Source organism: Vipera berus (assembly GCF_964194415.1).
Source record: "Vipera berus genome assembly, chromosome: 9".
Classification (NCBI taxonomy): Eukaryota; Metazoa; Chordata; class Lepidosauria; order Squamata; family Viperidae; genus Vipera; species Vipera berus.
In genome coordinates, this window is record NC_138212.1 from 12,996,950 (window position 1) to 13,112,818 (window position 115,869).

The window sequence follows — 115,869 nt, forward strand, 5'->3', positions numbered from 1 at the left end:
TAAAAGGGCCAAATTTGAAGACCCCTGTCCTATGCATTCCTCTGCTTATCTACGCATAGTCCTCATCTTAGGACCAAAACTGGGACTGGAACTTCTGTTGCTAAGTGAAGCAGTTGTTAAGTGAGTCACACCCAATTATGCGACCTTTTTTGCCACGGTTGTTAGGTGCATCACATGGTTAAGCAAGTCCACCTTTCTCCATTGACTTTTTTGTTTGTTGGAAGCCATCTGGGAAGTCCGCAAATGGATGACCCCATGACTCCAGGATGTCATAATTCATAAGTGCATGCCGCTTACCAAAGGCCTGAAGGTTGACCACAGGGGCGCTGCGACGGTTCTAAATATGGGGGTTGCAAGTAACTTTGTTCAGAGCTATCATAAGTTCAAATCCTTGCTAAATGAATGGTTGTAAGTCATATCTATACACCAGGGGTCTTCAAACTTTTATGACTTGTGGACTTCAACTCCCAGAATTCCTCAGCCAGAGTGCCTGGTTAATTAATTAGAATTTCTGCCAACCTCCATTTCCGAGGCTTTTAGAAGAGGCGTAAAAAAGCAGATCTGCCATCCCTAAATGATTTATGTGGAACTCAGGTCAAAAAACAGGAGAAGGAAATATTGCCAGCAGTATGATATATGCTATATTCCATGTCATCATCCAGTGCAACCCTCTCTAATTTGGCACCTATTGTGCATCTTGGATTATAATTTCCATCATCCCAGCCAGCCTGTTGCTAATGGAAATGGCCCTTCAACTCACAGAGGAAGCATTATGCGGCTTCTGTGTGATCTGCAAATGGGGTTGATATGAAAGCCCAGCCACTTGGGTAGCTGCCATAATATATGGGGGTCCTTGACTTAATGACCACAACTGAGCCCAAAGTTTCTGTTGCTAAGCAAGACAGTTGTTAGGTGAGTTTTGCCACAATTTATGACCTTTCTTGCCACAGTGGTTAAGTAAAGCACTGCAGCTGTTAACTCAGTAACACGGTGGTTAAGTGAATCTGGCTTCCCCATTGACTTTGCTTGTCAGTAGGTCGCAGAAGGTGTTCACATGACACCGGGACATTGTAACCGTCATAAATATGAACTAGTTACCAAGGGTCTGAATTTTGATCATGTGACAATGGGGATGCTGCAAGAGTTGTAAGTGCGAAAAACATTTGTAAGTTGCTTTTTTCCGTGTCATTGTAATTTCGAATGGTCACTAAATGAATGGTTGTAAGTCAAGGACTACCTGTGCAACATCTGAGCAAAGGATCAAGCAAACGGTTGTGTCAATGGGAAGGAGAAGTCAAGATGGTGCGATTATTTCTTGGATCTGCTGAGGACAAATGTCCACCTCAAACCCCCTCACCTCCCCCTCTCCCTACTGTAGAGCAGGGGTCTTCAAACCTCACCGTTTTGTGACTTGTGGACTTCAACTTGTGCCTGGTTGAGGAATTCTGGGAGTTGAAGTCCACAAGTCACAAAAGGGCCAAGTTTGAAGACCCCTGCTCTAGAACATCCAGTTAGAGTTTGAAGTGGCACCATCTGTTTTGCGACATGGGTTGTCCCTTGCAAATGGCATCGGGGAAGAAGGGCCGACTGCAAATGGCCACCCTGAAGTTTAAACTTTGACCAAGAATACCACTCACACCTTTTCTAACAGTAGACGGAGAGTGAAAGGTCAGGCTCTGTTGGCAACCCCATCCAGGATGCATCAGAGAAGCGTCTCTCAACCTTGGCGGTTTGAAGATGTGTTGGGGAATTTGGGGAGTTGAAGTCCACACGTCTTAAAACTGCCAAGGTTGAGAAACACTGCAACAGACCATTGTGGTCTTCTCTGCTGCCCCTCCCCAAAGGCACCCAGCCTGCCTTTCTGTCACGGATATGACATGCTAGGCAGCAGAAAAGCACCCTCTTTGTGCTGCTCTTCCGGCTACAGCTATGCTCTGCCATTGCTCCAGGCAAGGGTGCATGAATCATAGTTATTTCATCCCAGCTGGGTGGCACCTTTTGCTAGCCTTTCATTTTGGAGGGGAGGGGAGGGGGGGCAGAGGCACCCTTCTTTCCCATCCACCCACCACCGAGTTCCAGCAAGAGATCGGGTCCTTGAACACCTGGAGGCCACAGGTCCTGGCTGGGGGGTGTGATAGATGGCTGAGATTAGCTTGTGCACCAGCCGACCAAGGCGAGGAGGAGGGGGGAAAAGGAGGAGGAGGCAGCACCACCACCATTGGCTCTAAGCTGCAGACAGGTTAAGAGAAACGGATGGGAAAAGCGCCAATGCCATAAACACAGCCTGGCGTGAAAGTTCCAGGAATCAAAAGGCAACCCTGTGGCATCCAAGGGAGGGAAGGAAGGAAGGAGGGAGGGAGGGAGGGGGAAAGGAGAGGGACTTGCAGGCAAGCAGGCTTAAAAAGTGAGGAGGGAGGAGGGATACAAGACAGCTACCTGTGGGTGGTGGGAAGAGGTTAGCAAATATCCACTGGGTCACGGGTATTGCTACTAAGTGCTTTTTGCAAGGCTGGGGGCTGGGAAGGAAGGAAGAAAGGAAGGTTGCCATGGAGAGGGGGGGGAAACACATAATGCATACTGATGGACTGGGGAACGGGGGGGGGGGAGTTGAGAGCAAATATGAGAGGCTGGAGAGCCATCTGTATAGTGAACGGAGAGCGCTAGGAGGAATGGGGGGGGAGAGGAAATAGGGAAGGGAGGGGGAACGTGGCTTTTGCTGCAAAAGCTCTTTCCTTGGGGAGGTTTCTGTGCAATTTCCTCTGCCAAAGCCAGCTCTCCAGCCTTTCTGCCTCACCCTCTTCTCTCCATAGCCTCCCCCCCACCCTCTCAGAATCCCTGTAGATGTTTGCTGAGGATGAGTGTGCATGCACGCACACACAAAAGCGTGACCCCCCCCCCAATTTTCCCCTGGCCTCCCTTCTCCTGCGATCGTGGCCAAATCCAACAATGAACCTGGAAAGAGATCAGAAAGCCCCAGCCACCTGCCAAACCGCCGTGACCTAGCTGGGCTGGATTTAAAGAGGCCGCTCTCTTATTTTCTCTCGGCATTAGCCTAGCTGGCAGCGGGGAGAATGAAAAGCTCCTGGCCTTGGCGAGAAGTGGTGAGGAGGAGAATATCACACAAGCTAGCAGGAGGGAAGGGAAGATAAAAAGGGAGCAGGAGGGGAGAAAGTTTGCTGGGTTTCCCCCCCCCTTCTTCTTCTGAATTGGATTGAATGTCTTGTCTTTGGACAAGATGGGGTCTGGACTCTACAGGGTGGGGGGATGATTTGGAAAGTGTGCAGGAGCGCATCTTGTTCCTCCTGGCACTTCTTGCAATAAAAAGGCTTTTTTTTTCTTTTCTTCTGGTGACTCAAACTAAAGAAAAGATGCAGCGTTGCTGATGGGCAGGACACATGCAGCCCCAAGCAATCTGAGTCACTTATGTTGCAATCTCTTAGGCTGTGTTTGAACACAGGTCTAGCATTCTTCTAGAAGGCTGCTCGATCTGTGGCCAAAATAGCCCAGCTGAAAGGTCAGTGGGTGGAATAGGGCTGGGAGGGGGAGGGGCAAATGGGAGAGAACTCTGTCTCTAGTCCAGAGGTCCCCAACCTTTTGGGCACCAGGGATCAGTTCCGTGGAGAAAGGTTTTTCCATGGACCGGAGAGTGTGTGGTTTTGTGTACTGCCTGCATCCCACGGATGGGGCTTCGCTTGGTTGTGCGGACTGGTTGCTGGCATGCCGCAGCCCAGTACTGGTCCAGGCCCAGGGGTTGGGGACCCCTGCTCTTGTCTATGGAGATTCTCAATCATCCAGGTCATGGTTGTCCCAAAGGTGCTTTTCAAAAAGCAACTGAACTGAAGACCTGAAGAAGCTTCTTGGATGAGAAGCAAAACATTTTCAAGGGGAAAAAACCAAGAAAGTCCAGTTGCCTTTTGAAAAGCTCCTTTGGGCTCTCTCTCGCTCTCTCTCTCTCTCTCTCTCTCTCTCTCTCTCTCTCTCTCTCTCTCACACACACACACACACACACACACACACACACACACACACACACAAACCCCTAGTGAGCCAAGTTGTTGTGGACACAGGTTGTGCTGTCCCTGGAGGAAGTAGGGGAAATTGATTGAACTCTTTTCAAGTTCCTTCCTGATTCCAAATATCCATAGTCCTTGATCTACAACTGCATTGGGACCAGAATTTTGGGTGTAAGTTGGGGAGGTTATAAATTGAGTGTCTATGTGAACAGACCCAGTTTTAGGACAAGTTTTACATCAGTAATTAAGAGAATCATGTGGTCCGTAAGCAAATCCAGCTCCCTGGTGGATTTTTCAGCTTTTTTGGGGGGGGGGGAAAGTTAGCAAATTGCAGTCGTGTGACTGTGGGATGCTGTGGTTACTAAGCACCCAAATTGTGATCATATGACTGTGTGTGTGTGGGGGGGAGATGTAATGGTATAAATGTGAGTGCAGGTCATAAAGCGCCTTTTTTGAGGCTGTCGTAACTTCCAGCACCAGTCAGTCGTAAATCAAGGACTAACTCAAATTTATAATGGATGAATAGGAACAGTGGTGCTGGCGGAGAGAGGAGGCAGCAACACTCAGAAGTATCCCATGGGAACTTGCAAAATGGCATTAGGAAAATGGTGCCTTTGTTTTTCAAGCTAATGAAACAGTAGAAAACACGGTGATGAAGAAGCACATCTTAGGAGAAGCAGAATAAAGCCTAAAGTGCACAAATTTAGGACTGAACCAGTGACACGCCTCTTTCCCAGTTTAAATTCCCCAAGATCACCATGTTGGCTTCTTCGTCACCCTGTTTTCTACTGCCGGTGGTGGTACAGACAGACCTATGGTCTTTTGCAAGAGGGTTGAACACTGGTGTGAGTACAGGTCCCGCAATATTCCAGAAGAGTTATATACAATACCAATGAATGTAAAGAATTTGCAAATGGCTATTTGGAACTATTGGCTGTTCAGCAGCAGGAGGCTCTCGTAAGCTGCCATGGTAAATTTCTTCAGTATGCCAGACCGGGGTTCTGAACCTTGGCAACTTTAGCACGTGCAGACTTCAACTCCCAGAATTCCCCAGCCAGCAAGCTGGGTGGTCTGTTGGGGGCATGATGGGAAAGTTAAAACAGTGGTTTTCAGAGCCAAGAGCATAGCAGGGAGTAGGGGAGGGGAGGGAGGAGATAATAGGGGTCTTATCAGGCAACTGATTCTTTGGATGAGGTTAGGAACTGGCATTTGCATGGACCCACCACCAGAAATGTTGTGATCCCATCTATGTGGGTGGGCTATTAATGTCAAAGACTGATAGTAGTAGAGGCATTTTGGCAGCTGCTTTGGAAAACAGGTGTTGTAGCAATTTAGAGGACTGTGCTAGCAGTTCTAACGTGTGTCCATTAAGAAAATATGTGGGATTTTTTTAAAACTAAACTCATCAGGACCGTTGGAAGTGGCAAGAGCATTGAAAAAGTGGCTGGTGACACAACTGTTGCAGCATCCCCCTGGTCACGTGATCAGAATTCAGACGCTTGGCAACTGGCCTGTATTTATGACGGTTGTTGCAGTGTTCCAGGGTTACGTGATCCACCTTTTGTGACTTTCTGCCAAGCAAAGTCTACGGGGGAAGCCAGATTCACTTAAGAATCATGTTATTAACAACTACAGTAGCAACTGGCAAGAAAGGTTGCAAAATGAGGCAAAATTCATTTAGCAACTATCTTGCTTAGCCATGGAAATTTTGGGGTCAGTGATGGTTGCAAGTCGAGGGCTACTTGTAAACTAAACCAAACTAAACCTCGCATATTGGGAAAATGTATAAAAATACTTTTAAGAGGCAACATTTGCAATCTCCTTATTCAATAGTTTTGTTCAAAAATACTTATCTGGTGATCGCTGCCATCTAATCGGCTTTGTTATAATTAAAAACTTAAGGCTAAATGTGAGGAAAACTATGGTTAATCATTGACGTCTTTAAAATGCTTCACTACTTTTTAGTTGGAGAATGTTATTTCCTGTACTTTAAAATACAACTGAGCCAAAATTCCAAATTTAATATAAGTTTATTAGGAAAATTTGTTAGGAGGTGTCTATTGGCTTTGCGTTATGATATCACAATTCTGCCTTTGCCTTCCTGTGTCTAAATTGAGCCTCTTTAATAATTAGTACAAGTTGAACTTAAGGTTGAAAGCTGATGTGCCTTTGTGTCTGTTGGCTGAACAAGAGGTAAACAAATCAAGTTTACTACAGTACTAGGGAATCAGCTGGGTAGAATATTTTACCTTAAAGTGGAATTAGAAGATGCTATTTTGTTTTGTTTTGTTGTCAAGGAAGTTAAAGCAGGAAAAAAAAGTCAGAAATAGCTTTCAGTTCTCACAAGTATTTCTGTGTTTCTGGCCCTAATGGGGCAAGAACAATAAATCAAATTGTAGCATTGACTTGTCATCAGCTGCTTAATTTGGCATTTATATTCAACAGACTGACTCTTTGTTCATCTAATATTGCAATAATTATTTGGCATGGCATTCAGAGAGGTTTACAGGATATGGTCAGAAAAGTCACAAAAAAGAGTCACAACATTTATTTATATCCTGCCTTTATTATTTTTACAAATCAATCAAGGTGGCGAACATATCCAACACACCTTCCTCCATCTATTTTCCCAACAACATCCAGATTGTAAGGTAAATTGGGCTGAGAGTGAGTGACTGGCGCAAAGTCTGGCTTTCTAGAACTCACAGTCTCCTGGTGATTGGTCCATAGTCGCCTAGTTGGCTTTCATGGCTAAGGCAGGACTGGAGCTCACTCTTCCGATGGTCCAACGTGGGCATTGAACCTTTTATTTCAACTCGCCCTGTTGCATTTGGGAACCCCCTACCATAAAGTCCCATCCTGAGGGTACCTATGCCTCATCCCCCTTCGCCAACCTGGAATGTAAATCAGTGTTTCTCAACCTTGGCAAATTGGAGTTGGGTGGGCTTCAACTCCCAGAATTCCCCAGCCATCGTGGCAGGCTGAGGAACTCTGGGAGTTGAAGTTCACCCATCTTTAACTTGCCAAGATTCAAAACAAAACAAAAGGGGGGGGGAAACACTGATGCAAATGCCCGGGAAGTCCGATCTGCGGAGGGGGGAGAAGGCAATAGCCGTCCAGCCAGAGAGGCATAGGAGAGGGGGGAAAAAATAGTTTCGCAAGGGACTGGGCGTCCTTACACGGCGGGGAATCGGCAGCTCTGCCCTTCCTCCTTCCTGCGAGCAGTGGCGAGCCAGGGCCGGCCAACCCGGCCTTTCTTTAGATTGGCTTCCTTGGGGTGGCTGTGCAGGCCGACCTTGCGCCTGTGCAAGGCGCTGCGAGGAGGCTGCCGCGGCTGCAGGCGGGAGGGAAGGAAGAGCCCGGGCCGGTTGCCTAGCAACCTTCCAGCTGTCTGTTGACCTAGAAGGAGGCGCTCACGCCTGACCCAGCCGCTGAGAGCCAGCGCCTCTTCCTTCACGTCTGCACGGGCCGACAGAAGATGCAGAGCGGCGAGCCGGGCTTGCTGGCGGGTGTGTTGCAAGCATATGCACAAAAAGCAAAAGAGAGGCGGCACTGTCTTTTTGAATTGCCCCCCCCTCCCCGCCCCTAGTCCCTCAGCAGCCCTATTGCTAGTGGGCAGAGATGTGTCCGTGTGTGTGTCTCTGTGTGTGTGTGTGTGTGTGTGTGTGTGTGTGTGTGTGTCTGTGCGTGGGCATTCGCGTTGGCGGAGAGGGATCAGGGACACTGGAAGCACTTCAGGAGACAGGATGCCACCGTCGCCACGCCGGAGAGGCAGCAGGAGCAGCAGCGCCGCAGCCCGGCATTGTTTCACGCTGGCGAGCGCGTGGAAGGATTCGTCCGCGAGCCTGGGAAAAAAGATTGCCTCGTGAAAGGAGAGTATTTGTAGCTGAGAGTTGAAATGCGGGGGTGGGTGGGTGGGGGGGTCCTTGGTGCTCTCTGAGCTTGGTGGTTTTCTTGTGGACGTTTCATTACCCAAACTAGGTAACCTCATCACTTAATCAAGACATCGTTGATGATGTTGGTCTAGTTTGGGTAATGAAACGTCTGCAAGAAAACCACCTGGCTCAGAAAGCACCAAGGACCCATCAGATCGCTTCATGCTGGCTGCAGTTTTGGCTTCCCCGATGGGCTCTGCACTTTTGGGCCACGGTGCAAAAAGAAACGCTCTTCTTTCATCCTTTGGTAGAATGGGTTTTTTAAAAAACCAAAAAAAACCCAAAACCCTGCTCAGGTGGTTAGAAAGAATGAAAAAATAAAGAAATGGAAATGGCAACCTTCTAAGGATGAATAATGGGGAAGGATGCTGGTTTTGCTCATAGCTAAAAATACACTTTCCAGCAGAGTCTCCAACCTTGGCAACTTTTAAGACTTGGGCTCGCATGGCTGCCTGGTGAATTCTGAGCATTGAAGTCCCAAGTCTTAAAAGTTGCCAAAGTTGGACATCCCCGCTTTAGTGTAGCTGAAATGATGCTGTGGACCAGCCTTTCCCCAACCTGCAGCTCTTCAGGTGGACTGATACTACAGCTCCCAGCAATGCCTTAGCCGTGAAAGCCAACTAGATGACTATGGACCAATCACCGGGAGACTGTGAGTTCTAGTTTGGCCTTAGCTAAGAAAGGGTGACTTTGGGCATTCATTCTATCTCAGCCCAACTTACCTCACAGGGTGGATGTCGTGGGGAAAACAGACAGAGTAAGGTGTGTTGGATATGTTCACCACCTTGATTTATTTGAAAAAATAATAAAGGCAGGATATAAATAAATGTTGTAACTCTTACTGTGACTTTTCTGACCATATCCTGTAGGCCTCTCTGAATGCCATGCCAAATAATTATTGCAGTATTGGACGGACAAAGAGGTCAGTAAGTCTGTTGAATACAAATGCCAAATTAAGCAGCTGATGACAAGTCAATGCTACTATCCAATCTGATATATATTGTTCTTGCCCCATTAGGGCCAGAGATACAGAAACACTTGTGAAAACCTGAAAGCTATTTCTGATTTTTCTTTTCCTGCTTTAACTTCATTGACTACAAAACAAAACTAATGGGTTAAAGTCCCCAATTCTGTGTTAGCAGACAATGGTTTTCGCACAATCCTTTTCTGGAGTCCTTGGGGTTCCCTGAGTTTGCTTGCTTGCAGACATTTCATTACCCAACTAGGTTGCCTCATCATTGCTAGTGAATGTGGGTTTAGCCCCCTGTTTATGTGTGGTACCTTATTCTACCAGTATTGATGGAGTAAGGTTTTCTCCTTGGTAGTTCCTTGAATAGGGTCTTGTTGGAGCAGACATGTCAAATTCACGACGTCACATGATGTCGTGCAACATATCAGGACGGTTTTGCCATTGCCGGCAGTAGGGTGGGCACGGCTTCCGGATGACACGTCCAGCCTGTGGGCCGGCAGTTTGACACCCCTGTGTTAGAGTATTGGTATTGCTAAAATTGGGGTATTTATATACTATTCAAAAGTAAAATAAAAAAGCTAAGAAGGAAACAAAAAAGGCCAGAATGTATCCCCTCCAGCAGGCAACATCAAGATAAGCAGGGCTTAACATTAGACAATGAAGCAGTAGGCGTGAGCTTAAATGGACTCCAGAAGATGGTAGAGGACAGGAAAGCCTGGAGGAACATTGTCTGTAGGGTCGCGATGGGTCGGACACGACTTCGCAACTAACAACAACAACAACAACAACACTAGACAAAGACTCAAATAGCAAACAATCAAAACAATACCCTAATCAAGGAACTACCAAGAAGAAAACCACACCTCCACCAACATTGGCAGGAAAAGCTACTATACATAAATAGGGAGCAAACCCCACACTCATCATCGCACTGATGATGTTAACCTATTGGGTGACGAAATGTCCGCAAGCAAATGACCAGGCTCAAGGAGAGCACCAAAGACTCCACTGTTCAATCCTGCACTATAGATTTTATTTATTGATGGGATTTATATCCCGCCCTATCTCCCGAAGGACTCAGGGCGGCTAACAACAAAACATATAATAAGTACAGAAATCAAGATAAAAATGAAATTGAGAACATCAGTGCAATAAATTAAAATTAGAGAATTTAAAAAATGAATTAAAAATACTAAATATAAATTAATTAAAATGCCTGTCAGTCCAGGTCAGCCTGATGGAAAAGGAGTGTTTTGAGGCCGCGGCGAAAGGATTGGAGGTTTTGGGCCATCCGAAGCTCAGGGGGGAGCTGATTCCATAGGGTTGGCGCTCCCACAGAGAAGGCCCTCCCCCTGGGGGTCGCCAGCCGACATTGCCTAGCTGACAGTACCCTGAGGAGGCCTTCTCTGTGTGAGCGTACTGGACGATGGGAATTTGTTCCCGGCAGCAGATGGTCCTGCAAGTATCCCGGACCTAAGCCATGTAGGGCTTTAAAGGTAAGTACCAGCACCTTAAATCTCACCCGGAGGGCAACTGGTAGCCAATGCAGCTCACGCAGGAGGGGTGTAATATGGGAGTATCGGGGAGCTCCCATCACAACCCGTGCAGCTGCATTCTGCACCAGCTGAAGCCTCCGGGTGGTCTTCAAGGGCAGCCCCATGTAGAGAGCATTACAGTAATCAATACGGGAGGTAACGAGTGCGTGGGTGACTGTACGTAGGGCATCTCGGTCCAAAAAGGGGCGCAATTGGTATATAAGACGAATCTGTGCAAATGCCCCCCTAGCTACGGCTCCAATGTGATCTTCTCTTGGTACTCTCTTGGTACAGTCCTTCTCTATTTTAAGTCCCGGCCGTCTCTTGACTTTTCCCCAAGGGGATAAGTGACAAAGTCCAGCCAATTTTATACACCTTAAGGCGGCCCCTGCATTGTGTTGAAATTAGGAGATGCTACTTTAATGCAGGAAGACTAAGGGCAGCTGAAGCCTGCCCTGCTTCTGAGCTAAGCGTGAGAAAAAAAGCCTGGTGATGAGGATACAGCAGGAAAAACAGAGTCTGCCTGGAAATATTAAGCCATGGCTAAATACATGTGGGGAACCGCCGCCTTGCAGTATGTGAGCCTAGCCCTGCATTGCTAAGCCTTTGAAAAGAAAGACTTTCCATCTGCATCTATTCCTGCATCTATCCATCTATCCATCCATCTATTCTATAGACCGCTTGAAGCAACTTGCTTTACCTTTTTTCCCACAGAAGAGATGGCCTGCCATTTGTTAGTACAAAAACACATGGACCCCTTCCTTTCATGGAGCCCTGGTCTCCGCCTGCCCTCCCCACTACATTTTTCCGGTGGCTTCAGCTACTTTGCAGCTTTTCCCTGAATTGAATGGGGAAAAAATGATGCATTGACCTGGTGAGACTCTGGGAAGTCCAGAGGAGGGATGTGTGCAAGTCACACCTCCCCTTTCTTCTTTCGCTGGCCTTTTCCCTTGCATGGCTTGATTCCAATTCTGAGAGGCTCAGTCAGGCCAGTGAGGCGGGGGCAGCTGTTGGCAGCGGAAGGGGGCCAGATAGCTCAGAAAATACAGACACGATCACCTGTGATTGAATCTGGCCTGTCCAGATCGGAGAGCATTTACAACAAGCAGATCCAGATCCAAGAAACAGAAAGGACACTGGTGTGCTGAAGTCCCACTTAGCATTCAGCAGAAGCAAACTGGGGGCAGAATAGGTGACCCCTATATAAACTTGCTCATGGAATTTTTTCCCCCTCCTATTGTTAACCCTAAAACCAGAGAAGTTTGCTGGCCTGTTCTCCTTTCAGGCTGTTCCTGTTCAGGTTTGCTAGCAAATCACAATGACCTCAAAAGGGAAGAACTGTGTTGCGTGATGGCATCGTGCAAAGGAGGCCTTTATGTCACTGAATTGTAATCACTGGTGCAAGTACGTAAGTTGCATCCTTTGTATTGAAAAACCTAGATCATCGTTCTTCTCCTGGCCCCTCTTCCTACGTTTGCTAGTGTGGGACTGATGCAACAATCTTGCCTGTTGGGGAGGGAAGATACCAGTTTTTTAGAGTTTGAAGTTGCCTCTGCTCAACCAAATCAGAAAAAGAAGTAATGACGGATCTGCCAGTATACCAGTGTTTCTCAAACTTGGCAATTTTAAGAAGGGTGGACTTCAACTCCAAGAATTCTTCAGCCAGCATGTGGAATTCCGGGAATTGAAATCTACACCTTCTAAAAGTGCTACAGTTGAAAAACCTGTTTTAGGCTATTGGGCGGTGGGAACGAAGACCAGAGGAGGATCTTCTCTATGATGTCTCCAATATTGTAGAGTTAAAGGTAAAGGTAAAGGTTCCCCCGCACATGCGTGCTAGTCGTCTCCAACTCTAGGGGCCAGTGCTCATCTCCGTTTCAAAGCCGAAGAGCCAGCGCTTGTCCGAAGAAGTCTCTGTGGTCATGTGGCCGGCATGACTAGACGCCAAAGGTGCACGGAACGCTGTTACCTTCCCATCGCAGTGGTCCCTATTTTTCCACTTGCATTTTTTACGTGCTTTCGAACTGCTAGGTTGGCAGAAGCTGGGACGAGTAACGCGCTCACTCTGCTACACGGCACTTGGGATTCGACCCGCCAAACTGCCGATCTTCTGATCGACAAGCTCAGCGTCCTAACCCACTGAGCCACGGCGTCCCTTATTATAGAGTTAGGCATGTTCAGCCATATTAGCATTCTCAAAACAGGTTAAAGCGAAGACTTCTTTTTATTACTTGAGTGTATTTAATATAATAAAATGTCTGCTCTGTTTTAGTTTAATTTTTGTTTGAATTTTTTATGCCATCTGTACTGGATACTGGATGTTTATGTATACACCCCCGAGAAGCAGTGATATAACAATCTTAATAAAGAAATCTGCAAATTTGTCTTCTTTTCAAGGCCATCTCATCTTATCTTTTATTTTGTAAACCTCCCTTAATAAGGAAGGAAACAAATCCCAGGACACCGTGAAAGAAAGAAAGAAAAAAAAAGTAAAACAAGACTGCAAACAGAGGTTCATTCAAGTGACTGCCCTCTTTCTCTGCTTGGCTGGGGTAGAATTACTTTGTGAGGCATTTAAAAAAGCCTTTAAAGGTCTTTTGTTGTTCAAGACAAAAACCTGAACTCAAGAACTTAAAGAGAATTCCATACAGCAGGGACAGCCTGACTTCCCAATCCTTCTGAAGCTTCAGCCAACCTAGACAAGCCACCAGGTCCGTCATCAGCCACAAAAAGTTATTTTGTCTGATTCCAATCCAAGAATTTCTTTATAAAGGAAAGAAAGAGAGAAACTCTGTCTTAGATCAGTCTCAGGAATCAACATAAGGGACTAGTCACATTCAGAGTGACCGTAGCCCTACTTGCATCACCCCTTTTTTTAAGCATCACCCAATCAAATAATGTTTCGTATGGTTTTATTTCTTATTTTAACTTTTGACTGGGAGCCACCCAGAATTGGTTGGAATAAATAAAATAAAATAAATAATCCCCCATTTCCCCCACCCCCAATGAGAGAGAATGTAAGTAGGGAGATCGCCATGCTTTCAAGAGACGTGGCAGGAGGGGAGCAGAACCTCAAAGGGAGTTGGTTAGCATCTTTTTCTGATTAACCCGGTTTATTCAAAGGTATTGGCTTTTGTCAGCAACAGCTCACCACCACTGATGTAGAATGGGTTCCCAACCCCTGGTCCATGGACCAGTACCAGGCCACGGCATGCCAGCAACCAGTCCACACAAACAAGCAAAGCCCCACCCGTGGCATGCGGGCAGCACACAAAACCACGCACTCTCCGGTCCGTGGAAAACCCCTTTCTCCACGGAACCGGTCCCTGGTGCCCAAAAGGTTGGGGACCTCTGGTGTAGAAGGTCATGCTCTGAGAAAGTGAGCTGCAACTCACAAAAACTGAAACCTTTTAATAAAATGGGTTAGCCAGGAAAACAAAAAAAAAAGTTACAGTACTGGACCCCTCCTGATCTGGGCTGTTGAGAGAAGGTGGGGGGAGAAGAGAGGAAAATGGAAAGAGGTCTCATGGAAAAAAGACTTGGCTGGCTGGCTGGCATCCACTCCACATTACATTCCAGCCAGTCCCTTTCGAAAAGCTTCAGAAGATACAGGGCCTCTACACCCTCCAAAGTTGACGTGACAATTAACATGCGTGACTTTAACTTAAAAACCTGAAGGCTCCGCAGGACTTTGTGCGGCTGTTGTTTTGCTGCAAGAAACTATTCGCTTGGAAAATATCCGCTGGCGTATCTGCTGCCAATGAAGAAGGAAGAGTGGGCGACATCTGGGAGGCAGAAGAGATGTGAATGCCGCCGCCCAGTTGTACCACCGCTCTAAGGGAACCTCACCAGTGAGTCAATGGTGAGTGGGTCAGACTGGGGCCAGGTGGAACAGCTTTGAAGCATGTCCCTTCGCACAGGCTAGTGAAGCTGGCGGCAGCCCAATGGTTCAAAGGGACTTTGTATCCAGGGAGTCAGGAAAGTGAATTGTAAGGAGAGAGAAGGCCCGAAGGAAACTTACATATTTATTTGTCACAGGTGCCTAAACTGCTAGGATTCCTAAGGGAGACCAAAGCTCCTTAATGCTTCCTATCTCTGCACCGATGTCAGTTCCTAAGGGGAAGGATTAAAAGAATTATATTATTATTGGCTATCGCTGAAAGAAGGTGGAAGACAGTGAAGAAGAAATCTGAGTTACTGGGAATTTTGTCAAGTGAGAGCAATTATTGGGCTTTCTCAACCCCCTGAGCAATACAAGGAGAGTATCTCCTCCTTGCCACGAAAAGCCCATCCTGATAAAAGAGAAAGTGGGGCGCTTTTTAAGAGGAAAGTTCCTAAGCAACCCAGATGTTGGCTGAGTTCACACAACTCATTAAGCCCCCAAAGTACAACTCATTTGGCACAATACATTAAGCAAGAGCCATTTGAAACTCTCTGACCATCTTGGATCTCTTTAACCCACCTGCCCAAGGCTTCTCTGCTAAGACCCCAGTGCTAAATCAAGCCAACCACTTATGGCTTAGTATATTACAGGTAGTCCTCGACTTACGACCACAACTGAGCTCCAAATTTATGTTGTTAAGTGAAACATTTGTTAAGTGAGCTTTGCCCCATTTTACAACCTTTCTTGCCACTGTTGTTAGGTGAATCATTGCAATCAAGAGATCCTTGGTGGAGCAGTGGGCTAATGCCTCCTTAAGTAACACCAGCTGCCTGCAATTAGTGCAGGTTCGCATCCCACCAGGCTCAAGGTTGACTCAGCCTTCCATCCTTCCGAGGTAGGTAAAATGAGGACCCAGATTGTTGGGGGCAATAAGCTGACTTTGTAATAATGCCGCTTGGGGGTGTGTGTGAAAGCCCTAACAAGCAGGCATATGCATAGAATGAAGGCTACTGCTAAGCTTGTAAGCTGCCCTGAGTCTTCGGAGAAGGGCGGGATATAAATGGAATTAAAATAAAAAAATTAAAAAAAAATGTTAAGTTATTAACTCAGTTGTTAAGTGAATCTGGCTTTCCCATTGACCTTGCTCTTCAGAAGGCTGCAAAGGGTGATCACATGACCTTGGGACACAGCAATGGTCATAAATAAGGAGCCTTGGTGGAGCAGTGGGCTAATGCCTCCTTAAGTAACACCAGCTGCCTGCAATTAGTGCAGGTTCGAGTCCCACCAGGCTCAAGGTTGACTCAGCCTTCCATCCTTCCGAGGTAGGTAAAATGAGGACCCAGATTGTTGGGGGCAATTAAGCTGACTTTGTAATAATGCCGCTTGGGGGGTGTATGAAAGCCCTAATAAGCAGGCATATACATAGAATGAAGGCTACTGCTAAGCACATTGGTTTGTGCTTAAATTGTAAGCCGCCCTGAGTCTTCGGAGAAGGGCGGGATATAAATGGGATTAAAATAAATAAATAAATAAATAAATACGAACCAGTTGCCAAGCATCTGAGTTTGGAACACGTGATCATGGGGATGCTGCAAAGGTCGTAACTGAAAAACCGTCATAAGTCACATTTCTCAGTGCTGTTGTAACTTTGAACAGTCACTAAATAAACTGTTGTAAGTTGAGGACTACCTGTATATGAACCTAGGCAAGTTTATGTGCTCTTCCTTCATTAATCCAGGCATACCATTGCAGGGTTTAATTTTCTCTGGATAAGAGAAGGCTGAGAATTCTAGTGTCTTTGTAATATTGCTAAATAAATCAAATCCATCAGCAGAATCTCCTGCCAGCTGTATCTCTCTCTCTCTTTTTTTAGCAATGTTTTATTGATTTTTTACAATAACAGCCCTTAGTGCCTAGTGTACAGCGTGTTGTCTTGGTTCATATATTTTGGAAAAAAAGCAATCAATAGTAGTTAGTTAATAGTAATAATTTTTGCCATTCCACAATCAGTATATTAATTGTGTATTTCTTTGACCTTCCCTTCTCCCAATAGTATTCTCCTTCAACCTTAAACAAATTCATTCTTAATATTTTCAATGCATAAATGGTTAAATATAAACTTTTTTTTTTCATGTTTGTACAAATAACGTCCCTGTATGACATTTTTTCTTATCAACTTACGTTATTTTTATAAAAATAATCTTATTAGTTCACCATATATCCTATTCTCATAGTTGTTATTTAAGCTTAATTTCCCCTTAATATTCAAACAATTCTTATCAGTCATAATTTGTTCAGTACTAATCATCTAAATATCCAGATTTTCCATTTAGATACACCATCCCAATGTTTTCATATTTCATATCTTATAAAAAATACTATACTGCTTATCTATCTTATGACATCTACCTATAACATCTCCGATCAGTTTACATTTCACCTATATTTCCAAAGGTTAATTTGTTAAATCTCTTGTCTTGCACCACCCCAGCTTCCGGCAACTTCTAGGTGTCAAAACTTGAAGGGCACCTGGGTGTTTATATTCAACTTCCGTGGGTGTCACATTCCACAGTCAGAAAAGGGGGAATTCCAGACTTTTAAAGAAAGTAGCCTGAAGCATTCAAGAACAAAGAAAGTTCTTTCCTGAAGACTTTGCTAGCCCTTAGTTCCCAGGCAACATCAGAGGAGAGGCCCACTTAGGTTAGACAAGGCATCCAGGAAGGGCCAACTGGGATGAGGACAGGTGGGAAATGCTGCGGGGATGTGTTTTGTTTTAATTTTCTGGGTTGTTTTATGGAGTTTGAAAAGTTAAAGAATATAGGTAATCCTTGATTTATGACCTTTACTGAGACTGGCAATTACCATTGTAAGACACCGATGATCATAAAGCGGGAATATCATATAAATCAGATGATTTTACGACATTCTTCATGGCAGTCATTAAGTGAACACTGTGGTCATAATGTCAAGTCCACAATTATTAAGCAAACCTTGTCCTCATTAAGCAAACCCATTGTTTGCTCTGGGCTGGTTTGGGGCCAGAAACCAGGAGTAAACACCAGTTTCTGGCAAAAATCATCATAAATCCAATCACATGACCACAGGACACAGCAAACAGCCACAAATGTGGGTTGGTTGCAGAGTAGCCACAATCCCACGAGTATGGGAGGGGGATCATTGGAAGTATGAAAGCTTTTGGGAATCCATGGTAACTTTGAATGGTTGCTGAGCAATTGGTCGTAAGTGGAGGACTAGCTGTAGAGACTTAACTATTGTGATCATCAGCTGCAGCTTCATATTCAATCTAACGCTTTACTGTTACCATACTGTAGTACTGCGCTGTACTCTGATAGATTATGTGTAAAATAGACTTGCAAGATGGCAAGTCCCATGCAGTTGGGCAAGACCAAGGCAGCCAGGATGACAGAAAATCTCAGGCCTCTTTAATATCTGGGGTAAATACAGAATCTTGAGAACTAAGAGGAATTTCCAACCCTCATTTATATTGAGTTAATTAGGACATTGCTTGATTGGAAAGGCTTTTTCTGGATTTCTGGCCACCTGGGCCAAGTTGCCTTTTATGAGATAAGCTGCCAAAAAACTGTCCTGCTAGCTCTTGATTGTTTATGTCAGCTCTCCCATTCCTTTCCCAGTCACACTGGCTGGTCAGCTGCAGTAATTCCCATCCAGGCGTCCCATATCTTCAATTGTGTGGGGTTTGTTTCTGTAGTGAATGCTAGTCAGGCATGGCTTTGGTTTGGGAATTGGCTTCAGCTGTCCACAGTGGCTTCGGGTATCCAATGTGGCTTTAGAATCAGGGATGTAGAACTTTTCTTAGACCACACTGGTTGTAGAGTAGCCTAACGGGGTCTGCACACAAACAACAAATTTTGTACAGTAGGGAGTATTATAGATACCTATTTTATAGCGCCAGTTTGGTCTAGGTTTGGTTAAGGCTCTAGGCTAGAAAGTAAGAGTTCTAGTCTTGCCTTAGGCCTGAAAGCCAGGTGGATAACTTTGGGCCAGTCTCTCTCTCTCTCTCTCTCTCTCTCTCTCTCTCTCTCTCTCTCTCTCTCTCTCTCTCTCTCTCTCTCTCTCTCTCTCTCTCTCTCTCTCTCTCTCTCTCTCTCTCTCTTCTCCCTCCCTCCCTCCCTCCCTCCCTCCCTCTCTCTCTCTCTCTCTCTCTCTCTCTCTCTCCCCAATCTACCTCACAGGGTTGTTGTTGTCAGGTGCAAGAAGTCCGAAACCAGGAGAGAGTTCAACAGTATTACAAGTTTATTTCATGCTCTCTATACACAAGAGTCTGAGCCACTGATGGTCAAGGTGAATTGGCACCAGATAAGAGTCAATGGACTTCAAGGAATGCTGGACTTGGGTCTCTTACCAGGGTTTAACTGGGACTCACTGTCAGTTTAGCTTTCCCTGTAGTTGTGCGGAAAATAGAAGGAGGGAGGTGTGTTAGGTATGGTCGCTGCTTTGAGTTATTTATAAAAACCAGGGCTTTTTTTCTCATAGAACGCTCAGAACGAAGTTCCGGCACCTTTTTTGGATGGAACCTTGTAGGGTAGGCAAGGTGGGTTGTATGACATGTGTAAGTTCCGGCACCTTTTTCTTTTACAAAAAAAGCACTGATAAAAACAATAAAGATGGATATAGATAAATAGATAAATAAAATAAATAAACAAAAAAACAGCTTTCATCAGTTCCTGACTGTAGGAGAAAGCAGGCAGAGCTGGAGGCGAAGTTAAACAAGTCATCAGCCTAGAGTCGTTACGTTCCCACAAACGATCCAAGTCCAACCCCTCCTGAATTCCATTGACCCTTACCTGGTGCCAATGGCGGGATTCAAATACCTGAACAACCGATTCTCTTATTGGATGCAGGCTTGGGCCTCTGAGGCCTAGAACAGATTTCTGGAAGTGGCATCCATGCACTTCCGGCAGGCCGTTCTAGCCCTGGGAGGCCTCTTCCAGGCCTCCCAGGCCTAGAACGGACATCCAGAAGTGGCATCCATGCACTTCCAGTTGGTGTTCTAAGCTTGGGAGGCCTCCTCCAGACCTCCGAGGTCTAGACTGGACTTCCAGAAGCACTGTGCATTAAGCCGGTTCTCCGAATTCAGCAAAATTTATCTAGTAGTTCTGCCGAAACCGGCTGAATCCCACCACTGCCTGGTGCCAATTTAGTACTGAACTTTAGTTGAGTAGATTCTTATCCATAGGCTTAAGCAATAAATCTTCTGAACTGCCACTTAGTATCCTCCTGATTCTTTTCCTCCTGACCCTGACTAAGAAGAGATGTTTTTGACAATTCTTCAGGTTGGGGCCCAAATACTTTGTCATGAAGACGCAATCATGCAACATGCAAAAGGAATGGGGCGTGTCTTCTGATTGGTCCAGGAAGCAGAGGGGGACCCAAGAGTAGCTTTTTGCATTCATGCAAGGGCAAGGTAAGAGAGTATTTAAATTCCGGTTTCAATATTAGGTTAAATGGAGAGCTTTGATTTCCGACAACGGGCCGTAGTTTTGTGGTAGAAGTTTGGGATTGGGATACAGCCTCTTCCCTCATGACGTCTTGCAATCTTGAAATACAAGGCCTATTTAGCTCTGGTAGGAATGACTGAAGGTACCACCAACCGACTTAATGAGCTACTGTCAGTTTCTCTGCAACAGATTTTGCACAACACATCATTGGAACAACCCTTCCCACGGACCCTTATTTGTAAAAAAGCTGAAAGGTGTCAACTTTTCCCCAAAGTTCAGGGGGCTGGGGTGAACATTAAAATGCACTCCATTTAAATGGAACTGTAATTAAAGACAGTTAATATGTATTAGTGTATTAACTGTATTAATTACCTAGAGTTAATATGATTGCTACCTGGATATTTAATCATTTCATCTTCTCTCTGTCACGTTTAAAGATTTTAATTTGATGACACTTTTTGAAGAAGCTCCAAAGAACCCCGCTCAGGGCTTCGCGAGCAACGTAGGCTACTGGCTGTGTGTGCCCCCGGCCTGTTCCCCCAATGTGGCCAAAGATCAATCCTAGAAAGGGCCATTTGCCCCTAGCTTGGTGTGGACGTTCAGACACGGCTTCACAGCCAGCGGCAGCTCCCGGCCTAATTCCAAGCAGTGCAGACTTCTGGCAGAACAAAACAAAACAAAAAAATCTATCCATTTACTGGTAACCTTTTGGGTGGCAAAGAATCACTTGATATAGATGGAATGAAAAAAATATCCATCCACCCCTCACCTCCACCCCACACCGTCCGAATTTGGGCTCAGGGTTCACTCGTCTGCATCACATAAAATGTTGTAAAATTGGACATGACTCAACTACCGCCTTGCTGAGTGACCAAATTTCCACTCCCAACTGTGGCTGTAAGCCAAGGACGACCTCCCTATGTACAGTTGTGCCCTGCAGGAATAGGCAAAACGCATGCCTATTCAGAGAGCCAAATCTGGACAGCACAAAAAAGGGGGAATGGGAAAACCTTCTGCAAGAGAATTGCTCAAAAGGAAGCACACGGACAGCTGAACAGAAGCTGCAGAAGCCACCCCTCTCTTTCTTTCTCCCTCCCTCCCTCCCTCCTCCCCTCCTCCTCCCCATTACCCCTCTCATCCCCTCCCCTTCTCCCTCCCCGTTCCTCTCCCTTTCTCCTGCCCTCCCCCACACCCTCACACCCTCCCTCCCCGTCTCTCCCCTCTTCTTCTCCGTCCCTCCCTCTCTCTCCCCCTCCCTTTTTCCCCTCTCCCTCTCTCTCCCTCACCCTTCACCACTCTCCCGCCCCTTCTCCCTCCTACTCTATCTCTCCCCCTCCCCTCCCTCTCTCCTGCCCTCTCTCCCCCTCCCTCCCCTCTTCCTTTCCTTCCCCCCTCTCCCTCCCCTTTTCTCTCCCTCTCTCCCCCTCCCCTTCTCCTTCCCCCTCTCCCTCTCCCCCTCCTTCCCTCTTTCTCAGATTCCCCTGATTTCTCATTTGACTTTTCCTTCCACTTCTGTGGGCAGGAGAGATAGTTGAACATCTATCAGACCAGCTGCCTCTTGCTACACACACACACACACACACACACACACAATGCACCCTGTCTTTTCCACCACATGAACCAGGACAGAGAATGGAGAAACAGTCAGCAGTGGGGCTGAGAAGATTGGTTGAAGAAGAATGGGCGCGCTTTTTTTAATCTTAAAAAGTTCCATACAGGTAAGATTGCAGATGAGGTGCAAGTTGAAGAGGCATAGATTTTTTTTAAAAAAAATGAGGTAGAACTACTTTAAATGAAAAGATGCTTCCAAGTGGGACTTGTTTTGTGCTCTCACCCTGCCTTACCTGCAGAAATGGGTAGAGTTTCCCTGCCTTTTACTTCTATTTTGCTTAACATGGAAATTGTCTTGAGGGTGGGGGGGGGAGATGCTGCATATCAGGTGGCTTTTGTAAAAAATCTGTATTGTTGAGAACCTCCTCCTTGGAAGCAGATTTTCTGAGCCTTTCCTGCTACGAGCTCCCAAATTAATTTAATTTACTCCCAAATAAAAGGTTCTGGGCCAGCAGCAGCTTGGCGGAAGCGAACTCCATCTCAGTCCTGCCCTTAAGATTAAAGCACAGTTGAAAAATGCAAAACTGGCCCAGTGCGAGCGAGCGCACTCTTCCCTTTTTCTCCTCCTCCCCCCCCCCCGTCCAATCAGGCGTGGTGAGCCTTCTCGGTTTTTGCTCTAACTTAATCAAACGGAGCAGCGGTTGCGAAGTGCAGAATGGCGGGAGGGCAGGTTGGCGAGAAGAAAAAGTCTGTGCTTCAGAGCCGAAATCAGGCACTTGGCCATTTAAGACCAGGGAGGGGGGGGGGCAGAAGGCCATTAAGGCTGAGGTCTAAAATGATCTAGCTGTGCCATCACTGCAGCTGCTGACGTGACTCTACAATCATTCCCGTCCTCTTCTCCTCCCTAGAGGAGGTGACTTGACCGCAGCCTGGCAGTTCCTTTCCAGCAAGGACGCAGGAGTGGGGGAAGAAGGCTCAGCTCATGATACATATCATTAAAATAAACAGGTTTTTTTCCCTAGCCTGGCAGAGGGAGGGAGGGAGGGAGGGAGAGAGGGAGAGAGAGAGAGAGAGAGAGAGAGAGAGAGAGAGAGAGAGAGAGAGAGAGAGGGAGAGAGAGAGAGAGATTTTCCTGTGTTTTTTTCTTTATTTTCCCTACCAATTCTCATTCCTTCTGGGCTGAGACTTTCGGAGTGGTGTTCTCATACTTCTTTGGTGGCCAACAGGCTGCGGTGTTCTGCCCATTGTACAGTACCATCATCTCTTTGCAACTTCCTTGCCACTCAGGTTCCCATTACAGGTAGTCCTTGACTTACGACCGCAGTTGGGACCAGAACGTCCGTCAGTAATGGTGAAAAAAGTAACATTTAGGCAAGAAAAATCAAATGCACAGATATAGTATAGGTGGTACCTTGCTCAATAGTAGCAACTGTGAGAGGGATCTTGGAGTCCTAGTGGACAACCACTTAAATAGGAGCCAGCGGTGTGCTGCAGCTGCCAAAAAAGCCAACACAGTGCTAGGCTGCATTAACAGAGGGATAGAATCAAGATCACGTGCAGTGTTAATGCCACTTTACAATGCCTTGGTAAGGCCACACATGGAAAACTGCGTCCAATTTTGGTCACCACAATGTAAAAAAGATGTTGAGGCTCTAGAACTGTGGTGGCAAACCTATGGCATGTGTGCCACAGGTGGCATGCAGAGCCTTCTCTGTGGGCACACGTGCCGTCGCCCCAATCCTAGGCTTTCAGCTGGGTTTTATAACACGTTTTCATTCTAGGCCTCTGCCGCCGTGTGCAAAAAAAAGTTTCAATCAATAAATTTAAACTTCTCGCGGGAAATTTCCCCCCCCGCAAAGTTGGAATTGATTGAACTTTTTAGTCCCACCCAGTCTGCAGTTACCACTGCAGCCACGCCCACCCTATGGGCCACACCCACCCAATGGGCCATGCCCACCCGGCACCTGATGATACATAAGTGGGTTTTGGGTTGCATTTTGGGCACTCAGTCTCTAAAAGGTTCGCCATCACTGCTCTAGAAAGAGTACAGAGAAGAGAAACAAAGATCATCAGGGAATTGGAGGCTAAAACATATAAAGAACAGTTGCTGGAATTGGGTAAGTCTAGTTTAATGAATAGAAGGACGAGGCGGGACATGATAGCAGTCTTCCAATATTTGAGGTTGCCACAAAGAAGAGGGAGTCAAGCTATTCTCCAAAGCGCCCAAAGGCAGGACAAGAAGCAACGGATGGAAACTAATCAAAGAGAGAAGCAACCCAGAACTAAGGAAAAATTTCCTGACAGGTAGAACAATTAATCAGTGGGACAACCTGCCACCATAAATTTTGAATGCTCCAATACTGGAAGTTTTTAAGAAGAGACTGGTATAGGGTTTCCTGCCTGAGCCGGGGGTTGGACTAGATGACCTCCAAGGTTCCTTCCAACTTTAGTAGTATAGTAGTAGTAGTAGTAGTAGTAGTAGTAAGTGATGCAGTCATTGAATCATTTTAAGAACTTATTTGCCACAGTCATTAAATGAATCACACAGTCATAATTCATTCAGCTGGCTGGGGAATTCTGGGAGTTGAAGTCTACAAGTCTTACAGTTGACAAGGTTGGACAGCCGTGGATCTCAGGCCAGTCTACAACTCTGAGTTCCCCACTTCTAATTTAATGCTTTAATCAGTACACCGTTCTAAGCAGAATGTCAGAATCTTACTATCAGTTAATCCAGCTTTCCCCTTTGACTTTGTCAGAAGTCCCCCGGAAAAGGTCATAAATGGCAATCCCGCCACCCTGGGATTATGACATCGCAACTGTCAGAAATTCACGCTGGTTGCCAAGTACCCGTATTCTAATCATGTGGTTGTAAGAATGCTGCGATGGTCATAAGTGGAAGGACCGTTCTTAAGTCACTTTTCCCAGTGCTGTTGCAACTGAAAATGAATGGTTATAAGTTGAGGACTACCTGAACTCAGCCCTACATTTGAGAGGAGAAATAGCTACAGGTAATCCTTAAGTCACAGTTTCCATTGCTAAGCAAGACAATTGAGTTTTTCCCCATTTTATGACCTTTCTTGCCACCGTTGCTGAGTGGGTGAATTGATAGTAACATGGCTGTTAAGTGAATCTGGCTTCTCCATTGACTCTGCTTGTCAGAAGGTCGCAAATGGGGATCACATGATCCCGGGAACACTGTAACCATCATAAAACATGCCAGTTGCCAAGCATCTGAATTCTGATCACATGACCCATGAGGATGCTGCAATGGTCGTAAGTGTGAAAAATGGTCGTAAGTCACTTTTTTCAGTGACATTGCAACTTTTCTGAACGGTCATTAAATGAACAGTTGTGAAGGAATACCTGTACATAAAAAACCCAGGGTGGCAGGGAACTTGGTGAAGTGTCCAAGGACATAGTGTTGCCTCTGGAGCAGGGGTCTTCAAACGTGGCCCTTTTATGACTTGTGGACTTCAACTCCCAGAATTCCTCAGCCAGGCACGCTGGGAGTTGAAGTCCACAAGTCATAAAAGAGCCAAGGTTGCCTACCCCTGGTCTAGCGGAAGCTACTCGTGCTTTTGTAGGGCAAAGGAAAATGTGCTTTTACATAAAAGGGCCACGTTTGAAGACCCCTGCTCCGGAGGGTCCACGGAGATGCCAGATTTACCAGCATGTGGTATAAAAGGGCTGGTAAATGTTTAATGGCGAAAAGTCTCACTTTGGCAATGTGGTAAGGAGTGATTTCTGAGGCTACGTGGAAAGAGGCTTTCTCCAGGGTCAGTGGGTTACAGGTTCTCCATGCCTGCTGTGCAAAATATTAGATGTCTCTTGTGATCTTAAAGCACGAGAATTACCTTCTGCAGCTGCTGGGCTGGTGGATGCTTTTGTCGTTGGTATGCATAGAAGTGTATGAAAAGAACAGGAGCCTTTTAAGAATTTTTACAATGCCAGTCAATTGTAGAATGACGCATTCTTGTTATATAAACAATCACACACACACACACACAACACACAGCAGTGGGATTTGCAAGCTGATCTTTGGTCACCATCTTGAGCAGCCCTTGAAAGACCATTTTGTCCAGGATTTTAAATGACTGAACTGTCTCACCCGGCCCTAAGACTGCCTGTGTTCCAACAGACTTTATGCAAATAAAAACTTGTGCAAAGTGTTTACCAACAAGAGGAGGAGGAGAAGGATGACGACAATAGGCATCAATCTACATTTCAAATTGCTTTGATGCTCTGGATAAAAAGGCAGGGAAAGGAAAACAGCAAGCTGTGAGTGAATCCTACCAATTTTCAAAACAATATTCATTGCCTTTCTGGTTAAATTTATTCTCCTTTTCAGAATAAGCAACTTAATGTCATCGTGACTTTAGGTTGTCTTCTTGAAGATGCCACTAATCTGTTTGTCTCCCACTCACCAACCCATCCTCAAGAGAAAAACATTGAAATCCCATCAATTGTGATTTCATGGGGTGGTGTTTTTCTCCCCAGCCATTGTCTTGTTCCTTCCAGCACAAACCAAAGTCACCTCTTTTCTTCTGCTACTGTTCCAAATCCAAGGTCTTGGTCCTTTGCTCTTCCCGTTCTGGAATGAAATGCAACTTGTTGTTCCCCAGAGTTCTACCTTGCACAGGTGAAGATGCTGAAAGGGCTGCACTGAGCTACACCTTGGCGCAAACCAAATTTCTAGTGTCAGCAAGATAATCATACTTTTCCCATTCTTTTTCCTGAGGGGTGGATATGCATACTAATATTTTATAACACAAAATCAAGGAGACTGGATGGCAAGATAAATAACTGTGGCTATTTCTGCATGGCATGAATCGCAAACTAGCCAGCTACATTCCTAGCTTAGGGTTTTCTATAAGCAAAACTCTTGTGGTTACTTGATAATTTGGTGGCTTGGTTCACACAGCATGCTAAATCTGGTTACAGAGTTAATCTGTCTTCTGGGTTTGTTCAATACGTTAAACACACTAAGTCATATTTATACACACCGCATATACAACCTCTGAACAAGACTAAAATTAAGGAAGGTTATTCTTTTGGGTGAATGCAGCTGTTAGATTTGTAACTGGCCTATACAAAAATGATAGATGAACGCAATCATGTGACATGCAAACTCAGAAAAAATGAGCTGATTCAATAAACCACGGTTCAATTAAACATGGCTGTGTTGGGTTGTATATAGATTGTACATGATCCGGCCAGTTTTTTTAATTATGGTTTGGAACAAAGCATCATTGACTGCATGCCCATGGAATTCTAAACCCAAACCCAGAATTTATAACCTCCATGGTTAGCTTTACAAAGTATGTTCAAATACCGCCATACCAAATGTGAAAAGGCTGAGTACAGGTAGTCCTTGATTTATATCCACAAGTGGGACTGGAACTTCCATTGCTAAGTGAAATGGCTGTTTAAAGAGTCGCATCTGATTTTAGGACCCTTTTTGCTTTTGTTGTTAAGCGAATCACCCTGGCTGTTAAGGGAATCTGGCTTCCCTCGTTCACTTTGTTTGTCAAAAGGCAACTGAGAAGGTTGAGAATGGAGATCATGTGACCCTGGGACACTGCAACCATCATACATGCATGCTGGTTGCCAGGTGCCCAAATTTTGATCATGTGACTGTGGGAAGGCTGCAGTGGTTGTGTGTGAGGACTGGTTTTAAGGCACTTTTTTCAGTGCTTTCATAACTTTGAATGGCCACTAAATGAATGGTTGTATGTTGAGGACTACCTATACAAGGCATGAAGTCTACCTCTGATTAAACCTCAAGAGTTTCACAGACAGATGTCTACAAGGGAATACTCATCCGAGGGGAGCAATTCACACAACCCTCCCGTTTCAAGTGCAGAGTTTCTCAACTTCGGCCACTTTAAGATGCATGCATTTCAACTCCCAGAATCCCACATCCAGCTGGCTAGGGAATTCTGCAGTTGAAGTCCATGCATCTTAAAAGTAACTGAGATTGAGAAACACTGTTCTTGTGGGTAGCCCACAAATCTGATGCCTCCCTTGTTCTCCCTTGGCGCGATAGTGACGAAAAAGCAGGGTTTCGTTGATCAAAAGTACATGAAACAGTGAATTTTTTATAAAAGAGAGCAGGATGGCTGCCTGAGCAGAGCTCTATTCCCCAAGCTGGCTTGGGAAGCTAACACAACCCAGGAGCCCTTTTTAAAAAAGAAAAAAGAAATACTATTCTAGACCAGGAAGAGATATTCTTCATACACCCACTCTTCCCATCCCGTGCCAGTTGTTTTTCTCCTGTGGGGAACGTTTGGGATACCATCTGGGGCCTGGCAGAATTATGGGAGGAAGGCAAACCGAGGAACAGGACACGGCTAAAGTTGATTTTATTTCTATTTCCTTTAAAACAGAATTAAAATCAAACGTAATCTGTAAAAAGCCTCTCCTCTCCCATAATCTGTTTAAGAATTCCCTCTTTGGTTGCACTGGGAATTATTCTTGTGAGAATGAGATTTGGAGATCCTGGAAGGTCCCATGTCAAACATCTTCATTCTAAATCTAAGCCATCATGTAGTTGTTTAGTTCTGGTTTGCCAGAGTGCCCAAACCTAGTCTCACCCTGCTTAACAAACCATGATTAAATCAAGTCCTGGCTTAGCTTTTGGTAAACATATCGGTCTTCGTCTCCGACAAGCTGCAGGTGACAGAGTGAGAACAGCTGTTGGAAAAAAATTTCATGTTACTGGGCTGTAATGATAAAGCAGTGTCCAGAGGCAGCACACATTCATATCAGTAAGCCATTTTTTTTCAGATGGACTATGAACCGGTCATCCAGTCTATGCTGGAATTAAAAAAAAAATATCTCAGAATCTCTGGAAACATCCATTCACAGGACCCCATTTGAGTTGAGGCTAAGCATAGCTTCAACTGGATTTGCATTGTATTATTATTATAATAAAACTTTTATTCATAAAACATGAAACTCAGTCAACAGAACACTCAAATTGACTGGCACTAATGGTTGACATGGGTTGCTGCCAGCATCCTAGGTATCAACCAGGTATCTCCTTAAAATGTAAGATGTTCCGAGTAGTGCAGTTTTTTGTAGCTTTGCTGGAGTTATTGCAGGAAGCTGCAATTTCTTGATGTGTTTTGCAAAGTTTTTGGACATAGTTCCTAGTGCCCTGATGACAATGGGTATCACTGTTACGAATTTCATCCATAATCGTGCAGTTTCGATGGCCAGGTCGTGGTATTTCATAATTTTTTCCAGTTCTTTTTCTTCGACTCTGGCATCTCCTAGTACAGCGATATCAATCAACTGTTATTATCATTATTATTGTTGTTGTTGTTATTATTTTGCCCTGGCTGGCTGGATTTGCCTGCTCATCCACAAGCCAGGATTCGCAAGCCACAATAGCTACCTTCTTCACACAACTTGTGAAGGGAACAGCTCGCTTTGTGTTTAGTAGGCCCTGTAAAGCTCCTTTTTATCTCCCTTGTATTTTGATGTGCGAAGCGCAATCAATAATCTTCGGGCACAGTTCTTCCGCTTGAACAGTGTTTGTCTCTGCTCCAGCCGCTCCCTCCCTTAACAGATCCGGTTCGCATTTGGGGTGAGCCAGTTGCTTTGTGTCTGTCTTTCAATCCAGATGCTCCAGTGCAAAGACCCACTGCAGAAGATAATCAAAGCGCCTTCAGCTCCTGCCCTTTCCGAGCTGCTTCCCAGCGTTGTTTTTCTTTGACACCTTTATCGCTCCTGTGTTTTGCAGTGTGCCGGCTCGGCTGGGGTGCAGCTCCGCTCGTCAGATCTTGGCTGGTGGCAGAGAGCCACCTAATTATAATCATTATCCAGTGGCAGGTAATAACGGGCATCTTTCCCGGGCTAATTTGGAGATGGGAAGGGAATGAGAGAAAGGCCCTTCTAAAGAAAAAGGAAAAAAAACCAGGAAGAAAGAATGCAGAAAGGGGAGGGGTGTGCATCTAGCCCTCCCCAAGACTGGAATTTTTCACCTTTGGCATTATATTTCCTCTCTTTCAGGAAAGTTATAAAGAAAGTACATTTCTGTTTCATAATCATCTTGAAATGTAAGGTCTGGGTTAGGTTCCCTTTATCCCTTGACAGTACAGGTAATCCTCGACTTACAACAGTTTGTTTAGTGAGCGTCCAAAGTTACAACGGCACTGAAAAATGCGACCTATGACCGTTTTTCAGAGTTAGGACCTTTGCAGCACTCCCATGATTATGTGATCAAAATTCAGATGTGTGGCAACTGGTTCATATTTATGACGGTTGCAGTATCCTAGGGTCATGGGATCAACTTTTGTGAACTTCTGAAAAGTAAAGTCAGTGTGAAAGCCGGATTCACTTAATAACCAGGCTACTAACTTATCAACTGCAGTGATTCACTTAAGAACTGTGGCAAAAAAGGTCATCAAATGGGGCAAAATTCACTTAACGAATGTGTCACTTAACAAAATAAATTTTGCTTTATATTGTGGTTGTGAGTTGAGGACTACCTGTGTATTGGATTTAACACAATGTCTCTCCCTGAGATTTAACTTACAGATCCTGCCAAGCCTTGTTTAGTTTGTTGGCTAAGCCACAGCTAGCTGAGTTCCTTGCCACATTAAGACATACCGCAATAGTTGGGTTCATACAACATGGCAACCTGTATGTGGTGTGTTTAGTTTTACTTTTTTTTAAATCCCATTTATATCCCGCCCTTCTCTGAAGACTCAGGGCGGCTTACAATCTAAAGCACAAATCAATGTGCTTAGCAATAGCCTTCATTCTATGTATATACCTGCTTATTAGGGCTTTCGCCCCCCCCCGCAAACGGCATTATTAATGTGTTTATGCAGTTCTCCTCTTTCTAAAACAGTGTTTCTCAACCTTGGCAATTCTAGAACATGGCTTTTCAACCAGTGGTATGGGTACCACCTGTGGTACATTGGCACCTGGCAGGTGGTACACAACCATCCTAGAAAAGTGATAGCAGGGGAGGGGAATGAGCTGAACCGATGGCAGCACCGCACAAGCCTGAGCGAGAGATGGCTGGAGCTGCAGGCCTGTCAGGACTCAGCGGAAGCACTAGGATCAGCACTTCTTCGGAGCTGTCAGGGCTCAGCGGAAGTGCCTGGATCAGCGCCAGGCTCCAGCTGGAGCTCGGCACTGATCCTGGCGCTTCTGCTGAGGCCAGAAGAATCGCCGATCAGCTGGAATGTTGCAGCATCTGCAGGGTCTTGTGATTTACATTCAGATGCTTGGCAACTGATCCATATTTATGATGGTCACAGTGTCCCAGGGTCATGTGAAGTGACCAAAACTTGCTGCAACCACCCAGCAGATGGGAAGAATAAAAACCAAACACACCCCACCCCACCCCTGCTGCCCATCCTCAACAGAAATGCTCACCACAATGAAAACCTCAGACAGGAGGAAGAGCACCGCCGGGCGGGCAGGCAGGCGTCTTGCTCGGCTGTGGCTTGGGGGGCACTTTTTTCAGTGCCACTGTAACTTCGAACAGCCACTAAGCGAACTGTTGTAAGTCGAGGACTACCTGTACTTCATCACTTTTTTCTTTCTTTCTTTCTTTTTTTGGTCATCAGGTTTTTGACACCTTGCTCGGCGACTGGTGGTACTCGGATGTTGCCATATCCTAAAAGTGGCACAATCGGTGAAAAGGTTGAAAAGCCCTGTTCTAGAATGCTAAGCATGCTAGCTGGGGAATTCTGTGAGTTGTAGTCCACATATCTTAAAGTTGCCAAGATTGAGTTCTAAAACTTTATCCCCAGCCTCCACCTGAGCAGTTTTGCCTCTTGAACCAGGCAGTTTACACAAAATGTCTGATTAAAGCTTGTTTCTCCAACAACTGGAAATTCTTACATTTCTCTTCCTAGATGCCTGGAAGGGCCACATTAGGGAAGACAGAAGTGTGTGGTAGAGTTCACAAATCATATCAAGCCAAGATTCTTTAATATTGCTTATTTTTTTACATTTATCCTTTTGTTGGTTTTAAAACTAGGGCAGGGGTAGGCAACCTCGGCTCTTTTATGACTCGTGGACTTCAACTCCCAGAATTCTACCCCTGAACTAGGGTCAAAAACAAAGTGGGGAAAAAACCAAATGCAAAAATAATAAAAACAAAAAACAAAATACTATTGGCTGAGTTTGCGCAAGACGCTAAGCCCAAATTTATGGTTTGTAGCTCACAATGGCTGAATTCACAAAGGTTGCTAAGCCCAAACCAAATATCTGGACTTAGCACGGTATGGAATCAGCCTGAACGTTTGTCTCTCCAAGGATAGCTGGCAAAGAGCTATCAAGGTGACAAACATTTTTTTAAAAAAAAAACCCAAACAGACAAGTATTTGATTGCAACTTTGTGGTAGCATCTTGACTTTTTTTTTTAACCATGCTCTGCAGACACCCTGAGAACTAGAGGTCCCCCAGATTGACTAGCCTGCACACAAAACAAGTTTCAAATCAAAGAACAGGGGACTGCCATCTCTAGCAGAAGAGAAATAAAGAGTTGGGCCAAGGAAGGAGGCTGCCATAATTATCAACATCCCATAATTTCCCTGCTGGGCATAGAGAGCATTCCATCTCCTTTATCCAGATGGCTCGCTCATTTGCACAGCCTTTCTTTTTTGCTTCATGGACTGTCCTGTAAGTACTTTACTAATAATAATAATGATAATAATAATAATAATAATAATAATAATAATAATAATAATAATAATGATGATAATAATAATAATAATAATAATAAAAAATTCTGCATTGTGTTCTCTGGTTGGGGTTATGTTGCTCCAAAATCTGTCTTTCGGTTTCATAAAGTTTGTTCTTTGGTGCGAATCTTGTTTGTTATTTTCTAGATGCTTGAGAAAATCGTCCCATTTTTGTCTCGGGGTTTTTTTTTGTTTTTTGTGTGGGCTAGCCTGTTGAAGAGCTCATCTGTTGTAGTTGTGGTAGTATTGTTGTAAGCACCGGGCTAGAAAGCAGGAGACCGGGAGTTCTAGTCCCAGCTAAGGCACAAAGGACAGCTGAGTGACCTTGGGCCAGTCACACCCTCTGGGCCCTAGGAAGAAGAAAGCAAGGGCAAACCGCTTCTGAAAATGTTGCCTAGAAAATTAGACCGCCTTGAAGGCCCAACAAACAAACAAAGAAACATCTGTTGAAGGCACCAGAGGCTGCTGCTGTTTTCTGTGACGGTCTTCCCATGGTGCTGCGGCCTCCTTGGCTCCATTGCTTTCCCCATCTGAAAAGCCTGAGGGCTCTGTGTGTGTGTGTGTGTGTGTGTGTGTCTGTCTGTCTGTCTGTCTGTCTGTCTGTGTTCTGAGATGTATGTGTCCTGAGGTGTGTGTGTGTGTGTGTGCTTAGGCCCTTCTGAAGCTCTCCTGTTCACTTCAATGGAAGTGGGGGAAGCCAGGGAAGAAATTGTACAAAGATGAAAAGCAGCACACACATAGACACGTTCCCAGCCATCTTGCCAGGGTGCTTTGGGGTCTCAAACCAACGGTCATGAGCACAGGACTCTGCATTTGCAATGAATTGCCAAAGGAAAAAAAAAAAGGGGGGGGAAGCAAACCCACAGCTGTTTATTTTTGAGCCCCAAAGCGCTGCACGCTGCACATTCTGCTGGTAGGGAAGCTTGCTTGTTATTTTTATGTTCCAGCTGCCATGGCTATGAGACGTCTCTCTCGCTGTTCCCTTGCTTGCGGCCAAGGCTGGCCTTAGAACAAATAAATAGCACCCTGGGTGAGCAGCCCTCCTTCGCCCCCCCCCCTCTGTCGGCGCTGTGGTGTTGCCAACTTGCGTGACTGGTGCAGAATGGCAAACTCAATCAAAGGAAAGCTGTGCCGTGCCGGCTCCAATCTAGAAGAAACGAGACCCCGATTGGCGATTGAGAGCGGAACATCCTTGGCGTCTCCCGATGGTTTGAGTGGATCGTTGGCAGGAAATTTTGGAACATCAGGCCGGCTTGTGGCCTGAACGGTGCTGGTTGCTCACCCGGGCATGCAGATAAGCAGCAGAGGCGTTGGGGCGAGGGCTTCCTGGAAGGCACAGTCGTCCAAAGAGGCAAATGGGATTGCTTCCTCTCCGCTCTCCTCAGGCATGCTCCTCCAGGGCATGGTTTTTCTCCCCTCCTGGCTTTGGTGGGGAAGCAAAAGGGGACCGGCATTGCTTTCAGAGGTACCAGGAGCTGGTGAGCAAAGGTTGGCTATGTCTCCATGGAGACAAGACAGCAAGCCAGACACTGCGTGTGTAGATCTAAGGTTAAAGCTGATTAGCAAATGTCAGTGGGATCGTGTCAGCAGTGTTTCTAGGACTGCCCTCCATCCTCCTTGGCACGGGTCCCTGTCAGAAAGGAAAACTCAGCAGGCTAGAGCCAGCTGAAAGGAAAAAAAACTGGAGGCGGGCGGGCGGGGTGGGTGGGGGGGCGGGTGGAGGAAGGAAAAGAGAATCTGTGAAAACGGCTGCTTTCTCCTTGCAAAGCTAAGCAGTGAAGACTTGTGTAAGAGGGGCCTCTTCTGCAGAGGTGGTGTCATTGTAGTGTCGTTGTGGCTGGACCAGGACTTTTTGCAAGGCTCCGGGATTTGGGCTGAGGGACCAGCGGAAATAGCAACCTTCCCATCTGCTGATGCCTCCATTCAGTTTACCATTCAAACAGGTACTGCTACATGACCTTGGGGGAACCGCCTTTGCCCCTCTCCCAAGGGGGTGTGTGGGTAATGTGTATGTGTGACAGAGAGAGCAATGCGCAATATGCAATATGCCCCACCACCAGAGCACGGGGCAATTGCAACAGAAGAAAAGCTGGAATCCAACTTTTGTAAAGAGCCAGAAAGGTGAGAATGTCGGTTTCCAAATTGTTGCCCCAAGAGGGCACTTGGAGCGGCCTTGGAAGGTAGCATCCCCTCGCCTTTTTTTTGCTGATCTCAAAAGCTAAACAAGGTTGGTTCTGGTGAAGATGGGGACACCACCAGAATGGAGGAGTAGAATGACTACAAGTTAGATCAGAAATCAGAAAAACATCCTGGAAGAAGGCAAAAGGAAGCCTCTTCTGCACTGTGGCTGAATAATTGACACGTCTACGTCCCTGTCAGCCACTCAAAAGCAGCTTTACCATAACATGGACAAGGGACTGGTCAACCTGGATTCCCCTGAGGGGAAGTGCTAGAGCTGAAGAGTTGCTTCAGAAAGGTAATAATTTATGAAAAGCAGAACTGGCCAGGAGATTCGGGGCCTCTGAATAAACTTCACCAAGAAAGGGTATCTCATGAGGAAGGTCATTCAGGCAGAAAGCCCCAAGTTTCCTTATTCGTTATGGTTTTGTGGAATCCTTGGTGCTCTCTGAGCTTGGTGATTTTCTTGCAGACATTTCATTACCAAACTAGGTAACATTATCAGTGTTAGCATTGTTGCTTCCTATGGGCTTCTGGGCCAATCCATTTCTCCTAATCCAAGAGTCAAGGTTGAGAAATGGTGAAGATGCTAGACTGAGAGTAGAGAGATCAAAATTCTACTTCTCCCTTAGCTGCAAAAATTACCTAGGTGACCTTGAACTGGTCCCTCCCTTTCAACCCATCATCCCCATCTCCTCTCTTAACCCCTGCTCTGCAAAAGCTAAAAATTGAATTAGCCCAACTGGAGGTCAGGAGGTTACATTGCAAGTCAAGCCCTCAAATGTTGTCATTCCTGCAATCTTCAGTTTGCAAATTTGCAAATTTTATTTAGATGTGTGACTTGGCTAAGAATTAGGAGACGCTCGGATGGTAGTTGTTATGTCAAGTCACCTGTGTCTGTCAAAACAAAAGATAGGTAATAATTGATGGCCTTTTGACTCATGGGGTGGGAAGGCAGGTAATACGCTTTCAAAAAAATAGAAACTTGCGTTGGCATAATGATGGAACAGTATGAGACAATATAGGTGTATCTGAGAGGCAACCTGTTGTAGCAATTTGTGTGCCGAGTTTTGGGTTGTACAGAGCTATCCAGGTTTAAGTCTCCATTCTACCGTGGACTTCACTGGATGGCTTTGGGTTCTGTGTCCTTCAGCTAAACCTACTTCACAGAGTTGTTGCTGCAGAGATACAGGTAGTCCTTGACTTACAACTGTTTAGCAACTGTTCTAAGTTACAGTGGCAATTTACAATTGGTCCTTGCAGGGTCACAGCATCCCCACGATCAAAATTTGGGTGCTTGGCAACCATCATCTATTTATGATGGTTGCAGCTTCCTGGGGTCATGTGTTCACCATTTGCAACCTTCCCAGCCAAATTTCAACAAGTAAGGTCAATGAAGGAAGCTGGGTTCTTTTAATGGTTGCATTTTCTCTTGACAACTGCTATGATTCAGTTAACACCGATGGCAAAAAAAAGTTTTAAGATTGGGCATAAGTCAACTTAATCATCGCCTTGCTTACGATGGAAATTCTGGTCCCAAGGATTACCTATAGAACCAGAAGGAATTCTTTATAAATTCTTGAAGGAATTTTGGTGTCATAAAATTATAGATTGGAAGGCACTATTAGGATGATCTTATCCAGGGGTCTTCAAACTTGGCCCTTTTATGACTTGTGGACTTCAACTCCCAGAATTCCTCAGCCAGCATGCCTGGCTGAGGAATTCTGGGAGTTGAAGTCCACAAGTCATAAAAGGGCCAAGTTTGAAGACCTCTGATCTTATCCAATCCTCTACAATATGCAGGAAAACCAAGTAAGCCATCCACGTGTCCTGGCTGTCCAGCCCCTTTCTAAGATTCTCCAGAGATGGAGAAACGGGCCGAGATAGCCTGTTGTAGCATTGTATAGAGCTTAGCCTTAGTATATGACAAAGCTTCTGATCTGAAGGCTGTCCTTATATTAGGCAACCCCCCCCCCAATATATATATTAGGCAACCAATCGTTATACCCAATCTTTTTGATTCTAGTTTCTATGATGGCAGAGAATAACTGTGGACTCTCTCCTGTAGCTTTCCATGATGCACCTCTTAAGTCTTTTCTTCCCACCAAACATCCAAGTGTCTTCCACTTTCTTTATAGGGCATGTCTGTAAGTCCCTGTATCACCTTCACTGCCTTCACTGAATTATTGCTCTGGCAGTAGATTATAGATTAAGCTGCCTGATAAATAAAACTTGATATGGATGCCATAAACTCATAAATGTGAGTTTAATGTCTATGTCGAGGTCTTGCATCTTGCCATGCCATCACGGCACGGCCTCTGTCACTGCCATCCCTTTCTGCATTTTGAAGATTAAGTAGGTTCTCCAGCAGGTAAACTGCTTCCACGCTGTTGCCAAGAAAATAGCATGGATGCATCTATGAAGCCCAGCAAGGTCACACAGCTTAGAGATAGGAAGGCCTGGAAAAATTGGGAATGGCTTTGTGGGGGAAAAGGAGAAAACGGAAAACCCCTGTTTTTCCCCCCAAAATTTTCCAGTTTTCCCCCCATCTCTACAGCGCTCAATTTTATTTATGTGAACTCTATTTCTTTTTTTACCCTTGTCCAGGGAGAGGGCATTTTACACAGTGCAAACAGGGAAGGGGTAATGTTGGAAAAGCAGGACTTGGGGGCAACACTCATTCCCTTAACTTTAGCTGAGGATCCTTTTAGATAATTCTTCATTTCATTTCCTGTATCCAGTTCTCCAATTAATTGGCTGCTGTCATCGGAAACCCAACCTTCCCAAAGGCTTTTTCAAATCTATTTCAGGTAGTTGCAAACCTGAGGAGGGAAAGATGAACAAATTCAAGCAAAGGGCAGATGGAGCTTTGCTAATCTCATGCCCAAATGCTGGACATGTGCAATTGCAAGTCTTGGAATGGACATTCTTTGCACTGGATGGTAAAAATCTGTCAAATTACAAAAACAATGATCCTCAAACATGAATGTGTGTAAGGGGTGAATGTAGGGGGGCTTGCTGGGGTGTAGAATACATCACAGGGGCTTTTAATCTCTGCTGAAGTTGATTCAAGCATCTACACCTGCAGTTTGTCTCTTGCAAACACCTGGATTCCAGCTCTTCATCTCCACATGCATCCTAATTTGGAAGAGAATGGAGAAGTTGGCACGATAAATACTGCCTAAAGAATTCAAGTCAAAAATCATGCCATGGCAACTCGGCAGAGTACAATACAGGTAGTCCCTGACTTACGACCACACTTGAGGCCAAAATTTCTGTGGTTGAGACACTGAAGTGAGTTTTGCCCCACTTTATGGCTTCCACATTGACTTTGCTTGTCAGAAGGTCGCAAAAAGCAATCACGTGACACTGTAACTGTCATAATTATGTTCCAGTTACCAAGCATCTAAATTTTGACCACATGACTATGGGGATGCTGCAAAGGTCGTGTGAAAAATGGTCATAAGTCACTTTTTTCAGTGCCGTTGTAACTTTGAACGTTCACTATACAAATGGTTGTAAGTCAAGGATTACATGCAGTTGTAGGGTTAGATTAGGACCTGGGAAACCCAAAAGCAGATCTCCTGGCTAACTGGGGAGCTTCTTCTTTCTCTCAGTCCAGCCTTCCTCACAGGATTGTTGTGTGCATACTATGAGAAAATCGCCTTCCCTAATACAGGTAGTCCTTGACTTACAACCATTTAGTTAGCGACTGTTTGAAGTTACAACAGCACTGAAAAAGAGTGACTTACAACTGGTCCTTGCACTTACAACTGTCACAACATCTCTGCAGTCTCAGGATCAAAATTTGAGCGCTTGGCAGCAAAAAGACACCCACTGGGGAAACTGGAATTGCTTAACAACTGCATGATTCACTTAACAACCACAGTGACTTGCTTAACAAAAGCTGTAAAGATGGTTGTAAAATCATTTTTAACTCAACTTACAACTGTTGACTTATGACAGAATTGTGGTCGTTAAATTGAGACTACCTGTCTATGTCATTTTCTCAGCCTGATATGGAAAGAGATCTACATGTGCTTTAAGGGCAAAAAGGTGCTTCAAAAAGCTCATAGGAAGGCACAAACGTCTCTGGCCTGCAACTTCTTAAACCAAACTCTTCTTTTCCTGGGATCACATTGCAACTGCAGAAGGTTGTGCAATCCCAGGGAAAAATACAACTGCAGAAGGCTCTTGGTGTCTCTGTGTGCTCTTAAACACCAATTTTATCCCACTGATGTATTCTCATTGTCCTTTTTAGTTATTTTATTGTTCTTTCACTTTTGTTTGCACTTTTTTTGGTGAGATAGGCAGCAAATAAATGTAACAATAAATAAATTTGTCCTACTGCAGAGTTTGCTGTTACAATCTTTCCATTCATTACCATTTTTCCCTTCCAAACACTAACCAGGTCCATGTCTAGCTAGGTTTCAAATTCAAACAAGCTACAGTAGTAGCACATCCACTTTCTCATTTTAGACCACAGACCAGGCTTTGGTCTTAGAAGGGAGAAAAAACGTTGGATGTACCGGATTCCATGTCTTGCTTCCAGTTCCTTCTCATCAAGGAAAAGAATACCTGAGAAGGGTGTGGGGGAGGAGTCCGGTAGGGCAGGAAGAGATTTGGCTCTCAAGAATCCAAACCCACCCAGCCCTGCAAGAACCAGAAATGGCCGAGGAATACTCTAAATACTTATATGTTCCCTCCCCAGGATGTAGAAATTGCCTCTAGCAAGTCTGTGGGGCCTGCTTTGCCTAAAACAGGTTTTTGATTAACCAAGCCAGCCTCCCACCTGGCAGCTGCGGGGTGTGTGTGTGTGTGTGAATGAACCTTTATTGTCAAAGTACAATCATGTATACATTGAGATTGGTTGAGCCTCCCTTCGTCCCCCCCAACCCACAGTGACAACAAACCCTCCATCTTATTACACCATGTGAGCTAATTGCACAACACACCGGCCTCGCAAGTCAATCATACATAAAGTTTATAAAATTATTTCCCCGTTCAAGAGCCTGTCAGCCCATGGATAGAAGATGTATGTGTATGTATGTATGTATTTATGTACGTATGTATAATTTAAGCCAGTTCATTTGATTATGGATTTTTTTTTTCCTCTAACCAAACTGAGAAAATAAATTAACGTTCGTAAATACAGGTAGAAAGGTGGGATGACAAAAAGGAACAAAAGTTTGCAATTCTTTCTTAAAGTAACACCTCCCAACCTGCGGCACCGCCTCAATCCGAGTTAAGACTACAACTCCCCGAACTCCAAGCCGATGCCCCGCGTGCTCGCCCGGCACTCTGGGAATTCTGGGAGTCGTAGTTCGAACACGGGGAGGGCATTAACTTGAGGCTGGCTGCTTTCCCGCAACGAGCTGTCTCAGTCAGAAATTGTACGGAGAAAAGGAGGTAGGGGAAAAAAAAACAGCTCTTGAAACTTATGTAGAGGAACAGCCCCGTGACCATACTGCTGCGTAACGTGTGAAAAAGCCTGACACTCCCCCCCCTCTTAGCCCTCCCGCCGCCGCCCATTCTTTCTTCCTCTCTCTTTTCTCATTCTGGAACACTCCAAACTTTCCAGTATTGCAGTAATACCTCCCAAGCGCCAGAGGACTCATCTTTTTTCCAACCTCAGGATCATAGAGCAGACCGGCCTAGCGAAGCGGAATAAAGGGAGAGCAAACCAAACGGGACTTTGAGAACCTAATAAATTTCTGAGAAGACAGGGCGCCAGTAATGCCTTCTTTTTCCCTTCTAGTGACAACATCCGACGATCCCTTCTTTTCGAAGCCTACTGTCACCCCCGTCCGAAACTCTTCTCCCCACACGAATCCCCCTGCTAGTCTCAGAATATGGTACGGCCCATATTGTTTACGTTTTTTCTTTTTTTAAAAAAAGGTTTCGTAGGGTGTGGTCGTTGGAAGAAAAAAGGAAGTTGGCTGGCTACGCAAATCGCGTAGGGTAACGTTTGACAGGCAGAGGAACTCAGCCAATCCAGTGAGAGCGGGAAGACGCACGGGAGCCAATGAGGAAACGGACCGGTGGAGTAGGTGGAACTACGATCTGTGAGGGGAAGCTGAGGGGGAAAGCTGTGGAATGGCGGACGGTTGGGACGGTTCGCTTCGGTGGTGAAGAGCTGAGTGGAAGCGCGTCGAAGAAGGCGGCCGTAGGCGGGTAAGCCTTGCTCCGTGACAGGGAGGGGATGTTGAGGAAAAAAAAGACCAGGGGTCACCTTAAAGAGGTGTGGGGAAAGGTAAACTGGAAAGGTGATCTACATCGTAGTGGGAGTGGCGCCATTGGGGGTGACGTCGAGGAGGCGACGGCCGTGGGGGCGAGGGGCGTGGCCTATGCGGGTGGTGGCCAGACAGGTGAGGGGCGTGGCTTGTCCTACCAATGGCGCCTGGAAGTGGAGTGGGACAATACAAACTTCGGGTCCGCGACTTCTGCTTCCTGCTGGCTCACCGAGATCCTCCAAGTGCACAATAATGGCTGAAGTGAGTAAATGGGGTCACGGTAAGAATTCCGGAGCCCCGTGCCCGTGAATTTGTGGTCAAGGCGAGAACTAATATCAGGAGCCGTTCCCAGTAGAGCTTCCTCCCGTTTATTGGCCCCTCTTCTTCCTCCCCGAGTTATTTTTATAGGGAGGGGTGGGGAGAGAACTTTTTAAAATGTTTTAAACTTGTCTTATTTGAACGCTTTGTTACTTTTTAAAATTACAACTCAAAGTCAGAAATGGGATCGGGTTGGATTAAAGGTGAAGGTTCCTACCGCCTCATTTTTGAGGGTTATGAAACCTGCAAGTTTGTTCTGTGACGTATTCGTTAGGATTCATGAGACCTAAGACTCTGCTATTCTCACTGCACCATACAAAGACGTTTAATAATCTGACTGTTTCCAATCTCATGTTAGACAGGAAATCTGAGAACTACACGTGGATTCCGGTCTAACCTATCTATTCAGGAATAGTATTACCTAGTTTTCTGGTTTGGTCCATATGTAGACTGGTCCTATTCTCTGTTCGTAATCAGTATGCTGTTTATATGGGTATTGTGTAAAGAATCACAGTAGATGTGTAGTTTTTACTGTGGAAAAGAATCTTATTAAAGGCAGTGGGGTGACTTTTCAAAAGAGCAAAATATTATGTTGGTCTAAAATGGCTTTTAGATAACCGGATTGTGTGGTTATTGGGAATACAAGTAGTCCTTGACTTTTTTTTATTTTTTATTTTATTTTAATTCCATTTATATCCCGCCCTTCTCCGAAGACTCAGGGCGGCTTACAAGCTTAGCAGTAGCCTTCATTCTATGTATATGCCTGCTTATTAGGGCTTTCACACACACCCCAAGCGGCATTATTACAAAGTCAGCTTAATTGCCCCCAGCAATCTGGGTCCTCATTTTACCTACCTTGGAAGGATGGAAGGCTGAGTCAACCTTGACTTTCAACACATTTAGTGATCATTCAAAGTTACAGTGGCACTGAAAAATGTGATTTATGACTGTTTTTTTCACAGTTATGACCTTTGCATTATCCCCATGATCAGGTGATCAAAATTCAGATGATTGGCAACTGGTTCATATTTGTGACCGTTGCTGTGTCCCAAGGTCATGTGATCACCTTCTGACGGAAGTCAATAGGGAAACCAGATTCACTTAACCAGGTTATTAACTTATAAATTGATTCACTTAACAACTTTGGCAAGAAAGGTCATAAAATGGGGCAAAACACGCTTAAATGTCTCACTTAACAACAGAAATTTTGGACTCAATTGTGGTAAGTCAAGGACTATTTGTATTGATAAATTTACCCTGCAATAAGTTTTTTTGTAAATTGCTCTGCTTTATTTATTAAATGTATATTTTGCCCAGTTGCCAATGACTATGCTCCCACTGTCTTTCACTCTTGATAAGGAAGTGAAGCCAGGAAGATCAATATTTAACACAGTGTAGGCATTTGCTTCTTTAGAGGACAATCCAGTCAAGCTATATATAATGTATGTAGTATCTGGAAGGAAAGAATTTATTCATCCCAGATTACTTTGAATTTTTACTGTGAATCATTTTGGTATATGGTGGTTGTAGTGTGTTTGAAAACGATTGGGTTCAGTCAGTCTACAGTTCATGGAAATTTGGGCCAGTGCTGTTTGTAACCTTCATTCCAAGGAAAATATGTAAATATTGTGAGGGAGGGAAACTGTGTTTAGAACTTGGGGAATGATGGGACATTACCTTTATTAACATAAACAATTTAAGGAATGTATCCTGTTGTAATTTAGAATTGTAATTTGCACATACTAAGTAAAAAATTCCCAGGATCAATTTGTAGAGCCTTTCATTTCCCTTTGGTATGTGATGTCAATTGTATATGGAATGCCTTTATACGTGTCATAATTTGGGGATCTTTTAATATCACTTCGGTAAATAGCACAAAACAGTAGTGTGTTTCTGAGCTAAATTGCTATTCTTTGAAAATGCAGTTGAAATGTATGCACTGTACTTTTCATAATATTATTCCTCTTAAGCAAAGATAGTTCATATTGGGATACTTTTAAGTACATAATCTGTTACAAAGAATGGGGAAAGCTTTTTTTGTGTGACATTGCTTAGTTTTGTGGGTAAGATGATAGGGAAGGACATGGGAATATTGAGGCCAGAAGAAAATCCAGGCATTCTGGCATTTATCTTGGTAAAAAGAAAAGCATTGGAGTGATGTACTCAGTGAAACTGAACAAAATAATAGAGGAACAAGAAAGCAATTCTGTGGCTTTAATGGGGTCTTGGAATACACTTCTTGCTGTGATTCATAGGCCAGGAAAATGCTGATGCAGGAAAGACTAAATGAAATGAAGCAAGAAGGTGGAGTCTCTCTAAACAGATATGATGACCTAATCATGTACTAGTTGATTAAGGAACCTATGGGATTTAAGAATGTTCTATCTAAAGTAGGAAATACTAATCATTTAGTAATTTTCCATTGGAAAGGAAATTGGTGTAATAAGTAATAAAAAGAAAGGAGGACTGTTTCCCTATAAAGTAGGTAAACACCCATGTTGACAGTAAGTGAGAAAAAGCAGTCAGTCTCCCAGATCATAATATATTGTTTCTTTTAATTGTTGAGTACAATACTTTTAAACAAGACATAATGGTCTGTAAGCCATTAACAATGGTTTACAAATCACATTGGCTAGATTTATGCTTCATGGTAAACCAAGGCTCCAAATTATAGCTTAATATTTTGGATGGGGGTGGGAGGCAAAACTGCTTCCACATCCCCGCCCTTAATCCTCCCAACTTTTAAAATGGCCTAGAATCATATTGGAAAATTTATTTTGATCTATGTTATGGGAGATAAAAAGAAGATTGTTGGATCAATAAGAATAAAAGTCAATGATTATTTTGTAAGTATAAAGATCAGATGGATAAAAAATGGATTGTTATCCTTTTTTGTGTTCTGACAATTTTCTCTCTTAGTTTTGCTATAAGGTTATCAACTCATACAAAAATAAAAGTTTTAAGATTTCATTAATACTTATTATCTACAGAGAAGAAAAATAACTGTTAAGTTTTTGTTCGTTGGCTATGGGAATAATTTTGATACAGCTTGAATTACACAAAATATTGTTAGTTGTACAATTAAGATTTTTGTCTTGTATAATCTTTATGTAAAACATTTGTATGCAAGTAAATTGGTATACTTTTGTGCAGTTTTTTAAAATTGCAATATATATGTAGCGTGTTCTGAATTCAGGAATTTCCTGATTTTGGATGGATACAGACACACAGAGAGAGAGACACACACACAGAGACATACACACACACCACAGGGCATTTTTTTGTCATAGAATGCTCAGAACGGTGTTCCAGCACCTTTTTCTTTTACAAAAAAAGCACTGTGTGTGTGTGCGCGCACACACACACACACACAGAATCAGTTGTGTGTTAGACTTGTTTATCTTCATTCTTCTGCAGTGGCTCCTAGATGATCTTTGAATTTCCTAGAAAAGATGTGAGAAAAAAGTTGTTAAAATTGCTATAGATGTTCAGTTACCACATTAGGTATAATTACGTATAATGGGGTAGAGAATTTTGCAAATCTGTGCTGATTCTCTTGGTTTTATGGAATCATTGACTTTATCCTTTCAATTGACATTTCAGATTTGGGTTTAGAATGAAGTATCTTTGAATTTATTTTTTTTCTGAAAGATTAGCCATTGTGAAATTCAGGATTGATTGATCTCTTCCTGTAAAATGCTACTGATTTATGAGAAAAGTCAATGAGGAATTGTCGACAACTGTACATTGAGATGGACAGAGGTTACTTTCCAGCTGTGGGAACCTGTAGTTTTACTCATCAGAGCAAGTGCCTCATTGCCTCCTCTTGAATGTAATAGGAGGACCATCCTCTCATTAGCCTCAAGCTATAGTTGTGGTTCTAAGAATAGCCTGGCTTCCCACTGTGCCAAACCTTTTTCTCTCCATCTTTGGGGGAAAAGGCTGTGGCTTTCTGCTTAGATTGCAGTCTAGAGTGCATTAGTGACGTGACAGCAAAATAATCCTTTGCTTTCTATCCTGACTCCAAATGTGAAGATGGAAAGAAAGATAGGTATCTTTACTTTGGTTGATAACAGAAGTAAATCTGTCCCGTTTTGTAGCTTCAGAGGGATAATGTGTACATGTAGTGCTCAAGTTACAACTGTAATTGAGCCTGGAAATTAGAGTTATAAGTTGTAATAGTTGTAAAGTGGGTCACCGTGTGACTGGATCAATTCTACAAACATTTATTTTCGTGGCAGTTAAGCAAGCGTCATAATTGTAAGAGAACCCATTTTTCTCTATGAGCCGTTTTTTGTTGGTAATCAGAAGTAAATGCCAGTTTCTGGCCATAACATTATAAATTGCAGTTGTTGTGACCACATGATGTTGTAAATGGCTACAAATGTGGTTCAGTTGCTAAATGTAGTCATGTGATCATGGGGGACGGCAATGTTGAGACTTCAAAAGTAGTTTTGGGGGCTCCATCATAACTTCGGACAGTCGCTAAGTGACCAGTCATAAATTGAGGTCTACTGGTCCCCATGAATCACCTGTTGCAGAACCCTCATCAGTCTATTAGCCAAAACCTTAGCAAATATCTTATAATCTGTATTTAAAAGCGATATCGGTCTGTAATTTTTAACTAAAGTAGCATCCTGGTCTTCCTTCGGAATCAAAGAGATAAAAGCTGTTCTCCAAGACGGGGGCACCTTTCCCCCCCTCTGGATTGTCTGGAACAGTTCCTTTAACGGTTTTATCATCTCTAATTGTAAGTTTTTATAATAGGCCGCAGTCAAGCCATCAGTGCCTGGTGCTTTATCCACCTTCAGTTCCTTAATAGCTGTAAAAATTTCTTCTTCTGTAATCAGTTGGTTAATCCCCTCTTTTTGTACTTGCGTAAGAACCGGGATGCTAGCCTTCTCCAAATACGTATCAATATCTTTTGCATTAATGTCCTCTTTAGTATATAATTTCGAATAAAAATCCACAAAGGCATCCTTAATAAGATTCTGTTGATACACAACCCTTCCTTTATGCTCAATCTTATCTATATTAGATGCCCTTTGTTTTTTCCTCAGTCTATAAGCCAACCATCTGCCTGGCTTATTAGCATTGCAAAAAGTATTATGCCTAGCAAACCGCAGATTGGTCGCCACTTGATCAGCCATTAATTTATCAAATTGTCCTCGTAACAGTCTAATAGCCTCCTTGATCTTCACCTCCTCTGGGTTCAAAATCAAAGCCTTTTCTTTTTCCTTTATTTCATTCTCCAGTTCTTTCCTTCTAGTTTCCACTGCACGTCTATGTCTATTATTCATATATATCAACACCCCTCTCATATAGGCCTTGCTAGCATCCCAAACCATATCCATAGAGGTACCCTTATTCATATTCATCTCAAAAAAATCCTTCATCCGCTGTTTGCATTCTTCCACATTTCTCTGATTTCTAAACAAATTCTCATTTACGCGCCATGAGCGTCTATCTCCTCTTTCCTTATCAATCTCCAACCACACTGGACTGTGATCAGAGATAATTCTTGCGCAGATTTTCACCTTTTTAGTTCTCAAAAGAAGATCATTAGTCAACAAAATAAAATCAATCCTCGAAAAAGATTGGTGTCTATCAGAATAAAATGTATAATCCTTCTCCCGCAAATGTCTCTCACGCCAAATATCTCGCAATTCCAGGTCATCCTTCATTTCAAAAAAAGATTTAGGCAGTCTAGCGTGACTTGGAATGCGTTTAAAGGCTCCAGCCTTATCCAACTGTACATCCATAACTCCATTCCAGTCCCCCATAAAAATAAAGGATTTATAATCCAACTGGGTAAGCTTTGTATGAAGTAAACTAAAAAAGTCAGCTTGTTGTTGATTTGGAGCATATAATCCAACTAAAAGCGTCTTTTTACCTTCAAACAACAGCTCGATCATAACATATCTTCCATGCTTATCTGCTTCAATTAGGTCCGCTGTTAAGGCACTTTTAACATAAACAACCACTCCATTTTTCTTATTCTCTGCAGAAGCAACAAATTGCGTACCCAGCCTCGAGTTCAATAAATACTTTTGATCCAAAACTCTAATATGCGTTTCTTGCAGGCATATAACATCTATCTTAAATTGTTTTAAATATTGAAAAACTTTCTTCCTCTTCTGCGGTGAGTTTAGTCCATTAACATTCCAGGTTAAAAATTTAGTTGCCATGTATATCCTCGAAAAGCTCTTGGACCACAGCTTTGATAGGACTGGTTACTTTAGGCCGTGCTCCTCCCACAGCTTGGCTATGAATGCGATGTGAAGAATCTGAAGACTTTTGCTGATCTTGTTCTTTTATTTTCTTTGCTCGTTTTAAAGCAGCACGCGTCACTCTTTGCTCTCTAGGATCATCCAAAGAGATTGTAGCTTGATCTCCTCCAGCACCATTTTCCTCTGTTTCCTCCTCTTGTTGTTCTTCTTCTCCAGATCCCTTTCCAGCTTCCAAGAGCGTTAATGAGGTTGCTTTTAAGACATTATTGTAGAAATCACGTGCTTGTTTCACAGTAGTCAGCCTATACCTTTTACCTTCAGAGTAAGAGTAGAGTTTTTGGAAAGGCACAACCAGATCTCTGCTGCGCTAATCTTTTTAGATGCTGAAAAGGCTTTTGATCAATTGAACTGGCAATTTTTGTTGAAAGTTTTAGACAAAATGGATTTTGGGGAAAAAATTTTACAACCGATTAGGGCATTATACCAAAAACAAACTGCCCGAATTATAGTTAACAATAGTTTGACAACAGTATGTAATATTGAGAAGGGCACAAGGCAAGGCTGTCCGCTATCGCCCTTGTTATTTATATTAACATTAGAGATACTATTGGTTAAGATTCGGAATTCGGAAAAAATTAAGGGGATACAAGTTGGAGATCAGGATTACAGATTGAGAGCATTTGCAGATGATCTGGTTGTTACAGTGACCCAGCCAGAGAACTCTGTTGTGGACCTGATGGAGATAATAACACAATATGGGAAGGTTTCTGGATTTAAAGTAAATATACAGAAAACTAAAATTTTGGCTAGAAATATGACAGTTTCGCAGAAGGCTCTCTTAGAAGGATTAACTGGATTTGAGATTGTTAAAAGGGTTAAATATTTGGGGGTGATTTTGTCGCCCTCTAATACAAAGCTATATAAAAATAATTATGAAAAGTTATGGGGGAAAATTCAAAAAGAACTGGAGAGTTGGGAAAAATTGCAATTGTCTTTGTTGGGACGGATTGCAGCAGTGAAAATGAATGTCCTGCCCAAATTTTTATTCTTATTTCAAATGATACCGATTCTTAAGAAAGACTCTAACTTGGAGGAATGGCAGCGTGGTATCAATAAATTTGTGTGGGCAGGGAAAAAGCCACGAGTTAAACTTAAGATTATGCAGGATACTCGTGAGAGAGGTGGCCTTAAAATGCCTAATTTTAAATTATATTATGAAGCTGCTGCACTAGTAGGAATAAGTGATTGGATTAATTTGACACAATCGAGGTTATTAAATCTTGAGGGCCATGATCTGTTGTTTGGCTGGCATGCATATTTGTTGTATGATAAGAAGGTAGATACTGTGTTTAGGATGCATATTTTAAGACAGGCATTGCTGAGAGTTTGGAAGAAGTATAGACATAAGTTAAGCAGCAAGATACCATTGTGGGCAATCCCAAAACACGCAATAGAAAATATACATGCTGGTTTCAAACATGATGAGACTACTTACAAGGAAATTTTAAGTTTGGAAAGGAATATTTGGTGCTTGAAATCATATAGTTTCTTGCGAGAAGAGAAGGTTGTTCAGACTTGGTTTCAATATATTCAGTTACAGGCCAGGTGGAAAGAAGACCAAAAAAATGGATTTGCAACGATTGATGAAAATTTGATAAAGCAAATTAGAAATCAAGGACCAGCACATATTAAACGGATATATCTTGCATTGATAGAGATCGATTCAGAAACAGAGCTTGTTAAGGATTGTATGATAAAATGGGCCCAAAACATTCAGGAAGTTATTACAATGGACACGTGGGAAAAGATCTGGGTGAGGAATGTAAAATTCACTCAAGCTCAAAGTTTAAGAGAGAACTTTTACAAAATGTTTTATAGATGGCATCTAGATCCTAAAAAGCTTGCAAGTATGTATCCGAATTATCAGCCTAAATGTTGGAGGTGTGGTGATGAAGAGGCAACATATTTTCACATATGGTGGACATGTAAAAAGGTCAAGGCTTTTTGGATAAAAGTCTGGTGGAATATGCAGAAGATTTTTAAACGGAGGATAAAGTTTTGTCCGCAATTTTTTTTGTTGGGAATAATTGTTGACGCTACAGTTGTGGACTCTAAGTTGATGTTGAATTTAGTTACGGCAGCAAGACTTTTGATAGGTCAATATTGGAAGAAAGAGGAACTGCCGACTATACAAGAGTGGATTTTAAAGGTTTCCGACTTGGCAGAGATGGCGAAGATTTCGGCCTATTTGAAAGATTACTCGCAAGAACATTATATTATGGAATGGAGAAAATGGATTGAGTTTATCCAGAATAAGTATAGGGTCAAGAAGTTTTATCTAGCATTTGAATAAGTCTTCTTTCGTTTTCTTTTTTCTTTTTTTATTTTGTCTTCTATATATATTTAATAATGCTAAGTTTTGTTTGATCCTATATAAGTTAGAGAGTGATGGATTTTAGAATTTATAGTTGTTAGTATATGGTTGTTTATGATTGCCTTTTTATATATATATACCTTGTATTTAGCTCTGGGAAGTCCGGGGGGGGGAGGGGGGTTAGGGGGAGGTGGGGGGGGGAGGAGGGAGGGGGGGAGGGGGGGGAAGGGGGGAGGTAGGGAGGGGAGGTAGGGAGGGGGAAGGGGGTTTTTTAAAGGAAAACTGTATTTTTAAAACTTTTCAATAAAAAAATAAATAAATAAATTGAGGTCTACTGGGACTGTAATCAAGTACAGAGTTTTTATCAGAAATATTGACATGGCTACTAAAAGCGGTCCCATTTTCTCAAGTTAAATCAGTTACAAATTCTGATTGTTTAGCTGCTTGCTTAAAAGGAAAGTTTTGGGGTAGAACCCATGAATGCAGGCTGGTATATCCATCTTTTTTATATCACAGTGATTCTTTTGCTAATAGTCCATTTAAGCCGGCTATTTTGTAAAATTTATAAAAGTGTCCTATTCTGATTCCAACATACGGTATATGTTCTTGTAATAATCATTCTTATTGTTTGGAAGCTCTGTTCAAGGTGCTATTCTTAATTCAAATGTTTAAAATACTTCCGAGAAAAAAATAATAAAATGTAAAGCTATCTGTAACAAATACCTTATAAAAAAGAAATTGGCAGTTGTAGATTTTGTAATGTCAGAGGTTGATTTAATAAGTATTTAGCAACGATTAATTTAAAATACTAAAACTGTTCAGGCAAGAATGCATGCATATTGTAATGATTTTTCTTAAAGTAATTGGATTATATTTAATGAGATATTTACATTTAATTATTAAGAAAAGACTTATCTTCCCAGTATTTCCCAACAAATGGTAAGGTGAAGAAATTGGATATTGGAATACAATTAATTGTATAAGGTCTATAAAGTATAAGGTGAATTAGAAAGAGCTGTAGGTATTATAGAAAGGCTGCTTTTTTCAGTAATTTAGAACTGCCATTGAAAGTGTAGTGCATAATTTAAAAACTGAATTAAGGAAAGGGGAGCTACTTAAATGGCACAGTTTTAGATATGTGTCCTGAAGAATGCCAGCAGATAAATCATTCCTAGGTAGTTGCATTGTGACTAGAGCAGGAAGATCTCTAATGAGAAATATGTGCAATCTTTGTGTAGGGAAGTAACTGATAGCTCTATTTCCCAGATAGAGAAAACAATATGGCAGCCATACACAAATGAGGACAGGAAACCATCTTTAGATATATTTGCATAGTGGCATCAATTCAGCTTTCAAATGTACAGCATTGTGAAATGTTGAGCATTGCAGAAGAATGCATAGTAACTAGTTTTCAATTTATAGTTTTCAGTCTTGTCATTTGAAGATGTATGTTAAGTGAATCTGGCTTCCCCATTGACTTTGTTAGTCAAAAGGTTGCAAAAGGTGATCACATGACCCCAAGACATTCAGTTGCCAAACATCTTAATTTTGATCACATGACCATGGGGATGCTGTAATGGTTGTGTGAAAAACTGTCATAAGTCGCTTTTTCAGTGATATTGTAACTGAACAGTCACTAAATGAATTATTGTAAGTCGAGGACTACCTGTACTGTAAGGTATAGCTTAGCTATTGGTTGTTAAAACTAGGTTTGTGTTTAAAACTGCTAAGATGTGGAATAGGTAGCAACAACTCTCTTGTTCTGAAATCTGTTTCCAGTTTTCCCCTTTGCCTGAGATCAGCTGGGTGGGTAATAGCATGTTTTTATATGTAATGATAAACCATTATTTAATATGGCTATAAATAGGTATCTGTACATGTGTCAGGTTAAAGCATTCCTACTTCTTTTCCATCTGTGTAGCTAGGAAAAAATAATCAGAATTTCAGTTCAGTTTAACAGATGAGTTTGTATGATATGTTAACGCTAACAAAACAGAATTGCTATGTTTACATAACATGCTATACCTGGATAAATAACTGATATTATGGCTTTATGTAAAGGCCTACTTCACACAACATGACAAGGAGTTACTGTGTACAACATGCTGAACCACAAATTATTCAAATTTATTATAGCTTAGTTTAACCATGTAAACTTGGTCCTCGTGTGCTAAGGATTATTTTAAAATCTAGACAATTGCAAAAGAAGCTATTAAAACAATCTGAAAGTTTAAGCTTGTATTGTCGCTTTGCAGAATATACATTAATAAATAAATTTCTATTGCAAGTTTGAATATGTTGGATGATTATGGGAAATAACTTCAAAGGGTTAAACCTGCAGTAACACCTTTGTAAATTTCATGCGTGTATACCAGACATGTCAAACACAAGGCCCGGGGGCCGGATGCGGCCCGCGAAGTGGTTTCATGCGGCCCGCGAAGCCATCCTGGAAACAGTGAGGGAACGGCTCCCACTGCCTTGGCCCTGGCCCTGGCCCAGAAACCCTCCTCCTGCCAGAGACCCTCAGATCTGTCCCACTCCTGCCCAGGCCCCCATAGGCACCTTTGATGCGAACGATGTAGAGCTGGCCATGCCCACCCAGTAGGCCATACGCACTCTAGCCACGCCCACCCAGTAGGCCACGTCCACCCTGGCGATACCCACCCGGCCCCCTGAGGGCAACCGCAATGCTGATGCGGCCCTCAATGAAATTGAGTTTGACACCCCTGATGTATACAAACCTTTGGGCATTAAGGAATAATTAGTCTGTCCTTGGTTCTATAAAGAAGTTTATTTTAAAAGAAAAATGTAACTAAGACTATGTATGAGTCAATTCTTATGAGCAGGAAATAAGGATTTAAGGCTGAGTTGTTGAGAAAAGCTCTAATTAAAGTCTTTTTGGACAGTTCACAGTTTATTTTGTTTTTATATCTGCCTGTCTTATGGACAATTTAATTGTTGTATAGTTAGCATTTCTACTGTTTTGTAACTCTGAGCTCTTTAAGCAGTATGTAAAGAAAGAAGTCATAATTTGGGCGGGGTGAGAAGGAAAGAATGAGTTAAAACCATAGTTTCTCTTTTCCAATTATTGTTTGTCTGCTAGCTATAGCTGCCTGTAAATGACATAAATCTGCATTTGACATAATGGCAAAGTATAAGTGCTTATTATAGGTGGATATGATATGTGATATAATAATGGTGTCTTGAATAATTACTTGTGCAGTGCTTGTTGCTGAGGCTTCTCTCTTAGGTAGGTTACAAATCCTTTTTGGCAGGATACAGAATTTTCTTCTGGATCTTTTAAAGTTTTCTAATATCTATAATTTCCTCCCTTTTCCTGGCTTTTCAGAATTACTTGAAATTGTTCTTTCTGGCAATTTTGCAGAGGAATTGCTAACTGCTGACAGAACTCACTGTCTTAAGACACCAGAAATAACAACTGGTCTTTTCTTGATTAAAGGAAATAAGATTTCTGATTTGGTGGCCTAATAGAAATTTTAAATTTGGCACTTTAGTTCTTTTTTCCCCCTTTTTTTTCCTAGATCTTCTGGTGTGTTTGACCCACCACTGGATATTATGAAAAACTGTCCCTAAGAAGCTGGAAAATTGTAGTGCTTAGTTTTGTTACGTGAATCTGCAGATATTTTAACAAGGTCCCTATTCAGGTATTTGTTTGAAGGCATGAGGGATTGAGATGTCAAACTGCCGGCCCGCAGGCCGGATGCATCACACTAAAACCTCACCCACCCCATTGCCGGCAATGGGGAAAAAGTCCCAATACGTCACGTGACGTCATGAGTTTGACATGCCTGGTATAGAAGAAGGGTGTCTACTTTCTGCCTCCACCACTGTTGTCCTCTCATCCTACTCCTTTCTATTCCCAGCTTCTAGTTGACCTGGGAGAACTGAAAAGATGCATAATTGCGCTCAACAGCTGTGGGTACATTTTTCAGCATAATTCTGGATCCTGTTTTGAATCCCAGGTAAAGGTTTCCCTTTTTCCCATCTCCGTTTCTTAGCTGAGGGAGCCAGCATTGTCATTTCTGCAGTCATGTGGCCAGCATGACTGTATGCCAAGGTGCACAGAACGCTGTTACTTTCCCACCAAAGTGGCACCTATTTGTCTATTGATATTTGCATACTTTCAAACTGCTAGGTGGGCAGGAGCTGAGGCAAGTAATAGCTCACCAGTCGTGTGGCTCAGGTCTTGAACCTGGGCTGTCAGCTTGCTGGCTGATAAACTTAGCATCTTTAACCGCTGAGTCATTGAGCCCCAATTTGAATCCCAGATGAATTTGGTTGAATCCCATGTATCAACCCATTAAAGTAGATCAGATCAGGAAACACATATCACAAGAAATGCTAGAACTCAATTTATAGCTTATAACAACAGACTTGAAAATATGTCACTGTTCTCCCTTCTACCAAACAGAGTCAAGGCAGGGCAGTCTTGTGTTTTTCTCATTCTTCCTGTTTTCTACGCTTAGCCCATGTTTTACCAGTGATTACCATGTATCCTCTTCAAAGCCATCTCCTTGCTCCTCTGCATCAAATTTATAAGTGTGCTTAAATTGCCTCAGATGCAATTCTCCTTTAGCCTTTGCTCAGTGTTTGATATGGAAATGGAATATGGCCATCTTATTTGGTCTCATCCTCTACTCCGGTGCTTTCCATACTCGGATTGTGTAAAAGTTCTTTTTCTTTGGTTAATGTCACATGAATCCATTGCCCATCACAACAGGTACATTTAAATTGACTTAAAGATTGCCATAGGGACGCGGTGGCTCAGTGGGTTAGGACGCTGAGCTTGTCGATCAGAAGGTCGGCAGTTTGGTGGGTCGAATCCCGAGTGCCGCGTAACAGAGTGAGCGCCTGTTACTCGTCCCAGCTTCTGCCCACCTAGCAGTTCGAAAGCACGTAAAAATGCAAGTAGAAAAATAGGGACCACTCCGGTGGGAAGGTAACAGCGTTCCGTGCGCCTTTGGCGTCTAGTCATGCCAGCCACACGACCACGGAGACGTCCTCGGACAAGCGCTGGCTCTTCGGCTATGAAACGGAGATGAGCACCGGCCCCTAGAGTCGGAAACGACTAGCACACATGTGCGGGGGGAACCTTTACCTTAAAGATTGCCATGTGCACTAAAATATATTCAGAATCTTCCAAGTATTCCAAGTAAGATGAAAATTGATAAAATTACTGATAACTCATTGAAATGACATAAAAATCCTTTAGTAATATTATTTTTATATATAGGTAGTCCTTGAGTTATGAGCATTCTTTTAGTGACTGTTGAAAGTTACAACGATGCTGAAGGAAGTGACTTACGACTTTATGATAAGCGTTTTTGAGTAATGAAGGAAAGATTGAGAAGCACTGCTCTACTCAGTTTTACAATTTTCTGAAACAGTATTTTTCCTGTTTTGATTTTCTGAATTGTTGCATGTCTTTGTTATTAGACAAAATTATTAGACTTTCATATGAGTCCTGATTTTTCATTGATTGATCAATTTATATCATAAGCAAAGACCATCTTACGTCTGGTGAGCCAACAACCACACTTCCCCAGTTCAGTCTGGACCAGTTGTATAAGTACATCATTAACAACCAGGGCTAATTTGGGGTTGCCCTACAAAAAAAATATTAACATTTCAATAAAATTTTCATCACAGAGATTCCGAGTGTGGGTCATACCCCACCCAGAAATTTCTGATGACTTCTGTAAAGTCATTAATGCCTTTAGAGATGAAGAAGAATAGATTCACCATTTGGAATGGTGGCTAAAACTTTGAACATTCAATATTTCTGCATACATATGGGCTAGCTTTGGATCATTTTCCTCAATAAATAAATGAACAAGTAGACTCATTTGTTTCATTGGGTTCTCTTTAATTTTTGGTCATTTTTATGCAGAAATATTGAAAATTCAAAAGTTTGCAAGCTTAAGCACCACTTAAAAGAGGTTTTCCAGATTTCCAACTTAAATCCAACATATGTGATAGGACTTGAACCAACAATTCATTTAGAAAACCCTCACGTTAATTACAAAATTAGTTTGCCTCGGAGAAATGCACCAATATTTGTACATAGAGAGTGCAAGAAACTGGTAGCAGGAAGCATTTGATTGCAATTTTTTGCATTTAAAGATAGTTCACCCAGATAATGAATCTAAGGAACTAGTTTATTTTTCACACTGACACCTTACATGTTGAATGATATTAGGAAATTAATGAAACAAACACCCAACTTTGATCTTAGTGGCTCAGTAGACTCCTTTTACATACCATTGGGACCTACATAGCCTCTGATAACATTCAGCAACAAAGATATGCAAACATTCTGAAAGTCCAAAGGGGAACTATACTTTTTAAACCAGAGGTATAATTGCTGACATGTTCAGGAACACATCTAAATAGAGCTCAGAATTCTTCCCTCTTTAACCTATAGGGTGGATTGCTGTCAAAATCATTATAGCAGTGTTTTAGATATATATCCTAAAAGATACTTGATATTAAAAGTGTGGTATGTCATTAGAGATACTGATGCTGATTTGGAGGTTTTTCCCCACATATTGTCTCTTGGTTTGGTTTTGTTTTTGCTTCTGTTTTTTGGGGTGGCTGGGTTTGTTTTGGGATTTTTTGTTTTGGTTTTTTAAAAGGGGGGAGTTTTTCTACTGCAGTTACAAGACTGGGAGTCAACTTCTTCAGAAATATTTTACTTGAAGCTTTTCTTGCCGTTAATTTAGGTGAGGGTGGGGCTCTTGTTCGTTTCCTTCCTTTCACTGTTCACTGTTAAATTTTAAGCAGGCAACAAAGCAACATACTAAAAGAATTGTTTACCTGAATTAATCCTCCTATGAGCACTTTCGTGATCTGTGACAGTGAAAAAAATCCTCTGAGGTACTTTTATTTTATTAGGTTTTGGGCGCTCCTCTTTTTGATGTTTGAACCTTTTACAAGCTACTGTTTGTTTGTATAGTCTGAAATGTTAGTATCTCCATACAAATGATAGCGCATTTTTCCAACCAAATATGCACTGTACGCAAGTGGTGAATCTCTTCTTCCCACATTTCAGTTTATAGTACCAAACATGTTTCATAAGCCATGTGTAAGAAGTCTTGGATACATTTAACTTTATACATTGTATCAATTAGCTACTGCTAAGCTTGTAAGCTGCCCTGAGTCTTCGGAATATATATATATATATATATATATATATATATATATATATATATATATATATATATATATATATATATATATATATATATATATATATATATATATATATATATATATATGTATATGTATATGTATATATGTATATGTATATGTATATATACGTATACGTATACGTATACATACATATATATATACATATACATATACATATATATATATATATTGAAATCTAGCCTGCTGACACATGACAGAAAGGCTGTTACTGTAGGATCTGAGATGAAAATGCATGAGCATATAATTTTAAGAGGATGTCCATTTCATAGTTTGTATCAAGCTTCTCCCAAGCTGGTGTTTGGATTTCACTTCTCATAATCCCCAGCTGAAAAACTTTATTTTCACCTTATTTTTCATAAAGTTGGGGCTTTCTCCTTTCATTTATGAAGGAGTGCGGTTTTCTTCAGTGTTCTTTCTATATAACTGGTGGCTTTGTGATATTCTTACTCCACTGGTATGTGCTTACAGTTGCACTTCCATTTCTGCTTTTGTATTGCTGCTACCTCTTTTATGTTAGTCTTTGTCTCAATAGACATTTCAACTGTTCTTTACTGCTTTGTTAAACCAAACTTCCCAGGTTTTTTATACATCCTTTAAGTTAGTGGATTTTAAGTACCTTGATTCAAAAAAATTATGCCGTATATAATGCACCATTTGGGCTAACAAGTGTATAAACAGGCAAATAGATTACCACAATGAGACTTCTGTAGATAATTTTTTATATTTTTCAAACAGTGACCTAGGTTTGCTTCGCAGATTCTAAGAATTAACAAAGACTGCATTTGTGCATCTCTTCAGTATGATATTCCATTTTCAACATACTGTATAACAGTAGCTGACATTTAGCAAGCCAGATGTGTGTCATCTGAAGGATGCTAATCCTTCTCTGAAGCTAATCACCGTAGGGAAAACCATCCATTTGAAGCTAACCTTTGAGTTAGGTTCAGAGCCAGACTTGCCAAGAACATTGTAGTAGCTTGAAATATTATCTTACTTAACTTGTTTCCCAATTAAAAGTTTAGTAAAAGCAACATTGCAGAATTAACATAAGGATTGAGTGAGACATTACCTTGTATACTATGATACCAAATCCACTTACCGTATTACAAAATCAGAACTAGAAGTTGTTCCTAATAATTGTGATTATGAGCACAATATGTAGACTTATCTCTGGAATACTCAAGCATAGGATGACTTGGTAAGAGGTAAATTAATTTATTTTAAGATTTCCTGGCTGCTCTTTGCTCCGACTGTTAATTTTAGGGGTTTTCCCTTCCCTCCCCCACTCCCCTGTAACTTTATGTTACACATAAAACCTTGGATATTGTTCTGTACCCTCTAGATCTTGGACTCCTCTGCAGTGGTAGGTCAAATTTGGAAATTCAGATTTTGGCTTGGGAGGTAATTAGCAAAAGCTAAATCAGCTTCTGTCCCTTAACACCCTGATAGAAAAGCATTCAGGAATGACTCCTGCACCTCAGAGATAAGCTGCCAGCTGCCACAGAGACTATAAAAAGGTGGTTCAAAGTCGAGCATAAACAGCCGACTTTAAAAAAGAAAAGGAGTCTTGGATTGTTGCTGTTGGTGACAGGAAGCCATGTTCCCCAAGCTGTCAGCTTCCTGCTTCCCCCCCCCTCCCAATTCCATCCCACAGCAGATCAGAGCATTTGTCACAAGACAGCTGTCTTCTTTCGTAGGACTGTTTGCTGCCTACCCTCAGAGAGGAGTGGGTTCCCTTTTCCTCCTTGAAAATTAGCTAATTAAACGCGATATATTTTATTTTCACTAGTTGGACAGCTCATAAACACACGGCTGTGTTCTCCAACAGAGTGCAAATTCTTGAAGAGAAATATCGGTATCTTTTGAAGATGAATGGCACGAGCACACAGGCACTTTAATACTTTATGATTGCTGAGAATCGAATAGTTAGCTTTATAGTAGGTAGAAAGGTAGTGAACGTCAAAAGGGTATCATTCTCTCTGTATTTTGACATTTTTATCCCTAGTGGCTGTAAGATATTTATTTAATTCAATTTAGGCATCTCCCACCTACAAACTGACTTGTTTAATGTTATTTATTAATAAATGTTTTCTTTAAGTGTTAGGTTAACTGAATTACAGATGCCTTGATAAAAAAAAGTTTTGGGAAAGGCAAACACGATTGTCCTTCAGAATCTTTCTGAGCTAGCATAATTTCAAAAGGTATGGCATTTATCTGATGGTGATAGGCCATTGCCTACTGTGTTCTTCTGTACAGTAAAATGTATTAGTAGGAAAACCTTCCATCATGAGGGAATTTAGGAGAAATGGTGCATTCCACTGGCTAAAAAGCAGTTGTTAGTAAGCTGCCTGGTCAGCTATCAACACTTCCTGTTTTCTCATGAGTCTCCAGTTTGGCTAGCGTGACAAATTTTTATCTTTCCTCCAGCTAAAATGTTTGTGTTAAGGTTCACATTGGTCTTTCATAGTTTTATAGTGCCCAGAGTTGCTAGTGGTGAGATGGGCAACTTATAGATTTAATAAATAAGAACAGTTTTTGAAAATATTTAACAGTATTAAAAACCATTTATAGTTTTGAATAAATGGATAAGGGACAGGTTACAGCAGTGACATTTTTTGGTGGGAGTTGGAACTATCAAGCTTTATTTCCTTCTGGCAACTTAAAAAATAGGTTTATTTAAAGAATATCTCATAGAGGTTATGAGAGAGTGGATACATAACTGTGTTATGATAGAGTGTATGAGAAGGAAAATCAATGTATCTCTAATGTTGCTAAGATCTGTGGCCATATAATCTTTTTCCTGTTTGGGGATTATTCTTTATCTTTCAGAACCCTGTTTGAAGCTGATCCACCATGCCATTAGTAACAAGAAATATTGAGCCAAGGAACCTGTGCCGCCAGACATTGCCCAGTGTTCGGAATGAGCTGGAATGTGCGACCAACATCACCCTGGCAAATGTCATTCGACAGCTGGGCAGTTTGAGTAAGTACCATAGCAAACTGGTCTCAAGAGCTGTTGGACTCTCAATTCTTTTTCAGTGCCCTCTTTCCTTGTGACTTATTTATTATCCATCTTTCTCAGTACCAAAAGATCTTCCGTGTAATGTTCTTTGAGAGGAATGCACAGGATAGTTGGAGTAAAACCTGAGATAAAACACGGGGCACACTATTAAGCATTGTTCAGATTTCAGTGTTCAGAATTTTGTCAGAACATGAAGCAATTTAATGATTAGAACTGAAGCTTCATTGCGTACCTGAAATCCCCCAATTTTAATTTATTCTCTTGCTGAATATGTCAGCAGATGAATATTAATTAGTTGGGTATAGTTTTAATCTGGTTGGACAATATCTTCATATAAAAGCTGAGAAAAAGGTGGGCTGAAGTAATAAGAAAAATCAGCCACAGCAATTTTTGCAACCGAAGTGTTACCTTATTCTAGCAGACTTCATTTTTCAAAATGATTTACTAAACATACTTCATTTACTCTTTGAAATAAATAATTAGTGATTCTATCCAAGTTGGTAAAAAATGTGGTGATTTAAGATTATTAATATTTCCAAATTGCCCTATAACTAGAATTCTCTCAGCAGATTATAGTTACTTAAAGCATGGCAAACGATCAAATAGTAAAATGAATTAACAAGCAGAGCAGGAATGATTTAATGAAAACCATACAGAACAAAAATCTCAGTATAATATGAACACTTAAAATCAAAAGCTGATTGTAAAAATGTTTGCTTTTTTAACTGTATTCCTATAGAAGAAAAAGAATGTCTTAACCTGGCGTTGATACCCTTCAGTGCAAGTGTCTGGTATGCTATCCTCTGCAAACTCTTCACAAGCAGGGCCCTCTCTGCCTTGTTTCATGGCAGAGGACACCTAGAGGAGAGCCTCTAAAGATGACTGAGGGTGCTAAGGAACCATCAGTTACAGATAGTCCTCAGATTATGAGGATTATCTGATGTGTCTTTGAACAGTCAGTGAATGAGTTCATAATTTGAGGACTAGCTGTAATTGATGGTTCCTTAGCATCCTCCTCAGCACTGAACAAGTGGTATTTATGACCAGTCCTCAAAATTCTAAGCATCATAGCATCCCTACAGTCACATTATCATGATTTGGGTGCTTGGCAACCAGCCGGTGCTTACGACTGTTGCAGCATCCAACATGATGACCATTTGTGACTTTCCCTGCCATCTTCCCACAAGCAAAGTCAATGGGAAAGCCTGTAGGGAAGGTCGCAACTTGCTCCGGTAAGTTGCTTCGACTGATTTTCTTCTGAGGACCTTTGCTATGGAGTATGAGATGCCAAGAATCTTGTATTCAGTAGCACCCTTACCCACCACCTGTGGCTTCTAGCAGCATACCTGCACACCTTAGCTTTGCAATGTTTTTGTCATTTTCTAGCAAAGATGCTAGAATTGTGATTTGCTTAACCATGTGATTAGATTAATGACCATCCCAATTCACTTAACAACCATCAGAAAAATAATTATAAGATTGAGTCTACTTATGTGGTGATTCAACAGGACCACAATGACTTAACAATCAAAATTCTGGGCTCAATTGTCATACGTTGAGGACTGCCTGTATACAACCTGATTGCAGTATTATAGCATTTTGGACATGCTGCTGTATAACAGAATCATTCTTCCCTAACAGGAATTTAGTTTTAGTCCAGATATCAGAAGATGGATAGATGAAGAAAGATTACTTTATACAATCATTCTAGAAGCACAACTCAAAGCCTTTATTCCTGCAAGTTATAGAGCTTACTCACAGACTTCCCTATATGCATGCAAGGATATGTAAATGCGCATATTGAAGTTTAAAACTTCAATCCTGTGAACATGCATTTGAATTTCCTGTTGAATGAAGTGAAACATTTCTGCATAAACGTACATAAGATTGTGCTGTAAATATCCCAGCGTTTGTAGAAGAGTGGAAAGTTGCAGGCACATTGTGTGTCCATGACACAAGCTGTAAAGAAAATGTGCTGTTCGTCTGCTTTATTTATATGCTATCTCTGTCCAAGCAGCAGAAAAAAATAATAATTAGGATTAGGAAAATCATAGAAGCAAATTTATACATTTCATAGGATCAGTTGTGCAAAGGAGACTATTTACTATACAACCGTCATGCAATCATCTCAATGCCTTGCATTTTACTGATGTAATGAAGCAGTACCACTCTTGAGAAATATAGTCTAATCTCATGCAGTGAGTATCACAAGACATCAAGATTCAAGCACAGTAAAATATTATTGATTGCAGACTTTGTGAAAAAAGAATTCAAACACATTCACACTCATACTGTGTTGGTGGAAAATCTTTTGTTTTACTATTAAAACAACTGCAAACATCCTTGCAGAACTATTACAGATCACTCAGTACACATGTCCATGCTGACACTAGTAGTTCAGATCAGTTTGAAAAAGAAATAGGTTTACCACATCTGTTCTACTGTGCAGTCCCAAATAATGACTATAGTGAGTCAAGGGGCTAATGTGATAAAGGGGGCTTGTTGCTTCTTCCCCTGCTGAAGATCTGTTGTCTTTTCTATTCCCCACCCTTTTTGGAAGGAACCGCAATATGTATACAAGACAGTTTGACATGTACATAAAATGCTGCTTTAAACTCTTGAGGTTTGAAAAGGTTGAAATATATCAGCAGAACAGTTTGGATGTTACTGTCTGATGAAAATTGTGGAAGGAGCCTTTTTCCGAAATCGTGCATTTTTGAGGAAATGGGGATGAGGCAGATCTGGTTCTGTCCTTGATTATGATATTTTTATTACTAAAACTTGTGTATGATTGAAGAGTGTCGAAACCTTTATGCCTTACTCTTTCTAGATTGTTTTGGAAATGGTGCATATACCCTTGCTGCAGTTAATCCAGAAAAATTATAGAGATGTAGCACATTTTATCTGAGTTTGTCTTTCTCTCTCCCTGCTCCACAGGGAGAACTTTATGGATTGAGAAACCACTTATTTTCATATGTGACAGTTATGCAGTTACAGAGTTTAGGGGATAGTTTGGTGAAAAAAGCATTTTTTTTCCAAGATAAAAGGGTTTATTGAAAAAGTTGACAATTTATTTCACCTGTGGATCCCCAGAGATCCGCTAATTCCCTGAGGTGTAGAGACTCAATAGAAATACAAACAGTGAGTCAAATAAAATAGTGTGTGTTGCATTTAATCAAAGGTGATAGCATCAAGGGAGAATTACATTTGTACGAAGAATAGAGTGCAAATTTGGCACTATGAAGTGTGAAAGACAACCCTTTTTAAGTACTGTGTGACAAAGTACATTGCAGGCTACATTTGGGTATTCTTTCTAGATAGGTGCACACTCAAAATCTCACAGTAATACATGGTATACATAGGTATATTACACAAATGCTGTCTTGTTTCTATGCTGAACTAGTTAAGGTGAGGATGGGTGAAGGAAACCTGGCTAAAAAGAATTCACGCTAATGCTGTTCACTATATATCTCCACATTTTTCAGTCTTTGCTAACCATCGTTGCTTCTCCTGCCGCACACTTAGGATCTTGTCTTTGTGAAAACAAGGAGCCCATCAATATAAATATAATTGAATAAATACTAAATGATTTCCTTCATTTTGTTGGCATTTCAAAATTGTTGAATGCCGCTGTGGGCTTCTCAGGAGGCCCCAGGAAATTTCAGGTGTCCCGTACGTTTGCCTGTAGACTTTAATTTGTTTTAATTATTTATTTAAACCGTTTTAATATCCACTCCCCATGAAGTTTCTTTTCCAGACCTTTCGTTTGATTTAGTAGAAACATTAAATCTCCCATACAACATTGGGAACGTTATTTTCAACCTTGAAAGTACCTTGCTTTGGTTTCTGGTGCTGCCACCTGCAAATAATAAATGACTTTGTACCCAGTGTGAAGGAAAGCAGAGAGATGGGACCTCCTCTGGGCATCATGTAATGAAGTCAGTCTTTTAGAGCTTCCAGAAGACAGTGGAATAGAGCTATATTTTCTTTATCCCGCAGACCATATTAGAAGCTAAAAAGACCCCACCGTAGGTGTAATGGCCTTCTTAGGAAAGAGAACGGTGGGTTTCCAAGTATTGCACGTCTGGAATATCTGTGCATTTCCTCTTTATCAGGAAAACAGGAAGCCACTTCTACATTGCAAGAACAGGCAATTGGGAGGTGGTTCAGGGAATGCCCACTTTAATAAATGGCAGAAAATAAACATATCCACTTGCCAAGATTGTTGTAATCTAACTTGTTTTATACTACCAGTAAATCTGATTATTAAGCTTGTGAGAATCTTATTTTTTGGTTGTAAATAGCTGATTGGCTGTGATGCTACAGTTTGACTCGTGATTATCTTTCTTACTACTAAATAAGTCTACCAATTCGGTGTCCCTTCCTTTTATTTTGAAAGATGGTCTTGTCAATTTGTAGCAATAGCTATAGCTTGCAGAAGTCAATTGGTACCTCATTACTGTTTGTTTCGGATTTGCTTTACTTGTGCTTTTAAGTATTGTATTTTATGCTTTATTAGTTTGAGACCATAAATAAGCTTAACTTACGGAAGTACCATGTGTACAGTGTTTCTATGGAAGCTTTTTTTTAACTAATGTTCTAGCTTTAAAGGAAAATGTATTGTTTTCTATAATTGCATCCTGGGAATAAAAGCAGTAAAAATACTTAATTATGCATATGCTTAAGTTAAAGACTCATTTCACTGAGGTCAACTTGTGACTGCCTGGCCACACGAGAGGGGAGGGGTTGCGGGGGCAATTGCATAAAAATGACTTTACTGTTGATCTTTTTTCTGGGAATTTTTTTCAAGCATTTCAATTTGTGTGCCTCTTTTTTCTTTTTCTAGGTAAGTTTGCAGATGACATATTCGGAGAGCTATTTACGCAAGCAGCCACATTTGGCTTTCGAGTCAGCTCTTTAGTTGAGAGAGTTGATCGCCTTCAGGTGAAAGTTACTCAGTTGGATCCCAAGGAGGAAGAAGGTACATAAAATGTTATATTTTTAGAACATTATGATTCAGAACTGCAGCAATAGCCAATTTTTGTCTTGAGACTTTGGAAAATCACCCTGAGTCACCCAGCAGTCTCAGCTGACCATCAAGTTTTTCATCATGCTTGCCCAAGAGATTCTTGTATAAAAGTGGTACCCTGCCTTATTTTGTTATGGAAGGAGAAGTCACTTCATAATAGTCAGAAGCATGAATGCCTTTTTGCTTACCACTCTGTATAGAGCAGTGTTGGTCAGTTTGGTAGCTTGAAGATGTGTGGACTTCAATTCCCAGAATTCCCCGTGCTGCCTCAGGAATTCTGGGAATTCAAGTCCACACATCTTCAAGTTGATATGGTTGAGAAACACTGGTACAGAGGAAAGGGCAACCATGTTCAAAAGAAGCACTCCTTGCCTTGAGATCCTCTCCAGTCCTTTCTTCTGATGAAACCATAGAATTCAGCTGCTTGTGTTCAGTGTGCGGGATAACTGCCAACATTTTTGAGAAGGAAAGGGCTTCTATTGCAGGGGTGTTGGAAGTTTGAATTCTGGCAGTTGAAGTCCATAAGTCTGAAAGTTGCCAAGGTTGGACACTCCAATCTGTTGCATCCATTGCATTACTGGTAAGAGTAGGGAGGGGAAGCACCATATTCACCTGAATTGTATTAGTCTAGATCAGGGGTAGGGAACCTCGGCTCTTTTATGACTCATGGACTTTAACTCCCAGAATTCCTGAGTCAGCTATGCTGGGAGCTGAAGTCCATGAGTCATAAAAGAGCCGAGGTTGCCTACCCCTGGTCTAGATTTACAAAAAGATACTGTCCCAGCATCTGTAGAGTTGTTTCTTTTTCACTTAAAGCTGTTTGAAATACTTTACTTTTTGATTGGCTAAATAATCATTTTATAACATTGCTAACTGCTAATTGTCCATGATATATTTTTTCTTTGTTTAGAGAGGACTGATTCTCCATGCTTTTCTCTGTTTTTAATTAAAGACAAGCATATACACAAAAAATCCTATCAAAATAGTAATTAACAATGAAGAGGATCCAGGAGGCAACAAGGAATTAATTGCCCATGGGAATATTGTTTTTTTTTTAAAAAAAAAGTTTCAAAGAACCCAGCCATATTTGATAATATTTGTTGCTTCATTCCCAAAACTGCTAGATAAATTTGCTACACTGTGGGAATTACCTCATAAACTACAAGAAGAAAAGAGCATGAGCTCTGGGTAGTATTTTACTTTGAATATGATAACTAATTCCATAACAATTCGGGTCCTTTGGTAAATAATAATCTCTACTGGGTTTTGGACAATTCGCTTTCTGACAGTCCTTTCTGAAACAGCATAAAAAAAGACTTTTATTTTTGAAAGCTTTCCTGGGGATGTGGCAAAAAGTTTGTAAAAATATTAACTTGGGTTTCGAATGACTATTTTCTTTCCCATTACTTTTTCTTCATAGTGTCATTGCAAGGCATTAACACCAGGAAAGCCTTTAAGAGCTCCACGACTCAGGACCAAAAGCTCTTTGAGAGAGAGTCTGCCCCTCTGCCTGTCCTTGAAACATACAGAACTTGTAATAAACCACCCCCTCTTAACATACTATCTTCATACAGGTAACATATCCAAGAGAAATATAATGTACTTGCTTTCAATTCCGCCCTCTAAAGCAGGCCTTTTGAACCTTTTTACCCATGGTACCACTTTTAGGATATGGCAATATCCGAGCATCACCAGTCGCCTAGCAAGGTGTCAAACATGACCAACAGCTTTCTTTTAGTTTGCTCAAGGCTAGCACTTATCACTGCATTGTTTCTTTTGCTTCATGTTTCTTGGCTGTCTGCCAGAGGCTATTAACTATTAACTCGGGAGGAAGAGAGAGAATTAAAAAAAACAACACTTCTGGTACTTTTATTTTTTTGGCTTGACTTTTCTAAGAGAAGGGAAATGGATGTTTCTTTTGGAGCAGCCTTTCGTATTTGTAATGGTTGGTTTCTGGGGCTAGGTTTTCTAGCTGTTTTCCTATTGTTCCTGCCCTTTTAATATTTCCCAAAGATATTTCTTTTTCATGGGTATGTAGATGCTAACTTTTAATTATTGATTGAATCAATAATCCATCACAGCCACAGAGCAAGTTCAAATTGACTCCGGAGTTCAGAGATCTTAAACCAGGGGTGGGGAACCTTGGCTCTTTTATGACTCATGGACTTCAACTCCCAGAATTCCTGAGCCAGCATGGCTCAGCTTGGAAACCTCTCCCTTTCCCCTCAGCATGGCTGGCTCAGGAATTCTGGGAGTTGAAGTCCACGAGTCATAAAAGAGCCAAGGTTCCCCGCCCCTGTCTTAAATGGCTGCTCCGCGGGAATTGCATCCCATGAGAGAAGCCGAGTGAGGGATTTACTTTGGAAAAGGGCGTTTGTAAATCTAACCAAACAGGCCATAGCTGACAGCTACTCTTTGCTAAACTCCCCCCTTCCTCCCCCCAAAAAAGCAACATTGCAAAAAGAGAAACCAGCGAAGGAGCCAACCTTTTTCCTTCTACCCCTTCTGGAGGAAAGAGGAACACGGCATCCACCAGGTGTTGTTGTTTTTTGTCCAAATTGATACCCAAAGCAAAGGGAAAACTGCTACGGAGTTTTGAAAAACTGCCAGGGCTGCTGTGCCCCTTTCCAAAACAAAGCGCGCCATGCAGCCCAGCTTCATCCCGCACAGCCGCCGCAACGCCCCGCCACTCGTCCAAAATGAAGTACCGGTCGAAGCCCCCGTAGCAGGAGGCGCCCTTCTTCTCTCGCTGCCCCCCTCACGCCTCACGGGGGACCATCAGGGCATTCAGAAAGGAGGGGAAAAGGTTGTCCGGAGGTGTGTTTTTTTTCGGGGGGGCGGGGGAGATGGTTTCAGATTTCCCTTCTACTCTGCTTTCCCTCCAGTCCATTTTCAGGGCGCCTCTGCCTTGCGCTTCCAGTGCAGTGCAGCCGAGCCCGCCACTGTCAGCCAGGCGATTGGCAACTTCCGGTTCCCATTGCTTTGCTTTGCCCCAGATTTGAGCAACGTGGAAGCCTCATCCCCCCTCCCCCCCGCCCCCTTCCCCATGAAGGAAAGAGCTGGAGTCTGGTGCTGATCCTGGCGCTTCTTTTGAGCCCTGACAGCCCTTGCAGCTCCACCCACCTCTCGCTCAGGCTTGTGCGGTGCTGCTGCCGATTCAGCTCATTTCCCTCCCCCGCTAGGATGGTCACATACCACCTGCCAGGTGCCAATGTGCCACAGGTGGTACACGTACCACCGGTTGAAAAGCCCTGTAAAGAATGTGGAATGACATCAACTAGCTTGAAAGAGAGCCTTTAAGTTTACATTTAGTTTAAATATTATGGTCTTTCTGAGGAAAAAAAAAGAATCGATGGACAAAACAGAGAAACAGGGATGGTGATGGTTGTTATGCAAATTTATAAAAGGAGGATTTGGAGACAAATATTTGTTTAATATTTAAAGTCACTTGTGGAAATATAATTTTATTTGGTTAAGACCAAGAAAAATATAGGGTTTTTTGTACATGATGTAAATAATTTGCATATTACTTGAGTGTCTGTATTTACGTATAAAGAACTTTTTTTAAAAAAAAATTTGGACAACCCAAAATCAGCCTTGTAGATTAATAAAGATAAAATGGCCTGTTTGGCCAATCTATAGTTGTTTTCTTTTAATAGTATTGTACAAACGTCCTCTATGTCAGGTTTAACATACAATGCTTATGTATGTTCTTCTGGGCATATAATTTAATGCTGCTTTCCTACTTAATTATTTGTAGTTAGTGCATAGATTTGTTGGTAGGATTGCTGGAACAACTCGCAAACTAATTCTCTGGAAAGTGTAATTGTTGGGCCCTCAAACCTGATGCTGATAAAATTCTAGGGTAGAATGTGATGGTGAAATCAGTTACTCTGCTTGCAGTTCGATTCTGCTATACTATTTTATGTGACATATTTTGGTTTATGATTATATAATAAAAGCAGGAAAACATAAATGTCCTTTTGTAAAGTAGTATATAACTGAGAATGTTATAATGAGAATGACCTGGAGGTAAGGAATATACATACTTCCTCAGCCCATATCCATTAGTACGTTTTTGAATAGGAAAATAATTACAGGTAGCTGGAGGCAGCTGTCTTTTTTGAGATCCCACCCCACCACTTTACAGAGAAATGTATATATATCTCCATGCTATCTCAAAATATTGCCTTTTGCATGTTGTCACTGGTGTAGAATATTTTGGTTTACCTTAAAGGGGAAAATTACTGTTAAGAGACTGTGGTATTTTCCTTTACTATCTCTGTTTCATATTTGGTTGTCGGGTACACATATGTAACCATCTCATTCTGTATGGATATCCTCTCTCCTAGGGATGATGGCAAGGAAGCACTTAAATTCTACACAAATCCATCATATTTCTTTGATCTTTGGAAGGAGCAAATGCTGCAGGATACCAAGGATATTATGAAAGAGAGACGGAAGCATAGGGTGAGATGGGCAGCACAGTTTTGCTTATGCAAATTTGTTTGGTTCTAACTTTGAGCAAAGAGAAGGAAAAGGTATGAGATTGCCATTGCCTGACTGCTGGCAACCCTTGGTGGATATGGACAATCAATCACACAGCTGGTTTGCGGGGGGGGGGGGGATTGGCTGGGGGACAGACTTCACTCAATTTTCTTTGTGCATTATATGTGCTTCTGCTCTAGTGCCATGTATTCAGTTACAGGAATAATATATGAAGCAGAATAAGGCAACTTTTGATGGCCAGATGAAACCACATCTCTTACTGTGAGGGGGACTATTTGGGGAAAGAGGTTTTAAAGCCTTTCTTTCCTTTTTATCATTGATAACCCTGTTCTGGATTTAGAATTTTCTTCTATTTTCTTAACTCAGAACAGTACAAAATATGCCATTATTTTTAGTAATAATTGTTAGAAGGGAACTCTGTGGTCTGAAAACATTGCCCATCTTGAATAACGTTTTGTAACAAAATAGTTCATATTGTTATAATAATATGAATTGAATATCCAATGATAGAATTATTTGTACACTTAAATCTGCAAATGAGCAAAGTTGGGATTTCCTGTGCCATTGTGCCCACAGTAAAAATGACTAAAGATTATCTATCTATCTATCTATCTATCTATCTATCTATCTATCTATCTATCTATCTATCTATCTAATGTGGATTAAGTTGCCTGCTCCGTATTTCTGGGTAAAGTTGTTGCAAAAAATGTCTTATTTTGGGAATATTTCACTTGAGAAATCATAATCATAAAAAAGCTTTTATCTAGATGGCATTTTCCTATGCTTTAGCTGCATTTTTATTTAGGGATGAGTAAAATTGATAGAAATTTCATTCTAACAACACTTAGTGAAAAGGCAAGTAGTTATATGGGAAATTTGCAGTTTCTAAGAAGTTTTTTCTATCCCCCACAATCCCTTTAGTAGCTTCCTTTTAGGCTTTCTTAACCAAAATATTACCTTACTTAGTGCCAGCCAGACTTCTGCAATTAATTTGTGGAATTTCTGAACCATTAAATTAAGGTTTGATTTAGCAGTGGTGACATGAAGAGACTATTATGTAGCAGTTGCTTGCTAATAGCAAAAAACAACATAACACCCCAGCTCTTTTTTTATTTGTGTTTTTACAGTTGGGTATCTTCTTATAGTAGGTAGGATGTAATCCTGTGATTGGACTTTTGAAAAATATCTTATTAGTCTCTCTTGTAAAGATGCACATTATTTTCACTTGTCAGTGGACATCTATTTACAAAACACATAACTCAGATAAAACATTGATGCCTAAGAACTATTAAATATTTGTGCTATTGTATAGGTGTAAGCCGCCCAGAGTCACCTTATCAGGAAGATGGGCAGCATATAAATTCAATAAATAAAACATATAATTGTAGCTAGATCTAGTGAGAGAATATGAATGAATGAACCTTTATTGTCAAAGTACAACCATGTATACATTGAGATTGGCTGAGCCTCCCTTCGTGCTCCCACCCCTTATTATGTACGTTTTTATTGAGATATCCTTTCTTTGCAGATGACGATCTTAAAGGTCTAATGGTACCTACAATTGCTTCCTATTTATTTATTTTATAGAAAGAAAAGAAGGATAATCCTAATAGAGGACATGTAAATCCTCGGAAGATAAAAAGCCGAAAAGAAGAATGGGAAAAAATGAAAATGGGTCAAGAGTTTGTCGATACAAGGGAAAAACATGGGCCAGGAGGGTAAGAGAGAACTGTAATGCTGACCACGGAATTGTTCCTGTGACCACCAAGGCTAAAGATTTTTGTTCCTGAATAGTAGTAGCCTTCCTAGGAAGGAACGTTAAAATTGTTTGCGATACAACGTGTGTGTAGTTTGCTTGACTGAGCTTGCTCTAGTGAATAGTGAATAGTTGAAGTAGATTTTTGAATCCTAGCACATTTCTTTAAGGCTATGTTTTAAAAAAAGATTTGTTTTTTTTAAACTGGCTCCTTATCAAACTAGTTTTGAGTCATGCTAAGAAAACTGCATGGGTCTGAAGTGTAAGTCACCAGGAGTAGTGCTTGACTTGAAAGTAGCTTTACTTTTATTATAGTTAATGTAGAAGTGCAGGGGTTTGAGACTAGTGAAATAATCACCATGCTCTTTCATTTAGCTTCACAAAACCATTTATTTATTGCATAGGGAGCAAGTTGAGAAAAAGCAGATGTGATAAGTGCATAGTAGTACAAATCTATTCATATCTTAACTATGCAAACTTGACTTCCCTTCAACAAGTGCTGAATTTGTCTACTGCTGATTAGAACCAATATAGGTTGCTATAGTGAAGCTGATTTGGAGATTGTTGTTCCTGCTAGTAGCTTTAGAACTGGAATGTGTTCTACAAACTACCTCTTCCTTACTTAGAGCGTACTGTGGCATTTAAAAGAAGAGAACTCCGCCTATCAGTTTGATTTTAGGGGATATCTTCATCTATCAGAAATATAAATTGTCTAATTTTATTTGGGCCCCGTCATTTTGCTGTAGGGATATCTTGGATGTGATGTATTCTTAACTACATTAGCTAGAAACACTAGTAAGGAATAGCTTTTTTACCCTAAGAAACAAGCATATAATTCTTATGATCTTCCTTTAAGGGTCAATAATCTCCTTATTAATTGAAGCTAGAGATTAAAGAAAACAATCCTGCGAGTCCCTTGGACTGCAAGGCGTTCAAACCGGTCAGTCCTAGACTGCTCTTTAGAAGGCCAGATCCTGAAATTGAAACTCAAATCCTTTGGCCACCTAATGAGAAGGAAGGACTCACTGGAGAAGAGCCTAATGCTGGGAAAGATTGAGGGCAAGAGAAGAAGGGGATGACAGAGAATGAGGGGGCTGGATGGAGTCACTGAAGTAGTAGGTGTGAGTTTAAATGGACTCCAGAAGATGGTAGAGGACAGGAAGGCCTGGAGGAACATTGTCCATGGGGTCGCAATGGGTCGGACACGACTTCGCAACTAACAATAACAAATCCATTTCAAAAACAAATTTCACTGCATTTAGGGGGATACTGCAGTGAAATGTTCCCATCCTGTCCCATCACATTGCATCCCATAAATTTCCATCTTTCATTATATACTGACCTTTTTGTCAAGGTCATACATACACAATCACATTCAGCTCTTTTTCCCTTAGAAAAAGGTAGGGGAAACCCCACATCTGAAATTGTTTCTAGAGCGGCACATCATTTGTGTTGCGAAAGAGAAGCCTTTGACAATGTTGGAATAAATGAATGGCTGAACGAGGCCTTGAAGTTTTTTCTGTGTGTATTCTGAAGTCGTTGGAAGAGAGCTGTCCAGTTACTTTTCCAAGGTCCTCTGTGTGACCACGTGTGTTTATTTTCCACAGATATTTACTCTTGTAATGAACTGGAAATGTCAATTAGGAATCTTGAAAGCCTTTTTAATTGTTTTGGCAAACGGGTGAAATTTGGATAATTTTGCATATCAGTTTTACATCCATCACTTGCAGCCAGGATCAGCTGGCTTGGCAATGCATAGCAAATTGGTAAAACTGTATGAATGTTAATCTGAATCAGAATGATATACCTCTGGCCCTATTTTGGTACTATTCTTCTAAGAAGTGACTATGAGATTGTCATCTGAACCCTTCCTTAGTTTTTTTTTTACACTTGCCACTTTGTGTAAGTGCCATGTGGTATGAACAGATGAAAAATCAATTCTTGAATAGGAAAAGATTGCTGGTGTCATCCATCATTTTTCTTTTTTAAAGAATAGTATAATTTTTAGGAGATAAATTAGATTGATTTCAGAGGTCTGAGTCTAAACATATAGGTAAAGTGATCTCTGCCCCTATAACTGAAATTCAAGTTAATAGTAAGATGGTGTAGTACAGGTAGTTCTCGACTTACGACCACAATTGAGCTCAAAATTGATGTTGCTAAGTGTGACATTAAGTGAGTTTTGCCCCATTTTACAATCTTACATGCCACAGTTGTTAAGTGAATCATTGCAGTTCTTTAAGTTAGTAACATGGTTGTTAGGTGAATCTGGCTCCCCCATTGACTTTGCTTGTCAGAAGATTGCAAAAGATGATTACATGACTCCAGGACACTGCAACCGTCATAAACCTGAACCAGTTTCCAAGCGTTCGAATTTTGATCACATGACTGTGGGGATGCTGCAGCGGCCGTAAGTGTGAAAAAGAGTAATAGGTCACGTTTTTCAGTGCTGTTGTAACTGAACTATTGTAAGTCGAGGACTTCCTGTATCGATATAAAAGTCTAGCCAAGTTACTACTTTTTATACGTTTTACACATGCTATAAGCATTCTACCTTTGAAGCTCCTTTGAAGGGGAGGTTCTTGGCTCAGAACTGTACTTTTGTGGTTTTAGGTACCCCCCTAACATGGTGTATCAGAATGGTAGCATTGGCTCCAATGAGAGCGTTGATGCTACCTACTATCCACCTCCTCCTCAGCCAGAATCAGCTTCACCGTCACCTCCTCCAATGTTCGATGATAGTCTTCCGCCACCACCAGCAGAATTTAGGTAAGTATTGCTGACGGCTCCGTAACCATCAAAACAACTCAGACAAGATCATAAGGTGCCTGTCCATTAGTGCGGACAGTGGTTGTAACTTGTCAAAACACATTTTCTTTTCAAGCAGTAGATAAAACACTAGGCTGAAGCAAGACTTGCCCTCCTGTGTTTGTGGTTCCATTGCAGTTCTTGTTACAATGGTTTTATGTATCATTTTTTCCTTCCTAGAAACATTCGATTATTTATAGCCTTGGTGATGGTATATCTTACCTTAATTACAAATTAAAGAGGAATGGGGAATTACAAAATAAATATATTATGGTGTTAAGGATTTTAATAAATGAAAGTGGGTGTATCTGGATACTCTTACGCCTTTTGAAATATGGGTGCATTTGGAATACGGAGACCATGAAGAGCATATAATCAGTTACAAAATAGGCTTTTATCAGAAATCAAGCAAAACATTGGGCTGTTGTCCCCCACCCCTACCCCCAATGTTATTTTCTAAGAATATCGGGCCTAGAAGCATATTGAAAATACTTGGTGCTTTGTTTGTTGCATGCTAGCTCTTGATTTTAAGGGCCAATGTGCTGCAAATAAAGCAGCAAATGTCTCCTTTTTAGATTTTTCAAGATTCTTCTCATTTGAAGACTAAACATAAGATCAGATAGGGGCAGGGAGCTTTACACGAGCCAAAAAATGGGTCAGCGAGCACATTGTTAACCAGATCCCATGCTGGGGATTCAGCCTGTAATTTGTTTAGAATTGCAGAAAGCCAGAACTCTATAAAGGTGGGATTACAAGGGACATGCATTTGTTGACATTGATTTTTTTTTTAAAAAAAATTGCATGTCAAGGATATTTGAGTGTGGGTGCTATGTTGAGATTCTTTTCACATTCATTGGAATCTTTCCAAAAGCCTGGGATTCCAGAGGGAACAGTGGATCTAAATTACAGAATTTAAGTCAGTTCTTGTGAGGGATATCGGAAAATGTGAGAAACCGATTGCTTTGCACTACGGTCAAGATGTACTTTTTCACTGAACAGTGTTTGATCCTGATTGAAAAAACTCATGAGGGGTTCTTTTGCTCTCCATTCTTCCGAATTTCTACTCCACAGTTATCCACCTAGCCAGAGTGTCTCTGGAGGGCTGAAGAAATCCATCCTCGTCAGCCCCAGCCATCCTCCACCAGATCCTCCTATTAGTTCACCTCTGGGAACCAGACCTGGCTTTGCCCCACCTCCTGCTCCACCACCACCACCACCGATGGAGGGAGTTCCTCCACCACCTCCACTTGCCAGCTTTCCAGCTCCTGGCATTCCTCCTCCTCCATCCCCACCCTCCTTTCCTCCTCACCCAGATTTTGCTGCCCCTCCACCCCCTCCACCTCCAGCAGCAGAATATGCCCTTGTGCCATCTCCCCTGCTACCACAGCCCACAAGTGGGGTGCCACCCCCTCCCCCTCCTCCCCCTCCTCCTGGCCCACCTCCTTTATCTTTTGGTGGCATGGGTCTTCCAGAGGCTTCTATTCAACAACCTGATTTGGTGCCCTCCAAGCCAAAATCCTCATTGCCTGCTGTTAGTGAAGCTAGGAGTGACTTACTTTCTGCTATTCGTCAAGGTAAGTTCTTCACATTTTGGATATCTGAAGACCAAGCGCCACATCATAAACATAACCCAATTAGGGGCCATTCTGCTGTTGCTGGAATTCTGAACTTAGCAAAATATATTGGAAATCATTTAATCTCATACAAGGTATTTTCTTTGAGTCTCTGCAACTGCCGTTGTGCATTTGGATTCCTAACCACCAGTAGTAGCAGCTTAACTTTTCTGTTCCATCCAGCAAGCTTAAACAGCAACATTGGCTACATCCTTTTTACTGGGACTAGTTGAAAGTTTTAAAAATTGCCTGACTCCCGTGTTTTGGAGAGAGGATACCCATTGCTGCTTTATATGCTTTACTATGGTCTGAATTCTTCTGCGTTGGTTACATTCTTTTTAGCTTCTTGCTACATCTCATCATTAAAATTATCTTCGTGTAGCTCACTTTGTCCCAATGTCTTATACAGTATAATCCTCACTTTTGGCATCTTCCTCACTATATTTTTGCTTTTTCAAAACGTCTAACTTGTTGAATAATTCTGTGAAACCTGAAAGTTACCTTTCGTGTTGGGCTTTTTTCCTGATTGTCTTAGTTGCTGCTATTTCCCTTTTCTTGGGGAGGCAAGGCAGTGCACAACTTATTTCCCATAATGCTACTTCAGCATTATGTGATTTTGCCTCTACACATACACGTCGTACACATACACAGAGAAAGAGAGAGGGTATATGTGTCAGTCGGCACCTGCAACATCCTTCCTTTCTTTCCTCGCCAGGATTCCAGCTCCGTAAAGTTGAAGAACAACGTGAACAAGAGAAGCGAGACGTTGGAGGCAATGATGTGGCAACCATTCTCTCGCGCCGCATTGCAGTAGAATACAGCGATTCAGAGGATGATTCATCAGAGTTTGATGAAGACGAGTGGTCTGATTAAGCCCCTGCACGTCCCCAGAATGGGGATGGAGGCGGAGAAGATGGAGAGAAAACGGCCATCGCTTCCCAAAATGCCAAACTTTTTTTTTTTTTGCTTTCCTCTTTTCATCCAATAACCAAAGATCGATCTTCCCGACTTCCAAATAACTAACTGCCTTCCCTCCCAGTTGATGGGACTTATACATCCTTCCAAGAAAGAAGGAAAATGAACCCTAGATTTCCAGATTCTCAGGTTACTATGAAAATATATATATATTGTTAAAGATTTTCTTTGGTTTAGGACTAAATTTGCAGCTCCTGGTGCCATCAGGAAGTGTTGCTTAAGATGACAGGCATATTGAAGAGCAACAAACTTGCAAGTAGTACCAATTTCCTTTGCAACAGTATGTGGAGGCATTGGAAACACTGTAGTAAGCTGGTGATTCACCTTTATCCGTCAAATAGGGTATAATTTTAAATTTCTACTCCCACCAGCTCTAACAATAGTTTATTTATGCTAAATTTGGAATGTATTAATTTAGGTTGGAGTTTAAATAACAATGTACCATGTACACAGCGGGATCTTCTAAAAATTTTATCTCTTTCCCCCCCCTCAATGCCTGTTAAATCATAGAATGAGCCAGGGAACAGGAATCCTTTCTGCTTGACCCATAGTACCACTTGGGTTTTTATAATAATGATGGAATTTAGTATATGCAAAATTAGGAAGAATTTCCCTCCATGTGCCTTGAAGACAGAGCTTTAAGCACTGGACGTGGTCTTCCTTTAAGATCAGAAGACTTTCAGATTCTCAATTCATTAGAAGGTCCTACATGAATCAAATTATCTGTAAGTGCTTTTTTTTAAAGCAAGCACATTATGCTAAAAACTGAGATGTGGTAAAATCAAGCAGGTGCCCCCTCTCTAGACACCACATGGGACTTTTGAAGTGTCTGTTCATGGACCAGCTTGGCTATATGTAATATATGCCTGGTCTCCCTTATTATTTTGCTTTAATCCTTCAATAATTACCACGGAGTTATTTCAGCATTGTTGGAACCTACAGAGTCTCAACTTCAGTTACAAAAGTGGTTTATTGACAAATTTACTTTGGGTTTTACCCTACCAGCATTCGATATACATAGTTCTTTCTAGCAGACATTTTTTTCAAATAGCCTTTTTTGAGGATTTACTTCGCCAAGAACTAGTATACAGAATGTCAAAGGGCAGCCCCCTAAATTTATCCAGGCATCCCACTTACTGGAACAGTGCTATCACTTTAATCAGAGTGATGGTTTGAATAGGGAACATGTCTACCTATTTATTGGTTTGAAAATCTTTGCCTTGCCATATGCCCTGTTGGCCTTTTCTCACTAGGATGTGCCTTGTAACAGCTTCTATACCCCAAAGAGTGTTTGTTTTCTTGCTTTTATCCTTACAGATCTTTATTCCATGTCCCTGCTTTGTTTTGAGCTTCTGGTGCCACGGCAATATAAGCAGAGCTTTTCTTTAGCCAGAGGAAGGACCAAACTTTCAGAAGTAGGCAGAAAGTCTAAATTACCTTGGAGAAATTCCTTCTGTTTGGTTATTGCCTTTGAGGCACTGAACAGTTTTGAGCATCTGATTTGAGTGCATAAAGGATAGGCCGATGGCTAGTTTGCTGATAAATTATAAAACCTTTCAAAATTTCAAGAATGACCCTAAGGCTCATTAGTAATCCAGAATTAATATTCAAGTACTAAGAGTAGTGACTAGCTTAGAATGAAATGACAGAACTTGGCCTGTTTTTTTAATTTGCCTGGCATTTCATACACAGCAAAACCTTTAACTTTGCAGCAAAACTTTTAACTTAGCGTGACCGTAAGTACTAAATCTCAGTGAATGGTTCCTCCTGACAAAAGCCACAAGAACATAAAAAGGCCTTCAGGTGTGTTTTCAGAATGAGAACGGTTATCCAGACACAGTGCCAAGAAAACTTACATGGCTGTGCCAATGAAATTAGGGAGCCTTTGTATTTATTATAACTTATTTTCCTAGTTATCCCCATAAATGATTTTTTGCAGATTGACTATCAATTTATCATCAATGTTGCTGCATAAGGATAATGGGCATTCTTAATATAACATTTAAATAGATTTGACTTAAGGTTGACTTCTAAAAGTTTGAAAGTGGTGCTAATTCTTTCTGTGTTCTTTGAGAGGTGGGTGTCCTGTACAGAGAGAGCAATTTATGTTGTCAGCTTCCACAACCTAATGCCTCTCACTTAACAGCTTTTAAATTGCTTGCCTAGGTTTACTAACAACTGAAAATAAAGGGGTTGTACTCAAACATATCAGCACATTGTGAAGGTAGGGTTGAGTTCAGATGCTAGTTAGTAAAAAGCTTGAAGTTAACTCCTTTCAATTTAAATCCCTCTTATTGCTCTTTTGCACTTTTAAGAGGTGTGACAACCTGCTGGAAAACAACAAGTTGTTACATTGAGCATCATGTTCACTGAACTGAAAAAAAGTTGTTTGAGAAACAGAAAACCAGCCTTAACACCTCACCCAACCAGATGGGCCACAATTATGGAGTCGCTGGACGGTGACTGCCTCACCTTCTGCTCCAGTTTTAAGCAGATCTTCTCCCTGAAACCACCACGACATTCATACTTGTTGTGAAGCATCAAAGTAGATTTGATTCATCTCTAAAAGATGGCTTTAGTCTCGCTATTCTGATTTTAGAATCGTTAATTGAAGTTAATTGAAGATGTTAGTTAATTGAAATTAATGGAAGAGGCTGTACAGATTTCATTCTCTCGAATTAGTTGGGATACTTGAGGGTTTCTTATAGCATCTAAACAGCAGGAACAGTTGCTTGGTTCAATGGAAGAATAGGGTGGAGAAGAAATTCCTCTAGAACGGGTCTCCATACTTGGCCGCTTTAAGACTTGTGGACTTCAACTCCCACAATTCCTCAACCAGCATGGCTGGCTGAGGAATTCTGGGAATTGAAGTCCACAAGTCTTAAAGCGGCCAAGTTTGAAGACCCCTGCTGTAGAACAACAGTGCTACTGCTTGATTTCTACAGAAACCCCACCCATTATTTAGTTTCCTTTTCTTCTCCTTTTGCCTCACAGCTTCTGAGTAAACTAGTTTTTCAAAGTTTGTTTTTTTTAAAAAAAAAATTGTAAGTTTTCGATTGTGCCACTGGGTCCAAAACCTTTTTCTACAATGCTGGGTCCAAAAACTTTTCTACAATCTTTGAAGATTGACTTCTTTCCTTCTCCAGCACAGTTGACCACATCACGAAGAAGGACCCTTCAAAATCTCAGAGGTCATAAAGCTTTGTCAAGCAGGCATTTGGGCAGAGAGAGAGACTTTAAATATTCCTCTTGAATCACAGAGCTGGGGGAAAGGATGCTGTGCTTTACTACAGAGACTCTGGAATCTGCTCTGCTTGATTTCCTTTATATGTACTTTTTTTTAAAACAGAATTTTGAAGTGGGGAGGGAGAGAGTGACCTTTTCTTTCCTTATTGCACCTTTTAACATGATTCATTTTAATTGATTTCAAAAACTAACCATGTTTATGTAGAATAAGTTGACTTCTATAAGTGCCTTATTTCATAAAATATATTTATGTAAGAGTAATTATTTCAAATGTACCGTAGATCATATCTAAACAAAATATGGAATGTTGAAGGAAGTGTTCCTTTTAACAAAGTCCTCTTAAATGGTCAGTTTGTAAAAAGAGATCAATAGATATACCTTAATTAACTGCAGGAGGAGATGGTTATGAACACAGTTGTTGGTTTTATCAATAGAGACCAAGAACGTTACCTGTTCCAGAATATTAAGAGCAAGTGGTATGATTTCTCTAGGTATTTGTCAGTGTACCCTTAGACAGTGAAAATGGGCAACTGTTCTATGATATGCTGAAAGTCTGCTTTACCATAAACTCAGCAGTTGTGGGAACTGGCTGTTGGTATGAATTCAAGAAGCCTTAAGCCTAAAGCAAAAAGTGCTGCAGTGACCTCAGTCTTGTCCATGCTAGAGGCCAGTGATCCTCAGGCTGTTTCTGTACAGCTTGATTATCAGTACCGAATTCTGCCTGGCATGCCTTGGGTGAAGTGGGAGAAGCACAGTGGAGACTGGAATTGTTGCTTCTCTTCCACACACTCATGCAGAGTTTGACTCCATTTTACTGTCCCTATTTTTAATCCAAATCTTTTTTAAAAAATTACTTTTATAATCTCTTTCGTTTTGTCTGTCTTTCCTTGAGGGACTTCTTGTAAAGTATATGTGATTAAACAAAACTTTTTACCGTATAAACTTTAAAGAAATGAGAAATCCTTTCTAGCTGTTGTGTTATGTTTAGGGTTGGATTAATCAGTCACTTTCTCCAACGCTCGGTCATAATCTGTTGCTGCCATTCACAGGAGATCTTTTCTTGCCTGTGTCTCCTGGTATATCTACAACTTAACAGTTATGAATGCATATGTGCTTTTTGTACACCCTTTCCCTCGCCCTATGCGTTGTTACACAGGTGAGAATTTCATTGGAAAATTCAGTGCAGCCCGAGGACTGCAGAATAACTCTTCCAGTTTATAGGAGTGAAAATTGTCCTCTTCCTTAGTATCGCCTTGCAAATCTTGGTCCTGCTTTTCTTTTACACTTTCTTTTAAAGTCACTTTTTATCTGCTGCCCTAAATATCAGAAGTTTACAGTTAAAGGAATATTTTGTGGTATTTAGCAGTCGTTTTGGCTTCCTTACATACCACTTTGGATGTGCCTGGGCAATGGATTGGCTTAACATGTGGGTTCCACCTACTTCAGTCGACAAACCCTCTGCCCTGGTTTAAGAAAACATTTGGAAACATTGATAAGTTTTATGGATAGTCCATTTATATGCCAGAGATCCTTGATTTTAGAAAATCACAAAGATAGGTGAAATTGTTCAGGATTAATAGAGATCTGGGGTTAAAAAAAGTCTTCCTTGGGAGGAAAAGTATTCATTTTGTTCTAAAGATATTAAAAGAAGCTACCCAATAACTTCCAGTTTTTCTCTCCTAATCCACAATTCATCACGTTTTCACAACAACTGCAAATTCTTTTGGGGACTCTACTATATGTGAATTTGATAGGAAATATTTGTTCAAATATTTTTGCACATTTTCACGGATAAATAATAGAGCCTGACTGATTTTTTTTTCCTGCCAGAAGAAAACAAATCCATTTTTAGGTGAGTGAAGTTCATTAGAACTGGAGATAAATGCAGTTAATATGTAGAAACACTAGAAGGGTTGTTGATACCACAAATGGAAGTTGAGCATATTCTGGAAATTATAACTTCAAGTACAAATGTTTTCTGCCTCTGGGTCTACAACCAGCCTTCACTTTAAAACCGTAATTAAGCCTGGCAATTAAGGTGGTAAGTCATGACAGTTATAAAGTGGGTCATTATGTGATCGACTGGATTTTATGACCTTTTCTGGTAGTTAAAGTAAACTGGTCAAGTGAGCGTTCCATTTAAGCGGATGCCATGGTAATCCTGTTCTCCATGGGCCATTTTATGGCAAAATGTGGGTTGCAATCAGGTGATGCTGCAAACGGTCGTAAATATGAGACTGCCCAAATGAAGTCATGTAACGGGGAAGGCCATGGGAACTTTAGGATAAGTGATAAGTAGTTTTTCTGTGGGGGGGGTGGTCTGTCATAATGGTCATTAAGCATTGGGTTGTAAGTTGAGTCCCACCTGCATTAGAATGTTTTCTGCATGTTTTTCTCCATTTGGATTGAGATTCTTATGTCCTTTCCCCATGTTTTGTTCAAAATACCCATAACTGATAGGTTTTCAATCTGGTATAAATATGATTAATGGGTATGCAACTCAATCCAATCATGTCCTGTTTCTATTTTATTTTTGTATGAATGCTATAAAGACATAAAACTTGATTGAAATGAAGCCATGGCACACCTAGCCTAATATCTGATGTCATGGCATGAGCAGTCTTCTACATCTAGATAGGTGACCATTGAAAGCCTTTGTCACATGAAGTGGTAGTAAATAATGCAATTTTAATGCATAAATAATTACTGTATTTTCCTCAGATTTGCCATAATTAACTTCATAGGGTAACTTACTTCAGTGTAACAGCAGGGAGGGCAAACAACCCATTTTTGTTTTATTTTTTTCATGCCTTTACTCTCTTAAATTTAAAAATAAAATAGTCCTTTGCCCCTTCTCTCTACTCACGGAAACAAATGGTTAAAAATATACTGTATGTGTTTTCAACATTTTCAAAAAGAAATATTGTTTCACAGGAAGCAGTATCTTGTGGGGCCTTTAAGCCTGGGGCCTGTCTTTTGTGAGCCAGTTTGGTGTAATGTGGAAGACATCAGGCTACAAAACGGGAGACTGACTTGTCCTGCTTTGGCAGAAAGCCAGCTGGGTGACCTTGGGCCAGTCACCCACACTCAGCCCTAAAAAGGAGGAAATGGCAAGCCCGCTTCTGAAAAACCTTGCCAGGAAATCTGCAAGGATTTGTCCAGGTGGTCTCCAAGAATCACACAATTGAAGGAAGACCAAAAAAAAAAGCTTTTGTTATAATTTGCCAAAATAGACCCTTGTGTGATTTTTTTTTAAAAAAAACAAAACACTGGTGAGTGTGTGTGGGAAATTACCATGTTTTTTTCCTGTTGTTTGAAGGGGAAGATACTTTGTTCTAGCTCTGCTGTTGACAAAACTAAAATTGATTAAGCCATTAAATGATTCAGCCTATTTAAATACCGTTTTGCATTTCTAATGAGTGAAATAAAGGGATGGATGCAGTGTTTAAAAATGTTTCCATAGTCATTACAATACCATGCAGCATAAATGCAACAGCCCAGCACTTAAAAATCTGCCTGTAATATTAAAAGCCTGCCTGTATGTGTGCACATCTGCATATACAGAGAGATGCTTTAAGGAGCGGGGTGGGCAGCTCTTAATTACCTGCCTTGGATTAAAGTATACAACAGCTTCACAAATCTCTCCTGAAGCGGTGGCTTTAATAAAGTGCAGCATCACTCCTAAAAAAAGTCCCTCCCCAAAGATTGCAGGTTTCACTTCCAGGAGCTCAAGCTAATAGCCTCAGCATCTGGGATGTTTCCTACAGGACAAAAGGAATCTTCTGAGCATAAGGTAATGATGTCAGTGGAAATTGTTTTCGAGTCTCCCAGTTGCCTGTGGCCAAATCCAGGCCTGCTGGGGCTGTGCAGCTGCAAACCTATGATTGGCCATCCCCACTTCAGGCAAGTCTTCAGCTTGCTTGTCAAGCATTAAAGTAACCATGAGCTAAAATGAAAAGCATTGTGTATTGCACATTTGCGTGCTACCCTTCACAATCAAACTGGTTTACAAAAAAACCTCTGGGTAGTCCTCAAGACCATAACAGCCCAAGATTTTGGTTGCTAAGTGAAACAGTTCAGTGAATTTTGCCCCATTTTACAACCTTTCTTGCCAACAGTCATTAAGTGAGTCACTGCAGTTAACATGGTTGTTAAGTGAATCTGGCTTTTTTCATTGACTCTTCCTGCCAGAATGGGATCAAATGACCCCAAGACACTACAACCGTCATAAATATGAGTCAGTTGCCAAGTGCCTGGATTCTGATCACGAGACCGTGGAGATGCTGCAACGGTCGTGTGAAAACTGGTCATGTCCCTTTTTTCAATGCCATTGTAACTTCGGTCACTAAATGAACTGTTGTGAGTCAAGGATTACCTGTATAAAATTAGATGGCCATAGCCAAAGTATCCCAGAAGATTGTTATTTGTGAAAGAGTGCAATATTCCCTTTAATACAGAGGTCCCCAACGTTTTGGGCACCAGGGATCAGTTCCATGGAGAAAGGTTTTTCCACGGTCCGAAGAGTCCATGGTTTTGTGTGCTGCCTGCATCTTGCAGATGGGGATTTGCTTGTGCGGCCCGGTTGCTGGCATGCGGCCCGGTACCGGTCCCCGGACCGGGGGTTGGGGACTCCTACTTTAATAAGACTGCCATATGTTCACAGGTTGGGCAGGGAGGTGGCCAAGATGTTTCCTTTGCCAAAAAAAAAAAAGAGAGACCAGAATGACTGCCACCACCTCAACATAGGGCAAGAAGAATGGGAAAGGCCATCAGCACTTGGACAGCTCCCCCAGCAGGCCGTTCCAAGCCTCAGAAGAGACGACCTCCTTCAGTAGATGGAGGCTAGTCTTGAGCAGCAGCCATGGCGGTCAAAGTAAGATTTCACCAATGAACATAAGAAGAGCCTCTCCTTTCATCGCTTTCCAGGCTGAAGAAGCAACGGTAGCGATTTGGTCCAAAGGAATAGAGTGCAGCTGAGAACGCGTGGCAGGAAGAAAGAAGAAGAAGCGCTTGTCCCTTTGGCAAGAAGCTTCTCCCACTCCACAAATTGTGGCCGAATGTTGTATTAAACTGGATGCATCTGGTATAGGCTTCCATCATATTTCGTGTCTGTTAGGCGAAGTCATGTGGCTTGTTTGGTTTTAGTACAACGGTCTATCCACTGGCTTTCAAGGTGTAGTTTATAGGTTAGCATGTTGGACAAATAATTGAATAATTGTTCAGTAAATCATATTTTGTGGCACACGTTAATTGGAACATCTTTCCTTGGTGCTTTCAAGAAATACTGGACAGCATCACCACCACCACCTATCCAGCTGTCCCAATAGGGCACATGTGGGGAAGGAGAGCCCAGTTGGAAACTTTAAAATATCAGATTTGGAGAACTTAGCGTGGCAGATGTGATGCAGACTTATGCTTGGATCTTTCTTCTATGTGTTTACTTGAATCAAAACCGCTGGGGATGAGCAGGGAGAACTAAATGAGCTCACTGGAGGTGTGCCATTCCTAACTAAGTTTTGATGAGGGCTGGCTTGTGTTGTGAAGGAACCTAAGCCAGAAGACAACAGCTGCTGAAAACTTGAGGGCTGTGACTGGTCTCCCTTTCCTTTGCTGGGCTGAAAGAGGCCACTCATGAGGTCATGTTTGAAGTGTTTTAGTTTGGAACAGGAAGCTGCAGAGGTTCAAACTGCTAATATTAACGCCTGAATTTCCCCAATTAAAGGTGATCCCAAAACATGTTCCCAAAGAAGTTCATTTTGCTGATAAATTGCAGGGATACAGTCTTGGGGGACATTGGGGCCTTTCACCATTAGTTTTTCCATCTCTGAGGCTAAGGAGGGGCAGTTTCACTCTTAAAAAGTTTATCTCGGGTTAAATCCAAATCCAAGGGAGGAACAAAAGCCTTCACCGTGGAGAATTCTGTTTTAAATACTTTAATTGATCTTTTAAAAACATTTACAGGTAGTCCTCCGCTTACGACCACAACTGAGTCCAAAATTTCTGTTGCTAAGTGAGACGGTTAATTGAATTTTGCCTCACCTTTCTTGCCAAAGCTGTCAAGTGAATCACTGCAGTGGTTAAGTTAGGAACCTGGTTGTTAAGCGAATCTGGCTTCCCCATTGATCCTGTTTGTAAGATGGTCACAAAAGGGGATCACATGTCCCTGGAACACTGCAACTGTCATAAATATGAGTCAGTTGCCATGCGTCCGAATTTTAATTATGTGACCATGGGGATGTTGCAACAGTTGTAAGTGTGAAAAATGGTCATAAATCACATTTTTCAGTGCCGTTGTAACTCACTGAACTGTTGTAAGTCAAGGACTACCTCTATTTGTGATGAGCATGGGGTGGGCACAGAACAGCAGTGTCGGCATCCTACTATTCCAGTAAGAGAGGAGCCTTGTGACTGTTCTTTTGTGCCACAGATCTTTGCCCCTGGATGTTGTTTTCAGCCCCCCCAGATCGGTTTAATTTCTCCTTGCGAGGTGATATTAACAATACCAAGGTCAAGCAGGGCTGGCTGTCCTCTCTGATGTCATGTTTTATCTCCCCCATTGCCTTAATTCCCCTTCTGGGATCAGAGGCGAGATGAAATATTGTCAGCTCCAATCAGTGTTAAAGGGATGCTTTTCCACCTTGCGGTGTGCTGTGTCATCCTGGTTGTTGGCCAAGCTGTATTATTCAGACACCTTGAGAAAAAAGGACAAAATATGCTGTAAAGAGGTGTGTGGATGTGGCGAGGGAGGCAGGCACATGGACAAAATTTCCTCGTTAGCTCCCTTTTCCAAAAGCAAGTTCTCCCTGCTCTTCTAACCCTCCCTAATCCTTGCGTCCTGCCACTTGAAGCTCTTGTTAGGACTTTTATGGAAAGCCTGGCTGAGCTTTGTCAAAATGGCTGACATTTTGACAGTGGATTTGGCAGCTGACTCAGTCGAAACACAAACAACCTTTCAGCCAAACTGGGCTTTGTTGCTAGCCTGCCTTCCCTCCGTGATCCCTAATCTGTTTGCAAATCCGTATGCCAGAGAAACTTGCTATCTGGTTGTCTGGGTTCGGTAGAAGGCTCCAGTATGTAACACAAGGCCAACAACTACAATGCCAGAAGAGAGCAAAGAACTCATTGGATTAGGCTGAGTCAGAAATGCAAAGCTGATGCAGCACAGCAGTAGAGTCATTCAACAATCCCCAAGCTCTTTCTTTCTTTGTTTCCAATCCAAACATGCATTTCCTCTGGGTCTCTACTGACGAAGTGGGGACTTGAACTTTTGGGCTAGCCTGGGTGGCGCCGTGGTTAGAATGCAGTACTGCAGGCTAATTCTGCTGGCTTGCCAGGGGTTTGATCCTCAAGGTTGACTCAGTCTTCCCTCCTTCTAGGGTCGGTAAAATGAAGACCCAGATTGTTAGGGGCAATACGGTGACTCGGTGACTCTGTAAACCGCTTAGAGTGTGAAGTGGCATATAAGTGTGAAGTGGCATATAAGTCTAAGCGCTATTGCTATTGCTAGCTGACGTTTCCCCTGGCCATGGTTGAAGATGAATTAGGGGGCTATGCATATAGACGTGCTTTAGCCGGAGCTGCCACTTGCTATGGCGTGGAGCATTTGACCACTTTAGTGCTCATTCAGGCAGAGGCATTACTTCCCTTTCCCTTTTGGGGTTGCGGCCTAGATTTTTTAAATAAAATGTTCTACACAAGCTGTCTCAAACATGTTGCCCTCCAAATAGGTTGAGACACCAATTTGCAAAATGCTCAAGCCGCATGGTCAATGGCTTGCCAGAGCCATAGTTTGGCTTGAGTGTGGGTGAACGTTGAGGAGTCCAGGGGGAGGTGTGTGCCACAAGGTAGGCCTGGGATTTAGAAGGAATGGTGTCAATTATCAGGATGGTCAAAACAAATGGGGATTGACAGGTCTTGCTGTGCTTTGCACTTGATACACAAAAGCCACTTTTTCTAAAACTTGGCATCCTCTAAATGTGTGATGTCAGTTCTCTGTATTCTCAGCCAGGAATAAGTAGGCACAACTCTCATTTCAACAATAGCTAAATCAAAGGGTGGGAATCCTTGATCTGTAATAATGTTGTAGCTTCGGCTTGGGCAAAGTGGCTTGACAAGGTGCTTCATACGAGGAAGGCAATGTGTTGCTTGTACTTCTGACTGTTGGAAGAGGTCTTCAAAGAGTAGTAATGTGGCTTCTTGGAACTGTTTCACAGAGAAATTTTATAAGGTGCTTTACTCGAGTATCTGCCAAGATGAAGTGCTCCTAGATACTGTATATAGTTCTGTCTGTAGGTTAGGTTGCCTGAGTGCTTGGCTCACTGTTCCTACCCCAGTGTTATCTGTTTACACCTGGCCCTAGTTGGTGAACACTTCCATAGCTTTATAGGTTAATGGGGAATTTTACTGGGATAATGGCTCTTGTATTTTATGTTATGGACATTTTCTTCTTGGTTTTATAGATTATTTTAAATATAAAGAACAAGAACTAACTCTTAGAATGCCTACTTAGGTGGCTTTAAATGTAATGTTTTTCATTGGGGTTAAAGTGACTGGGCTGTTAGATTCCTCTTTGCTTTGACTAAAACAAAAGAGAAGGGACTCACAATGCAGGAAATAATGCATTCCTCTGTTCTTTTGTATTGGAAAGAACTCTTTGGACCCCAGTGATGTCCAGTCGGCAATTCAGCCCTGAACATTTTGCTCTGATCTGAAGGATAGGAACTTGTTCCAGCTGGAACAGCTAGATTCAAAGAACAAATAGACCAGGCTTCCAAAGCATAAATGTAGGATGAAGTCACCATTCTGTCTCCTTCCATTAAACGTGGAGAATTTTGTGGGTTTTTCTAGTAACTTGGTTAGCAAACTTCTTTCGTGTTCTGAACTTAGGTTGTCTATTGGTTTCTTCTTAGAATGTGCTGGATATCCATAATGAAAACAAAAATTGCCTGTTTGATTTATTTGTTCTAGTGTATTTTTCCAAATACTTTGAACTGGTAGTTTAGGTATGATCAGCCTTAAATTATGGCTGTGTACAAGAGACTCATAGGAGGGAGCGCTGTTATTTGCTTTAACGGACATGGTCAAATAAGACCCCAGACTTCTTTGTAGTTTTTTGGCTGACTTCAGTTCCTCACAAGAAAATTTTACCCAGGAGGGAAGGAAAAAAAGAAGGAAGATACAATAACAACAAACAACAAAGAAGAAGAAGAAGAAGAAGAAGAAGAAGAAGAAGAAGAAGAAGAAGAAGAAGAAGAAGAAGAAGAAGAAGAAGAAGAAGAAGAAGAAGAAGAAGAAGAAGAAGAAGAAGAAGAAGAAGAAGAAGAAGAAGAAGAAGAAGAAGAAGAAGAAGAAGAAGAAGAAGAAGAAGAAGAAGAAGAAGAAGAAGAAGAAGAATGTTGGAAGGGACCTTGGAGGTCATCTAGTCCAAGCCCCTGCTCAGGCAGGAAACCCTATACCATTTCAGACAAATGGTTGTCCGGTCTCTTCTTAAAAACTTCCAGTGTTGGAGCATTCACAGCTTCTGGAGGCAAGTGGTTCCACTGATAATTGTTTTCACTGTCAGGAAATTTCTCCTTAGTTCTAGGTTGTTTCTCTCCTTGGTTAGTTTCCATCCATTGCTTCTTGTCCTGCTTTCAGGTGGCTTTGGAGAATAGCTTGACTCCCTCTTCTTTGTGGCAGCCCCTGAGATATTGGAAGACTGCTATCGTGTCATCCCTTGCCCTTCTCTTCATTAAACTAGACAAACCCAATTCCAGCAACCGTTCTTTATATGTTTTAGCCACCAGTCCCCTAATCATCTTTGTTGCTTCCACCCATGGTGGGACAGAGCTTTATCTACCATTATCCTACCCTCTGCAACTCTTGTGGTTCAACTCTTGTGGTTTCACATACTGAAAGCCCCATTTTTCATTCTGGTCTTTCCTACATGAATAGTGGAGTCACATTTTTTTTATTCCTCTCCCATTTGACTTTACAGTACCTGATTTACAGTTGTGGCGTTCTGGTTGTTTGTATGTGGTTATAACCACTTTGACCTAGTTTCAGGAAAGCAGTCTACAAATTAAAAGAAGCTATTATCATTGATCGCTATATACATATCTATTTTAGAAATATCACCCAGACTATATTTAGATGAAGACTAAAACAATGCTAAGAAGAGAGTACAGAGATTTTTTTTTACTTTCCTGAGCATACGTAGCACTTGGAAAGCAGACTCTGCATTCAAGCCTAAATCTCTGTCCTAATCTTCCACACTGGCGTGAGATAGATTTTTATTTAAATTACTGTGGGGCCCTGGGTGCTCTCAGAGCTTGGTTGTTTTCTTGCAGATGTTTCATTAACCAAACTAGGTAACATCATCAGGGCTAGAAGGGAGTGGAGTTTGCTGTCTGTTTAGATACAAGTGGCTTGTCCTGTCATCATGTTGCTGGGAGTATTCTTGGTGGTTCCTTGATTAAGCTGCTGTTTATTATTTGATTGTTTGTCAAACTTGATAGTTCCTTATTGGGTCCTGTTTTAATTGCTCTTGCCCAAATGCAAGTTATTAGCAACTTGTACTCCATCCCCAACTGCGCTGCAGTTTACCCAAGCACATTCATGTGCATAGACACCCCCCCACACACAGACACACCTTCCTATGCACACAAGCACGCTCTTGTGAGCGTGCCTGTACACACTTGCACCCGTTTTTATTTCAACTGCCACTCAGCGCTCCACATGAATCATATTTATTTTGCAAACTGTTATGCAAACCTGTGCTCTCTTCTTAGTGGCCAGTAGAACAAAGCAGAATATAAACACAGACATCGAGTAAGCCCTACTTCAGCCGCATTGCTGTGTTGGTTCCAGATGGTAGCATTGTGGATTGTCACACCACCCTCTGCCATCTATGCTATGAGACCCTCCGTCCTCTTTTTGGAGGCTGCTGGGAAAGGCCACAGAGAGTTTTAGAAGAAAGCACCATCTGTGTGACACTTGGCTCTCTTTCTCCTCGGCATCTTGTGTTAGAGGAGGCTGCAAAAATTGCAGCATCCTTGATTGACTAGACCGGGGGGGGGGGGTCTGCAACCTTGACAACTTTAAGACTTGTGGACTTCAGCTCCCAGAATTCCTCAGCCAGCTATGCTATAATTCTATAGTCCACATAGTAGCTCTGCTTGATTTTGTCTTCTTCCAATAATATTCTCTTTGGCCAACCCTGAATGAATACAATACTTATGAATTCTGGGAGCTGAAGTCCACAAGTCTTAAAGTTGTCAAGGTTGCAGACCCCTGGACTAGACTTAGGTGCGAGCTGAATCCTGATCAGAGAGGGACTCAGTGGTGTGATGGTTGTCATAGCTGGTAAACTAAATACTGGTAGTCCTTAGCTTACGACCTTAACAGAGCTCAAAATTTCTGTCGTGAAGTGAGACCGTTATTAAGTGAATTTTGCCTCCTTTTGTGATCTTTGTTGCTGCACTCATCAAGCGAATCAGAGCAAATGGCTGTTAAGCGAATCTGTCAGAAGGTCACAAAAGGGGGTCCTGTGGCCTTAGGACACTGCAACTGTCCTAAGAACATGCCAGTTGCCAAGCGTCTGAATTCTGATCACGTGACCACGGGGATGCTGTGACAGCCGTAAGTATGAAAACCAGTCATGTCCCTTTTTTCAGGGCCGTTGTAACCTTGTTTTTTTAAAAAAATAATATTGATTTTTTTAACAAAATCACCTTAATATTTGGTAAACAGCGTGTTGTCTGTGTTTATATTTAAAAAACAATAACAATTAGTTTCTATAATACTATAGTCCACATAGTAGCTCTGCTTGATTTTGTCTTCTTCCAATAATATTCTCTTTGGCCAACCATGAATGAATACAATTCTTATTATTTTGATAAATAACAAATATAGACATTTTCCTAATATTTCTGCAAACAATGACCACATCAGTATAAAGCTTCTTTTCTATCTGATCATCCCTTGTCATAGATCCTGTTTACAGAACTCTTGTTTTAAGTTTGTTTTCCCTGCAATGTTCAAAATATTCTTGCCGGTTGAGATTTTCTCAAATTTAATTACACTTAAGTATTTAAGTCTTTTTTCCTCATACAGGCCATCCCAACACTTTTACATTTCTCATATCTTAAAAAAAACAACAACAACAAAAGAGCCATTGTAACTTTGAACGGTCACTAAACAAAAGGCTGTAAGTCGAGGACTGCCTATAATCTTGCTGGGAGATGCGATAGCAGTGAAAAAATACCCATGCTGTTTAGAGGGATTGGTAGATCCAGCAATATCAGTAGGGGTGACTTTAATGTGGCATTATCTTTAGCATCTTTGACTAGTCTGTACAGGTAGTCCTTGACTTACAACAGTTCATTTAGTGACCATTCAAAGTTACAATGTCACTGTAAAAAAAGTGAGTTATGACCGTTTTTCACACGACCACTGCAGCATCCCCATGGGCACACGATCAGAACTCAGATGCTTGGCAACTGGCTCATATTTATGATGGTTGCAGTGTTCCCAGGATCATGTCATCACCTTTTGGGAATTCAGACAAGCAAAATCAACGCCAGATTCACTGAACATCCATGTTAGTAACTTAACTACTGCAGTGATTCACTTAACAACTGTGGCAAGAAAGGTGGCAAAACGGGGCAAAATTCAAGTACCCACTGTTTCACTTAGCAATCGGCTCAATTGAGGTCACAAGCCGAGGATTACCTGTAATTACAAGCCACCTTTAATGTTTTGCAGGGAAGGGCTGTAGACTTTGGTTGGCAAGGCAATAATGTGTTTAGCTAAGACTATCTTCAAGTTTGTTCTGGACTCGGGGAAATACAGGAATTTTTTTGTTTTGAACAGGGTGACACCCATGTTAAGCTTCTCACTGCAATGTTCTTGTGTTTCTTGCCACAAAATGATGGGAATGGAGCTTTTTTCTCTCTTCAGCAATAATGGGGAGGCATCCCAAAGACAATTACAAATGAATCAGGAGCTCCATAAGTCTTGTTTATCCCATTCTCATTGACCGAATAGCAGTTGTAGCATGCATGGTTTTTAATTGATTATGTGACTTTTGTACTGTGTGTTATTCTGCCTTTTTGTATTTATTTGGCTTTGCCCTTCATATTTGAAAGCATCTCTATCTTTCTTATGTTGGCAATCCTTTTTTTTTTAAAGGAGAAATTCCTTTGTTGCTTTTCCAACCTAAATCAGGCCAAGGACATCAGTCTTCCATTCAGATTCTGAGTGTCTTTTCTTTGCCTGAGAAAGGACAGAGCTATTATCTTTTTTGAAAATATAGTTTAAAAAAATCCTCAAGTATTTCATATAATCGGAACAGCAAAAACAAGAAAAATTGTGTTTCTTCATCCTACTCAAATGCAAACATCTTTTAAAGAAAAAATTGTCCTCTTTGGAATTCAGTCAACTTGGAACTGGGATGAAGATCTTTAGGACATTTCTGGACCTGTTCATTGCCACTTTAATTAGCTTCAGCAAACATTCGCAGGGCTTCAAGTTTTAATTTTAAGTAAGGTTAGGGGTGGGAAGATAAGAAAAGGAGGGAGATTAATTCATATACTAATGGAATCATAATTGGATTTGGCCTAGTTTGCGTGTGTGAACTTATTGTTATAGTCTGCAAGTCATAGTCTATACCCGTGGTATAAATTTATCTGAATTTTGGATTATTCCACAAATCAAGCTTTAAAGCAGTGGGTGTACCCAACTAAAGATTGAGAAGTTTCTTGTATCTTATGCAATTGTGTCATTGTGTGCCTCCTCAGACAAGCAGACCTGAACTCATTGGTAATCTCACATTGCAACGAACAAGGACATACATTCAATTTCACAGCTATTAAGATTGTTGGCCAAGCATGTACAAAAATAGCCAGGGAAATAATTGAAGTCTGGGAAACGGTCCCCTTGTCAATCAACAGGAATGCTGATTTACCACCAGCTTAACAGGTACTTAAGAGCCAAAGACTTGGCAGCAAAAGAAAACAACAGCCAGTAGCCAGGCATCAACATGCCAGTCAACCAATAGGAAGCCACATCTGGCCAGGCATCAGAAATACGATGCATAGTACAGCCCAGTGCAGACATTCTGAAGAGAGAGAGAGAGAATGGGCTCCAGCATAAGTCTGAAAGCTCAGAAAACTAAACGTCTGGTCCCTATGAACAACCCAGATTGGATCCTGCAACTGCAAAAGCTATTTAGATGAGGGATAGTTTGATAGTTTCCTTAAGAGTAATAGAATGATTATTGTTCTTTGTTTGTTGTTGTTATTAGTTATTATAAGCTGACTTTGTAATAATGCCGCTTGGGGGTGTGAGTGAAAGCCCTAATAAGCAGGCATATACATAGAATGAAGGCTACTGCTAAGCTTGTAAGCCGCCCTGAGTCTTTGGAGAAGGGCGGGATATAAATGGAATTTAAATAAATAAATAAATAAATAAATAAATAAATAAATAAATAAATAAATAAATAAATAAATAAATAAATAAATAAATATACTGCCTTCCCTAAGCATTCTGTTTACAGAATCCCACCTGGCTGGTAACAGGAAAGCATTCTTTCTGCAGCAAATTGAATTGACTTTCCACAATTCTCCACCAGTTTTTTGGGGCAGGAACGTAGGATGGACAATTTTTCATAATGTCCCAGAAGAAAGAGAGGTTCACCAACCATTTCTCAAAGGTAGGACTCCTTTTTATTTATTTTTTGTCTTTATCATATTTAGACACCACCCATCTCCCTACGAAGCCCTCTTTTGCATACGATGAGTCAAAACAACAATTCTCAGAAACAGGGCTTGATGCTGCATGATGCAAACCACCGGAAAGTATCAACAAGGGGAAAGTTAACTGTCTCAGCAAGCCCAACAGTCTGGCCCCTCTCTTGCTTCAAAAGGTACGTAGACCAGTCCTTCCTTGGGCCATCAGAGGCTCAATAGACTGGCCTGCTTTTTGCCTCAAAGAGCTTGGTAGACCGGTCCCTCCTTGGCTCATAGAGCAACACTGGGTAATGAGTTACTTTTCATAGTAACACACAATAGAACCCTTGGCACTCAGCGGAAGGAGAGAAACCAGAGAGGCCCAGAATACTGGAGAGAAGATCAAACAATGAGAGGTAGCCTTTTGCACACATTCGTTGGCCTCATCACTGAAGAACTAAATGCAACATACCACGTCTTGAGCGTCACTCTACAATCCTCAAGGTTGACTCAGCCTTCCATCCTTTCGAGGTAGGTAAAATGAGGACCCAGATTGTTGGGGGCAATTAAGCTGACTTTGTAATAATGCCGCTTGGGGTGTGTGTGAAAGCCCTAATAAGCAGGCATATACATAGAATGAAGGCTACTGCTAAGCTTGTAAGCCACCCTGAGTCTTTGGAGAAGGGCGGGATATAAATGGAATTAAAATAAAAAATAAAAAATAAAAATCTTTCAAAAGTTCTAAGGCAAGTTCCCGCTCATGCGGACGGGGACATGCTCGGGAAACAATGCAGCAGGATTTCTTCACCTGGCATTCTAGGAGGTAGTCCTTGCCTTATGACCATTTGTTTAATGATCACTTGAAGTTATGATGGTTCTGAAAATAGTGACTTAACAGGCAATCCTCATGCTTACAACTGATGTAACGGCCCCACACCCAGGTGATCAAAATTCATGCACTCGGTAACCAGCATGTACCTATGACATTTGCAGCACTGCCAGATCATGGGGTCGTCATTTACAACCTTCTCGAGGGCTTCCGACGAGCAACGTCACTGGGGCATTTCCTTCATCCCTGCATGATTTCCGTAATGACTACACCAATACAGCATAAAATCATGTAATGGCTGTATTGCTTAGTGATAGAAATGCTGTTCCCAAAGGTAGCCATAAGTCGAGGATTACCTTACTACTCTTTTGTTCCGAAGGCTAGCAGAGGGGTGGGGGGTGGGTAAGGCTGAGCAAGCCAAGTGATTTCAGCTCAGACCTCTTAGCTTCCCAAGCGAGCCCAAAATAGTGTGTAGTTAGTCCTCAACCTACGACTGCAATTGGGATGGGAATTCCACCACCAAGCAATGTGTCATTAAGTGAGTTTTGTTCATGATTGCTTTTGCAGAGGTTGTTGAGTGAATCACCAAGTTGTTAAGCTTATCCAGCTTCCCTCATTGACTTCGCTCTTTGGTATCCAAATTGTGATCATCAGTGGTGTGACTTAGGAGGCTGCCACCATCATAAATATAGGCCCAGATTTTGGTCCCATGATGCTGCAATGATTGTAAACACGAGGACAGATTTTTTCCAGTGCTGTTATAACTTCCCGCGGACATTAAATGAATGTCGTAAGTCGAGGACTACCTGTACGTGACTCTTTTTATCTTTGTCCTCTTCACTTCATCCTCGGTGAAAGGCTGGGAGAAAAGGATGGTCCCGCGGTCACAACTGACCTTCATTGTGGGGATTTGACTGACAAAGACACAGTGTTCCCTATTCGTTGACATGCAGCAAAGGCTTTTTTTTTAATGTTAGTAACTATTCTGGGCTGATTTACAAGGTTGTGTTAAGGTGACCCCAGACTCTCGGCTATTTTTGCTGCAGCATATTAAAAAAGGCAACACCTCAGTGACATTAGCAATTTGGTACTCTTGTGTTGGGTACCCCCTGATTGCTGCTCAGCAGTCTGCTGTCTTTATAAATGGGAAGCTGGCAAAAGGCCCCCCTCTAGACTGCTCTTGTTGATGAAATTGCTTCTCGCCCCTCAATCAGAAGGACTCCTGTAGCATCTTTTCAGACCAATAGTTTCCATTAAAGGCATAGCATTTGGGAGCTGTCGTTGAGTCCCCAAAAGCTTATGCCTTTTAATAAAGTGTATTACCTAGCTGGCAATGCAACATCTGCAAGAAATCAATCAGCCTAGCACTGATGATGTTCTCTAGTTGGGTCATGAAATGTCTGCAAGGAAACAACCAAAGCCAGGGTGCTCCAAGGACCCCCACAATCCTACTCCTCCTCCTTCCTCCAGCCCTCCCTCTTATCTCTGCAAACCTCACTCCCTTCTAGAACTGATGATGGTACCTAGTTGGGTCATGAAACATCTGCAAGAAAACAGGTAAGCTCAGGGAACACTAAGAACCCCTCATTTTGACCCTGAGCTACAAATATTCTCCTTTATTGGTAAATTGTGTTAGTCTGAAAAGATGCTACTAGCCTTCTGATTTCTGGATACCATGAAGCTCCTCCTACAGCCTCTAATGTCTAGGCCAGTGCTGGCGAACCTTTTAAAGACAAGTGCAACCCGAAACCCACTTATGTATCGTTGGGTGCCGGGTGGGCATGGCCCATTGGGTGGGTGTGGCCAATCGGGTGGGCGTGGTAATGGCAGACTGGGTGGGACTATAAAGTTCAATCAACCAATTCCAACTTTGTGAGATCTCTTTTTCCCCGCGAGAAGTTGAAATTAATTGAAACTTTTTTTTTGCACACAGAGGAGGAGGCCTAAAGTGAAAAGATTTTATAAAACCCAGCTGAAGACCTAGGACTGGGGCGATGGCATGCGTGCTTACAGAGAGGGCTCTGCGTGCCACCTATGGCACGCATGCCATAGGTTCGCCAACATGGGCCTAGGCATTCTTAGCAATTAGAATGGTTGGTGCAGCCTAACGTATATGCAACAGCCTAGAAAAAGAAAAGAGGCCGAGATGAAGACGTGTGCACCATCTTGGTCTGTTACAGAGGACAGCTGAATAGTGTTCATGGAGGTTCTTGGTCATCCAGGTCACGGTTGCCCCAAAGGGTCATCGTTGTCCCAAAACTGAAGGAGCTTCTTGGATGAGAAGCAAAATGTCTTCAAGGAGAAAAAAAAGTCCAGTTGCCTTTGCGATACTCAAGAATAGGAGGAGAAAGGAAAACATGTAATTTCATGGAGGAGATATACTTGATCTGATGGAATTTCAAAAGCAGCCAAAGATTTAATATTCTTTTCAGCGTCTCTTATTGGTCTTGTGGCAGCTCTGCTGCTCTCCTCTAACATGATAGGCAAGTTGGACTACAGCTCATATTATCCCCAGCAAACGTGCATGTTAGCTGGTGATTATGGCAAGTGTAATCTAACTTGCCCATAAGATGCCCCATCAAGGAAACAGTGACTTTCATGCAGTGGACAGAAAACTGACACATCTTCAAGTATCACAAAATTATCTTTATTTCTTTTTCCCCCTCTTACGATTGTAAACAAAACAAAAAATACAGTGCTCTCAAAGAACATCTTAGTTTTCCTGCAAGACAGCAATTTTTTCCCCTGTTCAATCATGTCTGATTCTCAGAGACTGCCTGGAGAAATCCCTGCAGTTTTCTTGGCAGGGTTGTTTTTTTTCAGAAGTGGCTTGCCATTGCCTCCTTCCTAGGGCTGAGAGAAAGTGACTGGCCCAAAGTCACCCAGCTGGCTTTGTGCCTAAGGTAGGACTAGAACTCATGACCTCCCCATTTCTAGCCTGATGCCTTCACCACTACACCAAACTGGCTCAAAACGATAAAATAATCCTATTTCCAAAGTGCCTGTTACATTCATTTCCTTTCCAGGAGCTGTGCAAAATGTAAAAGAGAGAAAGAGAGAGAGAGAGAGAGAGAGAGAGAGAGAGGGAGGGAGGGAGGGAGGGAGGGAGGGAGAGAGAGAGAGAGAGAGAGAGAGAGAGGGAGGGAGGGAGGGAGGGAGGGAGGGAGAGAGAGAGAGGGAGAGAGAGAGAGGGAGGGAGGGAGGGAGGGAGAGAGAGAGAGAGAGAGAGAGAGAGAGAGAGAGAGAGAGGGAGGGAGGGAGGGAGGGAGGGAGGGAGAGAGAGGGAGAGAGAGAGAGAGAGAGAGAGAGAGAGAGAGAGGGAGGGAGGGAGGGAGGGAGGGAGAGAGAGAGAGAGAGAGAGAGAGAGAGATGCCCTCTGTCTGTTTAGGGTTAGAGCCCCCTCATAATCCTTTGGTCAAGCCAACTGGATGATGGGTGCTGAAGTCAAAAACATGTTGAGGGCACTTGGAACTAGACTAGATGAAACTCTGACTTTTCAGTGTTAATAAACACGGCATGAAATTCTTCCCATCTAGGTGCTCTTTCCCCAGCCTGGTGCAATTGTTTCAGCCATTTGAGCCTTGGTCCCAACAATACTGAGCTAGAACTACAAACACTCATTTTTGACCCAGACAGCTAGGAAAATGAAAACAGTAGTCCAACTTAGAATCTAAAAATGGGACAAGCTACATTTAGGCTGTTACCTTGACATGGGTTATTCAGAAATAGTGCCTTTGAAAGTCTTTAGTATTGCATTACAGGTAATCCTTGACTTATGACCAGAATTTATGAGCCCAAAATTTCTGTTGCTAAGCAAGATAGTTAACTGAGTTTTGCTCTATTATGAACTTTCTTGCCAGAGTTATTAAGTGAATCACTGCAGTTAAGTTAGTAACATGGTTATTTCATGACTGTGGGAAGGGACCTTGGAGGTCTTCTAGTCTAACCTCCTGCTCAAGGAAAGGAAAGCAGGAACTTTGCTTGTCAGGTCATAAAAGGTGATCACATGACTCTGGGACACTGCAGCTGTCATAAATACATGCCAGATGCCACTGAATTTTGTGTCTGAATTTTGATCATGTGACCCTGGAGATGGTTTAAGTGTGAAAAACAGTCATAGGGTCATTTTTTCCCAGTGCCATTAATGGTCACTAAACAAATGGTTGTAAGTCGAGGACTGCCTGTACTCTGGACATTCACATTGCTTCAGATCTCATATTATACATTCTTTTTTATTAATACTGTTCTTGTTCCCCCTTGCCCTCCACCCCTCCTCCCACCCCAATCTTCCTATGGTTGCATTTATTAGAATAAACACCAGGGGGCAGCCAAATACAGAACGGGGGGGGGGGGGAATCTATTTTGGTTTTGAAACCTGGCACAGCTCTGGGCTATTTTTTTTTTAATCCCCGCTGATCAAAGGAGAAAAGAAGGGGGTACAGTGGTATTTGTTTAAATGTAGAAAAATAGTTTTCTAGAGATCTGAGGTAATTAAGGCTATAAAAACAAAAGAAAGGTTGAAGGTTTTGAGGCTTCTTCTTGCCATTTTTCCTTTTTAAGAAAATAATGCACTCTCAATATTTCAGACAAAATATTTGTATCAGATCTGACATATAACCAATACACCCACGCATGCACACACACACACGCACACACACGCACAAAAGCAGAAATATATATATTTTCCCCCTGTCTTTTTTTAAAAAAGGCATGGTTAAAAAAATAAACAAGATTTGTCTTTTTCCCAAAGTCGAAATAAATAAAGATAGGACAGCCTTGTCACTTACATTGGCAAGGAGAAGGGAAGGACATTAGAAAGAGGTTTTGCACATTTGAGCTCTCTTGAGCAGCAAGAGATTGGGGAGAAGGCTCCTTGAGCAGAGAGAGGGAGCAAGGGATGGAGGAATCAGACGTCACTGGGGGATCTGGAATGGAAAGGCATGGAGGAGGAGATACAGCTGCAGCATATTGCCCATAGGACTTTCTGAATTTCCTGGTTCCGGAAGGCATAAATGACTGGATTGATCATGGAATTGTAGGTTGCAGGGAGCACAGTCATATAGGTGTAAATGGCAGGGTAGGTGTAATCTCCCAGGAGACAGTAAATAGCAAAGGGCAACCAGCATGAGGCAAAGGTCCCCAGGATGAGAGTCAACGTGGAGATGCCTTTCCGGGTGGTGACATAGTGTGAGGTAGCCAAGAAGTGTCTCTGGAGGGCGATCTGCTGCGCATGCCGACAGACAATCTTGCAGATTTGCACATACAGCTGCAACATGACTGCAAAGATCATGAAGAAGGAAATTGACAGGATGATGAGGTGGTCCTTGTTCAACGGTTTGATGATGCTGCAGGTGGAGTTGTCCTTCAAGCAGTTCCAGCCCATCACGGGCAACAGTCCAAAGCCGATGGAGACTCCCCACGTGAGGATGAGGATGACGTAGGTACGGGTGACTGTCCTCTCTGAGTAGTAGGTCAATGCATTGTAGAGAGACAAATAGCGGTCTATGGTGATGGCCAGGAGGCTGCCCACACTGGCGGTGAATGAGGTCACCAGAAGGCCCATGGTGAGGAGGTTAACTATCTGTGACTGGACACAATAAACGAAGGCAAAGTGAAAGATCAGGCCCAAGCCAGCCAAAAGATCGGCAGTGGCTAAACTCCCAATCAGCAGGAACATCGGAGTCCGGAAAGCTGGGGTGTAAAAGATGATGGCCACCACAATGGCATTCTCACAGGAGATGATAGTCCCAGAAACGCACAAGACGACATCCCAAGGATTTAAGGGAAGAGCAGGAGGCGTCTCTGAGAAATAGTAGGACTTGCTGGTGCTTCCATTAGCAGGCACAAACCAGCCTGGCTGGATCTTGGTAGCGTTGGTGGACACTTCCTCTTTCATGCTCTCTACTGTGATCTGAAACAGCAGATGAAAAACCAACTCAGTTTCAACTCAGATTTGCAGCAAAGCAGCAAGTATTTGTAAGTATTTGGGCATGTTTGTACATGTATGTTTCTTTGTGTGTATTTGGAAGGGTGGGATTCCCTGTACTAATACATGTTTTCTAGGGTTGGGAACAAAATGGAGGCAAAACAGCTACCTTTCAGTTGCCTAAAACAACAACCAAAGGTGACTAATTTTGTAGTTATAGTTTACCTGAGATTGTCGGGTCCTTGTGATCAATGCCTTCTAGATGGGATATCTCTAGCTTGGGCCTGTCATTGTTTGCCACCTTCCCCGTCTCTTTTTTCTGTTCTTCAAACAAGCCCATCGGGATAAAAGAGGACAAACCAATTTTGTCTCTTGTCAGCGTAGGTTTCTTCAGATGACATCATATGTTCCTGGACAGGCCTCCTTGTCTGTATCCCTTTCTCTTTTATTTGCTCTGATACACAACCTAGCTTAGTTTTTCCCCCCAATCATGGCATTAAAAAAATGTTTATAGGGAAGAGATGGCTTTGTACACTGTGCAACACAATAGATTGTGCAGCAAGCACCCAACTTCTGTCTGCCTTTTGGCTGACGAGCTGGTAAACATGAAAAGTCAAGGGAACAAGCTGAGCCATGTTTATATCCTCCTTTGTTAAAAAAATAACAACAGCACACAATCATTTTTATTCTGCCTATGTCTGTTAAATCATGCTAATGAATGCAATAAAGCATAGGAATTTATCTGTAATAAATGGATATCTTTAACAAACTTTCAACAGCTGCTTCTCCTACATGTTATGGAACACTATTTCACAGCCAGAGTGGCGAACAACCATCCTGGCTGGGAATTAGGAAGGCTGTAGTCTAGACACATCCAGAAGGCATCAAATTAGGAAGCCCATCCTTCAAGAGCTCAGTTCTAGCTTGCTTTCTGAGGAAATATCTGTGATCTGTGGGTGAACGCTTAGGACTTGTAGATGTTGATCAGTATCAGGCACAGATACCTGAAAACTGCTGCACCGTCCAGATCTCTCTCCACTGATGACCGATAACGGTGCGACTTTAAGTAAAGCCTATGTTGACTTGCAGCCAACTTAACAAGTTTAGAATTGCACTGCGGGGGAAAATGTCCTTAACACCAAGTGTCTAGCCCTAGCCTCCGGTTCTCTCCGAATGCACGTTAAGCGTTGGATATCTTGCAAAGGTCTAGGATCGCTAAGCGTTGGATATCTCGCAAAGGTCTAGGATCGCTAAGCGTTGGATATCTCGCAAAGAGGCAGTAGAGTAGGGTCTTCTGGGCTGTCAGAGAACGACGGCAAGAGAAAGGTAGCCGCACTCACCTTGGAAAAGGGTCCAGCTGCACATTCAGCGAGGAAGAAGCCTCGGCTGGGCAGGGGTGGGGTGGGGGGGCGGAGAGCAGCGGGATCGATCCGTGCGTCCGATTGGATGGCTGCAGGTAGAAGGAATCCGCCTCTCCCGATGCAGAGGTGGCCGGAGCTAGCAGGTGGACTGCGAGGATGGAGGAGCCCCGGTCCAGTTGCAGCGACGGATTTCAGGCTGGCCGGGAGTTGGTGGGGGGGACGCCCGGTGTTATACTGAACAAGCCCCCTTTTTGAGGGTGACTCATACTTAAGGGCTCTGGCCGGGCGACTCCTCCCTCCTCCCGGCACGCGCTCGGGTGACGTCAATTGATGGCGGGAGCCAATGGGGTGGCGAAGGCTAGAGAGCCGGGCGGCATAGTAATCCGGCTCGGGCTGGAGAATTCCATTCATAAAACCGAGAGGGCGGAGGGGGAGAGGCGGCGCCGCTGAGTCGTTTGATGTGTGGGCGCTTTGGGGGCTTCCTCCGCGCTCCTTTTGCGTCTCGCTACACGCCGTGGCCGTTCAAGGGGCTTCGCGGGGCGTAGGAAAGCTGACGGGAAACCGGGCGGGCGGGGGCGGGGGGGCGAATCCCTTAAGAATCCCTTTAGGCATTCAGGGCTCAGCGGCGGAGGCTGCACCACTGAGTAATTCACTCGTCGTAGTACTCCATACTGTGGCTCCTGGGGATGGGCACAGCATGATTGAGGGCTATAAACCATGGCTTGTCGAGATGTGTGTCATTCCAGTCCGTTGTGACTTATTCCATGACGCAGAGTTTTAAATCTCTTGGTTTAACCTTCTCCGTTATAAACCAGCCCTTAATGTTGAGGGAAAGTTCCACAGCTGAGATGGTGAGCTGATTTTTGTCATCATGACATGGCTGCTTCTGCTATAAGACAAACCACCCTAATCTAAGGGAGGATCATAGCTTATCTTTCTCTGCAGCAAGATTTCCCCCCCCCCAAAAAAAATTCAGATTTTGTTGCTAAAAGTGCTAGAGAGACAAGTGAGGAGAGGAAGCAGTCTCTCTACCCAAAAATCTACAGCAGAGGGTCTTCCAACTAGGCCCTTTTATGACTTGTGGACTTCAACTCCCAGAATTCCTCATCCAGGCATGCTGGCTGAGGAATTCTGGGAGTTGAAGTCCACAAGTCATAAAAGGGCCAAGTTGGAAGACCCCTGATCTACAGCATCAGAATAGACCATACATTATAGGATGAAAAATGCTATCCTGGTTTAAAATAGTTTTCATGTTCTCATGAATTAGTGTTCAGATAATATTTATATTTGATTTATATAGCTGCCCGTCTCACATGCCTAATTCTGGGCAGCTTATAAAGTTATACGCCTACCCCTGCCCTAAACAATACCCTCAAACCCCAAAGATTCAGTACAAACAAAACACCTGAGTCCAACTATAATTGTTCATTTAACATAATTTGCTTAGGGGCTCTAGGAGACCAGGAATTGCATGTCGGGGAGTGCAGCCTTTGGAATAGAAGGGCAGTGAAATAGGGGAGGAAGAGGTGAAGAAGCAGCCATCTGCCCTATATCACCCACTCATAAAAGCAGACTACAGGTAGTCCTTGACATACGACGACAATCGCACCCAGGATTTCTGTTGCTTAAGACAATTCTTAAGTGAATTTTGCCCCATTTTAGGACACAATTGTTAAGGCACGCTGGCTGAGGAATTCTGGGAGTTGAAGTCCATGAGTCATAAAAGGGCCGAGTTTGAAGACCCCCGTTTAAGGGAATCACTGCTGTTGTTAAGCTGGTAACACGGTTGTTAAGTGAATCTGGCATCCCTCCATTGACTTTGCTTGTCCAAAGGTCGCAAAGGGGGATCACATAACCCCGGGACACTGCAACTATCAACCTCTGGCTGAGGAATTCTGGGAGTTGAAGTCCACAAGTCATAAAAGGGCCCTGTTTGAAGACCCCTGACTTAGAGCCTTGGAAAATCTGCCCCTTCTGTTCTATAAGTTGAAAATTATTCTTGCTGCAGAAAGTAAGTCTGATTTCCTGTGGTTTCTAAATCAGGAAGAGTGAAAAGATTGTTTGGAGTTAATACACTCTCCTCCACTCTTCCTCACTACAGAAATAATTTGACAATGTAGGTAAGGTTACAGTGAAATGGGGCTTGATAATTGTCAATTAAAATAATAAATTTTAAGTTCTTTCCCCTGGAGGTGGAGATGGGAGAACTTTCAAACCAGAACATCTTAACTGAGCCTATGATGCACCCACTGGCTCCATCCTTTTTAAAAAAAAAACAAAATCAGTGACTACATTGCTAAAGGAAGCAAAAGACATCTCTCTTCTTTTTCTCTGGCTGGTGCGTTCACCAGCCAGAATACGAAATAGAAACAGCCCAGGTTATATAATAGCTTATTTTAAGCTGTATATGTGTAATTGGATCCACTAGAATAAACTGTGGAATGAGCAATCTTTGAAATATTTCAGTAGGAGGCTATGAATTATTCTGGATGCACGAACAGTTTGGTTTTTGCCTTGAACTGAAACATGGGATGTTTATTTGATTAGGAAGGAAACTTACTGCTTTATCTGTTAAGATCAACGATAGCGGTTCAGATGTACTCTTTTAATCTCTAAAGCAGTTTTTGAAGGGCCCTTTACATGGCAGTTCATTTCCTTTAAAATAGGATGAACCAATCCTGCTACGTTTGTACCCTCCACCATTCATTTCGTTGAGTGGGAATCTGAACATCCTAAAGGCCCACAGTGATGGTGCCAGCAAATAAATTGGAAAGTTAAGAGCAATAAAGCTATCGCCAAAGGAGCTGTTTATGGTGCTGAATTAGTGTCTCCTGTCAGTTTGGGAGTTTGCATGGTTCTTGCATGAAACAATGTGAAATTATTGCCTGAACTGGTAAACTCCAGAGGTGGAAGGACTTCTCTTCTCCTCTCCTCTCCTCTCCTCTCTCTTGCTGAGGAATTCTGGGAGTTGAAGTCCACAAGTCACAAAAGGGCCAAGTGTGAAGGGCCCTGTTTTAGCAGAATGAAATTGGATTTTTGAATTCTTCACTTTTTGTTATTTTTGCAATATTCAGCCATGTGATTTCTGAGAGTTTGTCATCCTGTTTATTGGTGGGGCCCTATCAACCAAGAGCTGATTGCGTGCAGCTCAATGAAATTTCCTCTCTGAAAATTCACCTTGAGTTGTGTGATGAAAAAAATAATGAGCAGGCATTTTGACATCTGACTTCAATCAGGACAGGCAGTCTAGTTGTCCATTCAGCCTCTTCTTATAGTAATCATTTATAAGCATATGTGCTTCAAGAGAAAACGTGCTTCTGATCTGGGGCAATTGCTTTTGCTTTGGACTGGTAACTAGTTCTTGTTGTTTTATTTCTTGTTTTAATGGAACTTTTTCAAATGGCATACAGAGGTCAGCTATACGGAGTTGACACATTGTAGCAAATGTAAAATGCTTTCTCTAAGTACTAAAAGATCTATAGGTTGGGAATTATAGCAAGATGAACATTAAGAAGACCCTGATTTGTGGAAGAATGTTCTGAACCATTTAAAATAGCACTAGGATATTTAGTATGATATGCTTACTTTCTTTCCTTGTGACTTCCTACGCCTTCTGTACCTTCTTTTATCACGCTTGTTATTCTCTTTATATACCATGCTGTTTCTAAATTTAAGGCTGTTCTCCTTCACTGAGGAAGCAGCGTAGCCTAAATTAACCCAGTGGGTGTCGACTCAAAGACTGGTTTCATAATATGAACTAGGCAAGGCTGAAATGGAGATTAGCAGGCTGTGGTTTAGTGTGCTGGGGAACTCAAAAGGGTTCCAAGGTAAGTTTGTTCCTGCTTACTATATACTTAGAATTTTTACAACTTTAAAACACAAGACCACAAGACTCCTGATCTAGCCTTATGACATACCTTGATCCTTTGAAAAGGTTAGGGTCTCTGATGATCCAGTATGTGTCACTGGTTTCCACCAACTTCTCTATAGCATATGTCCATAATTATATTCATTTTAAACCACTTAAAGATAGTTTGTATGGTGATCTATTGCATTTGTGCACTAATGGCCACTTAAAAAATTTTCTCCTTTAAATGAAGGGAAATTGACTGTGTGGGGGGTGGGAACATATCTTTAAATTCCTCCAGAAGGAAAGTAAATTTCCCCACAAATTTCTTGAAGGTACTATCATCATTAACAATGTATTTATTCTTTCTTTCTTTCTTTCTTTCTTTCTTTCTTTCTTTCTTTCTTTCTTTCTTTCTTTCTTTCATTTTCTTTTTTTTCTTTTTCTCCCTTCCTTCCTTCCTTCCTTCCTTCCTTCCTTCCTTCCTTCCTTCCTTCCTTCCTTCTTTCCTTCTTCTAGACACAGGAGAATGAAAGATAGGGCAACAAACTCTTAAAACCACCACCAAAATTAAGGTGGTGAATTTTAGAGCAGATTTCCAAGAGGGAAAATAACAATTGTGAGGGATAATCTCCGGAAAAGGTATTTGGAGAATTGTTGATTCAGCTTTATTGAAAAGTTAAGAGCACTATGTGGGAGTCAGTACTGTGCTCTCAATGAGAGGCTGAGGAACTTTTCTAGAAATTTGTAGGTCTGTCGCTCCTGTTTTTCTCTCCCTGTGCCGAAGAACAGAGAGTGCTCCAGCTCAAAGTGTCCTTGCATCTCTTTGCATTATGCCTTGTCATGGTGTTATTATTCAGCTCAACTCACAAAATTCCTGTTTGCCTCAGACTTATCCACACCAGATGGGTCAAAGCAAGAGGTTTCTATGCATCTGTGCATCCCAAGAAAAATCACCAATATTTCATGGATATCCACATGATTATAATATCATTAATAGAGGAGATCTGAGGAAAGCACTGGGGATGGATTGGTTATGCCTTGTTGGAAGGGATAAAAAAAAGTAGAGGAATTTTAGTCCTTAGGAGCGACATAGAATTAGTGCCCCAAGGCAATTCTTCACTAGGCTAGCTAGCTTGAGTTGAGAAAACATGCAGGGTTGTGTGGCTGTCCCAAAAAGTGTCTCTTTTACTTTGGAAAGTGAACAGTAAAACTTGCATTTGTTTCTGAAATCTCTAGATTAAAAAAAACCAACAACAACAATAAGCAGCCCTGGAAGTGTTTTCCAGCCTTTGGTGTGATGGGTGGAAGCTAAAAAGTGGATACAGCAACCTCTTTTCTCTCCATTAGGCATAGTCCTTGCATGCGAGCAAATGCTAGTAGGACCTGCTTTTAAAGTTCTGCAGATCAATACAGCAAGACCAGAACCCAAGGGACGGAAGGGGTGTGCCTCCAAAGCCCTTGAGGCAGTTATACAGGCCAATGATTTCAGAACCAGGGACAGCTCCCAATACACAACTTATTTTGACAATGGTAGCAAACTAGCTCCACTTTTCCTAACTTGCTTTTTCCATTGGGGTGTTAGGATTACAGGCCGGGAGCAATTTGACTTTTCAAAAGCTAAAGAAGATTACGCTCCATATTATGGTGCACTTGGTGCCATAGAATAGATTGTGGAGCTCTTGGAGATGAGGTGGGGGAGAATCATCACACTGATGCAACAGGACACTATAGGGGCAACAGCCAGTCTAACTTTGATTGCGTCTGGAGTCTTGGAGGGCTTCAGATCAAGGAAAACCATTTTTACATAATTCCATCTCCTACCATGTGACCTTCATTAAAGACTGCAGAGAAGCAAGTCTTGCTGGCTTTTCCCCCTTTTTCCTCCCTTAACAAGTATTTGGCTTCTGAAAATAGTAAAGGCAGCTCATACCTGTAATTAAGTGCCTGGTTTATTGAGCCAGGCAGCTGATACTAATTGCTAGAAATTTCCAGGTGTATGCTTTTCTTTTCTTTTCTCTTCCCTCCCCTTTCCCCCCTCCCCTTTCTCCTTCTACTAAAACAATCTTTCTCAATCTGGCACCCTCCAAATGCTTTGGGACTAAAACTCTCAGAATTCCATTGCCATCCCAACCTAAATTAGCTAATGAAAGAATGAATAACTGAAATTGCACCGTCATTGTTGCTTATTGCTGCAGCCACTGTGCCCTGTTCTTCCCCTGGGTCAGTTTGACAGGGCATAATGGATTACACCTGTCCTTCTAGACTTTCTAAGGTGGCACACACATAGAGGGACGGAGCAATAAAACCGTGAACCTGCTTTGTATGCCCTACAGGCTAGGCTCTCCTTCTTACTGTTCAGAAAGAAGACATTGTTCTGGTAACTCACAGCTCACCTTGATTTTACACAAGGAACAATTAATTCATGCTCTTTGGGTCAGGCAGGAGAACATCTCTGTCACTGTAGGAGAATCGATGGCAGGGAGGGGGTGGGAATGGAAACTCGCCTGCTTGTGGGTGTGAGGCATGGATCACATTGACCTTGGGATTTTTTTTTCTTTGACAGCATTTTGGTCCAAATAAAAGCATGTCTTGCTTGCTCATAGCCTAGGTGCAGAGGAGATAGAGACTGATATATAGTGGAAATAAGACCTGTCCTTCGGGGTGTTTGAGGTAAGTAAGTTGCTAGCCAGGCATGCACACAAGTCAAGGAATAAACTGTAAAAGGAAGTCCTTGTAGCTTATGACCAGGCAGCTAATGTGCTGAATTATGAATCAATGTGTGTAGGATGCACCACTTTGGTGACTCAGTGCACTGCAGACAGAATCTCTTCATGTTCCTAAGAGTACAATCGCTTTTCAACACCATCCATTTCTGGTATCTTTGCTGCATTGCTTTCAGAACCACCCCTACCATTTGTTGTCCTCCCTACAGCAGATTGGGGAAGTGAAGAAAATCAAGGAAGCTTGAATTTTACATTTGGTTGCAACAGACACTGAGAATTCTTCCCCTCCTCTTGAACTGCATTATTTCAAGGGCATGCCAGTGAAACCATTGGTGTGTCTACTTGGATTGCAATTGTTTCTTTCATTTCAAAAAGTGCTACCAGCATGACACTAGGATTATCATTTAGGACAGGGGCGGGGAACAATGGCCCTTTTATGACTTGTAGACTTCAACTCCCAGAATTCCTGAGCCAGCATGGATGGTTCAGGAATTCTGGGAGTTGAAGTCCACAAGTCATAAAGGGACCATCGTTCCCTTCCTCTGCTTTAGGTGGTTAGAAAGACTACCCTACTCACTTTGCAACAGAATCATTCCACACAGATACTGCAAGTTCTTACATTGTTTTAGTGCAGCTTGGATGATTCTTATTTGTCTCAAAATCATACCAGCCCCCAAACTGGTTTCTTACTTAGCTTCAACATCCAATACAACATCAGGTCTGGTTTCCCTAAGAGGCAACCAGGTAACAAAAATTGATTTCCCAAGCAACCAAATGGCTGATCTATCTATACTCTGCAGAAGAAAAGTAATTGATTAGTCTTTCAAATGAATCTGAGATGGAGACACTTTGTAACACTTCTTGAGCTGCACTTTTTAAAGTGTAATTAGCTGCTCTTTCCCATCATGGCAAATAGGAATAACAATAACAACAGCCTAACAAGTCACGTTTTTAATTATACTGTTGGGAAGGTTAAGCAAACCTGGACAATTGTCACTTGACACCTGTTATTTTTGTTTCTATCTTTGCATTTTGATGTCACTCTGATTTGGTTTGCTTCTGAACATTTGTGCCAAGTTGATTGCCGACTTCAACAAACCTGGACAATTGGGCAAGGGGAAATAGGTGGTTTATTGAAAAGCCTCTCTCTCTTGATGCTTATGTGTGGTTTCATAGCAACAGAGTGAAATAGCTGTGAAGGTCAATTGGTGAGTGGTGGAAAGAGAGGTGAAGAGGGAGCAAAAGAATAATTCCAGGAATTCACGTCAGTTTCATGTTGTTTTAATCGGAATCCAAGTGAAGAAAAAAAAAATTGACGCATTCCAAACTTAGCATCCAGGAGCTATAAGGGATTCCTCTCTTGCTTAGCCATCAGCCTTGTTTAAATGTATAGATATTAACAAGAAGCTTAAGAGGGAAAAGCAATAGTGCAGCACACCACCTTTCTGTTCAGAATTTCAGTCATTTTGTCCCTCTTCTTCTCGTTTCCAAGCTCGCCTTGTCACTGAAAGTCAGTACCTCCACCATTTCACTGTGATCCTTTATCCTCATTCTTCAGGAAAGGCCCCAAAGATGCTTTTCCGAAAGGCAACTGGACTATCTCGGTGAGGTGATTTTTTTCTCCTTTTCCTTGAAAACATTTTGCTGCTCATTCAAGAAACTTCTTCAGTTCCATTCTTTTTCTTTCAAAGAAAAGAAAAAATCACCTTGGGGACAACCATGCCCTGGATGATTGAGAATCTCCACAGGCATTGTCGGAAAAGATTCTTACATTTTAGCCAATTTTGGTGTTGTCCCATAACTTCCATTTAATGCATGGATAAGACTTGTGTTTTGGTTCTGCAAGCATGAAATTCACAATAGGAACTGCCCAGTTCAAGGACTGGATTCCATTGACTCTACAGCAGAGGTCCCCAACCTTTTGGGCACCGGGGACTGGTTACTTAGAGAGAGGTTTTTCCGTGGACTGGAGGGGGCGTGGTTTCGTGTACTGCCTGCATCCTGTGGATGGGGCTTTCCTTGTTTGTGCAGACCAGTTGCTGGCATGCTCATCTCTATTTCCTAGCCGAGGGAGCCAGTATTGTCCAAAGATGCTTCTGTGATCACGTGGTCAGCATGACTATATGCTGACGTGCACGGAATGCTGTCACCTTTCCACTGAAGTGGTGCCTATTTATCTACTTGCACTTGCATGCTTTTAAACTGCTAGGCTGGCAGAAGCTGGGGCAAGAACAGGATCTCACCCCATCCCATAGTACTCAGGTCTCAAACTGCCAATTTTCAGGTTGACAGCCCAGCATCTTAACCATTAGTCCACCATGCCCCCTCCCCCAGGACAGTAAGTCATAGCTATTTATTTATTCTTCTAAGTTATATAGCTGTCCACATTATACATATGATTCAATAGGTCAAACCTATCTCTATTTTGGTTTCGGTTTCGGTTTCCCCAAATTAACCTCTTTCACTTTCTCATTCACACACACACACACACACACAAACACCATTATGTTCTCCAGCTGCTGGGTTACTTCTCCCCAAGTTCAATATTGTCTTCTCCTAACTTTGGTGCTGCTCCATCCCATCTGAAGATCGAAAGAGGGAGCATGTGGTTAGACAATCATAAAGTGACCTGAAAGATTCAGGTTCCAGTGAATGATTCCATGGTTACTCTTTCCTAGCCCAACCCACCTTTCAGGCAGTTGTTGTGAGGATAAAAAGAAGGGTTGGTTTCTAAATAGACCCCTGGGAACATCTTAGTGAAAGGCAAGCTGGTACCTGCTTGTTGATTTTTGTGTAACCACAGCAATATTATCTCTGCTGAAGAGATATCAGCAAGCAACTGGTACCCAAGCACTTAGCCAAACTAGGCTAGTGAAGATGCTTGGTTAGGTAGTTGCAGATGGTCCTTAAGGTACAACAGGACTGTTTAAAGTTACAAGACCACTGGAAAGAGTGACTTTTGGCCGTTTTTCACACTTACAACTGGCTCAGCCTTCCCTGTGGTCACGTGATCAAAATTCAGACACTTGACAACTAACTCATATTTATGACAGTTTTAGTGTCCTGGGGTCGTGATCCCCTTTTGTGACCTTCTGACAAGCAAAGTCAATAGGAAAACCAGTTTCACTGAACAACCACGTTACTAACTTCACAACTGCGGCGATTCACCGTGGTAAGAAAGGTTGCAAAATGGGGCAAATTCACTTAACAATGATCTCATTTAGCCACAGAAATGTTGGGCTCAGTTGTGGTCGTAAGTCTGGGACCATGTGTGCTTCTTTCGGAAAAAAGAGGAATGGAAAACTCAAAAGGAATAGAATGGAGTTCTTTGAAAGAGGTTAGGGCTGTCTGGCTGGAACCCATAAGACAAAACTGTAAAGTTTTGTTTTAATAACTCTTGTGTCTTGGTCAGATTCTCCATAATGTTTGAGGAAACTCAACTCAAGGGAATGCCCCCCCCCGAACTCCAAAGATCATGCATATGTAAACATGCACGCACATAGATAGTCGTGTCCGACCCATCACGACCCCATGGACAATGTTCCTCTAGGACTTCCTGTCCTCTACCATCTTCTGGAGTCCATTTAAGTTCACACCTACTGCTTCAGTGACTCCATCCAGCCACCTCATTCTCTGTTGTCCCCTTCTTCTCTTGCCTTGGAATCCTTACTCTGGGGGGAAAAGTACTGAGGTTTCATTTGTTTTCATGAAATGCTCTCCTTACAGCAACCATCTGAGATCAGTAGTAGTAGCCTGCAGGGAAATGCATCCATCTAGCCATGCTCAGAAACTCTCTTTATTTGTAGCAGGGATCAGAGATGAGTCCTAGCCTTTAAATTGGTCCCACCCTTTTTAAGCCACACTCCTGACAACTATTAACTTCCCCCACTTCATCCCCCACCGTTGCATTAGACACAAAGCAAGTTTCTGGCATCTCATTCTCAGAGGCTGAAGCTACTAGCACCAGCATGAATTAAGATTCTACACGCCACCTCCTCTTTCTCTCCTCTGATGAGCTGACACAGTGGAGTTAGCAATCAGGAAAACATCATGTGTTGCTGCTGCATTGGCTTTTTCCTCTCGGGAGAAGAGTGTCACCGGGGAAAGGTACAAGGCTCCCGTCATAGCACACACACACACCCAATCCCTCGTGCTGCTCTGCCTTAACAGCAATACGAGTATTCATTAAACTCATTTGCTGCTGCTATCACAAAGAGCTTCAACAATAAAACCTAGAAGACTCATTCCACTTGGTCCAATCTTCTGGCGGAAAACATGTTAAAAAAAAGTATGGTTAGAAGATTCCAAAAATGCTCCTTCTTTCTCAGAAAGGTGTAGCCATCTGCAGAAATGGATTCATATTCTGGAGCAATTTGAAGATATGTGGACTTCAACTCCCAGAATTCCCCAATCAGTCTGCTGGCTGAGGAATTCTGAGAGTTGAAGTCCACAAGTCATAAAAGGGCCATGTTTGAAGACCCCTGCCCTAAACTCAACATCATCTGTTCTAGAGACAGGACATCTGGGCACCATTTTAAGGTTCTGCTCGTGAAAAACTGGGAGGAAATTGCCATATAGCCGTGCTTCCATAGCAGGGGGGTCTTCAAACTTGGCCCTTTTATGGCTGGCTGAGGAATTCTGGGTGTTGAAGACCACAAGTCATAAAAGGGCCAAGCTTGAAGTCTCCTGCCCTAAACTCAACATCATCTGTAATATTGACTTTTTGCAACCTGAGGCCTTCCAGATCTATTGAATTGCCTTTCCCAGCATTCCTTGACCAACATCTGCCTCAGGGATGAAGAATCTATTATACCAGGGGTGGGGAACCTTGGCTCTTTTATGATTTGTGGACTTCAACTCCCAGAATTCCTCAGCCAGCATCTGATATTACCTCTTGATCACCCTGATTTGTGTAGAAGCTTGGGTATTAAATTGAGTGGTTAACAATTCAATACATGGTTTTAGCTTCAAAACAACACCAGATGGAGCTCAACTGTTTTTTAAAGGTTAAACAAAAATCCTACTTCAAAGTAAAGATTCATCAATAATTTCTCCCTCTTTTTATTTACCAAATCTATCATGCAATACGTAGCACTAAACTACATGCTGCCTTAATTATTTTATTTGAAGACTCCTCCAGCATGGCTGGCTGGGGAATTCTGGGAGTTGAAGTTCACAAGTCTTAAAGTTGCCAAGGTTGGACACTCCTGATTTAGGTGTTGGAGAAAGAACTTAGAAGTGCAGCTTTTTCTCTATGTTCAGCGGAATTAACTTATATACGTTATTTTATTGTTTACACTCCCATCTCACAGACAATGTACTTACTACCATGTACATGCCATCTAAGCAATACAGCCGTACAGAAGTTAATTACATTTCTTCAGCTTTTCTTTAAAACTAAACTAGCCTCCTAGGCAAAGGAAGTGCTTAGTCCAAAATAAAATACTTTTGTGGCTAACAAGAGTTGTGTTCTTCCTAATAAAAGCAAACACCTTTGTCTTAAAGCACCAATTTCCCCGTGATCTTTAAATTCTCTAGCCATTCCACTGCCTGGATGTCACTCAGCCACCTCGTGCAGAGCTGGCAGAAAGTCAAAGGGAGTGCCAGCAGCACCTCGGACAGCTCCCAGACATAGAAAAGATGGCTGACAGAAGGGAGCAAGACCCCGTTGCCAGGTTGTCAAGGAGCCTCTGGAAAGCTATATAGCCCTGGTGGTGAACCTATGGCACGCGTGCCAAAGGTGGCACGCAGAGCCCTCTCTGTGGGCACATGCGCCGTCGCCCCAGTCCTAGGCCTTCAGCTGGGTTTTATAAAACCTTTTCGCTTTAGGCCTCGGCTGCCGTGTGCAAAAAAAAAAAAGGTTCAATCAATCAATCAATTTCAACTTCGGGGGGGGAAAAAAGATCTCACAAAGTTGGAATTGATTGATTGAACTTTTTAGTCCCACCCAGTCTGCTGTTACCACTGCAGCCATGCCCACTAATGGGCCACGCCCACCCGGCACCAGATAAGTGGGTTTTGGGTTGCAGTTTGGGCACTCCATCTCTAAAAGGTTCGCCATCACTGCTTTACAGCACCTCCAACAAATGTCAGTGTCTCACGTGGTGTCACTGCCTGCTTGCCTACATCCGTTGATGGGGCCCCTGTGTTAACCAAAACACAATTCAACTGAGTCTTTGATCCCTAATTAGATCCAGAAACGTATTAGTCTGTCCATTCTTCCTCCACTGGTGCAAAGATTATCAGCGGTCCCTCTGCCAGATCTTAGCAAAGAGAGGCCCTTCGCACCAGATGCTCCCAGGATTTCAAAAGGATTCGTTGGGAGATGCTAGGGATTGAACCCGTGACCTGTGAGCAGTGCAGGTGCTCAGCTGCTGAGCTGTGTCTTCCTTCCAGGCTTACCCAATAAGATCTCTTTCTCTAATAACCTCCTGTGAGGGATAAAGGGGAAGGAATAAAGACCTTATTCATTTTGGATAAGGTTTAAGTATAAGTATGCTGTAGTTAAAAATAAATAAATAAATGCTTCTGTTTCTCCAAGAATTGGGGAGAAAACTATCTGGAGAAAACTCCATCTCTTTATCCAACCAGGGGAAGGAATGGGTTCTCCTGAGTATCAAATTCAGGCTGGATTTTCAAAAGTGTTCTTTCTCCATTCAGAAGTCTGGTTGCTATGGAAACAGTCTCCGAGTAATGGATTGCTCTCGAGTGGAGAGTTTGGGCACTGGTTGGGCAGCTCAAGGCAGGAGGAGCTGATCCAATAGGCTGCAGCTGTTCAAGTCTGCTCCAGCCTTGTTGTTGGAACTACATTTTTGCTTAGGAAACCAAAGCAATGCAAACAAGAAATATTTCGGTTTCTGAGCATTGTCCGG

General features: G+C 42.1%; 2 protein-coding genes and 2 long non-coding RNA genes across 9 annotated transcripts; 2 read left to right on the top strand and 2 right to left on the bottom strand.

Annotated features, from left to right (window-relative positions):
* Positions 1–18,719: 18,719 nt before the first annotated feature.
* Positions 18,720–25,940, bottom strand: LOC308671909. The gene is made up of 3 exons (XR_014027304.1): positions 25,902–25,940; positions 25,542–25,609; positions 18,720–18,758 (listed from the first exon to the last, which is right to left on the bottom strand). It is a non-coding gene; the product is annotated as an uncharacterized lncRNA (long non-coding RNA).
* On the top strand, positions 25,466–32,016 carry LOC308671908. Its single transcript, XR_014027303.1, has 3 exons — positions 25,466–25,645; positions 29,115–29,203; positions 31,772–32,016. It is a non-coding gene; the product is annotated as an uncharacterized lncRNA (long non-coding RNA).
* Positions 32,017–40,319: 8,303 nt separating this feature from the next.
* WASF2 (WASP family member 2) lies at positions 40,320–95,363 on the top strand. Of its 6 annotated transcripts, XM_081334483.1 has the most exons (12): positions 40,320–40,428; positions 59,472–59,625; positions 64,511–64,645; positions 66,114–66,267; positions 69,046–69,163; positions 70,790–70,920; positions 73,572–73,727; positions 74,838–75,340; positions 76,095–76,483; positions 84,264–84,683; positions 91,070–91,219; positions 93,379–95,363. In XM_081334483.1, exons 2-9 carry the CDS (start codon positions 59,496–59,498, stop codon positions 76,250–76,252), a joined length of 1,485 nt encoding a protein of 494 aa, XP_081190609.1. In that variant the 5' UTR covers positions 40,320–40,428; positions 59,472–59,495; the 3' UTR covers positions 76,253–76,483; positions 84,264–84,683; positions 91,070–91,219; positions 93,379–95,363. The 6 variants fall into 6 exon arrangements, with proteins under 6 accessions (XP_081190609.1, XP_081190611.1, XP_081190608.1 ...); XM_081334484.1 differs by lacking the exons at positions 84,264–84,683; positions 91,070–91,219; positions 93,379–95,363 and adding exons at positions 53,294–53,392; positions 79,501–79,926 and having other exon boundaries at positions 40,325–40,428; XM_081334485.1 differs by lacking the exons at positions 84,264–84,683; positions 91,070–91,219 and having other exon boundaries at positions 94,336–95,363.
* Positions 95,364–100,043: 4,680 nt separating this feature from the next.
* GPR3 (G protein-coupled receptor 3) lies at positions 100,044–101,065 on the bottom strand (the record flags this gene model as incomplete). Its single annotated transcript, XM_081334583.1, has 1 exon — positions 100,044–101,065. The coding sequence occupies exon 1, from the start codon at positions 101,031–101,033 to the stop codon at positions 100,044–100,046; it is 990 nt and encodes a 329-aa protein (XP_081190709.1). The 5' UTR covers positions 101,034–101,065.
* Between the last annotated feature and the right edge of the window lie 14,804 nt (positions 101,066–115,869).

What these genes read in the sequence shown, in the direction of transcription:
- WASF2 (XM_081334483.1), top strand. Translation starts at nt 59,496, where the DNA reads ATGCCATTAGTAACAAGAAATATTGAGCCAAGGAACCTGTGCCGCCAG. An exon ending in GGATCCCAAGGAGGAAGAAG is followed by an intron (nt 64,646 to 66,113) that starts GTACATAAAATG and finishes TTTTCTTCATAG; the next exon opens with TGTCATTGCAAGGCATTAAC. An exon ending in AAGAGAGACGGAAGCATAGG is followed by an intron (nt 69,164 to 70,789) that starts GTGAGATGGGCA and finishes TTTATTTTATAG; the next exon opens with AAAGAAAAGAAGGATAATCC.